This window comes from Hylobates moloch, unplaced genomic scaffold, assembly GCF_009828535.3.
Source record: "Hylobates moloch isolate HMO894 unplaced genomic scaffold, HMol_V3 SCAFFOLD_1, whole genome shotgun sequence".
Lineage (NCBI taxonomy): Eukaryota > Metazoa > Chordata > Mammalia > Primates > Hylobatidae > Hylobates > Hylobates moloch.
This window is the reverse complement of record NW_026652276.1, coordinates 48313349-48457527: the sequence shown is the minus strand read 5'-3', so window position 1 is coordinate 48457527 and position 144179 is coordinate 48313349. Positions and strand designations below refer to the sequence as shown.

The following is a 144179-nucleotide window of genomic DNA, read 5'->3' as shown; positions in this document are numbered from 1 at the left end:
TTATGAAATAGAAGAAAACAGATTAATGAAGTTTTGTTTTAACTACATATTCTTTTATGCAATTTGTATTTCATAAACCTTATAAATGGACATAAATCACAAGGGAACATTATGAGAGCTTTTATTTTGACTCATAATGAGAATTACTAAGTAAAGCCTACATACTTATATTTAATATTCATTGAATTATGAAGTAAGGCTGTCTCTAAAATCTTAGAGGCACATAAAAACATGTTCGACATCATTAGACATTAGGGAAATGCAAATTAGAATCACAATGAGTTATTACTGTATTCATATTAGTTACTAAAATTTAAAAAATAATGATAATGCCAAATGCTGGCAAGAATGCAGGGAAACTATTGCTTACATTGCAGGTAGGAATGTAAAATGGCACAGCTGCTGTGGGAAATAGTTTGGCAATTTTTTATAAAATGAAATAAATACCATATGACCAACAATAACATTCTTGGGCATTTATCTCAGAAAAATAAAACATATTTATGTAAAAACTTGACCATGAAGGTTCCTAACAGCTTTATTTTTAATAGTTCCAAATGAGAAACATCCCAAATGTCCTTCAATGGATGAGTAAACAAACTCTGGTACATCCATATGATGAAATGCTACTCAGCAATAAAAAGCAGTCAACTAATGATATACCTGACAACTTGAGTATTTTTCATGAGTATTATACTTAGTTGAAAACAACATCCAATCTCAAAGATTTCATATTATACAATTCCATTTACATAATGTTCTTGAAAGTATAAAACTATAGAAATGGGGAACAGATTAGCAATTTCCAAAGGACAAGGAAGGTGGTGAGTCAGGTGGGTACAACTACAAAATTGTAGCACATATAGTTTCTTTGTGGTGATAAAACATTTCTGCATTTTGACTGTGGTTGTCCCATAAATACATACATGGAATCAAATTAGACAGAACAATGTGCACACACACTCACACACACACACACACACAAATTAATACATGTAAAAACTGAGGTAAATAATGCCTGCAGTCTAATAAATGACATTATATCACTGTCAATTTTCTGGTTTTGATGTTGAACTAGAACTGATACAATGTTACCATTATGGGGAGCTGGATAAAGTGTTCACCAGACTCTATTTACTCTTTTTCAATTTCCAGTGGATCTATTGCCATTTTTTAAAAGTTTAACAATGTAATAAAAAATAAAATATTAATTAGGTATATCTCTGGAAAACTTAACAATGCCCCCCCGCAAAGATAATAACACCCTAATCCCCTGAAGCTGTGATATGTAATATGTCACCTTACATCGCAAAAGTGAGGTAACAAACTTTGTGATAGGGAGATTATCCTCGAATGTCTAGATGGGCAAAGTCTAATCATGAGTCATTAAAAGTGGGGAATTTTCTTATGTTGTAGTCAGAGAGATGTAAGAAGGCAAGAGAAGGAGAGAAAGATACCTGACTGCTGGCTTTGAGGGTAAATAAAGGAGGCCATAAGCCAAGGAATAAAGAGCCTTTAGAAGCTGAAAAGCTAACGAAATGGATTTTTGTGAGAGCCCCTCCAAAAGGAAAAAAAGCCCTGGCAACATCTTGGTTTTAGCCTGGTAATACCCATACCAAACTTCTGACCCACAGACCCATAAAAATATATTTGTGTTGTTTTAAGCCACATCTCTGTGATTTTATTATAGCCATCATTTTGGAACATTAATACATTATATTAGAAAACCACCACATTGTGTAATTGCATTAGAAAATGTATAGTAATGAATATTTTGTTTGGATGTTGATGCAAAGAGGTCAATAAAAAAAGGTATTTTGGACTTAACGGAGAAATAGTGGATATGGCATGGCTATCATATGTTATTAAAATTACTGTTAATTCTGCAGGTTGAGATAATGGTATTTTGGTTCATTTTAAAAAGAGGATCTATCTATTAGAGAATACTTACATGTGAAAATATATAATATTTGGATTTTATTTCAAGCATTCCAGAAAAAGAGAATACAGATGGGGATGAGAAGAGATGGGAAAATACTGGAACATATTGACAACTGTTAAATCTGAGAATGGATATATGAGGTATTAATTACATTATTCTTGTATTTGTATGTTTGAAAATGTCCTGAATATAATTTTAATGCCCACTAATTTACATGGATAAATATTTGAGAATCTTTAGTTTAATGTAATTCTATAGTAACAAGCATATTGGTTTTTATTAAAAATATTTTTAAATGTATAAGAATGATTTTTTTAAAATTTCTAAGCTTTGGCATATATTGAAGATTTATCTTTAATGATTAACTCTCAAGTTCTACAAATGTCAGAAGCTGATTGAGATCTTAGCTGTTTTGTCTTGTCAGTATTAAAGTAAGGAAAGTTATTTTAAGGTGCTGAAGCTGTATTTTTAAATTGGTCATAAGTGTTCTGACAGTAAGGTTGCAAGGAAATCAAAAGATAATTTTGGAGAGGAGATGTCATTTCATTAGAATATTTATTTTCTTGATAATCTACCAATATAATTTGATTTTTTCCTAATGTGCTAGTCCCATTTGGACACCTTACTCCTCAGTCCTTCTAATTACACCTCCGTATTAGTCAGAATTGCAATCAACAGAAATCACTTTAGCTATTTTAAGCAGAAAGAGATGTAACGAAGGAAAATAAATATTTACCACGTTGATAGGAGAGATGAAAGAGTAGCCTCTAATTTGGATCTGTAAGAAATATAACTAAGACGACACTGCAGAATTTGTCTGTATGGGAACCTCCTACTTCTGCCAATATTAGGAAGCTAACAAATCAAGACAAAATGCAGGGACTGTTGACCAAAGAAACATATTTATTTACCTTTTATCTAGAGATTTTGAGTCTGTCACTGCTGCACCTGTTGGCTCTAGAAATATGCTACATCTGATTGATTTTTATTTCCCAAACCTGAATGACTCGCACCTGCCCCTCAAAACTCAAGTAGGGAATGAAGATTAGACATTGTTATAGAAAAAAACAAGTTCTCTCCAGGACTTTCTCCATGACTATAATTTCTACTAGAAATACAGCAGTAGTAAAATTATCGTCTTTATTTCCTACTATATAATTCATTACAATATTGATTGATATTATAGTTATTTCTGAGACTTGTCACAAGAATTACAAAAATATAATTGGGATTTATAAATTTACTGTGCTAATTTATTTTTGCCCCCAACCAGTACCTCAGCTGGTTATGGTTATTCACTTGGTGCATTGACCTGACACATCACTCTTGAGAAGTCCTCTGTAACTGTGCCCTTTTGGGATTTCCATAATATTACATTAATTTTTATCACTGCACATGGCGCTTTGGTAGGCCATCTTTATTAAAATGCTTCCTAAAAGTTTCCCTTCCAGTATTTAGACCCAGTGTAATTTCCTCCTCCGATTGTTGGCTGGATTTAGTGAATCATTTCTAACAAATACAATATAGTAAAAGTTATAGCATGGTATATCAGAGATTAGGTTACCAAAAAACTGTGATGTCCAAATTGCTGACTCTCTCCCTCATTCCTCCACTTGTTCTGTAGGAATTCGGTTGCCATATTGGTGGAGCTCTATGGAGAGGACAACAAGGTAAGGAAATTATGTCTCCAGTCAACATCCAATGAGGATGTGAGGTCAGCCAACAAACACATGAGGGGCCTTGGAAGTAGATCTAACCATAGTGAAGTTTGAGAAAATTGTAGCCCCACATGGAAGCTTGATACAGTTCTGTGAGTGACCCTGAGCCAGATGACCCCTCTAAGCCATGTCTAGATGCCTGACTTATAAAAATTGTGAGATAATAAGTGTTTTTCTTTTAAGTCATCAAGTTTGGGGGCAAATTGTTACACAGTAATAAGCATCTAATATGGCACTATTACAGGACCTTTTGGGTTTCATTAGAGTCACATTACCTTCTACAATACTATTTCCTCTTGATAAATAGTATCAATCATTGCTCCTATAGTGGTAACTTACTTTTTGATCTGTCATTTAATGGAATAAGCCATAATGCAGTCTTAAATCCCTGTTCAATGGAATCATCACTGATCTTTGAAGGAAGCTTTCTGATATTAGACATTAAGATTTAAACCAAAAACTTGAAAAGCTGCCTTAATTTCTAATTCTTTCTTCTTTTTTTCCATCAGCTATTACATTTTTAAAGTGTTAATCAATATGAATCATTCTCCACAATCTCAGGTATATAAGAAATGTAACTTTATTTTCCCATTTTCAAGTCTAATTCTAATAGAATGATGTAAAATTGACATAGTTTGGTACTTCAAATCATTCCCAGAATTTGTCTCCAAGTTTTCTGCATTAATTTAGTGTCAAAGCATTGGCCAGTGGAGGGACATGATTCTCTAATAATGTATATTATTATATGTATTATATGTATATGTATACCACTATATATTATAGGTATATACCACTATATATTATATGTATACCACTGCTTTGGTCCCAGAATGGCTTTTGAAAAGTACATATGTGTATTTGTCCATTCTCACACTGCTATAAAGATACTACCCAAGACTGGGTAATTTATAAATAAAAGAGGTTTATTGACTCATAGTTCAGCATGGCTGGGGAGGCCTCAGGAAACTTACAATTATGGTGGAAGGGGAAGAAGCACATCTTACATGGCAGCAGATGAGAGAGAGCATACAAAAGCAGGGAAAACTGCCTTATAAAACCACCAGATCTTGTGAGAACTCACTATCACAAAAACAGCATGGAGGTAAAACCGCCCCATGATCCAATCACGTCCTACTGGGTCCCTCCCTCAACGTGTGGGGATTATGAGGATTACAATTCTAGATGATATTTGAGTGAGGCCACAGCCAACCATATCAACATGTGTGCCCAACCAGGATAGCAATGCAAAGGATTTGAAAAACAGCATTTGTGTGGGAACAATATCCTCCAGGATTCAGGTCAGAACTTGAGGTGGACTGCCTTCTAAAACAGATAAAAACATATCAACATTCTCAGGAAGATTTTTATAGATTCCATGGTCTCATAATATAGTGTTCAAAGTTGCCATGATACAATCCAAGCTATATGGCTGACAAAGAACAAGGGAAACCTCAACAACTTGCAAGGAAAAAGCAAATCAACAAACACCACCAACAAGATAGCCTGTTCAATTATCAGACATAAATTCTAAAGCAATTATTACTGTTGTCTAACAAGTAAAGACTCTGGGGATGAGGCTGGGGGAAGAAACAGTAGATGTTCTTAGCAAAGAAATAAAAGAAATAAAAGTTATATAGAAGAATCAAATTAAAATTCTAGAACTGGAAAACAATAATGGGAACAAAAAATTAACTAGGACAGAGAGAGATGTCAGCAGAAAAATGGTGATGCTAGAGGAAAAAGTTGGTAAATCTGAAGATAGATCAATAGAAACTAAAATGAAAAAACAGAGAAAGTAAAAATTAAGAATATAAAAGGAGTGACCTATAGAAAATATCAAAGGTCAATATTTATGTCTTGGAGTACCAGAAGGGGAGGGAAAAAGTGGCTGCCGAAAAACATAAATAACAGTTGATACTCTCCAAATCTGATGAAAGACATAAATTCACAGATCCAAAAAGTTCAATGTACTCCAAACAAATAAATCAAAGAAAACTACATCCAAACCTGTTGTAAACAAATTACTAAAAACCAAAAAACGAAAGGAAATGTCTGATAGCATATAAAGGAAAACAAAAACATAATACACAAATAATTATTTAAATAAAGGTGAATTTCTCATCTGAAGCAATAGAGACCAGAAGAGAGTATCAAATTATATTTGAAGTTGAAAAAAAAAACCTGCCAATCCCAAATCTTTTGTCCAGAAAAAATATTCTTTAACAATAAAATTTTAAAAGGTAGTTATTTTATGAAGTACAACTAAGAACATATTTTAATCATAAAATTTGCTTTTAAAAAAGTAAAAGAAAGCTTTTAATGTGGAAAAGAAATAATAGTAGAGGGGAACAAAATATGAGTAATGAAGAAAGAGCAACTAAATGATATCTTTTTAAACATATTTGCATATATGTTTTATAATATAAATACTATATAATTATCTTTGTATAATTGAAAAACTACTTACAAATAATTTATGTTGACTTGAGTACCTGGTCAGGGATGGTAGAGAAGAAACCAGAATTATTGATTTCTTTTTCAAGAAAAATATAACCTATCAGAGTAATGTTATTTCTCTTCATTACAGGCAAGTAGTCCTTTACCTGAAACAAAAAATGTAGGTAACATACCCACTTATTAAAACATTTTTATAATTGAGAATATGGAACATTATACTTGTAGGAGGAAAATGTGAATATATATTTTCATACTTGCTTATTTGTTCTTAGCTGTTTTTTGGCTGCTTATATCACCAAAAACCAAAACATGAAGTAGAGAAATTGTTACTCATGTAAGTGTACAGATTATTTTTATCTAATTTAAGAAAAACATGTTGCCCTAACAAGAATCTATTTAAAATATTTGAATCTCAACAAAGGGAAGACTTCTACAGTTGTAAAATGTATAATGGGAGGTTAGAACCAGAAATGTACAGGAGACTCTGATTCAAAATAGGGACAGAGGGCAGAGCAAGATGATGAAATAGAAGCCTACACCATTCATCCCTCACACTGGACACCAAATTTTAACAACTATCTGCACATGGAAAAGCACTGCCACAGGAACCAAAAATCAGGTGGGCAATCACAGTACCGGTTTTAACTTCATATCATGAAAAGAGGCATTGAGAAGGGCAGGAAAGAAAGTCTTGCTCTCCAATGACACCCCTACCCTATTCTCTAGGAGTTGCTGGTGGCATAAAGAGGGAATCTGTGCACTTTGAAGAGGGAGAATAAAGTGACTGGTGGATTTTACACTGAACTCAGTGCTGCCCTCAGGCAGTGAATACAACTGTGCTGGCCTCAGCCAGTACTTGCACACAGAGGGAGTATTTGGACCAGCCCTAGCCAGAGGGAAATCAACCATCCCAATGGTTGGAACTTGAGCTTCTCAGCAAGCCTCACCACTGTGGACTGAGGTGTTCTGGGGTTCTAGGTAAATTGAAAGACAGTCTAGGACACAAGGACTGCAATTTCTAGGCAACTTGTAGTGTAGGCTGGGCTTAGAGCCAGTGAATGAGGGTGACATGTGACCTAGGGAGACACCACCTGGCACAGCTAAGGGAGTGTTTGTGCCATTCTTCTCCCAACCCCAGGCTGTGCAGCTCACAGCAACAAAGTGACTCCTTCCTTCTACTTAAAGAAAGGAGAGCAAAGAATAAAAATAATATTACTTTATATCTTAGATACCAGCTCAGCCACAGTAGGATAGGGCACCTGGCAGAGTCGTTAGGCCCCCATTTCAGGATGTGGCTCCCTGGCAACATTTCTAGACACAATCTGAGCCAAAAGGGAATCTGCTACTTTGAAGGATAGGTCTTAGTCCTGGCAGGATTCATCACCTGTTGACTAAATAGCTATTGGTCCCTGAATAATCAACCATGATACCCAGTGAGTATGCTGTGGGTCTTGGGCACTGAAATGTTCCAGCTTCAGGGGTGACCTAGCATATTCCAAACTGTGGTGGCTACAGTTAAATACTTCTGTTTAATAAAAGCAGAGGGAAAAGTAAAGGAGACTTTATCTTGCTCCCTAGGTACCAGCTCAGCCATGTAGGCTCTTGGTATACCCAAGTTCAGGTCAAGGCTCTTGACCAGCATTTCTGGATCTACTGTGGGCCAGAGGAGAGCCCACTACCCTGAAGGGCAAGTGCCAGGTCAAGCAGCATTCACCATAAGCTCACTGAAGAGCCCTTGTCTTTAAGTGAACATTGATGGTGACCTGGCAGAAGCCCTCATAGACTAGGGGTAGTGGTGGCCACAGGGAGAGGCTCCTCTGCCTATGGAAAGTGGGGAAGGCAGAGCAGAAAAAACTTTGTATTGTGATTTGAGTGCCAGCTTAGCCACAGCAGAAGATAATATCAAATAAATTGCTCAGGTTTTTGACTCCAATTTCCTCACTCCCAAACCATATCTCTGGAAATGCCTGGGGCCTGGGGGAACTCGCTATCCTGAAGGGAAGGGCCTTGAAGAAGGTCCAGTGCTACCCTGGCTTCAAGCCTAACCCAGGACCGTCCCAGTGGTGGTGGCCACAGGGGTGCTTTGCGTCACCACTACCACTGCCCCCGCCCTCCCGGTTCCAGGTGGTTCAGTACAGAAAGACAGACTCCATTTGTTTAAAAGAAAGTAAGAGTAATGAACAAGAGTCTCTGTCTTGTAATCCAGAGAATTCTTATTGAAGATCACCAACGTGGTACCTTTAGGAGTCTCCCAAAACCACAGCATTATTGAGCTTGGGACTCAAGTCCCTTTGAATAACTGGAAAGCCTTTCCAAGAAGGACAGGCATAAACAAGCTCAGACTGAAAACTACAATAATTACATAACTCTTCATTGCCAAGACACTGACAAACAACTACAAGCATCAACACCAATCCAGGAAAATATGACCCCATGAAATAAAATAAGTAAGACACCAGGGACCACTCTTGGAGAAATACACACATGTTATCTTTCAGATTGAGAATTCAAATTAGGTCTTTTGAGGAAACTCAAAGAACCTCAAGATAACACACAGAAGAAATATAGATTTCTATGAGATACATTTAACAAAGAAATTAAAATAATTAAAAAGAATGAAGCAGAAATTCTAGAGCTGAAAAATGCAACCAAAATGCTGAGGAACACATCAGAGTCTCTTAATAACAGAATTGATTAAGCAGAAGAAAGAATTACTGAACTTGAAGTTAAGCAGTTTAAAAGTACACAATCAGAGGAGACAACAGAAAAAAAAAAAAAAAAACCAAAGAAGCAAACCTACAAGACCAAGAAATTAGCCTTAAAATGCCAGATCTAAGAGTTTTGACCTTTAAGAGGAGGCAAAGAAAAATATAGGTGTAGTAATATTATTCAAAGGGATAATAATAACAGAACTTCCCTAACCTAGTAAAGGATATCAACATCCAAGTACAACAAGGTTATAAAACACCAAGCAGATTTAATCCAAAGAAGACTACCTCAAGACATTTAATAATGAAATACCTAAAGGTCAAGAATAAAGAAAGAATCCTCAGAACAGCAAGAGAAAAGAAACAAATAACATACGAGGGAGCTCCACTACATTAGAGGCAGCAGAGTTTTCAGTGGAAACATTACAGCCAGGGGAATGGCATGACATATTTAAAGTGCTAAAGAAAATAGTCTTTTACCCTAGAATAGTATATCCAGAGAAAATAGCCTTTAAACATGAAGGAGAAATAAAGAACTTCACAGGCAAACAAAAATTGAGGGACTTCATCAACAGCAGAACTGTCCTGCAAGAAACGCTAAAGAAAGTTCTTCAATATGAAAGAATAGGATGTTAATGAGCAATAAGAAATATTTGAAGTTACAAAACTCACTGTTAAGAGTAAACACACAGAAAAACAAAGAAGAATAATATAACAGTGTAATTATGTTATATAAACTTCTCTTGACTTAAGTAAACACACTACATAATAAAACAATAAAAAATAACTACAACAAATTTTCAAGAAATAGACAATACCATAAGACATAAAGAGAGAAAACAATTAAAAAGTGGAGATGAAGTTAAAGTGTAAAGTTGGTATTAGATTTTTTTCTCCATGTTCGTGTTTGTTTAAACAATCAATGCTAAGGTGTTGTCAATTAAAAATAATGAGTTAAAAGATAGCATTTGCAAGCCTTATGATAATTTCAAATAAAAAAATACAATGGATACACAAGAAATCAAAAACAAAAAACTAAAGCATAACGCTGGAGATAATCACCTTCGCTAAAAGGAAAACAGGATGGAAGGAAAGAAGGAAGAGAAGATCATAACACAACCAGAGAATAACAAAATGACAGGAATAAGTCTCTACTTATCAATAATAACCTTGACTTTACATTAACCAAATTCTCCAGTTAAAATACATAGAGTGCCCTAATGAATGAGAAAACAAGACCCCATGATCTGTTGCCTATAAGACACACTTTGTCTATAAAGATATGCACAGACTGAAAATAAACAGATGGAAAAAGACATTCATGCCAATGGAAACCAAAAACAAAACAAAACAAAATGGCAGGAGTAGCTATACTTACATGGGACGAAATAGATTTCATGACAAAAACTGTAAGGAGAAAAAAAGGAAGGTCATTATATAATAATAAAGGGGTCAACTCAGCAATAATAATTTAGTTATACATTTTAAAATATCTAAATTACTTGAATTGTTTGTAACACAAAGGATAAATGCTCGAGAGGATAGACACCCAGCGTTCCATGATGTGTGCCTGTACCAACATATTTCATGTACCCCATAAACATATATACCTACTATGTACCCACAAAAATTAAAAATAAAAATAATTGAATAGAGACAAATATGAAAAAACATATCTCATGTACCCCATCAATTTATTCACCCACTATATACCCTACGATGTAACCACAAAAATTAAAAATAAAAAAATTGAATAGGACAAATTTGAAACAAATTGAGGGTTTTAGTATTGCCTGGCTCTTGTTGTGCCAATAGGTTTCATTTTTTTACCTTTCTCAGGAAAAAACAAAGTAAAATAGTATTTAGAAGAGAACTTTATAAACTAAATTTCTCTATGTCAAAATGTATTTTTATTACCATGCTCCTACATTCAATTCAATTCTCTTTGTTTTTAAGTGGGAACTGCAGATGGGAAGTAAAATTATTACATTGCTATATTGCAAAAGCATTTGCATTACAGCAACTAAGTTATAAAATAGTCACTAAAATTCTAGTTTAGTGTTTCCTTATGTGAAATAAAAATGCAAATTATATATAGCATTAGTGAATTCAGGATAAATAAGTGCCTCTTTCTATTCAGGGCTGTTTTTTTATTTAAAAAAATAAAATATTATTTTTAGCTACAAGCCAGGATGTGTATTTGACTTGATCAGTAGGCAATATAAATATTTCTTGCTTCAAATTCTAACTGGAATATTTAGAATAAGGTCTGATAATAAATACATGGATCTGTTATTAAGTTTGACTTGTAATACCAATGCTCATAATTCCATTTATTTTCTCATTTTAAAAATTCTATAATTAACATCTAATGTAAGTAAGAGGTATTTAGTACAGTCTCATCATTTAAACAGCCTGACTCCTCATAGGCCTGTTTAATTAAACCAATTAAATATCATAAATAAATATCTGTTTAGTTTTGCTGTTTTTAAGTAAATGAATTTATTAAAACTATTAGAAACTAAAATTAAATGCTATTAATTATAAAAATAAAATTATTGACAAAATTTATATAGTCGTTATTAATATGTGAGCAATTCATGTTTGTTCAAATGTTTGGGATGACATTTGGGCTGATTTTGATCTTTATAAGTGCCAGATTATATTACTACGCTTCTTTTCAGAACAATTATAAAAGTTTTCAGTGGTGTTAAATCACTAAAGATTTCCAGCTCATAAGGAAAGTGGTGTTATTCAGAGAGATATCAAAGGTAGGATGAGGGGCAGGTTTGAAGGGAATATTTTTGGAATAGTGCCTCTGGGGTGTTTGTGGGACCTACAGATGAAGATATAAATGAAATACTTGGAATTTTTGGTTGAGAATTTAGTAAAGATATTGCTGAAAATCAAGGATGTGGAAATGTAAGTATTGAGCTCAAACCTAGGAAGTGTACAGAGGGAAAATAACCTGTATTTATTTATTGCTCAGAGCATTAGTTTTGACAAACCAATATTGCCGTAAGTCTCTAAACTGCTATTTTCAAGAAAGTTTTATTTTACAAGTACAATCAGCATTATGAAGTCAATAGAGAACGTTGAGGCATCATGAAAAAAACAAGCGTGGAAAGCTCTTACAACACCTAGTTCTAAAAAATTAAGGGTTATAGGTGGTTTCATAGTATTAGAGGCATGAAATAGATGTACCACAATAGCATTGTAGTGAGTAGAGGGAGGGAACACTGACAGGAAGGCTGGGTGATGCAGAGTGGGGGTCAACCCCAGGAAGCAGAAGATAGGGTAGAGAAGGATATGAAGCGGTTTAGAGTGGGAAACAAACTAACACCTGCGTGGGTTCAGAATACACTCCTGCGGAATTCTAACTTTTTTTTTTAATGATAAACGATTAAAGAATGGCAATAAGCAATGGGGAAAAAAACTCCCTGTTCAATAACTGGCACTGGGGTAACTGGCTAGCCATATGCAGAAGATTGAAATTGGACCTTTACCTATTATCCATCTAAAGTTAATATACAAAAATTTAGAAGGATACAAAGCCTAAGAGCAAGACCTCAAACAATAAAAATCCTAGACAAAAACCTAGGAAATACTCTTCTGGACATCAGCCTTGACAAGAATCTATGGCTAGATAGTTTTTTTTTCTTGCAGCAAAAACAAAAATTGACAAGTAGGACCCAGTTAAGCTAAAGATTTTCTGCACAGCAAAATAAACTATCAACAGAGTAAAAAAAACAACCTACACAATGAGAAAAGATGTTCACAACCTTTGCATCCAACAAAGATCTAATATCCAGAACATATAAAGAACTTAAATAAACAAGCAGAAAACAACCCCATTACAATTGGCAAAGGACAGGAACTTACACTTCTCAAAAGAAGACATACATATGGTCAACAACCATGTGAAACAGTGCTCTTCATCTTTAATCATCAGAGAAACTCAAATCAAAACCACAATGAGATACCATCTCACACCAGTCAGAATGACTATCATTAAAAAGTCAAAAATAAGAGATGTGGTGGGGCTGCAGAGAAAAGAGAACAGTTATATACTGTTGGTGGGAATGTAAATTAGTACAGCCACTGTGGAAAGCAGTTTGGAGATTTCTCAAAGAACTAAAAACAGAACTACTATTTTACTCAGGAATTCCATTGCTGGGTATATACCCAAAGGAAAATAAATATTCTACCAAGCAGGCTTGCACCCATATGTTCACTGCAGTACTATTCACAATAGCAAAAACTTGGCATCAATCTATGTGTCCATCAACAGTGGATTGGATAAGGAACATGTGATACATTTACTCCATGGCATACTATTCAGTCATATACACCCAAATGAAATTATGTCCTTTGCAGCAACATGGATGAAGTTGCAGTCCCTTAGCCTAAGTGAGCTAATGGAGAAACAGAAAACCAAATACCACATTTTTCCATTCATACATGGAAGTTATACATTGGGTACACATGGAAATAAAGATGGGAAAAATAAGATAACTACAGGAGGGGGAAGGAAAGAAGTGGGGCAAGTGTTGAAAAACTACCTGTTGGGTTCTATGCTCACTACCTGGGTATAGGACCCAATCATACTTCAACCTTTATCATCACACAATATACCTTTTTAACACAGCTGTACACATGCCCCCTGAATCTAAAATAAAAATCAAAAAATAAAAAGAAGCCACTTACTATGGAGGTGGGAGGAAAACTAAAACATAATTTTTTTTTTGGTAATGAATAGAAAGAAACTTGTAAGCAGAAGGGAATCGGAAATAACATGCTGAAGCAGGATCAATAACAATAAATTTAGATGTTGCCTACAGGATTGAAAAACCATGAAAATAGTATATTCTTCATTAAGAGTATTCATGGAGTAGTAAGGTTGAAACAGCTATGGTGGGAGGAGTGAATACAAGATGAGGAAATAGAAACAGTGGGTTTAGTCTCCTTTTTCATTAGTCTTAAGTGGGAAGATCAGGATAATGAGAAAGCAATGCATGAAAATAGAGAGGAGGAACTATGTTTACAATATGAGAGACCTGAATGTATTTATTTGTTGATAAGAAAGGACCAATGTAGAAGCAGTATATGCAATCTAAACATGGGGTTAATTATAAGTGCGGAGAGAATTATAAATGTGTGTTCCAAATACATTGAAACTTTATTGTGTAGAGACATAGCTTTGTAAGTTCAATTAAGTTCTAATTTAATTCAGTTATTCTTTCATTTTGTCCTTTTCTTTATATTTATTTATTTTTAGAACAGAACTTCACAGCGTACAGTACAAAAATCAAGTGATACGTTCGTGATGTTAACAATCTTGTAAGAATAAAAGATATAATATTTCTGAATTTCATAGTGAAGACTTTATATTTTACTTTTTAAATAATGAAAATGTATTAAAATTTTAAACACATTAATGAATATTTTAGGTAAACCTGAGAGAATTTTAAAGGAAAGTGGAAAACATTGGTTTCTAGTACCTCATACAAAACTGATTGAAAAAAGTAGAAATATATGAACACCAACAGAAAAATATGGATAAGTCAAATGTTAGCTAGATGTCTCAAATTTTAGTTTTTTTTTCTTTATTTTCTGGATAAAGGATATCTTGAAAAATCTCTAGCTACTTGGTAGAACTCAGTGAAGGAATACTCTGAAAGGCAGCACAACTCCATCTATTTATAATCCTGGAACCCCAGGTTTGAATTGGAGTTTTTGTATTGTTCTCCTCTTCCCTTTACCCCAAAGTATGTTGTACCATGATTGGAATTTTAGAAGAGCAGCAGTCTGGCAGATGAGATGGTAATGCTCCCTTTGGACTATAGCGCGACTGTGTTATGTCTTCAAACTTTTAGTTTTCCAGGGAAAAGCTAAAAGTTCCATAACTGACTTTCTGTCTTAGATTAAAAAAAAACAATGAGATGCCATTAGTAAGGAGATAGGAAGATGTGTGGTTGATATGAGAGAAATTCTGTGTGGGTTATCACTATGGCTTAAGTAATCTATTAGTAAGATACAAGTATTTGTGTAAAAAATATGCCAGGATTCTATCTTATAGAATGGTTAGAAGACAGAGTCCATTTAAATTCTTTAAGTCATCTTAAGCTACTCACTTATCTCATCACATGACATGACTAAATCCAATTTGTGTTTTAGAAAGGAAAAAAAAATAAATGGATGAAGATGAAAATAATACTTGAAGCAATGTAGTAAATGCCAAGGGTATGAACTAGGCAAGGAGAATGAAAATTTAGAATGAATTTAAGACATGTTTCTTGGTCAAAATCCACAAGATTTGGTAACAGTTTTGATATACAAATAAGAAAAAAGCTGATCAAAAGTGGAGGATATCTATAAAAATTTTAGTTCAGAAATTATTCAAAACAAGAAACACTGAACACTATCATGTTTATGAGAGAAAATATAATTTTCTCATTTTTAAAAATATACATTATACTTACTGAATATGCAAAATGTCCATTGACATTGCAAAGGAAGCAAAGAACTTCCAGGTCTAGGAGACAATAGAGACGAGACCATGTCAATAATGGAGAGTAGGAAATCATTATATTCATCTGTATTTGTATAATATAGCAACACATTTGAAATTTGCTGGACCTGCTGTGAAACACTATGAAAAAGGAATGCAATACCTGACATTCAGGAACTGGTCTGGCAATATCAGCTGAGCCGTTCTTCTCTCTCGCTCTCTTTTTTTTTTTTTTTTTTTTGAGACGGGGTCTCCTCTGTCACCCAGGCTGGAGTGCAGTTGTAGTTGTGTGACCATGGCTCGCTTCAGTCTCAACTTCCTGGGCTCAGGTAATTCCTCTGCCTCTGTCTCCTAAGTAGCTTGGTGCACACCACAGGTGCACCCCACCATGCATGCCTGGCAATTTTTTTTTTTATTTTTGTAGGCACGGGGTTTCACCATGTTGCCCAGGCTGGGGACCTTTCTATTCTTCTATAGAACATAAACTGTTTTACAGGACATTCATCAGATAAGATCACTTTGTGACCATGATGAATAGGACAAAAACAAGACAACTTTATAGTTATATCTGAACACAGACCAGATACCATCATTGTGTAAACCACAAATTGCCCAAATTCCCCTTATTCTGACCAATCTGACTGATTTCTGCTTCTTTACCAGTTACAGCTTTAGCCTAGGTCTAGACTTTATTCATTTTATATAAGATTTGTTAAGGTACCCAATCATAGAATAATTCCTGCTTCCAGAGCAAAGTCCTACCTCCTTAAACCTTTCCCCAAATCACCTAACCTAAACCTAAATCTTATATAATTCCTTTCTAGCAACCTCTAACTGAGATGCCTTACAGTTCTTTATGGTGTGCATTCTCCTTTCAAGCAAAATGTACTAAATTCAATTTGTTCAACTAGTGTTCCCAGTGGTCTTTTTGGCTGAAGGAAATTGGGAAAACTGCAAAATCTTCCATGTCCTTCCATCCCTCATCCCTCCCACCATCCCACACAGAGTAAGAAAAAGCAAAAATGCAGTATTCTGGAGGAACAAAGGTATGAAGAAAAGTTCAAACAAAATTTTGGTTTCATAACTTGAAAATGGAAATTACAACTTAAGATATTTTTAAAAATTATTCTAGTAATTCTTAACTAACTCTTTTTCTTTCTTATGGCTAAGGCTTCAAATATTTATCAAATTCATAATATGTAGGTTGTTTAATCCTCAGTATGTAGTAATATGTAGGTCCTTTAATCCTAGCTGGATCACTATTAAAATCTGTGTTCAGGGTATTTTGTTTCTGGAAATGTGATTAACTGCATTATTACAATCAAGTTATAGTTATAAATTATTATAAGCTCTTTCAGTTTTTACTCAATGGCCTAAAGAACTTTGTAATCAGTAAAATCCTCATAGGAAGTCTGATTGGGTTATTTCATCATATTATAATAGAAACATGATCCTCTCTTCTTTCTGTAGTTCTCAGCTTATTCTGCTATGACTCCTAGTTTGCCTTTCTTTGTAGTTTCCAACATGTGGCAGCTTAACATTTACATGTGAGAATGATGATGTTTGGCAGCTCTTGCTCTTTCATGTCTGGCTGGTTAGGGGGAGTGTTATGTGGGTTGATTTGCACTGGTACTCAGCCAGTCCCTTGCTTCCCATTTGCCCACTGACAGGATTTATGAAGGACACTAAGCGCACAGTTGCCACTTCCTTTATGAGTTCATTTGTAATGTTGTACCATGCGCCTTTCCCAGTTTGAGCTTGTTTACTGCTGTTTCTTTCTCTGCCAGCAAAGGTGAAGGTTATTTTATGACTGTGCAGATGATTGCCTCACACTTGGTACTGTCTATAAGGTCCCTTGGTACCTCATATAGATTCTTGAAATATACTTTCCAGTGGTTTTAGATGTCTTCCTGTGCTGTTAGCACTTTGCCATCTGCTGTCCTGATGCCACTGCAGTCTTTTGGTAAAATTTAATGTTTACAAATCCCTTCGTAGTATTTACATCTACCCCTTGTTTCCAATATTTCTTACTACATTGATTGTTATCTTTTAATCTCTCACACTTGGGTTTTAATTTTTCCCAAGCATTTTGCACCCCGTTATAGAAAATTGATCATTTTGTTAAATGCGTCATGCTAACATAGTCAATGCTTTAGTAGATGATGTTCAAATGTATCAAAAATATTTATTAAAATAAAAGTGATCATAAATTAAATCTACTGGTGTTGAGTTCATTTGTCTGTTAAAATTTTATAGTCACCTTATAAGTAAATTCTATGCATCTAAGATGTCATGGTTTAAAAAAGTGTTTTCTTTATCAAATCTTGAATTCATCCTAGGGTTATGACACCAATTTGATGTTTGTTGTTGTTTTTATTTGGAATGATTTTTATAAGCACATAATATTGAATTTCTCTAGATTTTTATGTGTTTAATTATTACATTATTATTTAAGAAATATAATTTTATACAAATCTTTGAATGTGATTATCGCTTTATTTGCAGTTATTTGTTTCAAACTATAACTACTGACAGCTCCCTGGCATGTATTTAGACATTCCTGACACTTTCACAAAATGCAATCTATTGCTTTGAAATTGAAAAAAAAATTTCTGCTTCTGACAAGATGAATTTATGTTCCAGCCCTCCCAATAATGGAATTACACAAAATAAATATCTTTATGGCTTTTATTACCATCACCTTACACATTCTTATTTTTTCACTAATAGGAACCAGTTGTAATGTGGAAAATTCAAGGTCATAAATAAAAGTGATGTAGTGACACAAGTTACCAAATATTGTAGAAGTGTTTCAGAGAACCCAAGGGAAATTTTCTAAAATACACTAAAAATTACAGTGATGACAAAACCGTATGGCTTAAAATGATCACACATTTCACTATAAACTAATTTTATTGTTTTAAAAATGTATTAATTTATGAGAATCATTCTATTTACTTCACACTCTCCTATTTCTCCAAAATGAAGATTTTCTGTTCCTTTTGCTTACAGCAATGGTGACTGGACTCTTCTCTCTTATTCAAATGTGTAAAACAAATAGGAATATAGAAATAAGATGTGTACACAAGTCATTTTGAGGTGCTATACTTTGTATTAGTTTGGTTATCCTTTTCAAGGAACTCAAAACAAAACAAACAAAACCAGAAATAACTAGGCATCAAAACAAGGGCTGACAAATTACCATCTCTTCTCTCTGTCTCCACACACCTACAACTTCAGTTATAGATGAATAAAAGTTCAAACAATATACAAATATATTATGTTTTTGTTGTTTTATTTTATAATTGCCTTGATTAATATTAGTATCTTTAAATAAAAGAACTAGAAGTATGTATTATCATTTGAAAACTTATAAAGTGTAACAGGATCTCTTTAGGTGTCTAGAGCTCTAAGCGTTCTCCAACAAAAACAAGCTAATAAACTCAGGACCTCATTCCTCAGTGAATCAAATAAACTTTTAGGTTCTGATTGTTTTTTCCCATTACTTTCTTCTCCCAAATAGTCATATGCTTTCATAAACATTCCAGGGGTTATAAATATAAAGATAGCAGTTCAAGCATAACTAAACAGTGGCAGTCAAAATAAAGCATCATTATAGAGTTTTAGATCAAATAATATCAACAGTATTGCCAGATAATTAAGCATATGCTGGGAACATGAGCATTGTATTAATTCTTGAATTTTAGTGAAGGACAGAAATAGCAGTCCTTGTGAAGTGAAAGTTTAAATGAAACAAAGTTTCCATTTAGACTGAAACAAATGACTCTCTAGAGATTTAACAAAACAAGAAAGTAACTTTGTGTGTCTTTCTGATAAGATAATTAAAGTAATTAAAACTACTAGCTATTAGCAAATATTTTATTGATTCTTTTTATAAGGAATATTTATGATGATTCATGTGCACCCAAAAAAGTCTCAGATTTAAGGGATGTTACAGGACAGACTGCAGACTACACCTCTGATTGGTTCCATAATAGTTAGGGCAAATCACATAGCTTTTTAAATTAAGTGATGCTTCTTATTCATTCTTCTTTAAGAGATTAATTCTTTTTGTAACTCTTATTTATTTAAATTACTTCTTTATCCTGTATTGGCAATCATTTCCAAAGCCAAATGCAAATGTCCATACTCCTACTTAATCTCAAGGGTCTGATGTTCACATTGCCATTCATCCTGTTCTATTTGTTCTTCCTCCTGTCCTAACTGTGAATTTATGTTATTTCTCATACAGCATTTGATCTAGAAACGTGAAAGCTATTTGATGTGTTTTTTCCCTCCATGGCTATCACAAATAATAACGTGTGGTTTTAAAAATTATATCTCCCAACTGCCTCAAAAGGCTAACTCTTCTTTATTTCCATAGCCATTGTCCCCCTTCTGATCGCCTTGTTACATTTCCGCCACGACCACAACCAACTTTTGTGATCACCTTGCTTCTTGGATTTGTCCAAACTGCAGATATGGTTATGCCACCCCTGCTGTGGACTGAATGTGTTCACCAAAATTCATATTTGAAACTTAATGGCCAATGTGATGGAATTAAGAGGTGAGATCTTTAAAAGGTGATTCAATCATTAGGGTGGAGCCTGCATGGATAAGATTAAGACTCAGAAATGAGTTTGAAGGAGTGGGCTTATTTTCTTCTGCTCTTCTACCATGTGAGGACCCAGCTTTCAATCCTCTTTGCCGTTCCCTCTCTTCTGCCATGTGAGGACAGACCATTCATTTCTTCTGGAGGATGCAGCAAGAGGGCATCATCTTGGAAGCAGAGAATAACCCTCATCAGACACCGAACTTGCTGGAGCCTTGATCTTGGACTTTGCATTCTCCAGAACTGTGAGCAATAAATTTTTAGTGTTTATAAACTACCCAGTCTCAGGTATTTTGTTATAGCAGCTCAGACTAAGACAGACTAGGACAATATACAATGCCTTAGTTTAATACTTTAATACTTTCATGAATAACAATAGTAAATAAATGAATACAATTATTTAAATTATGAGATTGTTCATTGTCTCATTGTCTAGTCCTTATCTGTATCTGTCTCTCTCCACATTCCCAAATCGACCTTGTGATTTTTGCAAAATTGTGTTATACATAACTGTATACCCAGATGTCCCTCAGTTTCATATATATGTTTACAAAATAGACATTTTATCTTGCTCTTCTCTTTCCTTTTTATTTGATACTTTTCTTATCTATTATTGGTTTAGGTATTCCCAGTGGCCTAAAGATGTAATTTTATTGCAAACATCTGAACAACTCAATATATTCTTCACACTCCTTGCTTACTTTAAAGCTTTAGTATTTACACAGTTGGGGATATATCTATATAGAAATACTTATCAGTGAAGTAAACCTTTTCTCCCTGATGTTTCATCTTAACAGTAAAATCATCCTCCTGTTGCCATTACGCTCTTCAACTTACGTGTAAGCATTCTGTTAACTCTAAGCAGCATGTTTAAAGTAGGTTAGTTCAAAGTTGTGAAATGGTTGCACATTTTCAGTAGGTCTAAACATTAAGTTCCACATTGAATTGTTTTAAAGCACTATGGCAAACATTAAAGTGTTTAATTCATTATTGAAACACTTTCATTACAGCAACAACAGTTTAACATCCTGCAGTGGTAATTCTAAATGAAAAATTAAGTATATATTTGGGTTAGCTTAGGTGGTTTATATATTTGATGATACAATCTTGTTATACAGGATATTGCTCTTCAGAGAGAGAGGCATATGCTTTCAAGTGATTCATTTAAATGCATCAAATCAATACAGAATAATTTTAGACTAATTTTGTTTAATTGATTGAAGATTTTTCAGAACTTTTTTACCCATGGAACTTTAGTATAACTATGTCAGCACGAATCATGAAAAGAATGCATGAATACAGTAAAGAGTTCCTATTCATTTTAATTTTGAAAGATCTAAACTTCAGGGGAAAAATCCTTAAAACTACAATAAATAATCAATTAAATGTAGGTATACCAATAATACTGGAAATGAAATAGTATTCCCATTTTTGTTTTGTGTGTAATAAATTAAAGAAAAAATAAAATTTGTGTGTGTCATTTTAATATATGAATTTTTAATGTGTAAGGGTTTTAAAAGTTAGTTTAAATTGAATACTCTATTTATGCTTAAAATATTTCTCCTCTATTTATGCTTAAAATATTTCCATGCTTTTTGATTTTTTAAAATCATGCGGCACATATGAAGCTAGTTGGAATGGTGAATTAAGAAATATTTTACTTGGACATGTAAAAAATCCTAAAAGTTATACCTGCTTATATCAATGTAACCTATGCTCATAGTCTGGTTGATTGTAAATTGCTAATAACTTATTTTTTCATAGCTCTCTACATAGGTATTTTATATATCTTGATTTAATTAATTAAAATTTGCAGGGAGGGAAATCTTTGTTCTTGAACTGGGCCTAATTTAAACGTTATTCTTTAATGTCATCACTTGCCTTGGAGAATAGAATTAAGGATAGTGATATCCTTATCCATACTCTGTTTCTAACAATGGATTCATAGATTAGGCTATGGGATAATTCAGGAGAACATTTTAATATTCAACTTGTGATCATCTAAACCTGCAATAGGAAAAGGAGATTAAGTTTGTTTATGAATGACATGTGCCATGAAAAGCACAAAAATATCAACTTCATATTGCAGTTCTATTTTTTTCTTTCTTAGTGTAAAAAGCCAGTCACTTAGTCACATCTTAGTCAGTTTCTCTGACTAAGATTAAGCAACCGAGCCACTACTATATTGTTCCTACTACTAATGGCTGAGCTGTAATGCTAAATAGACAAGACAGTGGCCAGTGAAACACATTTCCTGCTTTTAATGCCAGGGACTTATATAGCAAAAATTGAAGACATGTTCCTCTAAGGAACTACTTTGATGGTATATCATATATAGATATCATACAGATATTATCATATATATGATATCTATAGATATGATCATATAGATATGATCATATATATGATAATAGCTGTATGATATCTATATATGATATATATATTTTTTTCCCCAAGAGATTCATTAAGGCATCCTTGTACCTGTTTAACTTTCCTTGGAAGAAGAATTGTTGATTGTGATGTAGAGGTAACCTATCTAGCAGTGTAGGGGCTATTTATGTGTGCCTATTTTAATTTAAGTAAAATTTAATTCCATTCCTTGATCTTACTAGCCACATTTCAAGTACTCACTAGCCACATGTGACTGGTGACTAGTGACACTTCTATTAGTGCCAAAACTTGTAGCAGACCACCTTCTCCAGAGAAAGCATTAACATCTCATCCACTTAGGGAAACTACACCAATGACTTGGGGTATAACCAGTAATAATTAGGCCCTTATAGCTACTAATGAGTGTGTTTATGAGTCATATATGCCTAAAAATATATTTTGTACCTACAGTTGTTCATTTTTATTTATGATTTTAAATTTCCAAAGCACAAAACACATGCTCACTGTGAACAACAGGCACACAAAAAATCAAATGAAATAATGAAGAGTGGAGGAATGTAAAATGTGAAAGATCTCAGTCTCACCTACCAGATCTCCACTCTTCAGATGAAAGTTTTCTAAAAGTTTGGCACTAATCATTTCAGACCTTCATTCATCTATCCAGCACACATCTATCATATTATAAATAATTGAAGATCAAATAATACGTGCATTTTCTCCCATGTGGATTTGTCTGGGAAATCAAAAAATATTTCAGAAAATTTTTGACCTTAGAAAATTAGTTAGAAAAATCTCAGATTTTATGCTACCATTTTAAAATTTGTCTGTGCATTTGTCTATGTGTCCCAAATAACAAGACTGAGTGGGATGGGCGCAGTAGCTCATACCTGTAATCCCAGCACTTTGGGAGGCCAAGGCGGGTGGATCACCTGAGATCAAGAGTTCAGCACCAGCCTGGCCAACATGGTGAAACCCCATCTCTACTAAAAATATAGCAATTAGCTGGGCATGGGGGCCCACGCCTGTGATCCCAGCTACTCAGCAGGCTGAGGCAGGAGAATCGCTTGAACCTGGGAGGCAGAGGTTGCAGTGAGTCGAGATCGCCCCACTGCACTTCAGTCTGGGCAACAGAGCAAGACTTTGTCTCAACAACAACAGCAAAAGCAACAACTACCACAAAAAAAAAAAAAAAAAGACACAGTGCCCCTACACTGAACACTGATTGATAACGATTCCATAAGCCACTGGCAAAATTCTCCACTTTTTGCCCAGAATATGCAAATAATTGGACCAACTTGTCAAGCTATCAACTTAAAAGGGCATTAGTAAAAACAAACATATTTTCAAAATATAAAGAAACCATCTTATCATTTCCTTATCTATTATCAGGAAAGATATTTATTACGACCATATCCTTAAGCTTTAAACAAGGCCAATAGTGCGATAGCAAATTGTGCTTCAGATTGAGAACTACTGACTCTTCATGGAAGAGATTGTCTGTAGGATATATTTCGTGTCAGCCTTTTGCCATTCGATAGCCATAAGGAAGGATATTATAAAAAATAAATAAATCTTGGGGTGGGGGCTGTTAGGGGAAAGTCTAAAGTAATTTCTTTCAAGCTGTAGTGTTCTTATATTCTCCATCACTTTCTAATTTTTTAATATCATATTTCATATGTAGATAGAGCCATAGATTATACAGGAAGCTGTTCAAATATCTATGTATGAAGCTATTCATGTAATAAAGAATTACATCTTCATATCTGCTTTCTCACATTTCAAAATTCCATCTCTCAGAAGTATATCCTGAGTCTAATTAAATTGTAAATTTAGAATCCCCAATGAATTAAGAATCTTCCCAACCAAGCTACAGATTTTATGAGTTTTGAAATGAACATATTTTCAATTAGAGTGGATAATATGTGTTATTTTTTCCTGCTGGCAAATAGCCAAGATATATGCATTTCTCACTATACATACATGATGCATGGAGAAGAAAGCAAATTTAATGGAACTGATGCCTTTGTAATGGCTGTGCAGGACCCATAGAATACTCCTGTTGTGTAAGCAAATGGGTGAATGAGTGACTAGATGAGAATTTTGGGGTCACATTGCACTGCTCAGTTTGGGACTGTTGATGTTTATAATTAAATAGAGAAATATCTAAATCCATACACAAAACATTGAAGGGATAATAAGAAACCACTGATGATAAGGGTATGAGGAAATTAGCAAACACTCTTACACTTCTGATGGGAATTTCAACCACTACTCTTAATTGGACCAAGGGTAAAATAATATAATAAAATGGCAAAAATAAGTAACAGAAATACTCTTTAACTCAAAAATATCTCCTCCAGGAATATATTTGATAATATGCTAACACAAGTATAAAAAGAAACTATTGCAATATTTTCTGTAAGAGCAAAATCCCATAAACAGCCTGACATCTACCACAGTGCACAGTTCTAGAAAATTAAAACCTAGGTGTGTGAAGTAGTTCTTAACTAGACCTTCACATCAGTATCAACCAATGTGAAAATGCTTTAAAATATAGACCAAATGCTTACATTAACCTGCCATATAAGCATTTAAAATGATGTCTGTATTGTGCTTATTTTGAGACACCAAAATAGATTATAAAGAAAAGAAAAGGTAAAGAATAGCATTTCCATTTTAATTAAACAAAACGGTGCAGAAGCATTAAATATGTATATGTGTAGGATATATATTATATATATATAATATATACTGTAAGTTTACTATAGAAAGAACTTCCTAGTTCACTTTATAAGTGGGAGGACAGTTTGTGGGTAGGACAAATAATATTTTTACTGTTTGATATTTTTATCATGTACATTCATTATTTTATAATAAGATTAGGCCAGGCGCGGTGGCTCAAGCCTGTAATCCCAGCACTTTGGGAGGCCGAGGCGGGCGGATCACGAGGTCAGGAGATCGAGACCATCCTGGCTAACACGGTGAAGCCCCATCTCTACTAAAAATACCAAAAAATTAGCCGGGCTTAGTGGCAGGCGCCTGTAGTCCCAGCTACTTGGAGGCTGAGGCAGGAGAATGGCATGAACCTGGGAGGCGGAGCTTGCAGTGAGCAGAGATTGTGCCACTGCACTCCAGCCTGGGTGACAGAGCAAGATTCCGTCTCAAAAAAAAAAAAAAGAAATAAATAAAGAAAACAAACTATCAGCCATGTGGAATAATTTATACCTTGGAGGTGGAGCCAAGATGGCCGAATAGGAACAGCTCCAGTCTACAGCTCCCAGCATGAGCCACGCAGAAGACGAGGGATTCCCGCATTTCCAACTCAGGTATGCAGTTCATCTCACTAGGGAGTGTTGGAAAGTGGGTGCAGGACACTGGGGGCAGTGCACTGAGTGTGAGCCAAAGCAGGGTGAGGCATCACCTCACCCGGGAAGCTCAAGGGGTAAGGGAATTCCCTTTCCTAGTGAAAGGGGTGACAGAAGGCACCTGAAAAATCGGGTCACTCCCACCCTAATACTGCACTTTTCCAATGGTCTTAGCAAACGGCACACCAGGAGATTATATCCCGCGCCTGGCTCGGAGGGTCCTATGCCCACAGAGCCTCCCTCATTGCTAGCACGGCAGTCTGAGATCAAACTGCAAGGTTGCAGCGAGGCTGTGGGGAGGGGTGCCCACCATTGCGGAGGCTTGAGTAGGTAAACAAAGCGGCAGGGAAGCTCTAACTGGGTGGAGCCCCCAGCACCTCAAGGAGGCCTGCCTGCCTCTGTAGACTCCACCTCTGGGGGCAGGGCACAGCCAAACAAAAGGCAGCAGAATCCTCTGCAGACTGAAATGTCCCTGTCTGACAGCTTTGAAGAGAGTAGTGGTTCTCCCAGCACACAGCTGGACATCTGAGAATGGACAGACTGCCTCCTCAAGCAGGTCCCTGACCCCCGAGTAGCCTAACTGGGAGGCACCCCCCAGTAGGGGCAGACTGACACCTCACACAGTGGGGTACTCCTCTGAGGCAAAACTTCCAGAGGAACGATCAGGCAGCAGCATCTGCTGTTCACCAATATCCGCTGTTCTCCAGCCTCTGCGCTGACACCTAGGCAAACAGGGTCTGGAGTGGACCTCCAGCAAACTCCACAGACCTGCAGCTGAGGGTCCTGACTGTTAGAAGGAAAACTAACAAACAGAAAGGACATCCACACCAAAAACCCATCTGTACGTCACCATCATCAAAGACCAAAGGTAGATAAAACCACAAAGATGGGGAAAAAACAGAGCAGAAAAGCTGAAAATTCTAAAAATCAGAGCACCTCTCCTCCTCCAAAGGAACACAGCTCCTCACCAGCAACGGAACAAAGCTGGACAGAGAATGACTTTGACGAGTTGAGAGAAGAAGGCTTCAGATGATCAAACTACTCTGAGCTAAAGGAGGAAGTTTGAACCCATGGCAAAGATGTTAAAAACCTTGGAAAAAAATTAGTTGAATGGCTAACTAGAATAACCAATGCAGAGAAGTCCTTAAAGGACCTGATGGAGCTGAAAACCAAGGCACGAGAACTACGTGATGAATACACGAGACTCAGTAGCCAATTTGATCAACTGGAAGAAAGGGTATCAGTGATGGAAGATGAAATGAATGAAATGAAGTGAGAAGTCTAGAGAAAAAAGAATAAAAAGAAATGAACAAAGCCTCCAAGAAATATGGGACTATGTGAAAAGACCAAATCTACATCTGATTGGTGTACCTGAAAGTGACAGGGAGAATGGAACCAAGTTGGAAAACACTCTGCAGGATATTATCCAGGAGAACTTCCCCAATCTAGCAAGGCAGGCCAACATTCAAATTCAGGAAATACAGAGAACGCCAGAAGAGTCAGCTTTCTCATTGGCTTTACTGATGCACCAGACTATACAAACTAAGTATCCCATATCATAAAGTATTAGGACTTGAGGGCAACTGATAACTTTCTCATTCCATATCCCTCACTTTTCCTCCTTGGCTTAGCACAATGACATTTTACTGAGCACCGGTACACGGGAGTAAGGTGGTTAATAAAAATCTTTGCTTAAAGCCCATAGTTACTGGAAAGTTAAGATCAGATTCTACAGATTTGTATTTAATTGTAGGTTCACATTAAAATCACCTGTAGAATATTATAAAACTAGGTATTTGTTGCCCTCATGTTTTGAAACTTGGATTCAGGATGCCTGGGTGAAGCTGGGGTATCAGTATATTGAAGACCCATTGCTAACTCTAATATACAGTCTCAGTTTCTAGAGGGGGTAAAATAAAGCATCAACAGTTTTTAGACCATATGTGTAAATGTTACTCTTTAATACATCCAAAAATGACAAAAGAGTAATTTAATCTCATCTTGTTTAAACACTTAAAAATCCAGAGAGAGAAAGAGATAAATTTGAAGGGATGCTGATGTGTAGCAGCGCCAAAGGTTACAATTTTCTGTTTCTCTCTGTTTGCCACTCTTCTGATTCTGTTCTGGAGGCCACTCTGCTATGTGAGAGAAAATTCCCATTTTTCCCTAGCCATCAGTCATGCAAGATCCCCCACCATATATTTCCGGGGAGGTAGCACCTTAAATGGTAGCAGGATCTCAGTTAACCACATAATATTCATACCAATACTTTTAGTATAAAGACAATTCAATTTCTGTAATTTCCAAGTTGTGCCTCAGAAACAATGCAACTTTTGAAAGTTTTACATTAGCCTGCATAATAAATGCAAAGTATTTATAATGAGATTTGCTTCTGGCTGTGAATTGGCCAATGATAGAAGATCATAAAAGAGTAGAGGGAAGACAGGATGTGGAACATCTTCCAATTTGATGAAGGTACATCACTGATAAAAAGAAAGGCAGACATTTAGTGAGGTCACCTAAGAACTCTTATTATCATGGGAAATGGTCCCAAATGGGCAGCAGACTCCATCCTGGTAGAATTTCTGAAGGAATTCCTCACTAATACAGGGTTAGGAGCATCCTAGATATTCCAGAATTCAGAAGTCTTTCTGCTTAGCAAGAGTATAAAGGCAACTTATCTGCATTTAAGCAGATAGTTATAAATGAATAAATCTTTTCAAAAAGCAAGTGAGTCCAGGAAGAAAGTAAATAATTACAGAAGGGGATAACACTTTGTAGTGCATCATATTGAGCATTGCCAAAACCCCTTAGTACAACAATTTCATTTCATTATGAAATTTTTTCCTCATTTGTATATAGCCCTCTAGGTCTATCTTGTGGTATGTTGTTTACTTAAGGAAAATAATATACAATAAAATGTATTTATTAGAAGGAACTTGGTAGTAGTGCCCCAAAGAATCTTTAGTTTAGCATTTTACTATTTAATTTAAAATATATTTAATTATAGTGTTATATTTTTGTGATTCTCAATATACCTAATATTTTCACATTTATCATTTAATTCTCAAAAGTACCTCATGAACTAAGTATCCTTATTACTTCTGTTTTACAGATGAGTGCAGCTCAAGTAAGTTAGCTAACTTACTCAAAACCAAATAATAGTAATTGGCATAAACATCTTTTTTTCCAACACAGAACTTCTGCCTCCCATTGGTGATAATTAATAATAGTATTTGATTTTTGGGATTCTACGAATAGAATGTAATTTTTATTGCTTGTAGAAGCTTTCTGGCCTTGGTACTTCATTCAATCAATGTTTAATAATGTGACTTCCTTGAGATATACTGTTAGAAAATAAAATTAATTAGTAGGAGTCCAGTGGTGCAGATAACATAACTACTGAAACAGCTGGTTCTCCCTTAGGACATGGGCTCTACAGAGGGATAATTTTGAACCACAGATTTTTTTTTGTATTGGGAAAATAGTTCATATTATATTAATAGACCACTGCACAAGATATTTAACTTTAAATGTGTCCCTTAAAGTTTAAATTGATGTTAAGATGGTTTTCTAAACTAAAACACCAGATGAATCTTCAAGACTGGGGACAGCTGTCTGTTCTTTTACATCACACTTCCAACAGTGCTATCTCTCAGATGTGCTGGCAAGAAACAGGAAGTTTGTTTCAGCCAAATTTCCACATTTCAGAGTCTTCCTGATGAGAATAGGAAAAAAAGTCTCTCAACAAGTGTGGGCGGGTGATCAAGCCACATGTATGTAGTACATCACATACTCACACTTCCCTAATTCCAGGGAAGGACTATTTTTATGTCTACTTTTTGTGTTTTAGATAAATATCAACTCTTTCAGAAGCTAGTGCTTCAAGATGGAAACAAGTTTACTAAACAGTAAGTTGTGATTTGAAAATTCAGCAATCACATAAAAACTTTTCTGAGCTCATCTGGTTTTTAGAACTATAGGCAAATCAGAAAAAAACTACATATGTTTTAATTTAAGGGCTTAAGCATTTTATGCACATCAAACATATGTTTCAGAATATTTTGCAAGTTCTAAAATGTCTTAGTTCAACAATGAGCTCTAAAAATGATAATCGTATTATACAGACAAAAATGTATCTTGCATATTTAATGTATCATTTAAATTTGATAGAATTACAAATGATTTAATTATATTGTACATTATCATTAGCTTGTGTACTCTAAAGGAATATTAATATCTTTTCTCAGTTCAAATTTTGATAAACACAATGTGCACAATGTTTTTGCAAACTTAGGAAAAATTGTGAGGTACTTTTACCTGTTATGGTTTCCCACAGTATGCTCCTTATCCCTGACAAAACTTGTTTTATTTATAACCATATGTTGTTTTTGCACATATTATTTGTTTGACAATGATTTATTTTTTAAATGATGGTTCAAGAAAGAAAAACACATTGCAGTCACAAGTCGTGTAACAATAGGGATATATTCTGAGAAATGTGTGGCGGTTTTGTCACAGTGTAAACATCATAGAGTGTACTTAAAAAACTGAGATGGTATAACCTTCTATGTATCTAGACTATATGGTAGACTCTATTGCTCCTAGGCTGCAAACCTGTACAGCATGTTACTGTACTGAATTCTGTAGGCAATTGTAATACCATGGTAAGTACCGTGTATGTAAACATATCTAAATATAGAGAAAGTAAAGTAAAATAAGGAGTATAAAATGGTTTATAGAATACTACTATAAGTGGAGCTTGAAGGATTGGAAGTTGCGCTGGCTGAGGCAATGAGTGAGTGGTGAGTGAATGTGAAGACATAGGATTACCGTACACTACTGTAGACAATATATGCTATGCACTTAGGCTGCACTAAATTTATTAATACTGGTGTATCTTGTTTCATTGTGCTTCACTTACTGTGCTTCACAGATGTGTCTCTTAACAAATTAAAGGTTTGTAGGCATCCCTTCATCGAGCAAGTCTATCACTGCCATTTTTCCAACAGCACGCACTCACTTCATGTCTTTCTGTCACATTTTGGTAGTACTCATATAACATTTCAAACATTTTCATTATTTTTAAATGTGTCATGGTGATCTGTGTTTAGTAATCTTTGATGTTACTATTGTAATTGTTTTGGGGCACCACAATCTGTGCCCATATAAAACAGTGAACTCAGCTGATAAATGTGGTATGTGTTCTGACTGTTCCACCAACAGCCTGTTCCTTCATCTCTCTCCCTATCCTCAGGCCACCCTATTCCATGAAACACAACAATCTTGAATTTAGGTCAGTTAATAACCTTACAATGGCCCTTTAAGTTTTCAAGCGAAAGGAAGAGTCATACATCTTCTATTTAAAATCAAAAGCTAAAAATGATTAAGCTTAGTGAGGAAGGCTCAATGAAAACTCAGATAAGCTGAAAGGTATTACTCTTGTGCCAATCAGCTTAGTTGGGATGAAAAGGAAAGTTCTTGAAGAAAATTAAAAATTCTATTCCAATGAACACAGAAATGATAAGACAGTGATCAGCATTATTGCTGAAATTAAGAAAGTTTTAGTGGTCTGGATACAGCAAACCAGCCACAACATTCCCTTAAGACAGAGCCTTATCCTGAACAAGGCCCTAACTCTCAGTGATTTTTTAAGGCTTTGAAGAGTGAGAAAGATGCAGAGGAAAAATTTGAAGCTAGTAGAGCTTGGATCATGAGGTCAAAGGAAAGAAGCTATTTCCATAACATAAATGTGCCAAGTGAAACAGCAAGTTCTGATATAGAAGCTGCAGCAAGTTATTTAGAAGATCTAGCTAAGATCATTGATGAAAGTGGCTGCACTAAAGAACCTATTTTCAATGTAGACAAAACAGACTTCTATTGGGAAAAGGTGCAATCTGTAATTTTCTTTTTTTCTTTCTTATTTTATTTTATTTTATTTTATTTTTTGAGACAGAGTCTTGATTTGTTGTCCAGGCTGGAGTGCAATGGTGTGATCTTGGCTCACTGCAACCTCCACCTCCTGGATTCAAGCCATTCTCCTGCCTCAGCCTCCTGAGTAGCTGGGATTACAGGCGTGCACCACCATGCCCAGCTAATTTTTATATTTTTAGTAGAGAGGAGGTTTCACCATGTTAGTCAGTCTGGTCTCGAACTCCTGACCTCAAGTGATCTACCCTCCTCAGCCTCCCAAAGTGCTGGGATTATAGGCGTGAGCCACTATGCCCAGCCGCCATCTAGGACATCGATAGCTAGAGAGGAGAAGTCAACACCCAGCTTTAAAAGGACAGGCTGACTTGTTAGGGATTAAACAATTGCTATTGATAAGCCATTGTAATTTAACTTGTTCTTACAAATACAAACTTTTTTTTTCTTGTTTAGTTATTTTCTTGATGTTCCCTTTTGTTTTAATAATTTTCAGAAACCAGAGTACAATGTATTGGAATATGTTTAAAATATACTTATTTTTCTTTATCTATCTTACTCAAATCAATTGAATTATTAATGCTTAAACTTCTTTGCAAAATGTACTTTATATTTGGCTTTTCTTCTCATTTTTTAAATCCACTATAGATCTTCGCTTATGCTACTAATAATTAGAGCACATATTGACTGTTAGAGGCTGTTTTAATTCTAGCATATATTATATATGGGCAACACAACACTTAGACTGTAGACCTCAAATCAACTTTTCACAAAATGTTAATAAAAAACAGTTATTGTGCAGATAAATGTTCCAAGATGCACCAATCAATACCAATGATATAAGCTTACATTTTTTTTTTTTTTTGAGACAGAGTCTCACTCTGTTGCCTGGGCTGGAGTGCAGTGGCGTGATCTCAGTTCACCGCAACCTCCGCCTCCTGAGTTCAAGCAATTCTCCTGCCTCAGCCTCCCGAGTAGTGGGGACTACAGGCGCATGCTGCCATGCCCTGCTAATTTTTTGTATTTTAGTAGAGACAGTTTCACTGTGCTGCCCAGGCTGGTCTTGAACTCCTGAGCTCAGGCAATCCATCCATCTTGGCCTCCCAATGTGCTAGGATTACAGGATTGAACCACCGTGGCTGGCCCGCAGTCGTTTTTTATTCTGGAAAACAGAGACTACTATGTACATGTGTTAAACTACCTTCCATTTCACTCTACATTAATTTAGTGATTCCCTTGAATACTATTATTATTTTTCCTTCCTGTTTTTCATCAGGATGGTCATTCTGAGTGAAATATAACAAGAGATCCATGAGTACTTAGCATGAAAATTTCTACTATTGTAAAAATTTTGTAGAGGTTTTTTTTTTCAATTTAATCTATTCTATGTCCACTTATTTTCATCCCATTACACCAGTCATGGGACAGTCTTTAAAATGTAATTTTGGTGCCAGCAATCTGAAGGTATAAAATGTGTATTCTTCCATCAATGTAGCTCTAGCCCCAGTGAGAAGTCATAAAGAAAAATTACTTTCAAAGGTACCCCAGAAATGTCAATTTAGCCAATCATCTTTTATCACTTAATATGAAAGATACTAAGTAACAAAATTGTCAAATTTAATTTTCACCTTCTGTTTCTTACCACCTTTTGGTGGAGCTGCTAATAAGCAGTGAAAAGGGTAAATGGCAGGCATATGTGGACAGAAGAAGGCAAAATGAAATATTTCACAGCTGTAATTATTAGCCTGTGAATAAGTGACTGAAATGGTGGCTGAAATTGCAATCAAGAATATGTTAATGACATCTGCACACAAGTGATCTGTGTTTGCATGAAATAATACTTTAACATTTTTTCAGTGAGCTATTTATTGACCCTGAGACTTTTTTCTCCCATATCTCATTTTACACACACAGCACACCACTCATGGACACATACACATACATATGCACACACACAAAAATATACATATGGACATAGGGATCAGTAGCTTTTCTGACTCATGAGTATCCCTAATAAAATAACGTACAAAAATATATGAGAGGACAATGATTATTCCCCATATGGGGTGAAAAATTTATGAGCATCATTCTCTTAGGTGCTAAGCTGTGACTCTTAAAATTAATTCTTTATCTATTCTAGCTAGAATAATGAATAAAATATGACCATTATAAGCCTAGAGAATGGGTTCAAGCATATTTCTCTTATAATTAAGTAATAAGGTCATAGGTTATGAGATCTTTTCACTAGGTTCTATAAAACATTACAACAATTGCTCTGCTTCTGTGTAACAGTTGATTCTTCTGGGAGACTGATAAGAATAACAAGTGGCAGAGATCAATTAAAAATATAATCTCTACAACTACATATGTGCTAGTATTTTAAACACATAGGAACAGGGTTGGTCCAAGGAAAAAATAAAGGCAAAATAGGCAGTTTTGATTTCACCGCCATTATGTCTCATTTTCTCCATATTTTCTATACTATAGTAGTTGTTTATCTGTTTTATAAATTGAAAATGTATACATGTGCACGCACACACACATATATAAATAACTATTTTGACCATTATTTTGTAGACTTATTTTTAAGAAACTATAGCTACCATCCACTGTGTTTCCTCTTTCATACTTTCTTATTATGAAGTCTCATAATTCTATGCCCATATCTATCCTCAACAATGCACTGTGTGCTTTATGAAAGCAGGGAATGTCTTATGCATCTTATCTTCAACTACTAAAATGATGTCTATTATATACCAATTAAATAGTATATGGTATTATACTAAATAAATATACAAATATATTGCATAAAATTATAATAGACATATAATAAACATATAAACACATAATAAACATATAAAACAAAATTGAGTTCAACAAATAAAAACACACTGATTTTCTGATATTTTACATATAGTATCATCAGGTAAACACAGTCTGGTAATCAATATATTTTATTCCAGAGTCATAGCTTATGAATTGGTTTCTGTGAAAATAAAGTCAGCTTTGTGCTGTTTATCCACAGTATATTCAAGTGAAACCCAATGTTATGTTTCTTTTTCTTCTTTCTTTCTTTCTTTCTTTCTTTCTTTCTTTCTTTCTTTCTTTCTTCTTTCTTTCTTTCTTTCTTTCTTTCTTTCTTTCTTTCTTTCTTTCTCTTTCCTTTCTTTATTTCTTCCTCTTTCCTTTCTTTATTTCTTTCTCTCTCCTTTCTTTCTTTCTTTCTTCTTTCTCTCTCTTTCCTTTCTTTCTTTCTTTCTTTCTTTCTTTCTTTCTTTCTTTCTCTTTCTTTCTTTCTCCTTCCTTCCTTCCTTCCTTCCTTCCTTCCTTCCTTCCTTCCTTCCTTCCTTCCTTTTTCTTTCTTTCCTTCTTCTGTTTTTATTGTGTTAACTAAGAACACTTCACTTGAGATCTACCCTCTCAACAAGTTTAAGTATAGGCAAAAATTTTAAGAATAATTCCTATAACTTAGTCATCCTTATATGAATTAACTAAAATAGTCACCTCTGTAGACACAAAAAGTAAAATAGTTGTTGCCAGGGCTTGGAGGATAGAGGAATTGGATATTGCTGTTCATTTGGGTAAAATTTTAGTTAGCACTCTGTCTCTTATAACTATCACATGCTTTCAGTGTGGAAGAGAATAGTTTCAAAATGGATGGGGAGCAGTAAAGAAGGAAGAAAATGACCTAAGACACACACACACACACACACACACACACACACACACACGGATTTATCCATATATAATTATATATATATATATGGATTTCAGTAATAACAATAAATATGAGTAGATTAAACAAACTTATTAAAGACTAGGTTTGTCAGAATGGATTAAAAATCACGATCCACCTGCGTAATCTTCAGGAGACACTCTCTAGATTGATTCAAAGATACAAATAGAGTGAAAGTTAAAAAAAAAGAACAAATTTAGCAAATAAATGCAATCTTTCTAAGTTGAAAAACTACAAAATCTTGTTGAAATAATTTAAATAAGACCTAAATAAATGGAAGAATATCCTACATTCATGGATTGGAGGATTTAATATTGTCAAAATGGCAATACTCCCCAAATTAATCTATAGATTGAATGCAATCTCTGTCAAAGGTTATTTCCCAACTTTATATGAAAATAAAGCAGACACAGAATAGCCAAAACAGTCTTGAAAAAAACCCACCTAGTGAAGGCTCACACTTTCCAATTTCAAAACTTACTGCAAATCTGAAGTATTCAAGATAGTGTGGCGTTGGCATAAGGATAGAATTACATAAAACACTTAAGAGAAAATACTGGAGTAAATATTTGTGTATGGAGGTTAAGCACTGCTTTCTTAAATATGGCATCAAAAGCACAAGTAAGGTAACAAAGTAGATAAATTGGATTTTATCAAAATTTATATTAGTGTGTGCAAATGGTATCAAGAAATCGGAGCATGCAAAATAGGAGAAAGTATCTGGAAATCATATATCTGATAAGGCACTTGTATCTAGAATATATAAAGAGTACCTACAATTTCCTCTACATATGCTAATCAATTAAAATGGGTCAAATAATATGAAAAGATATTTCTCTAAAGAACATGAAAAAATGCCCAACTGTGTTAGCTTCCACAAAAATGCAAATGAAAACCACAAGAAGATATTATTTTACATCCACTAGGATTGCTCTAAACAAAAAGGCAGATGATAAGTGTTCACTAGGATAAAGAGAAATTAGATCACTCATACACTGGTAGTGGGAATGTAAAATGTTGCATTGCTTTTGAAAAGTTTGAAAGTTCTTCTATAATTTGATCATACGTCTTTCATATGTACCAGAAGTTCCTCTCCTAAGTATGTGTCTCAGAGAAATAAAAACACACGAACACACAAAAGCTTTTTACATAAATGTTCATGGTAGAATTATTCATAATAGGCAAAAGCATAAACCACCCAAATTTTTATCCACTGATTTACAAATAAATAAAAAATGATACATCCACACAGTAAAATAATATTTGGCAAAAAAGAAATAAAATATTGATCCATGCTACAACATGGATTATGTTTAAAAACATGCTACTTAAAAGAAGTCTATCATAAAAGATTACATATTCTGTGATTTCATTTATATGAAATGCCCATATTAGGCAAATTTATAAAGACAGAAAGTACATTTGTGGTTTCCAGAGCTGTGGAAGTTTAGGAATTCTGAATGACTGCTAATGAGTATTGGGTTTCTTTTGAAGTAAACAGTTTAAAATCAATTGTGGTGATAAGTGTAACTCAGAAAAAGTATTGAAAACCATTGAATTGTGCACTTTAAATGAATTAATTATATAATATATAAAATATAGCTCAAGGAAACTGTAAAATTTGTACATGAAGAGTTAAATATATACATACAAAAAGTGAAAGCAATTTGGATGAAAAAGTACAGAATTGACCTACGGTAAGCTAAGTATTCTTAGATGTCTGTCTGTTAAATTCATACTTTGAAAGAAATATGTTACTCATTCAAGACAAGCTTTGGTGGATGTACACAGTAGAGCAGTACTATGTATAGTAAGAAAAAGAAAGATCTACCAAGATGTGTGGGCAGAGGCAGTTTATCAAGGACTTTTCTTGAAAGTTTCTTAATTAAACCCATATCTTTACTCTTTTTTGTTGAACTTTTGTCCTTATTCCTCTTTGCTATTCTTCAAGGTAATCAGTGTGAAAAATAGATGGCTTTTAGAATTTGCATCCTTAAATTTATTTTTGAAAACCTTTACTGACTATTGACAACTTGGGACTTCGATAAATATAATAAAAACACAGAGCATAAAAATGTAATTTTTAAAAATATTTAAATATTTGTGATTTATGAATCTTCAACATTTAAAATCTTCACTCATATTTTATATGATACATTCCTGGGAGCACTGTGGATGTCATTCCTATAAAATTAGTTTCCAGCAATCTTTTAATAATTGACTATAGATTTCATAGTGAATTTGTTGTTCGGTTTGCAATCTGGTAAATACTGGTGTGTCTCGCTGTTATTTGTGTTTTGCTCTCTGGCAGGAAAGCTACTCTATGGAAATTAAGCATTTATAAAACTTTTCTAGCAATAGGGTTTAATACAGTGAGCTGAAACAAATGTATTATATGGTAAACTTCAAGGACCTTGTACATTTTGTTTAGAAATAAAATCCTTTATAAATAAAAGAATATTTAAAAGCACATGTGCACTTATCCAGGGAAAATACAGTTCATTTTTTACTTCTAGCTTATATCTCTGGTCTTCTATGAGTTTTTATGCTATACATACTTTTATAGTTCTTATCAACTCACCAAGATCTAACAATAAACTCATCATTAATAATCCCCGCATCTGCATATCTAGCCCCGTAAAATTCAATAAAACAATTTGCTTTTACATAAATTCATTTGTATGTTCTTTTCTTTTTCAGAATAAACTCATGCACAGTAAATGCTACTTTTTTTCTTCCCATTTAAATCCTTTTCACAGTTTTTCTATTTCTGTTTTTTGTTGTTTTGTCCCTGTTGTTCTTTCTCTTTCTTTTCCTTCCTTCCTGTTTGCTCCTTCCTTCCTTCCTTCTTTCCTTCCTTCCCTTTTTCCTTTCTTTCTTCCTTTCCCCCTTTCTTTCTTCCTTCCTGTCCTAGATATCTGTGGAATTTTGAGCTTGAGAGAGATAATTTAGCGTATCTCATAGAAGCAATTTCTAAGTGGCAAAGTGTTCAAAAGGAGCAGAGCATAAAAGTTTGGAAAATTTGCAGCCTGAACATGAAGTTGGAAAGAAAACCCCATTTTCTGGGAAGAAATTCAAGCTGGCTGCAGAAATCTGCATAAGTAATGAGGAGGTGAATGTTAATCACCAAGACAGTGAGGAAAATGTCTCCAGTGCATATCAGAGACCTTCACAGAAGGCCTTCCCATCACAGGCCCGGAGACCTAGGAGGAAAAAATGCTTCAATGGGCCAGGTTGCCCTGCTCTGTGCCTCCTTGGGACACGGTGCCCTGCCTCCCAGCTTCTTAAGCCCCAGCTGTGGCTAAAAGAGGCCAATGCACATCTCAGGCCATGGCTCTAGAGGGTGCAAGCTCCAAGCCTTGGCAGCTTCCACATGGTGTTGAGCCTGTGGGTGCACAGAAGTCAAGAATTGAGGTTTGAGAACTTCTGCCTAGATATCCAAGGATGTATGGAAATGCCTGGATGTCCAGGCAGATGTTTTCTGTAGGGGCAGAGCCTCATGGAGAACCTCTGCTAGGGCAGCATAGAAGGAAAATGGGGGGTTGGAGCCCCCACACAGGGTCCTCAATGGGACCCTGCCTAGTGGAGCGGTGAGAAGGGGGCCACCATCCTCCAGACCCCAGAATGGTAGATCCACTGATAGCTTGTACCATGTGCCTGGAAAAATTACTGACACTAAATGCCAGCCTGTGAAAGCATCTTGGAGGGGGGTTGTACCCTGCAAAGCCACAAGGGTGGAGCTGTCCAAGGCTGTGGGAGCCACCTCTTGCATCAACATGACCTGGATGTGAGACATGGAGTCAAAGGAGATCATTTTGAAACTTTAAGGTTTAATGACTCCCATATTAAATTTCACATTTGCATGGGTCCTCTAGCTCCTTTATTTTGGCCAATTTCTCCCATTTGGAATGGATGTATTTACCCAATGCCTGTGCCCCCATTGTATGTAGGAAGTAATTAACTTGCTTTTGATGTTACAGGCTCATAGGCAGAGGAGGTTTGTCTTGTCTCAGATAAGACTTTGGACCAGGATATTTGAGTTAATACTGGAATGAGTTAAGATTTTGGGTGACTATTGAGGAGGCATGATTGTGTTCTGAAATGTAAGGACAGAAGAGACCAGGGGTGATTTGGCTGTGTTCCTATCCAAAATGTTATCTTGAATTGTAATCTGAATTGTAATCCCCATGTGTTAGGTGATGGACCTTGGGGGAGGTGATTAGATCATGGGGCAGTTTCCCCATGCTGTTCATATTATACTGAGTGAATTCTCAGAAGATTTGATGGCTTTATAAGCATCTGGCATTTCCTCTGCTGGCACTCATTCTATCTCCTCCTGTCTTGTGAAGAGATGAGTTTCCCCATGACTGTAACTTTCCTGAGGCCTCCCAGCCATGCTGAACCATGAATTAATTAAACCTCTTTCTTTATAAATTACCCAGTCTCGGGTATGTCTTTATTATCAGTGTTGTGGGAGGTGGGAGGTACCTCATGAGAGGTGATTAGATCATGGGGGTGGTTCCCCCATGCTGTTCTCATGATAGAGAGTGAATTCTCTTGAGATCTAATGGTTTTATAAGAAACTTCCCCCTGCTTCACTCTGCACTTCTCCTTCCTGTTGCCTGTGACGTAGGTGCCTTCATCCCCTTTGCTTTCATGATTATAAGTTTTCTGAGGCCTTCCCAGCCATGTGGAACTGTGAGCCAATTAAACCTCTTTTCTTTATAAATTACCCAGTCTTGGGTATTTCTTCATAGCAGCATGGGAATGGACTAATACACAATCCCATTAAAAAGTTGGCAAAAGACATAAAAATGAAGAGATACATCTCAAAAAGAGACATACATGTAACCAACAATCATATGAAAAAATGCTCAACATCACTGATCATTAGAGAAATGCCAATTAGAACTACAATGAGATACCATCTCACACCAGTTAGAATGGCTATTATTAAAAAGTCAATAAATAACAAGTGCATAAAAGAAATACTTTTAGACCACTGGTGGGAGTGTAAATTAGTTCAACCATTGTGGAAGACAGTATGGCAATTCCTCAATCACCTAAAGTCAGAAATATCATTCAATCCAGCAATCCCTCTACTAGGAATATATCCAAAAGAACATAAACCATTCTATTATAAAGACACATGCATGCATATATTTATTGCAGAACTATTCACTATAGCAAAGATATGGAATCAATCCAAATGACCATCAATGATAGAATGGATAAAGACAATTTGGTTCATGTACACCATGGAATACTATGCAGCCATAAAAATAGAATGAGATCATGTTCTTGCAGAGGCATGGATGGAGCAGGAAGCCATTATTCTTAGCAAACTAATGCAGGAACAGTTAGAGAGGGAACTCACCTATAAGTCAGAGCTGAATGATGAGAACACATGGACACATGGAGGAAAACAACACACACTGTGGCCTATTTGAGGGTGGAGGTTAGAAGGAGGGAGAGGATGTGGAAAAATAAGAAATGAATACTGGGATTAATACCTGGGTGATGAAATAACCTGTACAACAAACCCTCATGACACACAATTACCATTGTAACAAACCTGCACATCCTGCACATGTACCCCTGAACCCCTGAACTTAAAATAAAAGTTTAAAAAGTAAAAAAAAAAGTGGTGATATAAAGATGCTGGTATCTGGCAAGGGCCTTCTTACTGCATTATAGCATGATGGGAGGCATCACATTGTGGAAGAGCAGAAGGGTAAAGAAAGAGGGCAAAAGAGAACCAGCTCTTTTATAATGTCACCAATCCCTCCCATGAAGGTAAAGCTCTCATGGCCTAATCACTTCTTAAAAGTTCTATCTCTTAATATTATTACACTGGCAACCAGATTTTACATGAAGTTTGTAGGAGATGAACATTCAAACTGTAACACCTTCTAATTAACCTCTCTGTTTGCACTACCTGAACAATTTCTCCTGAACACTGCCTACTAACTCTTCTACCATTATCATCTATCTTTGAAAAATATATTAATGGATACACATCACAACAACATAAAGTTAAAATTATTTTTAGCATTTACATTCTCCATACTATCACATCTACTACTTGTCAGTCATTTCATCATTTATCCGTAATAATAATCTTCTCTACCAGGTTTCTTTGAAAAGCTCACTATTTTATTTATGACTAAGAAATTAATGGCCTTTATTTAAAGCATTTTGTTTAGTAAAGTGTTTCCTGGTATTCCCACATTTTTATGACAGTTAATATCAGATCTATCGCTATGAAAATGTACTTGCTTATCTATATTTATTTTATTTTTAACCACCAAATTTTCCATCTATGTTGAAAAACCTTCAAAAATAAGAATACTGCATATTGCCCTATATTCTCTAGAAAAGAGTACATGTATATTAGAGAACCTCAAACACATTGCTTGTCTAATAAATTATTCAAAATGATTTAACTTAGAATTTGCATACTACATGCACACTTTTATAGCAATTTTTATATAACTATTAAAAGAGTGCAAAATGGAGAACAGAGATAAGCTTTGAAGCTAGATAAACCTGGATACAAATAACACTATTACCACCTATACTTATGTTGGAATAATTATTGACATCCTGGTTCTTCTTTTTCTTCATCTTAAAATGGAGATAATAATACAGGTTGAGCATCCTAAATCTGAAAATCCAAAATGTTCCAAAATGCGTAACTGCTTGAGTGCCAGCATGATGCACAAAGGGAATCCTCACTGGAGCATTTCATGTTTTATGTTTTTGGATTTGGCATGCTCAACAGGGGCAAATATTCCAAATATAGTGCAATTTTTCCAAAATTTGAGAAAAAGTTCTAAATCCAAGACATATCTGTTCCCAACCTGTATCAACTTTTCCAAGACATTGTGAAGATAAAAGTAAGCAGAAAAATTAGATCACTCGTAAGAGTTTCTGAGTGCTCACTTAAATGGTAAAACAAAAATACGTTGTTATTATATTGAGATACATTTACAACATAGAAATGACAAGCTTTTAATATAACAATATCAAATTTTACTTTAAAGAATACATTGCTAAAATTTTGCATTTATAGAAAAATTAATATGAAAAACCTCATGACATTAATATATTTATTTAACTTGGTAGCTTTCAGTTTTGCAACAGATGAGACCTTATTATTTAGATAAACTGAAATTCTAATTGCTCTATAGCATTTAGAAAGCTCCTCTAAAATTAAGATTAACCCAGAATGACTAAAACTACCTTTGTATAGAATTTGTTTCAATCAAATTTATATTTACTATATGTGTGTAGCTTTTCAGCTATCGCACACATTGCGCAAAAAGCAATAACTTGCATTGAAAGTATCTACAGCATGTACATCTTTATTCAGTTACATCTCATCTCAAGCAATTTTTTTCCTACCCTGCACCGATTTGGTTGTTTTTAACCTTTCATCACTTCTTCCTTTCACTCCTCTGTAATTCCAAAAGGTACATCATGATATCTTTACTCATTGTTTTGTAACAAATTCTCTTACAACCAAGGTGAATAGATGTTTGAGTTTATAAGAGAAAAATCCAGCATCAAACCAGGAAGCCACAGCAACAATCCTTTACACATACCCAAAGCATTCATGGTAAAATTTTAGATTCTTTATATTAGTTGAAGATACTTTAATACTGATGTGAATAAATTTTGAGTCACATTTTTCTGTTCCAAGAAGCAGGTTAACAGACAAAATTTTAAAAAATAATAATTCACAAATCAGTAGAACTTGATTTGAATCCTGACTCTGTCAGTTATTTGTTTTGTGATTTGGAACAGGCTGCTTAATTGGTTTACCCTAAGATTGAGCATCTATAAAAATATGCTAATTGCAGTAGCATTATGAGGAATTAAAAAGTTTATGTTTGATACCATTTCATTACTTAGAAATAATTCTCAAAAGCCATAGAATCTGCTGATTAAAGTAACTTTTTTAGAAATCAAAAGTAAAGCACAAATATTAAATTTGCCTGGGAAGATTATATATGAATGATACATATATAACATAAAATATTATTTATAACAACATTTTAATGAATTTGAATGTAATTTTGGTATTTTTAATAAAAACGAAGTAAGGTTTACAAAGTGAAGTAAATTATCGCTTTTTGGAAAACACCTATTAGTGACAAATATGCCAATTTAAAACTGAGAAAACTTTGTACAATTTGAACAGATTTTGTTGTTACTTATACAGGATTTTAAATAAGCTTATTCTAAAAAATCTTCAGCATAGAGTTACTGTAATTAATGTGCACTGAACAAGCAATTTACTCTGGCGCATCATCCACATTTGACAAATGGTGATGGTTTGCAGTTAGACTAAGCGCAGTTGCTTTAAATTTATCACGCATGAGCTTAATTGTTGCTTTATCCTCCTTTATTGGAAATCTATTGTAGCCTATACATAATGGATAGAAAGTGTGTCCAGGAAATGTTTTCCAATCATAAGCTTTAAGAAACTGTACCCTAAGGATTTAAATATATTACAATGCAATGTAAACTGAAGTTTAATCATTCCATAGAATAGGAAACTTCCAGAAACAGTATCTAACAAGACATTAATGCTGAGGTAAAATAACAGACACTGTGGTAAATAAATATTTGGTTCTCAATATTCAATTCTAATTGTGTAAAAACAAGTGATACATGTATTTATGTAAAACTACCTTCTCAGTTAAGTCATTTTTCACCAAACATAAGTTGAAAATAGACCTAGATAAAATGAACAGTTACAGATATTTTGCTGAAGATGTATATGTGAAAAAGGTAACTGAAGCATTATTAATACAAACACCAAGATATATGCAGTGATATAATTTACAAAGCTGTATTTGAAGTAGAAGGGACAATAATAATGATTTTTTTTTTGGAATTTTAGGCACTGTAATTATCAAATAGTTTCCTAAGCATCTAAATACTCAGAGTTATCTTCAATTAATTATGCTAATTGCAGTTGGAAGTTTCCATACAATTATTTGGACCTTAGATATGTCTTATCCAAACATGTTTTCATGTTATTTTTAAGATTCAATTGTGAGTTTCGATTCTTCAAGTAACTGGAAAGATTATAGCTCTATAAATTAAGGATGTAGCCTATTATTTCTCATCCATGTTGTCACATTCTGGCACATTTTATTGTGTCTTTGGTGTTCCAACAAACTACAGTGAAATTTGTAGTGAAGAAATCCATTGTACTAAAAGCAATGGTAAAAGTGAATTTTATGTACCAGAAAAATGCATTTCAGAAAATAACAAATTCATATCTGGCAAATTGTCAATTTGTGAAGGGAAATGTTCAAGCAGAAAAGCTATTTCATGCAAGTTAATTTAAACATAAACAAAATTATTGATTATATTGAAGGACTGGCATGTAGAGGCTAATTAAAAAGCTACTTTGGGATTAGAAGTGTTTTTGATGATTACACGAATCACAACAAATTTCTGTCTATAAACTTTTTTCCAAATGCTGAATCACCAGAGTGGCAGTTTTAGATTCCTAACTTTTAAGAGATCACATCAATGTCATAAACGTATTTTGTACTTTAATGTCTCATCTTTGTCAACCACGTATTTTCAGCAGTCTACGTTCTGTCTCTCTAGCCCCTCTGTACCTCGTACTTTAGAATCAGAATTATAAAATTTTGAGAGTTCCACAAAATCATGCTTTGTGTCTCCAAGCTTTTATTCATTGCAGGTGCTTATTTTTTAGTTTCTTCAGTCTACTGCATCATGGACACAAATTGAAGCCTGATTCAGATATTATTTCTGTTATGTGATTCTTCCCCATCCTCTCTCAAATCGTTGAGAACTTAAGTAAATTTGAAGTTGCACACATCTCTGTTACTGCTTCTATGTAATGATACTTTCAAATGAAGACCTGATCTCACACTCAAGTATGAAACCTATAGCATACTACAGAGTATTGTTTATCTTTGTGTACCCAGTAATTGACAATTAGAAGGTTCTCATTTAATATTTTGTTAATTTTTAATTGATATATAATTATTGTAAATATTTCTGGCATATACATTATATTTTGATACATGTATGCAATGTGTAGCAATCAAATCAGGGTAATTGGGATGTTATCACCTCAAACATTTATAATTTCTAGTGCTGAGAACATTCCAAATCTTTCTTCTAGTTATTTTGAAATATACAATAAATTCTTGATTAAACTTTTGAAATGAATTATTACTTATATTACTCCACCCTTTTCTTCAATGATGTTTTCCATTAATTTGTGGTTATTTTCTATTTCTTTCATTATCATATCTACCTTAATAATATGTTATCTTATTCATATAATCACATTTAATAAGCTAACACCATAGACAATTAGTGAATTTAGAATAACAGCAGTAAAGATAAATTTTTGAAATACATGATTACTGAAAATTCAAAAGGAGTTTTGTCTAAAATATTTTCATCACATGTAAAATATTAATACAGCATTATAAAAGTAGATTATGTGAATATATATATTTTAGTGATCAAATAGTCTACTTCCACTACATATCTATCAGCTAATAAATATGTAATTTCAGTAACTTTCAAAATACTTTTTTGTGTACATAGTAAGCATTTACCTTATGGAAGTGATTTTTAACATTAAAAATATATATGTATAAATCTAAAATCAGCTAATCTCCTGTAATAATTATCTTAAGTTACAAATTCATACATCCATTTTAGTGGTATTTTGTTATTAGCCATATAATACTTGTATGATGTCTGCGGGTATTGGCTAAAGATTAATATAATTCTAAATCTATAAAATCATACAAGAATAAATCTTAGGCATAGGAAATTTAGGAGGTTGCATTGGGGCATGTATGTATGCCATGCAATGTCTTAATACTGCAGGTAGAGTCCTGGCAATTCAGTTTTATTGAGTTGGAGACTGGAAGAGAATAGATGATAGTAAAACCTGTGTGGCGAATTAGGGCAGAATAAAATCAGGCAGGGAAGAAAAATATGCTGTAGATAAATGCTGAAACAAAACATTGATTTATACCCATCAGCATCAACTCTGGGAAATGGCAGAAGCAGACATATCATGCTGTCATATTGTCATCTCAAGTGGGATGATTCCTTTGGAGCCCATGAATCATTCAGTCTGTGAGGCAAAGAAGCTGATTCTAAAGCAGCAATTGATCATTGAAATTGCAATGGTGGCCATACTGAGTACAGAATACATGTGTACACTGGGTGGAAGGAACTTCAGGTAACAAATCAGTCACATCAGACACGCACATAAACAAGATAGTTGCACTGGCAGTTCTTGTCATTGCATCTAGGTAAAAATGATATAATAATGTATGTCCAAAATCCTCAAATGGGGTGATATTCAATTTTTATTCTATTCTCATGATATCCCTGAAGGTTATTTTGTTTATATTTTTATAATCTAATATAAAATATCTAAGTCTTTTATGTATTGGAGGAACAGAATAGCTTTTTTGGGTAGTTTTTACTAGTAAACTTTCACGAAAATCAACAGTGTGATGAACAATGTTTTCTGAAAAATAGCTGGCTAATTTTTGTTCACAAAGTGGTGTATACAGTTAAAATGACATTGATCTTATTCTTATATACATGTTCTTCAAGAGAGCAACTTATTTAATGCCATTTTAACTGTACATACCACTTTATATTAGCAACTCTCTGAATCCCAGAGACCATAATTGTGTAGTTTAATTATAGTGTTCCTGTAATCAATTTTAAGTTACAAGAGCAATTGTAAATGAGCTGTCAATGAGATCAAATGAATAATAATTTTTTCTCTGATGCATTTTCAAATTAGTCTCAGATTTAGGACATGGACACAACATGTATTTGGAAAAATTTAGAAAGTATACAAAATGTTTATTAGAAAGTGATTATTTAGACTTAGTAGATAGCTACCACTTCATAAATGTAAATACATTAAAATATTTGCAATCACATTTTTGTGGAGTTATCCGTAATTAATATAACTACTTGTTAAATACTTGGAAGAGTATTTATAATACTTGGCAGAAAACTTCAAGCAGAAAACTTTACACTGAAATTTTAGCAGTTTTAGCCAATCAAGAAATAAAGATAAATGCATCCTTGGAATGATGAGCTTCCACACTAAGATTTGATTCAGTTTACAAAAATTTATTCATATCTGCACTTTCTTCAATGTATTCCATGCCAAGAGTGCTCCTGTTTTTCATATCAAGCAAGGGAGAAAAGGTACCTTCAACATTTAGTAAAAGTGTATTTAACATACATGTATCAGATGGAGTGAAATTCAAGGTATTTGATGGCTACAGTAGTGGATGCGGACAAGAACAAAAAAAATAGTTAATACTTACAGAAGCTTACTATCTAGTAGTATCAGTAAAATATTCTACCTACACTACAATAATATAAAAATAGAGATATTATAACCAAACGAATTTTAAAAGATTTATAAAATCAAAGTATAGAAAAAAATACTCTTTTTGGAAGAACTTACAGAAATATGATAAAGAAGGAAGGGGAAATTTAATTATTTGTATAAAAATGGCATTTTAAGCTTCAAAACAGTTTGAGTCCAGGGAAGAGACATAGTTTCGGGAAATATAGTTAGGTATAGCTGAAGCTGAAAGTCATGGGAAAGAAATTTAACGAAAACTTTTGAAATATTTGATGCTATAGTTTTGATCAAAAACTATTGATTTTTCTGAGCATTGAAACTTAATACTGGGCTTTGGAAAAGTTTAACTGAAAGCAATATAATCTGAAGATGGAAAATGTGTAAACAGCATGTTCGATCAGAATTTTGTTACAAATATCCAGATGATAAAGTAAACAGAAAGTGACAGGCCTGAATAGGTAGTAGTAAATTATATAACTTGTTAATGAAAGGACTGAGGGAGGAGTATTCAAGGATGACTTGATATTTCACAATGAATAGTAAACAATTTAGGAGGAAGAGGATAGAATACGAGAATGAATGTAAAAATATATCTCAGTCTTTTAAAAGGTTTGAAAAGAGGATCAGAGCTCAGGAAGGATTTAGATTTGTGTTTATCTACATAGAATAAAGAAAGTGGTAGATTTAATATTGGCATTTATGAAGTCAAAATGGGTGCCTGGGAAGGAAGAATAACTTCAGAAGCTTTGCCACCATTAATCGGTATTGAAATATTTGTATTCTGATGGCTTACAGCAACACATTACCTCCAGGAATCTTTTCCACCACTCTGGAAGCTCCCCTCCTCCTTGCATGGAATTACCAGATAGACACTGCCCAAGGATTTTCTTTGTCTGATAAAAGGATGCTATCTGGAAAATGCCTAGAAGATAAGCCCTCCACCCCCACCTTCCAACCTGTAAGTTTTTAAAACTCTGGTTTTGAAAACAACTCTGGCAATAGCTGGGCCTCTTCCTTGGCTTCCTTCCTGCCACCCACTTCACCCTTAGCTCCATCACAGCAGACCTGGCTTGGTTCCAATTTATCACAGATGGCCAGGTCCTGAGTGCCTGCCATAGTGTCCCTTCTGTTGCCTCTCCTGTCCTAGGAGTGGTAGAGGTCCTATTGTTGCTGGTCTCTAGGTCATCACAAAGACTGCTGTTTGGCTCTCTCTTCAGTTGTATGACCAGCTTTTTTTTTTTTAATTAAATACCTTCTGTTAAGAATAAGTTGTGGGGTTTCTTAAGTCTCCAAAATGAATAAAACTATTTTCATCAAGGGCTATGCCACCTGTTATGAGAAATACCATGTAATCCTTACAGAGAACCTATATAAATGTGATAGACTCTTTAGAATTGAAGGAGCTTGAACGTTAGACATAAAACCTACTTATTTTACAAATGATGAAGCTATAGTAATGAAAGCCCTATTGCAAATATAGGACAATTCTTTGCCATTTGTCAGAGAGGAAATTTGTCTTCAATTGAAGAGGATGACTGAGCAGGAGAATCCAAGAATTTAGGAGGCCATTCCTCAAAAGGCAGCTTTATTTCTTTGAGTGAGGATGAAAGGGGGCTTATATTGTCAAAATAAGTTGATATTTAGAAATAGTTTCATTTTTATATAATATGTTAGGAAAAATGAAGATTTCAGGTTTAATATTTTATTATGTAATTAAATTAAAAAATGGATGGCTTAAGTTGCTGCAGTTTAAAATATACTATAGAAATTTATAATAATAGCTATACAAAGTTTCAATATCTGGAGATTTTATAAGATCTCGTTAAATTGATGTTACAGAATGATGGCTGGAAGTAAAGACTAGCAGATGCTATTAGAGTCATTTCTCGCTCACACAATTACATTCTTTGTAGAGTGGGCAGTTTATTCAGAGGGAGTGTATTGACTCTATAACCAAAAGTTCCATTGGAAACATTATAGGAAGTTGTAATTTTGTATTCAGAGGTTCTTTAATAGTGATTATTGACCCATGAAAATGTAGTCATTATAAGATTTAAAGATTACTTTATTATTATAGTTCCAGTTTTTAAACAGGGAAAATAATAGACAAGGAATCAGAAGGTGTGTTATTGACTGTAGTGCTAAAAATTCGCAGAGATAGCAGCATGGACAAGGCATTTAATTTCTCTGACTATTGAGGCTAAGAAATATTCTGATAACATCATAGAGTTACTACAAATATAAATAAAAAGCATCTCTCTGTATTATGTACATATTCATACAGAAGCTGTAAATAGTTGTATATGTAACATATATACTATATAATAGTGTAGATATAAATATTCTGAAGATTATCAGTGTCATTTTTTAAAGTTTCAAGGATATTTAATGAATATGTTTGATAACCATAAAGTTGAAATAAAAACTTTATTTAGCTAGTATTATAACTTGCCACACTTTACTTGAAGCTACTCTATAGAAGAACTTTGCTTGCCTTATGTTTATGTTTATTTTCTTTATTAATGTTTGTAAACAGATAAAATTATAAAAATACAGACAATCTAAAATATGAATGGCCACCAAAATAGAATAATTATTTTCAAAATAATAAATCAGCACCAGCTTTATGAACACTTGACTGGATTGTATGCATATACTCATTGGTTTCATCCAAAACCATTTTGTATAATTTGAGGAGTAAAAGCATATTAGGATATTATCTCAGAGTTAGAAGTGATATAGTATTTGGTTTCTCTTCCTTGAATGTGATATATAAAGTTTTATCAACTTTTGTCACAGTGAGGTATCTGAAGCCTTATATTTAAAACTGGTTAGACAGCTATTATTATCCATTTTATAATAGTTTGCTACCAACCCCTTAAATATCACACATTCTACTTACCCTCATTGTACTTTACTCATTGATTTAAATAACATAAAATTAAATAAATATAATAAAACATCATAATACATCCAATTCCTTTTCATATTCGAGTTAAAGTTTAGCTTGGAATTTCAAGGAAATTGTGCAATGAACATAGGGAAAATCGTTTTTAATTTTTATACAATGAAACTATAGTGTAGAAATTTAATAGATATTCAGAAAAGATCAGTTCATGGTATGTTCTCACATTATATGATCTAATTGTATGGCTTCATGAAAATATAGATGAATAAGGGTCTAATGTGATCACCAATAGAAAAGCAAAAAATTAGAACATATGTATCTCTTGTGTGTTCTAGTTGTAAGGGTGCACAATGTTCCTTTTACTATTTCTAGGTTCACTACTTGACAACTTTTTTTGGAAGAAGGGAAAGAAAGAAGGGAGGGAGGAAGAAAGAGAATAAGGAACAAAAGGAGAAAAGGAGGAAGGGAGAAAGGGAAAAAGGAAGGGAGAAAGGAAGGAAGAGGGAAAGAAGGAAGGAGAAAGATATAAAGGCAGGTGTAATGAAAACTAACATGCTTAGAAGATATTAACAAATATTGTTGCAGCTTCTGATATTTAAACTCTCTTAGCCAAATATAATGTAGACAAATTAGAAATATGTAAATGTTTCCTAAAACACTTCAAAAGAAATGATTATCCTGATATGCTTACTCGGATCAATCTTAACTCTTCAGATGTGGAAGTGAATCTGTGTCTTATCATCAACTACATACAACTGGAACACTAATTTATTAACTAGCAATAACAAATGTAAGTTTCCTCAGGACCTGGAAAGCCCTACTTGCATGAGGAACATGGTTGTGAGTGCCATATGTCTGTGGAAATCGGAAATGTTTGATGACCATAAAATTAGCACAAAATGAATAACTGATATAACTTAACTTTTTCATGGTGTCAAGCTTTAAACCTATATTTCCACAATAGTACGTATAATACTCAGGGCAATATTATTTAATTTGGTTCTACATCCAAACGAAACAATGAATCTGGTAAATTCAAAAAACTGTGGTATCAAATACAGTTTCAATTTACTTAAGTGACTAGATTACATCTGTGAGAACATTAACATTAAAATATTTTAGTAAAAAAAAGCGTAAAAAATCATCATTGGTTCAGCTAGGTAATTGGAAAAATATATATTATTTTTCTTCTTCAGTGGACACTAGCATTCCCCAGAAGAAAGGAAAGTTTATGTTTACAAGCTTATAATGAGATTAAATGACTAAACCTGATTGATTTTAGAATGCTGATATAGATTTAGAAGTCACTAACATATAACCTGGAAGTAATTTATGTACTTACAAACTAATGGGTGATCTCACAAATTTAGCATAGCAAACCCAAACAAAGCTTTATGTTTTAGTGTGTTATTCTTTCAGAACTTTGGACATTAGCTGCTCGCCAAATTTGGGAGCAGAGTTGAAATTTAAACTGGCTGTGATTTTCCCTTTATAAACTTGAAATTATGTTATTAATAATCTATATTAGGTGTTTAAAGAAAACATTTCATTTATTTACTTTGGTAAAGTAAATAAAGTCCTGAAGGCCTAAGAATTACATTTTATTCAAAATTATTCAATTTCTTGGGCATACCTAACAGTTTGAAAATGCAATAAAGACTTTTTGGTCATAACTTTAGGTATTATAACAGTGAATCTAAAAAAACTACACAATATACCTTTTATAGTTTGCATTTTGTTTTAATTATTTTAAATAAACAGACTATTAAATAATGTTGGCAATTTAGAAAATCTGTCTCCTGACAAAACAACAATGAATATATATATATATATATATATATATATTTTTTTTTTTTTTTGAGACAGAGTCTCGCTGTGTTGCCCAGGCTGGAGTGCAGTGGCGCAATCTTGGCTCACTGCAACCTCTGCCTCCCGGGTTCAAGCAATTCTCCTGCCTCAGCCTCCCAAGTAGCTGGGACTACAGGCATGCGCCATCATGCCTGGCTAATTTTTGTATTTTTAGTAGAGACAGGGTTTCACCATGTTGGCCAGGCTGGTCTTGAACTCCCGACCTTGTGATCCATCCACTTCAGCCTCTCAAAGTGATGTGATTACAGGTGTGAGCCACCATGCCCAGCCACGAATATATTTTATTGATTTGAATACATATATATATGTATGTATGTGTATATATATATTATATATGTTTGTGTGTGTGTATATATATATATGTATGTATCACAGAAATTGTGCAACGAACATAGGGAAAAATGTTTTTTTTATCCAGTGAAACTATAGTGTAGACATTTAATAGATATTCAGAAAAAGGTTAGTTCATGGCATGTTCCCACATTATATGATCTAATAGTATGGCTTCATGAAAATACAGATTAGTAAGTAAATATATTTATATTTTTGTTTATTAAGTCAAGTTTATTAATTCGTTATTTCTTCTTTACTTGATTCATTCCCTTAGCAAAAACATTAAGGTCTTAAGGGTTTACTCAGGCCTCACATTGTTCTTGGTAATAGAAATAAAAAAAAACACGCAATGTTGATCCCCTGTCCTTGTGGACAGCAAGTTTTCTTGCCAGGGAGCAGGCAATAGGTAATGATACTTTGAAGAAAAGTAAAGTTGGGTAGAGAGAAAGAGATTGTAGGGAGTACTGTTTAGAGTGTTTAGATGTTGAAAGTTGAACAGATGAGGATGTGAGGACTTATCAAAATGAATCATGGCAGACAATTTTTATAATTGCCCATAGAGGTAGTAAACAGATAACTTCAACAACCGTGATACGAATGTATCAAGTTACCAAGAAAGTTTTTGATTAAAGAACTGATACCTGTGTTTGCACTCATTTTTAACATCTAATTTAACTATAAATATGGAAGAAGGCTGTTTTAAATAGTTTCACAGAGTAAAACTGTTTGTTTATAAAATCTGGTATTTTGAGGAGGCTGAAGATAGGTCCCCAATCCCTTCTAGTTTGTAGGGTTTCTGCTGAGAAATCTGCTGTTAATCTGATAGGTTTTCCTTTATAGGTTATCTGGTGCTTCTGTCTCACAGTGCTTAAGATTCTTTCCCTCATCTTAGCTTTGAATGACCTGATGACAATGTGCCTAGGAGAAGATCTTTTTGCAAAAAATTTCCCAGGTGTTTTTTGTGCTTCTTGGATGTCTAGGTCTCTCACAAGGCCAGGGAAGTTTTCCTCGATTATTCCCCCAAATATATTTCCCAGGCTTTTGGAATTCTCTTCTTCCTCAGGTACACGGATTATTCTTATGTTTGGTCATTTAACATAAACCCAGACTTCTTGGAGTATTTGTTCATATTTTCTTTTTCTTTTTTCTTTGTCTTTGTTGGATTGAGTTAATTCAAAGACCTTGTCTTCGAGCTCTGAATTTCTTTCTCCTACTTGTTCAATTCTATTTCAGAGACTTTCCAGAGCATTTTGCATTTCTAAAAGTGTATCCGAGGTTTCCTGAAATTGTATTGTTTTTTCTTTAGGTTATCTATTTCCATGAATATTTCTCCCTTCACTTCTTGTATCATTTTTTGGATCTCCTTGCATTGGGCTTAGCCTTTTTCTGGTCCCTCCCTGACTAGCTTAATAACTAACTTCCTGAATTCTTTTTCAAATAAGTCAGGGATTTCTTCTAGTTTATATCCATTGCTGGTGAACTGGAGTGATTTTGCAGGGTGTTGAAGAGCCTTGTTTTGTCATATTACCAGGGTTGGTTTTCTGGTTCCTTCTCATTTGGGTAGGCTCTGTCAGAGAGAAGGTCTAGGGCTGAAGGCTGTTGTTCAGATTCTTTTGTCCCATGGGGTGTTCCCTTGAGGTAGTACTCTCCCCCATTTCCTATATATGGCTTCTTGTGAGCTGAACTGCAGTGATTGTTGTCTTTCTTCTAGGTCTAGCAAACCAGTGAGTCTACCCACCTTAGAGTTGGTACTGTGGTTTGTCCGCACAGAGTCCTGTGATGTGAACCGTCCATGGGTCTCTCAGCTATGGATACCAGTGCCTATTCCAGTGGAGGTGGCAGAGGGTATACTGGACTCCATGAGGGTCTTTAGATTTTCTGGTTTAATGCTCTATTTTTGTGCTGCTTGGCCTCCTGCCAACAGGTGGAGCTTTCCAGAAAGAAACTTCTCCCACAAACAGACCTTCAGCTTCTCCAGTGGGTCTGTGTGTTTATGAGAGGAGGGTCTCCCTTCTCCCTTTTCCACTTCTGCCATTGGGGCACTCACAGTATTTGGAGTGTCTCCCTGGTCTTGCAGGAGCAGTCTCCTTCCTTCAGAGGGTCTGTGGGTCCTCTTGGGATAGCTGGTTTGTTCTTGCAGTTGATCTGGAGCTAAAATTCACAATGCAAGCCTCAGCATGCTGCTATGTCCAGAGCTGCAATCTAGTCCTGCCTCCCATCCGCCATGATCCCCTGAATCTTGCCTAGCAACAAAGCTATTTTTAAAAAACATTATATAATAAAGATATTTGTTGGCAATACTCAGGATAAAATATATATAAATATAGATATTAAAAATTGTACAATAAGATTCTAGTTTTTACTGTATTTGGTGAGGCAGAAGATATTCATTGTATTGAACATAATAAAATAAAATACATTTGAAATATACTTGAAATATATTGAGCTATAGATTAGAAAACTAAATAAAAAACAGACATCAAACTCCCACAAAAAAACAATTATCTTAGGCATAGTTGTCATTTCTGAAAATAAAGGGTTTCATACCTTTAAAATATTTGCCAGCATAAAATTTGAGACTATGAATCATTATCAGAATAGCATAAACAGCATTTGTATTGATTAGCCCATTTTACAAGTTTTAGTGGAGCTAATAATTTGAATGTCAAATAAATAAAGCATAGCAGTTTCCAGTGAGGAAATGACCTTAATTGCCACTTGCAATGTGGAGAAAGGATGATTAGTAGACACTCATCTTTGCAGTGACCAAATTGTTACTTGATGATGAAACTGATGATCCAATGGACTCCTTACAAAAACATTCATGCATTAAATGTAGCATGTGGATCTATTTATACATAGGCCATAATTTTAAAATTATGCAAATAATTATTAAAATTGCAATTAAAATTCTTATTTTCCCTATAAATCATACATTTTAAAGTTTTGATGTTAGTCTGAAAATTGAGTAGATGCAGACCTGAATGATTTTATTGTCATATTTGTGTTTTATATATTGTATTTGGGTATTATATATTTTTATATATTATTTTACTTTTTAAAGCAATGTCTTAGCCTGAAATATACTGAACTTCAGTTTTCATTATGCTTAATAAAAAGCACAATATTATTGCACATTAAGTACACTAATACCAACCTAAGGATACTTAATAATGTTATTTTTTGCTAGAAATGTAGTTTCTTACTTATTATATTTAAGTAAATAACTTAACTGAGGGATAACAAAATTCATGAAATTTTCAGGCTTGCAAAATGCTCTCCTGGACAATAAAGCTAGCAAATGCGGACTTTTGAACCAAAATTTTATTGATTGGAGATACTACCTCAGAACAATATAATGTTAATGTATGTCTTCTTTTATAAGTCTTCTATGCAATTATATTTAATTTCAGTATTTGGTAGTAATAATATATTCTGTTAAAATGTGTTTGAATGAACTCATTAACTTAAATATCAGTTTGGATAAGCTAATTTTTAGAACATATACAGTTTAAAATCTCTGTTGATTATAAAACTCAGGGGAAAAAAGTATTCCTTATTATGCATCTCTGGCTATTTATAAGGTAATGTGTTTGTTTACAGTAACTTAAAACAATAAAATTAGTCAATTGTTAATGCCATTTTTTCATTTATTTTGAATGTTTCAGAAAGGAGACTAATTGCTCAATAGGACTTAATATTGTGCAAATGTTTGATAGTCACCAGACATGCTCCAGTCGGTGTATGGACACATGTTTATTCTTAGGTAGCCTAAACTGTTTATGATTTATATACACAAATATTTTATTTAATCAGTCTAACATTTATTTTTTACCTACTTAAAGGCTAGCACTATTCTAATGCTTGAGCGGGGCACGAGAGAAAAATAGAGACATTCAGAAGTCTCCGTTACTCATTTGTAAATGGACATATTATATCACACCTAGAGCCTTTCTTGGATGGTATGACAAAAATAGTTTATGAAATTTCTGCATTGAGCTATTTCAATATATTTCCCCTCCAAAATATCATAAATATTCCACTGCTGTGTTTTTTCCCACATTTGAACTATATTTCTCCCTTATTTTTCACTGTCAGTATCCTATCATTCATCTAGGCACAGGTCCAGTGCAACTTTGCTAATAAGCTAATAAGTATTTCCAATCATCTTTATGTGCCAACTCAGAGGATAAAAATTCTCTGCCCAGTGAAATCTAATTCTTCAACAAGCACAACCAATTATAGGTAAGGATTTAGCTCCATCATCGAGATTTAGACCTTTTTGCAACTTGACACTTTACTGTCTTTTGTGATGTAGGTCTCTTACCATTTTTTTTCTCTTTCTACTCCAATTATTCCTCTAGTCTCTGTTGTTGGTCCTTTTTTAAAATTATTATTTGCATTAAAAGTTCTTTTTAAGTTGACATTTTCAACCAATGTGCTGTCACTTTATTTTCTTTATATTCATTGTTTTTTAATTGCAATTTTCTACTGATACCAGACATATATATACAGTCTTGTGTTCACCTGAACTTAAGACTTAATATCCAAATGATTAAAGATGTGATAGTTTTTATAATCACCTGTTCCCAGTCCTATTCAAGGCAACATAATAAATAATTGAAGCCAGTTTGCAGGAGCAGTTCAAGTAACCTTTCAAGCCTGTGCTTTAGGAATTTTGTTATGATCTTTCTCATTTTGATCTCATCAACTTATCAACTTATCAATCTCTCTGTGTATAATTTGTTTTCTTAGCCTTACTCTTTCAGACTGAAGTTACATTATATTACCTTTTAAATTTTCCATCTCAGTTCTGCCCCTAAATCTAGGGGCAGATGATTCTTATCGCAATAGTCTGAAGTGTAAAAGTCAACACCTGTAATCCCAGCAGTTTGGGAGGCTGAGATGGGCAGATCGCTTGAGGTCAGGGGTTCGAGACCAACCTGGCCAATATGATGAAACCCCGTCTCTATTAAAAATACAAAAATTAGCCAGGCATGGTGGCACACACTTGTAATCCCAACTATTCAGGAGGCTGAAGCAGGAGAATTGCTTGAACCCGGAGTCGGAGGTTGCAGTGAGCTGAGATCATGCCACTACACTCCAGCCTGGGGGACGGACTGAAACTCTGTCTCAAAAAAAAAAAAAAAAAAAAGTCTCTGATGTTCTGCATTTTTTCTCTTTCAATGAGAAACTTCTATTAGATTTATTAAATTCTGTAAGTTACTTTTCATTTCAAGAAATCTAAAACAACTGAGTTAATACCTATTTGTTTTTGTTTTCCATGACTCAACATTGCTTCTTCAAAAAGTAATGTATTAATACAACTTGAAATTAGTTGTCTGCTTTGTTTTTCAATGAATTTTTGTTTACTGGCATATGGGAGAACACTCGAAGCATCATATTGCTTTAAAGTCAATTATTTTAAATTCGTGAATGTTCCCATAAGTATCCCTTGTAACAATGCTAATAGACATTAAAATTCATCAGCAAGAGGCATTATGAAGTAGACAATGTCATTTTGATATTAAAAGTGTAGAGTTAAATTTGTTATTTTAACTTAGTTTACCAACAATATCCGCATTATATGGATAAAAGTAAAATTTTTTTTTTAATTTAACGATTGCTACATAGATCATATTTTATCTGAAAACTGCAGCTACTTATCTTGAATGATGTTAATGAGTGCGACCATAAATAAGATATGCTTATACATTATCTGAGAAAAGATTGTTCTGAATAAAAAGTAATTAATATTTACTTTCAGTCTGAGAAGTTGTACTACATTATATTACATTTAGCTTACTAAAATATAGTGAAAATAACAAGATAACCATATCCATCTCCAAAACTTAAAACAAAAAGCACTGAGAAGATACTTATTATTCTTACTCTTTATCTGTCTCTATATATGGATATGTATAAATTTGTATATTTTCATCTGTTTGACAATTTTGTGAGAATATGATCTTACAAATAATGAATTCTTCTGGTAAACTTTGGCTTTTTGTATTTTATTTTATTGTATCTTATTTGCTTTTTAAAAAGAATATATAATCTCATATTCATACATTACAAATTTGTCTTTTAACACCAATCATTAAAGAGTTAGACGTTACTTAGTGTGAAGAGACTTCAATATGCTTCCTGTTTGATCTCTAAATCCTTCACAGGCTTATATTAACTTTTCTCTCCCCTTCTATTCCACATTAAATAATGTTTTATTATTCAATAATAAGTCTTTCGAATGTAATTGTAAATCAGATACACATACTTTTGATAGTGCCATCCTTAATAGGATTATTACTCATTGACATTTATGAACTTGAATTTATACAGTTCCCAGAATATCATTACAGCAGCCATGCAAATCATTATGTAATCAAGGTCTGAGGGAAATAAATCAGTCTTAAGAAAATTAGTCAGCAACTTGAAGTCCTTTCAGTGGTTACAGACAGGAGTCATAATAATAAAATTCAAACTCCTTACAGAAACCCTGCCTTGATTCGCATCCTAACTGTCCTGCTTCATCTCCTTCACTTTCCTTTGTTTTGGTCCAATTTTAAGTAAATTTCTTCAATACTCTTGGCAATGTGTCTATGCTTTGCATAGCCCTTCCCTCTTACTAGCATGTCCTTCCTAAGTTTTAGTTCACGTGTCTAAATCTTGCTATTCCCTCAAGTTTCCCCAGAGATTAATTCCTTGTAAGATAATAACAATAGAGTTTCATATAAGCAATTGCACAGAACTGGGAACATGACAATAAATAAAAATGGCTTCTATCCTGAAGCGGCTATCCACTGGTTTTGATTCTTCATTCTCGGTCTGACCTTCTTTTGTGTCCTCAGAACTATGTTTGCTTATTTTTATGGCAGCACTTAATTCCCTAGCTATAATATCCATCTTCTTGTAAGAATTCCCAATAAACTCTAAGCTCTATTGTAGTAGACAGTGTCTTTCATCTTCAAATCTCAAGATCTGTCACAGTCACTGACAAACACTAGGCCAACTACAAATATTTATTGAATATGTTAATGCATAAATGAATGAATGAAGTGTCACATTAACCAGCATCAAAAAGAGGAGGGCATATGTAAGTGAACCTTTATATAATAAAATAAATGTATCTCATTTGTATGTAAGCACTTTTTACATTTAACCATTTAAAGTATAAGTCTTTATAATATCCTACCCATGTAAGCATGTTTCCCAGTAAAGTAATTATACTTTTGATGAGTTTTGATTGGCATTTATAATGATTATTTCTGTACCTGACGAGTGAATTATTTAAGGACACTGGGGTTAGCAAGGTATTCATATTTTCATTTATTATGACAGACTGTTTTTACTTATCTTGAGACATTAACTTGAGTTCCTGTTTATTTAAAACAAATTTTGTCATTTCTACAATTATAAGTATGAATATGACTCTAGCCTATTATCTTGGTGAGCACTTAGGAAACTTCCATGAACTCAGATATCTATTTGTAAGATTGAAATTTTGCAAACTAACAAAGCACTAGGGAAAGTACTAAATGAAGTATTGAAAGGAGTTCCCATTAGTTCTTTGAAAATGTCTCTACTATCTAGAACGAAGGCTTTTATAGTTTGTTTTTATTTGTTCTTAATTATCAAATGCTCTGCTACCTGATGTGTTCTAGAACTACACTTTGTAGTATGATAATAGTAGCCACTGCAGCTATTTAAATGTAATTAAAAGTAAATAAAACATAAAATTTACCTCTTCAGTTATAACAGTCACAACCCAAATACTCACTCAGTAAGCATCTGTGGCTAGTGGATACTATACTGGACAGTACAGTAATAAAACATTTCCATTATCTCATTTTCATCCCATTAGACATTTTCTTTCTCTTGAAAGTAGAAGAAACTTGACAAGTAAAGCTCTAGTAAGATATTAAATTATAAACTACAGCTACTGCATATTCTTTTGTGTTTTATAATAAACTATATGTACCAATTTTTAAATTATGTACCAATTTTATGTAACAATTTTAAATTATGTACCAATTTTCTTTATATGGCCATAATATTTTGTTTGAAATCTTCCATTTGGCAATTCATTTCATAATGCAGAATAAGTAATCAGCATCTAGCATTTTCCAGATTCAAATTCCTCAAGGTAAATGAACTCAGACTCGCCCAAAATTTAGAATAGATAACCATATTTCCACTTAGCAAAACACTTATGCTTCAATTAAATTTTTTTCTCTACAGTGTATAGCTTATTTTATTTTTTATTTGAAAACATAAATTATGTATATATTACTGGATATTTTAAAATGTAGCCATATAGATTACTTAATTTTCAGATTTTATTTTCTAAAATACTTTTGATAATTAATGTAATATTGAGTATATTGCCTTCTGAAATATAATTTTATTATTATTTTACTAATATTGGACATATCATAATAACTGAGCTACTATACTAGTCAAGTTCCTCAAAATTTCAGGGTTGTGCACGAAGGGGAAGTTCAGTGTCATTTTCAGCATATCAAGGGATGTTAAAATATTTAAGATATTGACTAGCAATCTTTAATGTATTTATTCAAGAAATATTTATTGAATGTCTATTACGTGGTAGGCTTTTCTGTTTGTATGTTTGGGGCATTCAGTAGAGAAAAACGTTGGGATTCTCAATAATCTCTGAGATACGATTTGTTTTCTTGATCCTAGTAAAAACAGAAAGAAAACACAAATATCTTCAACAATAAAGATCTTATGATATTTGGAGGAATATTATCAGGAGGGAATGAAGATCTTCTATTAAGGCTGCTGCTTCTCCCCATTAAGATCCTTTAATCTTCATAATGTCTCAGAATTGTGTGGTGTTTAAGCACCAGTTCACATGTTTTGCTAACAAATCCAAGTGGAATGAGACTTAACTTGAGCTCTTGTTATCAATGAGCCATTTGAATACATAGATCAGAGGCAAAACAAAATAATCTGAAACCTAGATACTAGTTAGGGGAAAGAGGTTCATCTTATTGAGTGGGTAGGCAAAACCTTCTTGTAATCAATACTTCTTTGATTACATGCTATTCAGCTGATTGACAACACCAATATTCAGGTTATTGTGACCCTAATCATCACACCACTGTGCGAGTCTTTATGATCTCCTTCTTATCACCCTCTACCTTCAGTTCCTCCTCCTTTTTTTCATAAAAAAAGATACCCAAATGAAAGTCCTGAAGAATTAATCACTTTGTTCCTAGTATAAGAATTTTCCTTAGAGACTTTTGTAAAACTTAAGTTTGTTGAATTTAAGATAAGGTGCTGCAAAGAAGGTAAAACTAATAAAAATTTATCGTACATTTTATCTTTGGTAAGTTCCATGGTCTAAATGTTTGTGTTTCACCCCCAAATTCATATTTTGAAATTCTAACTTTCAACGTGATAGTTTTAAGAGAGAGTGCCTTTGAGAGATGATTCGGACATGGGGGCAGAACTCTCATGAATAGAATCAGTACCCTTATCAAAGAAACCCTGGAGAAGACTGATCTCTTCTACCATGTGAAGTTATGATGAAAAGACAGCCTTCTGTGAACCAAAAAAATGGGCCCTCACCACACACTGAATCAGCCAGAAGCTTGATTTTTGGGCTCGCCCAGCCTCCAAAATTGAAAAATAATTTCTGTTCCTTATAAGATGCCAATTTTATGGCGTTTTGTTACAACAGTGCAAATGGATTGAAACAGTAGACAAAACTCCACTCCCACACAATTAACATGACACTGTAAATATATTATGATAAAATGTTTATTCTCCTTTTGGCTATTATATCATTGCTTTATGATTGGAGGAGAGGGAAAATGGAAGACAGAGTGAATAAGAGAAAAAAAGAAAAGAAAAAAATGAAGGAAAAGGAAAGAAGAAACCAAGCAACTAAGCAAGAATAGAGCATATAAGTTATAATTGGGAAGGCTTTAGAAATATATTCTGTCTAACTTGCAAATCCCTAGCTTTCAGAAACAAAAGTAAAGAAAGAAGGAATGTAGAAAGATTAAGGAAAGGGAAAGGAAAAGAAAATAAGATAATAAAAAAGAGGAATAGGAGGAGGCAGGGAGGAGGCAGGGTGAAAGGAGAAAGGGAGAAATGAAGAAAGAGGTTTTTAGAGTAATAATTTGCTTTCATCCGAATCTAAACCATATTACTAGTAATCACGGATAAACTCTGAAAAGGCACCTCCTAAATATGCACTTAAACAACTTGACAAAACCTGACAGGTTGGATCCTCCCACTTGCTACATAGGTATTTTCAATGAGCGAACTGATGCCACTAGTTCAAACTGTACTTATGCAAGCTGAAGCAAAGTGGCAGCTTGGCATAAATTCAGACAGGGTTAATGATAGTGAAGCTGGTGGGCTGACAAATGTGGGCAATCTTTAAATGGCTCGTTGAAAGGTTGGCTGCTGAAATGGTAGGCAAAGTGATTCATTTGCTAAAAAGGAAAATAAAGTATAAATTATAATTAACAAAAGAAAACAGACTTTAGAAAATAGATTGTCTTAATTTGTAAATCCTTGGCTTTCAGATGCAAAATAAACTTTTCCAAAGTAGATTTCTATCTTATGGGTTTAGCATTTACTAAACTAGGGCAATTAGATGAGGTTTTTTTCTCTATTCTATATAGAGTCTTTAATTTGACCTTTAGTTGAATTTGCTACTAAAAAGTCTACATAGAAAACAGTAAGAAAAATATAGCTTCGTGATTTACAAAAATTGATGCATATTTTACGGTTCTGTTTAAATTAGCACACTGTAAGGTTTACAGTGCTTCACTAATATATATTTGAAAGTAATTGGACAGTTCTAGCCAGACGAAATTGGTTATACAAGTGTAACAATGCAGAACACTGCTGATAACTGTGCTTTAAAAATCCCTAAGTGTTAGTTGGATTGATTCAGTTATGAATCAAGGTTTCATTTTTATTTCATGAGAAAATATTTTCATAACTATTTGAGACATATGAACTTAATATGAAATGTATGTATAAGAAAGAAAAGGAAGATGAACTCTCATATTTGTCCTACCTCAGATTTCAAAGTAATTGTTCATCCATACAAAGATGCTTGTTTTTTCCATTTTAGCTTTTGGGTAGCACATTCTATTAGAAGGAGAATAGCATTAATTGGGTTGTAGTAGCTGTAACTAATTAAATATGTAAATATCTTTAAGGAGAAGGCTTTTTTGTTTCACTTCTGTCTCACATGAAAATTAACAAACATGAGAATAATTTTTCCCTCATGACTATTATAATTGGAAATCATTTTGGCTAACAAAACTTACTTTGCTACTATTAATCATATTAAAATTATTAAATATCTTAAAAAGGTCTACAGACAGCATGGAAATTGTAGAATTGTATCTTTCTACTGTTTTTAAACTCTGAATTAATAAATTAAAATTTTGAAATCTCCCACTGTAGCAAAATTTGTTAGAGGAAAGATTTGATAGAATCTATTGATTTAAATAGCATTTGATGCATATTTTCTCTACAGATATAAATATCCACTTGGGAATTCTAAGAAAGACTTTACGGATTATAGATGAATGATGAATTAACACTTTTAATGTTTTTCAAAATGTCTAATACTGTATATCAATATGTTAACCTCCATCGTGAATTGAGAGACAGATTCTAAACTACATAAAAATATCAAATCTTCAAGTTCATATTTTAATGAGAATATATTTCACCAGGTTTTGGTTATTTTTAATGACACATGTTTTGTATGCTAAAGCCCCCAAAAATGTATCAGAATACTTTTAGATGATTCAATATAATCGATCAATTCCATTCTATTCTAATTGTTATATTTATAGTCATTTGATTTTCAAAAAGAATGTTGACAATTCAATAGAAAAAGAATTGCATTTTCAACAAATGACGCTTGGACAAGTTGAATTTCACATATATAATAATGCTGTTGAACTCCATCCGCACACCATACATGAATATTAACTCAGAATTGATCATCATCTAAATGAAAATATGAAACACCTAGAAGAAAATTTAGGTGTAAATGTCATGACCTTTAGTCAGGCAAGGTATGACATCAAAGCCCAATGAACAAAATGAGGAGAGAAAAAGATAAATTGTACTTTATCAAAATGAGAAACAGTTGTGCTTTGAAGGACATTTATTAAGACATAAAAATGTTAACTCACAGAAATGGAAATACTTTGAAATCATATATCTGATAAGACACTGGTATTCAGAAATCACAAAGATTACTTGCAACTCAGTAACAATAAAAAGACAAAGAGCTAAATTAAAACAGGTCATATAATTTGAATGTATATTTCTCCAGAGAAGATATACAAATGGCAAGCAAGCACATGGAAAGATTCTCAGACTTATCAGCCATTAAGGAAATACAAATGCAAATGATAATGAGATCCTACTTCATATCCACCAGGAAGGTTATAATCAAAAAGGCAGACCATTACAAGTGAAGAAATTAGAATCCTACTACATTTATTTGTAAATGTAAATGGTGGAAGCGATTTGGAAAATAGTTGGGAACTTCCTCAAAAAGTTAAACATAGAGTTATAAAGTGCCCAGCAAATTTTCTTCTAAGTACATATCCAAGAGAAATGAAAAAAAGTATATATATAAATGTTATATATATAATGTTGCTATGAACATTCCTGCACACATTTTTGTAGGTATATATAATTTTTTATTTCTCTTGGGTATGTACTATATATTTATATACGCATATATATATCCAAAAATGTGTGCATGAATGTGCATAGCAACATTATTCATAATAGCCAAAAGCTAGTGATAACCCTAATGTCTATCAACTAATGTATAATAAAGAAAATAAAGTATATACATACAATGGGATATAATTTGATGTTAAAGATAAGGTAGTACTAATAATTGCTCAACCTGGAGAAATCTTGAAAACATTATGTGAAATAAAAGAAGCCAGCCATAATAAACCATACATTGTATAATTCCAAACATACAAAAACATATAAAATGCCCAGAATAGAAAAATCTATATATACAGAAAATAGAATAGTAACTAAGTAGTGTGGGAAATGGAGATAATGGAGAATGATTCCTAATGAGTGTAGCAGTCTCGGTGGGGCAGGGGGGGGGGAATGAATATATTTTAAAATTAGAATGTGGTAGTAGATGCACAATTATGAAATATATAAAAATTAATAGTTTATTTTAAATAGGTATTTTTTCATATGAGAATTATATCTCAATAAAGTTATTGAACTATAAGCAAATATAAACACACATACAGGTCATTGAAATTTGAGGATTTAATTTCACATACAAACCTACATTGCACAATGTTTATTTAAATCATAAAAAAATTAGTGAAGTAGAAAGTAGACATATAATAGAAAATATTAACAAAGCCCAAAGCTAGGTGCTTGAAATAACAATTAAATTTTTAAAAAGTAAGACTAACCAAGAAAAAAAAAGCCGAGGAACACTACTCTAGTAAATGTCATGGCATGCACCTATTTGTTCGTCTAAACTCTGCAGATGTCATAATGATCCTTTCTCATTCTCTGTATCCAATGAATTACAAGAGCTATTAATAGAGTATCAAAACATAAGACTCAGAGTTTGGTATTGAACGAGATCAGGATATGGCATTCCAAACACTTTGGCATAAGAATTATTTTTAGCAAAAGGCATGTGAATTTCTAAAATTCCTTATTTTATAAAAGCAGAGTCTCCCAAAAGAACTCAATTGTCATGAACACCCTCCCCAGGAGCGACTCTCATCTTCTCAGAGGAGTCTGCATCACACTCTAACATAGTCACTGGACTCCTGCATTTCCCATCTATTCTCCTAGGAAAATATTTACTTTATCAAAAAGTCATTTGTTTTTCCATAAGTGCCCTTTCTCTTCCGTCCTTTTCTCAGCAAAGTTGCTAGGATGTTAGAGAGAAAAATTTTTCCTTCCCTAAAGTATTAAGAAATTAAAACTTTGTATATGATTCTGAATATATATCACAGCAAAATTCACAGTTTTCAAAAATCTTCTACATATATTATCTCATCCTCAAAGCTATGGAAAAAGTAGAGAATAATATTAGTTATATATATTATAGTACACTATGCAAATCTATTTGACATATCATTTGTGATTTTTTCAACATTATAAAGAAGATACAATTTGACAAGAATACTAAACATTTTAATAAAAATATTTCTTTGCCAACAACCAGTCTTTTAATATACTGATGTTATCTCATTGATTTTGAATGTATTAATTGAAATGCATTTCTTTCTAAATAACTTCTTGATAAAATAAGCCATATTTTCTTCTTTTTGTTACAATTTTGATGTTTTCTTTATAAATAGTTGTCCAAATGAATTTAAGAGAGTTGCCTATGCTCTTGAATGTTCAGTTTCCTTTTTCAAATGAAAGCATAAAAAATATATTATTATTTGTATTTGTATATATTTCATTGTAATTTATTTTGGCAACTATAGGAAGTAACTGGCATTTGAATAAAAGGGTAATATATATGCATATAAAGAGAGAGGGAGAAGGAAAGAGACCCCACTGTAGTATCCTTACTATCTCAATATTCCTTATGGCACTTGTTTTTGAACATACTTCTTGTAAATAAAATATAACATTTTAATTAATAGATTAGACTTTCATGGATTAAAAGGCTTGACATATAATTTTCCTTTTTATCTGCTTAGAACAGGCTTTACAAATGATGAATAGTGCTCAGTCTCTATAATTAACTGTCTCTGCAACTATCCATATGGACAAGGAATTCTTAAGTTACCCTTCTTGGTTAAATAAATAAAATGTCAAGGATACTAAAAAATGGCATTGATTTGTCATGATTTATTCTAGATTATGAATAACTTTACCTTTCTGGTTCTTTTCATGGTAGAGCATGAATTTCATTACTATTGGGTTTCAAGGAAAGTAAAAATCTGGGTTGTATTCTGTCTTTTTATTGGGAAGGCTTTTAATCTAGTGCCTCTCTCTTTCTCTCTCTCCCTCCCTTTCCTCCTCTCCTTCTCTACAAGATACTCAGCACCTTTATTTTGCACCCTTATATCATATTCTCATAAACTTGTTGCAAAGTTTCAAAATGTATGATTTTTCTATTCAAGATTTAGTTGTCTATGACTTCTATTTCTCTCATCATCAGCAACACATTTTTATTTTGATTGATAGTGATTGCTAGTCAGTCCTCCAGGAGGACTGTACTTCCCAAAGGTAAATCTGTCAGCTCAGATTTCTGCTTGATAATTTCTGATTAGGCTGACAGTTTTGCCCAGTTTTTTTCTTTTTATTTCATTTCTCATCTTTTTGTTTCAAATTTCTATCTTACTGGCTATTAGAGGCATGCTAAAAGGCATGCCGTTAAGGTCTGTAGTAACATATGCTACTGAATGGCAAAGCAGAGGACAGAGATTTGTAGTTTTCTTTTGTTTTCTGCCAACAGCTGACATGTTTGATGGGGGAAATGCTTATGGTTTTATTTTACCATTATTCTGAATCTGCTGTGAAATGAATTCTACCGTGAATATATTCAAGGCAATAACACATTCCTGCTACATTTACACATACATAGATTGAGCTTGGATAAAAATGTATACAGATTTTGTTATATTTAAATTACTTTTTAACCTATACAATATCCATTTTGTTCGACCAAATAATAATACATACTCCATATTGGCCATACCTGTGAACTCGATGAACAGGAACACTAATAGTTGATTTTCCTTTTCTGTGAATAATATGCTTATAGTTTTATGCAATTTTTCAACAAGTATTTAACAGTTCTACTACGGTCAGTTAAAAACAGAAGATACATGCCCACATAGACATTTTATTAGTTGAAAGTAATAAGCAACACAAAATAAAGTTGTGAAGGAAATTGTGTGACATATTAGATACCGATTATAATAATAAAAAGAACGATAATATAGTTAACATCTGTCACTTACTACTTGCCCAGTACTGTGCTAGGCATTTTTATATATTATGTCTTTTAATGTTCGATGACAATATTATAGAGAAAGTGTTATTGCTTCTATTTTATAATGAAGAAATTGGTATGCAAAGAGTTACATGAATTCTCCCAATTTACACGACAGAAGTGGCAACACTGCAATTTGAATTTTTCTTCAGCAGTGGACTCCAGAGCTCACCTGCCTAAGAATGAAAGAGAACATTACATCAAACCACAACAAAATACAGGGAGGTCAGAGGCAACAACCATTTATGGAGCTCCTGTTGTGATACAAATATTATATTCACATTTTAAAGAGTAATTAGCTCACACTATTCCAGGATTTTTATTGATTTGAATCAACAAAATGTACATGAAAGTTTTCCTGGCAAACAAATTGGCCCAATTAAGAATAATCACTTTTTAGAGGAAATTAATGACATTAATTTTTAATGTATACAGTAGTAGTGTATATAAGTACAAAAATTATGCTGAATATAATTTCAGACTCTGTAAATTTTTTTTTTGTTGTTAGTCATGTAACAGTGTCTAAATGTGTGCCATAGTTGCATCGTTCTCATGTTGCCCATGACTTTACACTTCATAGGTGAATACACTGGGATTTTCTTAAATTTTCCTCATTTAAAATGTTTATCGTGGTATCATGACTTGTTGACTGTAGCCTTGTTTTCAACTCCCTGTCAAAAGAAAAAAAAATCTGATTTAATCTCGAAGTAAATATTATACTACACAGGTTAATTTGAAAGCTCATTCAAATGTGGTGTCTTCTAAGTCTACTAAAAATATCAAATTATTTATTTTCTATTTTTATAAAGGTAATAATGAATTTATTTTCAGTGCCTTGAAACTTTTCTTGAGACTTGTCTAAAAAGAATGTTAGACTCTTACCCTTCATAGAATTTGTAATGAATTTAGATATATCTCACAATTGTTAAACGGCAAATGATTGTTTGAAGGCTATTAAATGCACTCAAATTTAAAAGAATAAAGGAATATTATATTTTGTGTCTCATAAAAATTAAACCACTGGTAATTATTTGTTCAATTTTGAAATGTTAATCCAAGAGTCATACTACACTCTGATATGTTGAAAGTTTGAGTTCTAGGCACAATAGAAAGCATATGACATGTATTTCCCTTTTAATAGTTTATGTCTTCACAAGCTATTTCTTCCATTAAAACATATTTTTTCTAAATCACCTAATTGTACAAGACATAAAATAGCTAACCTATACATGAAGCTATGATGATATATTAATAAGAGATCTGCTTATCCTATGATGATATATTAATGAAATAAGAGATCTGCCACAGATCTGCTTCTCAGGTTGTATTTTATTATTTATTTTAAAACACCATATTTTCTTCACTATGAAAGTAATGAATGTTCATAATAAAATATTTATGAAGCACAGAATAACTATAAGAAAAATGTAAATGATGTATAATTCAACCAACTATGATAACCTCAGTTGGAGTTAACAATTGAATAATTTTTAAATACCTCTATAAGGCATATTTTATTCAGAATATCTGCATAGCATGGTATATACTCCTATAAAGCATTTTTTGGATTGGCATGTTTCCATTTAATACTATTCAATGTTATAATTTTACCATTTACATAATATTAAATTATATGTCTATTAAAAATTTTACACAGCTAGTTACATTAGGTCACTTACATTTTAATTTGGCTAATGATGAATTTAATATAATCAATGACAGTGATGTTTGTAAATTTCTCAGGAATTAGTGCATTATGAATTAGCTATATATATTGAATTTCCCAAGAAGTAGAATTTCAAGGCTGAATAATCTATATATTTATTTTTATATAAAATTCTACAGTGTATTCTGATATTTACGATTGAGAAGGTCACATAAACAATACTAAATAAGGCACTTAATCTTAGTCAATTTGGAGACAAGATACATTTCTTTCCTAATATTAAAATTAAACATGTTTCTTGTTTTATTTTACTTATTTATTTATTTTGAGATGGAATTTCTCTCTTGTTCCCCAGGCTGGAGTGCAATGGCATGATCTCAGCTCACTGCAACCTCCGCCTCCCAGGTTCAAGAGATTCTCCTGCCTCAGCCTCCTGAGTAGCTAGGATTATAGGCGCCCGCCACCACGCCCAGCTATTATTTTGTATTTTTAGTAGAGTCAGGGTTTCACCATGTTGGCCAGGCTGGTCTTGAACTCCTGACCTCAGGTGATCAGCCCACCTCAGCTTCCCAAAGTGCTGGGATTACAGGCCTGAGCCACCATGCTTGGCCTTATTGTTTTATTTTTATTGGTTACTTTCTTCTGTGAATTGCCTATGCATTTTTGTTGCCTATTATTTCAATTAAGTGTTGTTATTATTTATTGACCTTGAAAACTTTTATTTTTGTATTAAGATCATGTATATTTCAAATTTCTTCCAAATGTGTCTCTTAGTTTTGTGTATGTATTAAACATCACTGCTTTTGAAAAATAATGTTTAAAGGAGAGTCAAAAGCATGCCTGATTACAAAACAGTAAACTAGTTGCAGACAAAAATAATACATGTGTTTTTAGCTATAAATACACCTAAAATGTCTTATTGTTTATCTGTTTACTTATCTATCTATTTATTATCTAAGCAAAGTGATATTGGAAAGCATGGCTACCTAGAGCCAAATAAATGGAAGACAAAAAGTTCTGTTTTCTGTTCAGAACCGTAATAATAAGAATTCATAATACTTCCTCAGAAAGTTTATAACAATATTAAATCATTTAAAATAAAAACTTTTTATTTGATTTATTTTATTTTATTTATTTAAAATTTAAAAAGACAATAAAAATCATTTAAAATCAAATCAAATCAAAATAAAAAATCATTTATTTAGTGACCTAAATATTTTTAATTGGTCATTTTAATTTTAATAAGTCATTAGTCACTTTTACTCTTTGTTTTAATGAAGTAATTTTCATTTTATGAGGAAAATCAATTCATATGGTATATCTCTGCTTGTTTACCTCAATTGAAATCTTCACTGCATAAAAAATGAAAGAAAATTATTTGCACCTAATTTTTTTTAAAAAATCAAATCTTTACCAGAAATGTGTTTGAAAATATAATTTTAACGTTTCCCTTCTTTTTCACAAAGTAACACTGATTTTTTACCTTTCTTTTGACATTTTTATAAACTAAATTTTTTATTTATTTTGGTTACTTGTAATCTGTCACATCCACATATAAAACATAGAAAAATGCATTCACATATTGATTAACTTTGCTAATCAACTATGATATACAATTGCTATATTTAGAAAAAGATTCTCTGGAAAACTACATATTTTATATATAATTTCATTCTTTCAAAAATATGTATATAACTGATGTATATTAATTTTTCTGTTTAATGATCCAGCAGCCTACAATGCCTATTATAATTATTAAGTGTATTATTTGAGAAATATTTACTCCTGAGTTTTTGTTGTGATTTTTTTTTAATTAATAACATTTCTTAGCAAGTAGCTCCCAGAATTTTCTTGTCTGGCATCACATTTCAAATTTTAAAAATCAGTTCATGCCACATCTACATTGCTTTTTTAATGTAAAACCTTGCTAAGATCGTTACTAATTCACTTACACAATTTTTTAGTTTACCATGGAAATAAGATGTTTCAAGTAAGTTACATTTAAACCAATATGCTTCATAGCAACTTAAATAACAAAACTTAAAATTATTTTATTATAGAACCTGCATGTCAATATTCATATTAAGACAGTGTGTGTCTGTGTGTATGTATGTGTGTTCTCTGATAAATTGTCCTCTGAAATACTCTGCCTTCAGAAATGAAATGATATATTTTAAATAGTACTGTGAAAGTACCAGGCTTGGTAAAAGCATTTATTTATTTGAACATAAAATATGAAATTTCAACAGAGTTGCTCTGGAAGTAATAAAATATGAATTCATATGTTTAGAAATGTCCACATGATATTAAGTCATTGGGTTTATCCAAGAAAAAATATTTTTAAAAAATAGCACACTTGTTTGGTCAACATGGAGCAGTAATGGCTTCAATTTCTTCAAATAGTTATTTGTTCAAGGAAGAAAAAATTAATTAAGCCTTTTATTTCTCTACAACCTACCACCTAGAACCTCCCAGAATTTAATCTTATAAAGATTAAGTTGGAAAAATGTACGTAAAATATTTGGCATACTTCCTGGTGTTTGTGATTAATCGGTGTTGTGATTCAACTTATTATTTTCCTTAGTGTGTGAAACGATGAACTGTCAGCCAAAATCTATGTAGATTTCAACTCCTAAAAATAGTAACAAAATGCTAACTACTACAATATATGGAATTTTAAAGTGAGTTACTATTTAAATTTTGATATTTTACTTTTTAGACTTGTCTAACAATAATAAATATATCTATATTGACTTTTTGTTGTCCTTGGGCTGATGACACTTGGGTTATCAGGGATGGATTTGAGTGTACAGGAATACTTACAGTCACATGTATTCTTAGAGTTTTTGTACATACTCAGTATATTATTCATTCATTTGATAAATATTTAATGAGTATTTAAAATCATCAGTTAACTTGTGCACTTCTAGGAATATTGGAGAACAAGGATGAGTTTTTCTACTCATGGAATTTATCTGCCAAAATTGATAGCTATTAGATAATCATGCTAATTTATAGTTGTCATCTGAGATAACTGCTCTGAAGAAAAGAGATGATCTTTGTGAGCACACAACAAAGCAGCCTTACTTTAACAGTAGAGTTGCTTTGTATGGGACACAGACGATGCTGAGCGCTCAGTATCAGCTACTCATATGTAAGCATTACGTTATAGCTGTCTTTCTGTCTCCAGTGACAAGCACAGTAACTAGCAAGTAATCAAACTATTTATTCAACTGACTTTATGTGACAGAACTTTTCAAATGACCTTATGTTGTCATCACTATAAAAAGAATAGATATTATTATTAAAATTAATGAATAAAAGCATGTGATCAGAAGATATGTAAATAATTTTGGAAATGTACCTTAGGTTTCATGAAGACAATATTTTTAAATAAAATGTATTGTTTATAAAATATCAAGAAAACACTTGCTGTCATATAACCTATACGAGAATTAAATACATGCTTTTAGAAGCACGACCAGAAAGAAATCCTATGTACAATTTGTTTTACACAAATTTAAGTAGCAAAATTAATTGTGCTCACTAGAACACCAATCACCACATATAAAGATTAGAGTCCTGGTCACATGTTATTGGTATATTTAAATGGTTATAGATTTGTGAACATCAATGAATATCATAAAATATAATAGATAATGGCACTTCATCCCACTCTTTGTTAGTATATAACCTTTGGATCATTATATTGCATTCTGTAAACACTGACAAGATTGATTATAGCAGAAGATTGTTGTGGACTGACTTGTTTCTTTTCAAAAATGTTTAATAGATAAGTAGTAAAAACTAAATATTATAGAGTAGATAACTAGGAGGTTACAGTGATATCCTACTCCCTCACATCACTTTGCTATTATCACCAGTTATTTAGGGAAATATAGGTACAGCCACAGGAAGTTAGGATCCACTTAGCTTTAATGGAAAGGATGCTCGCTTTGGGGAAAGGAGTTGTGCAGAGTGGGAGGGAGTGGGCTGGATCTAAGAGAAGAAAGGTTTCTTTCATGCCTTTAAATTAATGAATATCACCTGCAGGTCTCAGCTCTAGGATCAAAAGCTAATGGATTAAAAGTGGGAGTAATTGGTTCAAATGTTAATGAACCTAAAAGATTGTCAGGAACATTCAACGATAATTTTGTGGTATTTCATGTTGGCCTTTTAAATAATTTAAAAACAACTGTTAGTTGTTGAAAGGTATACTATCTATACACTTTTAAGGGTTTTACAATTGTTAATATCCCATCAATACATGTTATGACCATTGGGGTGTGTTTGTTCATAGGATATATTTAAATAATGTTAACATTTTAATCATCATGGCTTCTTATTTCAAATACTGCTAATAGGGTGTTAATCTACATTGCATAAACTGTATTTAGTGAAGTAAATAAAGCTATTTTAAAATTTAATTTAAAAAATTCATATAGAACAAAAAACAATCATAAATTTAAGCAGTGTTTAAATTTTATACTGGGTTTTGAGCCACTGTTGACAATTTTTAATTTTGATTTTTAATTTAGGGTTGCTTTATTTGATATAGAAAATAATAATGTGGTAAATATGTAAGTTGTATTAAATCAAAAAATTCTAAATGTCAACAGCTATTTGTACATTTCTATGTAAATGATACAATTTTCTAGTTTGTTAAGATAGCTTTTGGAGGCCCTTTAAATTAAGACAACTTTTATTTAAATATATTTATGTTAACTACTAGATTAAGTTTGATAATAAGTCTCTAAAGGAGATATTTTATATGCTTTTTTTACATAAACCTGTGAAAAATATTTCTGGAGTTCTAGAAATCAGTATTGAAAAGTTCAAGTATCTGAAAATACATGACGGTGTAAATAGAAAAAACCATACAGCTTCAAAAATAGAAACAAACATATAAATATTTATTACAAACGATGTACTACACACATACAGGTTAATTAAATACACAAATATATATTTTTAGTTAATTAAACCTTCGTGCTACCAATATTAATTTTCAACATTATTGCTGCTGCATAGGTCACAATAGTCTTTTTTTAACTTATTATTTTTTCAAAACCCCTGTAATAATTTTCATTTACTCCTTTTTGTTGATATGTTTTGTCTTCTTAGTACTTTTACTTAACCTGTTTCTAAATATGTCAATTTTATTATTTAAAAAAACAAGATTTAGTTTTTTAGATTTCTACTGTATTTTTTCTTATCTATTTCATTGCTTTCTTCATTTATTTTTGTTTTTTTCTTCCACTTTCTTATTTTTTTTTTTTTTAGTTTCTTGAGTTAAGACAGATAGAAATTCAGATTACAGATAATCAGCCTGTCATTATATATCTGCAGAGAGAAATATTTGAGGATTTTCTTTTTTTATTTAATTTCCAACTTTAAAGTTCAGGGGTACACTTGCAGCATATAGGATGTGCAGTTTTGTTGCATAGGTAAACGTGTACCATGCTTGTTTGCTGCACGGATCATCCCATCACGCAGGTATGAAGCCCAGCATCCATTAAATATTCTTCCTGATGACCTTCCTCCTCCCACCCCCAACCATCTGACAGGTCCCAGTGTGTGTTGTTTCCCCATGTGTCCACGTGTTCTCATCATTCAGCTCCCACTTGTAAGTAAGAACATGCAGTATTTGTCTTTCTGTTCCTGTGTTAGTTTGCTAACCATAATGGGCTCCAGCTCCATCCGCGTCCCTGCAGAGGACATGATCTCGTTCCTTTTTATGGAGGTAGAGTATTCCATGGTGTATATGTACCACATTTTCTTTATCCAGCCTATCACTGATGGGCATTTAGGTTGATTCCATGTCTTTGCTATTGTGAATAGTGCTACAATGAACATACATGTGAATGTATCTTTATAATAGAACAATTTGTATTCCTTTAGGTACATCCAGTAATGGGATTGCTGGTATGATTCTGCTGTGGTCAGAAACATATTTTCTGCATATAATTTTACTAATTTAAATTTTTTTGGACTAAACTTAAGGCCCAGGATATAGTCCATTTTGGTAAATATTCTTTGTGTACTTGTAAACAATGTGTGCTTTGCAGTTGCTGGATGCAAATTACATGTATTTCAATATATTTACACTTTTTCGTGATTTTATTCAGTTCCTAAAAGTAGGGTGTGTTAAAATATTTAAGTGTGTTGTAGATGTGTCTGTTTATCATATTAGTTCTGTATCTGCTTTTGAATTATTTGTTATTGATGTTACATTCACATAAAATAAAATTAAATCTTTTAAAGTGTACATTTCTATGAGCTTTAATAATGTTGTATAGCTACTACCTATGTGAATTCCAAAATATTTTAGTCACCCCAAGATAAAGTTATTTCTAACATTTTACTTTTATTTCTGATTCAGTAATTGCTGGATTGTTGTGAAAGTTTAATTTTTAAATAAATTTTCAACTTTTATTTTGCATCTAAGGGAAAGAGGTGCAGGTTTGTTACATAGTTACATTGCATGAACCTGGGGTTCGGATATGAATGATCTTGTTACCCAGGTAGTGAACATAGTACCCAATATTTAGTTTTTCCTTCCGTGCCCTACTCCCTGCCATCTTTATGCCCACGAGTACCAATGTTTAGCTCACACTTGACAACAGCAAAAATACCAGAATAGGCAGCTCCAGGGGCCTGTTATTACACAGAAACACCACTCGCTATTTCTAAATAAATATTCTTCAGTTTTTGTTTTAAAATATTTAAAATTTTATATACTTTCTGAAGAAATATACATTATTATTATTATTGTCCTGGACAGACAAGAGAGTCTTTTGTCTTCCAATTTATATGGCTTTAGGTAGCCATGCTTTCCAAATATTACCTTTCAAGTTAGATATGTTAGATGATAGATAGATACATAGAGAGAGAGAGAAAGAGAGAGAGAGAAATAGATACGGGTAAGGCATTTTTAGTTATATTTATAGCTACAAAGGCAGATCTTGTTTTTGTCTGGTACTACTTGACTGTTTTGTAACCATGCCTGCTTATGAATTTTCTTTATACTTCATTTTTCAAAAGCAGTATGCTATGTTTAATACACATATAAAATTAAGAGACGTTTTAAATTTGGAATACATTTAAAACATGGGTTATCTTGACAAAGTTGATTCTGACAGATTGTGCTAAATTTATTAGTGTTTCTGTTGGGGGACGGGCCCTTAGAATTCCCTGTTCTTCCATTTCTGCTGATGTGTTACTACATGCTTTTGTATTTTAAAACTGTATTATGAGCTGTATATACACTGAGAGTTGAAATATCTTTTTGCCTAATTTAATCTTTTATCATTTAGGAATATCTATCCTCATCACTAGTCGCATTTTATAGCCTAAAATCTAATATGTTTGATATGATATATTAACTCTATGTATTAAATATATGTCAGTTTTTCCTTGAGCTTAATTTTTTAGTATATCTTTCCCTTCTTTTACTCTCGAATAGTCATGCTCTTAATCTTTGTATGTCTCTTGTATGTCTCATATTATTTGTAGTGTATCTTATTCAGTCTAAAAATATTTGCTTTGAAAAGAAAGTAGAGGACACCTATATAAATAGTAGAATTTATTATATTTGTGGTTTGGAAGGCCCAAACTTGTAGTTGTTATATTTTCCCAAATTGATTTACATATTCACTGCTTTTTCAATACAAATTTGAGTATTGGAAAGAAAAGTTACTCACAAGCTGATTTTTAAAATGTAGACTTTTTCCTTGTTCCTTTGGAGTTTTGCTGTGCATTTGTCTAAATGTGATTTCCTTTCTACTTATCTATTTATTCTGCTTGGAGTTCATAGAACGTGATGAATCTTTGGCATTTTGTCCATCAATTTTTCAGTATATCTTCAACTATTGCCATTGACACCTTCATTCTACTGCCTCTTCTGGTGCTCCCATAATGTATATGTCAGACGTTGTCACTGATTCCCATGTGTCTGGTAGAATATTTTTCTGTATTTTATCTTTTTTTTTTTCCCTGTGTGATTCAGAAAAAATATGTTTTCTGTCAACCTGTATTTTAGCTTAAACATCTTTTTTTCCTGTTATCTACTGTTGAAATACAATACTTTTAACTTCGGTAATGATCTTTATAACTTTTAGTATTTCTATTTTATTTCATTTTCCATTTATCAATTGAGCATTTTGATTGAATTTCTTTCCTTAACATGTAAATTATACTTCTTTTTGCCACTTTTTATTTTTATTTATTTATTTATTTAATTAATTTTTTTTTTTGAGACGGACTCTTGCTCTGTCACCCAGGCTGGAGTGCAGTGGCACAATCTCGGCTCACTGCAAGCTCTGCCTCCCGGGTTCATGCCATTCTCCTGCCTCAGCCTCTGGAGTAGTTGGGACTACAGGCGCCCGCCACCATGCTGGCTAATTTTTTTGTATTTTTAGTAGAGACAGGGTTTCACTGTGTTAGCCAGGATAGTCTCGGTATCTTGACCTCATGATCTGCCTATCTCGGCCTCCCAAAGTGCTGGGATTACAGGCATGAGCCACCACTCCCTGCCCTTTTTGCCACTTTTTAAAAATGTTTGTCCTAGACTTTGCAATATACAACTACTCCAAGTCTATTTTTAAATAAAATTGTACAACTTCATGGATAATACAAGTACCCTATAATACAGGTAACAATGTATTTCCAGTTCCTTCTTCTATATATTATTCCTGTCATTCATTTCACTTATCCATAAGCTATAAAGCTATAATCACAGAATACATTGTTTTATTATTTTGAACCAAACATTATTTGGTAGATCAATTACTAATAAAAATAACAGTTTTTCAGCCGGGCGCAGTGGCTCACGCCTGTAATCCCAGCACTTTGGGAGGCCGAGATGGGCGGATCACGAGGTCAGGAGATCGAGACCATCCTGGCTAACACGGTGAAACTCCGTCTCTATTAAAAATACAAAAAATTAGCCAGGTGAAGTGGCGGGTGCCTGTAGTCCCAGCTACTCGGGAGGCTGAGGCAGGAGAATGGCGTGAACCTGGGAGGCGGAGCTTGCAGTGAGCCGAGATTGTGCCACTGCACTCCAGCCTGGGTGACAGAGCGAGACTCCATCTCAAAAAAAAAAAAAAAAATAGTTTTTCTTTTACTCTCACTCATTACTTCACTTATGCTCTTCCTTTATGTAGACCCTTCTTCTGTCTCTCTGGCAACTTCTAGTCAACCTGCCCATAGACAAATTTTCATAAGTTGAAAGCTAAAATGATACATAATTCCACTGTATATATATATTATTTTTGATAATTTTGTCTTCAAAATATTGAAAACTGATTTACTTTCCCCTACTAAGTTACCTGTAAGAAAGTGAACATAAATCTTCATTGTAATTGTCTTTTTAAATACAGAATATGGCTACTGTATCAGGAAAGGGTTTGGCCAGATTCTGTTTTGATTACTTTCAGGGTCTGTAATATCAATATAATGAATTTCATATTTTCTTTGTGTGTAAGTTCAAATAGAGGCACTTACTGACAAGCTCTGCATATTTCAGTATTACAATGCCTCTCTAAAACTATTTTCTACGCTATAAAAAGAATAATAATATTATATACCTCACTTGCTTTTTGTTAGTATTTAACTTATACCATATACTGTATTTAGTTACTGCTTGACTGTACTTAGCATACTTCTTGACAAGTATTACTCAATAAGTAGCCAATTTATGAATATTACTATAATTATATTCATTGCTAATTGCAGAACATTTTTAGGATCTTTTAAATTGCATGGCATCATTAGTGTTGATGAGCCAATTTTACTAACTTAAAATAAGAGCTCCCACCTATTTATTAAATTATTGCTAAAATTACTCTGAGATAGTTCTGCATCTGACATCAGGGATTTTACTATTATAACTTGTGTTTGTGTCACCTTGGACTATTATAAATAGGAGGTGACAAATATGTAAACTATATATTATGTTTTATGCTTGTTCTTTTCAGTTTCTTTAACATTTCATACAGTGCCAGACTGAATTAGCTATTTCTGTCTAATTGACAAATGCAACAATGTATTGGGCTAAGTGCTTAGAGAGTTGCAACAAGAGAGACTTTTTACTTCATTGTCAAGATCCTGTCACTGCTGCAGGCTATTTACCTTGTTTCAATAGCAAGGTCACCATCAGAATCACCTGCCTTTTTGGATATGAAAAACTTGTTGGCAGAAAAGACGTTTGGAATTCTTACAGCTGGTCGAGAGGGACAGAAGATTTCAATATGCTGCATATAACAAAAAATAGATTTTGTTTTTTTTTTTTCCACTACATAGCTAACTTTGTTTTAGCTAGTGTTGTTAACTTTGCCTCTGCCAATATTTACCCCTTGGATAATGACAGAACAGGCCCATGTCTCAGCGTTTCAGCCATTTTTAGCCAGGGCACATATGCAATACAATTTCATCAATGTGTTTTGCCTTATACTGGCTAATGATGTTTATTTTCCTTATATTGGCTCACAAGATTCTTTTTGTTTCATTTTTACTCATCTGTACATCTTTTTTTTTTTTTACAAAATTTAACTTTCTGTTACGTAATTTTATTTTGACCAAATATATGTGTAATCTTTCTCCAAAATTCATTTTTCAGTTTTCACTTTCCTCATATTTGTACATATAAAAGAACTAATATCCTTCACACCAAGGCTTCATCGGGTTCTGATTTATGACAAACACCAGGAGGCACAAAATTGAAAAAGGGCATCAGCCTCTGCAGCCTATAAAGATTGGGATACATTTTTGTTGGCTGTAGACTCCATATTTTGTAGGTCACGTTTAAACTCCATTGCAGATCCTTAGCCTTTGGTTTCTAATCTCCCTGTTTACCGTATTGGGTAGGTTGACTCAGGCTATCACCTTGTGTTTTTGCCTTGTTTTGCTGTTCCTTTTGATGATAAGTTCTCTCTAAAATTGTAACTTTCCTATGAATATCAGCACAAACAAAAAATAAAATATTTCTCTCTGGCACACTGCAGTTTAGATTTTTTTACACTTGAATACCTTTAGTTCCTGAGAGAGCTTCTCCTAAATTGAGGAAGAACAAGTTTGGGTGTCTGTCTCAGGATGTGATATGAGAGGACACTGAAAATCAGGTATATGTAAGCTGAAAAATGTTTCAAAAAAGAGAGAAGATTGAGTATAACCAAGAATGTCAAAGGAAAATGTTTCACACTGGTTGTGTGCTCACTAAATCCCTAGTCCTTTCCGCTTGTGAACTTTCACACCTTTATAATTAAATAGGCACCATTCTTAACCCCATTTCATAAGTGAGTAAATCAAGTCACAGAGAGGATAAGTAACTTAAGGTCTTGCAGTCAACAAGTGGTCACAACAAAATTTGAACCCTAGCAGTTTGCCTGCCCCACAGCACACACTGTTATTGTTATATTATATCATTATACTAGAAGTGCTACCAAGTATCAGGTGGGATAGCAAAAGTGAGTGCAAAAGAGATACCTGTATGTGCCTAACATTGATAAGGCTGAAAAATTACTTGAGTTGGTAACTGTGATAGTTAAGACAATAACCTCTTATGAATAACGAAGTTGACAATATAAATTTATCATCCAGACCTGAACACTTTTGAGGATGAAAAGGGACTATTAATAATTATTCTGAGACAACAGGCTTAATTCAGGGCCATCTTTAGTAATCTGGACATTAGATCAGCTAATGTATGAGTGGCTTCCCCAATAGTTGAGGTGCAGCAAATAGGGCTAACCCAGAAGATTGTTACACTGATCTAGCCAGTGGGAGTAAGCCAGGAAATAACTGTTTTGTACCAATTTTTATGTAAACATTTCCTGCCATGGGCAGGTTACTTACTACATTTATTATACGTTTTCAGAAAGTAATATTACACCTTGCAGAATATCCTTTACAGAATTTCATTTTAAAATGCTGCTCGCTTGATTTCTATTTCGGAATATGACAAAAAATAACCATATGAAATCCCTTGCTGCACCTGTTCCAAGATGGGTTTGTGACAAGTGTACATTATATCATCCAGTATCCTTTCTAAAAATGTGACACATGAAATATTTCATTTAGAAATCAATGTTAGAAAAATGTTTTCTCTAAAATAGATAGGTTTACTTTTCTTTAATTATGAAAATTAGTTCATTCTGTTTTAATTTGGCCTGCAAAATATGTTGTCTCTTCTAATCTGCATACTTGTCTTCTCAAGTACTTGGTCTTCAGTATCTATGTATATTTATATTTTTTCTTGTCTGGATTTTCTATTTCAATTTTCTGTTTTTAAAATATTATAAGTACTTTTTTTGTACACAGCTTTAAATCCTTCATAAATGGGATTGAACAAAGTATTGTAGATACATTTATGTTGTAGCAAACCAGTACAATCTAAACATAGCTTTAACAGTGATCCTTCTGTAGACAACTATCGACAATGTTTTTTGTTTAATTTCTTTAAAGGAAAATACCTAAACTAATGTCCACTGATTGCATCATCAGTGTTTCTGAATAGCTAATTTATGTATAGTTTATCCTCTAAACCAAAATAAAGGCAGCTCTGTTCAGAAATGCTTCAATTCTTGCCACTAGCTCCCCTAAGTGGGGAAGGCTGGCATAACACTGATTAAATACTTAGGTGTCAAACCTTCTGCACAAAAGCCAGCGAGAGTCGTACCTACACCAAAGATCTCTTATTACATTTCTTAAAATGCTGTCAAAATGAAAATATGGCAGGCCATATAAGAAAACAGGTCCTGGTATATTTAATATAAAAATTCATAGCAAAGGAATTTTGTAAGCATTGAAATTTGGAAGAGCATAGACCTGTGCCTGATTAGATGTGTTATATATTAAACCTAATGAACAAAGAGTTGCCACATTATCCCTGATTCTAGAACAACCACAACTTGAAAGGAGCTTGCCCCATTGTGTTCCTCCTCAATATAATGAATTACTTTTAGACATAGAAATTTACTTGGTAAAAGTCATTAATATCTGTACTATAACTAAATGTGAATATAAAGACCATAATTTAAAGCATACTAGATAAAAAAGGATTGGAGAATAGAGAAGAGACTAAGAAACTCCTCCAAAACTGGGTAAAGGAAACATAGGGCCTAGATTGATTTGCCATCAGTCAAAGGAACATAAGTAAATTTTAAGTGCTCTCATCACAAATAACTGATAAGTATGTGAAGTATATGACATGTTAAGGAGCTTGACTTATTCTACAATGTATACCTATTTCAAAAGATAAAGGTGCATACTATAAATGCATACAGTTTTATTGTCAATGTTAAAAAGACAAGTATAGATTCAATAAATAAATTTGAAACTGCTGGAAAAAGAATAGTGTCTTCCAAGATCTAGAGGAAGTGCACAATTTAAAAATATTTTCTGTGGCAAACACAAAGTAATATGACAGTAATTTTTTCTCTAAAGATTCTGAGGCACACACCTATTTCTTTCTAATTATAATACTAAGCAATTTGGTAAACATGATAGACGGATGCATAGATTGATTAAATTGTGTTTCCCAAAATGATACCTCACGTCCTCACCTCTGGTAACTGTGAATGTAACCTTATTGTGAAATGAGGTCCTTTCAGGTGTAATCAAGTTAGGATGAGGTCAGACTGGATTAATGTCTACCCTAATCCAGTGATTGGTGCCATTATAGAAGACATAAAGAGGGGAGAATGCCATGTGAAGATACACAGACATGAACACAGGCAAGAAGGCATGAAAAGATAGAGGCAGAGATTTGAAGTGGCAAACACCAAAAGCTAAGAAGAGGCAATAAACTATTTTTATCTTCTGTCTTTAGAAAGAACATGGCCCTGCTGCCACCATAATTTTGAACTTACAGCCCCCCAAACTGTGAGATAATAAATTTGTTCTTTTAAGCCAACCAGTTTGTTTCATTTTGTAAAAGCTGACCCAACAAACCAATACAGACAATTAGACAATAAACTAGAGAGATAAATTCTATACATACAGGAGGCATGTAACCTTGCCCTGAGTTTCATACCTGGATAAAATAAAGTCCTGTCCCTTTCAGTATTATTTAATGAGGCTATATTTGCTTTGCTCCCTTGGGACTCTTTCTGGGGAGCCATGAATTCTTTGCAATATTTGATAGATAGTGGAGGCACAGTTCTTAAGCAAAAATTACTATTGCTCTTACCCTAATTGATATGGTTTGGCTCTGTCCTCACCCAAATCTCATCTTGAATTGTAATTCCCATAATCCCCACATGTCACAAAAGGGACTACATGGGAGGTAATTGAATCATGGGGGCTGTTTTCCCCATGCTGTTCTTGTGATGGTGAGTGAATTTTCACGAGACCTGATGGCTTTGTAAGCATCTGGCATTTCCCCCGCTGGCATTCATTCTTTTTCCTGCCGCCCTGTAAAGAGGTGTCTTTTGCCATGATCGTAAGTTTCCTGAGGCCTCCTCAGCCATGCTGAACTGTGGGTCAATTAAACCTCTTTTTTTTTTTTATTAAGTCACTGTCTCGATTATATCTTTATTAGCAGTGTGAGAACGGACTAATACACACTAGTCTACGATGTAACTGAGAGTATAAAAACATGACCACAGAAACATCATTCAAAAAGTCAAGCTTCACCTTAATTCAGAAAATGTATTAGGCAGGAAAATGCCTTTATTAAAGGATACCTCTCGGACACCATTTTTTTTAACTTTTGTTTTAGGTTCAGGTGTACACGTGAAGGTTGCTACATAGGTAAACTAGCGTCATGGGGGTTTGTTGTGCAGGTTATTTCATAACCCAAATATTAAACCCAGCACCCAATAGTTATATTTTCTGCTCCTCTCTCTCCTCTTACCCTCCACCTTCTAGTTGACCCCAGTGGTCTGTTCTTTCCTTCTTTGAGACATCAAAATTTAAATGTCTTTTTTCTTTGCATCTATTTACATTCTAGATGGGTGAGAAATATTTTTATGTATATATGTGGATAGGTACATATATATGTATGTATATGTTTATGTGTAGGTAGGCATGCATATATGCATTTATGTATTTATGTATGCATGTAGAACTCTATGTATGCATTTAAAAATATAGATTAGGCAGTCTCTTTAGGAAAAAGAAGACATAGAAGTTGGATATCTGGAAACATTCTCTTCAAATGATCTGTGCCTGCATATTTCCTTGGAAATGATTTGGGTACAGCAGAGGTAACATTATTTAACCTAATTTGAAAATTAATGCCCCTAATTATATGTGGGAGTCCCCATTTATTCACAGAGGATACTTTCCAAGATCCCCAGTGGATACCTGAAACCACGGATAGAACTGAATCCTATATATGTAAAAATTTCTTTTTTCTTCTTCACAATTTTATGGATAGAAGATTCATTCCAACCATAGATCTTAGCAGCCTCAGCATACATTTATTTATTTATGTTTTTACTAAGTCAAAAATTTCACCTTGTCCACTCTAGGAAGCACTTTGGCATATCTAAATTGTCAGCATCACTATTCTTGCTCTGTGGGGTCATTACTAAGTAAAATAAAGGTTACTTGAACAAAAGCTCTAAAAAAAAAATACAGTTGATCTGGTAACTGAGCTGGCTACTCAGTGGCTAACCTGTGGGGAGTGTTTACAACATGGATACACTAGACAAAGGGCTGACTCACATGCTGAGCCAGACAGAGCAGGACTGCCTAAGATTTCATCATACTACCCAGAATGGCTTGCAATTTAAAACTTATTAATTGTTTATTTCAGAAATTTTCCATTAATTTTTTCAGATCTCAGTTGATTACATGTAACTGATAACATGGAAAGCAAAATTGCTAATAAGAAAGGACTACTGTAATTTGAAATTTTTAGCATCATATAAAAAAAGGTGTCCTTAATCTGATAAAGAATAGCTAAAAATTTCTGTAGCAAATGTCTTAATTAATCATGAACTATTGATGTTCTCCTATCTGAAGTATGGCATGAAAGAAGTTGTTCATTATTATTTTTATTCAACATGACATTGGAATTTTCACACAATTTGAAAACAAGAACTGACAAAATCATTTGAGAAGGAAGAAATATAGCTGAGATTATTTGCAGAAAACTTTATGTGTAGATAGAAAGCCCAAAGAATCAAATATTAGAATTAATAAACAAATTCAGCAAGAATTCTGAATCCAAGTAAAAATTTAAAACATTTATTAGAGCCAGGCGCGGTGGCTCACGCTTGTAATCCCAGCACTTTGGGAGGCCGAGACGGGCGGATCACGAGGTCAGGAGATCGAGACCACGGTGAAACCCCGTCTCTACTAAAAATACAAAAAATTAGCCGGGCGTGGTGGCGGGCGCCTGTAGTCCCAGCTACTCGGAGAGGCTGAGGCAGGAGAATGGCGTGAACCCGGGAGGCGGAGCTTGCAGTGAGCCGAGACTGCGCCACTGAACTCTGGCCTGGGCGACAGAGCGAGACTCCGTTTAAAAAAAAAAAAAAAAAAAAATTATTAGAGCAGAAACTATAAAATAAAATTAAAGGATATCCTTTTTGGTACTATACAAATCAATTTAGAAATAAATCTGACAATGATATGAAAATCTATAAAACTTTGCTGAATATAGTAAGTCTTAAGTGAATGGATTGCATTACTAAGAGATGTTCATTAGAATATTCTTTCAAAATTGATCTGCATTTCCAACATAATTTCACTCAAAATCTCATCAGTGTATTGCCAATCCTAGTATATTCTATAATGTACATATTAAAAAATCAAGAAAACCCCCGGGTAATCTTGAATTTAAAAAACCAGATTGGAGAATTTACATTATAAAATATGTTGACCTACTAAAACTATAGTAATTAAGGCATTACTTAGTTACTAAAAGTATTTGTGAAGAGATAGAAAATTGTACATAAAAGTACAGAAACTAACACATTATTTATACCAAAGAAGAAACTGTAGAGTAGTGGAGAAATTATGTGCTTTTGATAAATGTTACTAGATCAAGTCAGTTGGGGGAATAATATTTGCTCTATGTATGTATATTTGTATGAAACTGAAAGCATGTATACATACATATGTGTGTGTGTGTGTGTGTGTACAAGTGAATGTATATAAAGAATTCCTATATATAAATAGCAGGTAGTATCTCAATAAAATAAATTCACTTTTGAATTTATTTGTAAATTATCAGTTCACAATTTAACTTTTGTAATTGAATTCAGCACTATATATTTTTAGTTAACTTCTTTACCAATACTTTCATTTATATGTTTTCCTAGTCATTAATTAAAATTCTCAAGAACATTGGTGGTGGTGCCAGGAATTGCATTTGAAAAAAAAAAAAAAACATAAAAATATATTAAGCTTCACCATGGTGTCATCAGGAAGTTTTTGACAAGGCTATTTGTAATCTTAGACATTCTCTGTACTACCATCTTCATTTTACTATCTTTCCCTTAGAAGATAGAAGACTTCTATATATAAAGGTAGGCCAGAACTCACCCTCCATTTCTGGAAACTATTCATTAATAAGTTGTACTCTTAGTAAAATGATCTAGTGGTGGTCACAATTTCCGCTTTTTTTTTTTTAGCACTAAGTCAAATCAAGTGACATGTTTTTTACTGTGGATTTGTATCTGTCATACAATCATGTGTAGATTGACACTCATTAGCAATGTATCACATACCAAAAATGATTTTCAACAAAAAATGCATTTATATTTGTTGCCTTCATCTAAGTGCAGCTTTTCTTATGTAACCATGGCACACAAACATATGCTAACCAAACAATAAGCTTATTCCACTCTGGTATGGTTTCCATCTATACAGAGAATAAGAAGGTGATTGTGCTCTCTGTCTTATCTGCTACTGGTATGTGAAGAACTGATTCATATAATGAAAATCAGTGAGACTAGACCCCCCATAAAGTGAAACAAATGCTAGCATGAATAGTTGATAGTAATTCTTCTAACATTTAAGTCCTTTGTATATGTTACATCTAACATGCAAAGATTAAAGATCATTGATTTCCCAAGACTCTTGACAATTGGCTCAGTTGTGCATTTGTATTAAAAATAAAATTGGAACCATTCGAAAGCATTTTGGTTGGATTTGTTATTTTTCATTTGTCATACTTAGTTTATCTCAAGAAAGTTTTCAGAGAAATGGTACAAGAATGTGGAACATTGAGATACAACTCCAACCATGGGGAAGATTTTAAACTTTGGCCAACTGGACTACTTTGTGCTTAAATACTGTCTGCTTTATGCTGTAGTGAAAAGAATATTAGGCTGATAGCATCACTACACATACTTTTATAAAAGATTATCTGACCAAAGGAGCAACTTTCGACTCTGTTTTTAAAAACTTCTAAACTATTACTTAAGATAACTCTGAACAGAAATGGTGTTATTGTCAAAAATAATCAATAAATAAATTGTGCTAGTTTGTTTTGTATTGTTGTAGCAGAATACCTGAGGCTGGGTAATAATTGATAAAGAAAATAGATTTATTTAACTCACAGTTCTGCAGACTGAGAAGTACCAAAAACATTGCACTGGCATCTGTTCAGCTTCTGGTGAGAGAAAGAGCCACATTTTAGGTCAAAACATAGTGAGAAGTTCAAAGGGGAAGCCGACACAGAACCTCATGAAAAGAGAAGCTCCTGGCTTTATAATAACTCACTCTCAAGAGGGAACGAATCCACTCCCACAAGAACTAGTCCAGTCTTGCCAGAGTGAGAACTTGCTTACCACCGTAAGAATGGCACCAAACCAATTATTTGTAAACCATTCCCATGAACCAACACCTCCCACCAGGCCCCCTCTCGCAAGATCACCAAATTGGGATCAAATTTCAACATGAGTTTTGGTGGGGACAAACAAACCATATCCAAACCATAACAGGAATCATACTTAAGAAATGGCCAACCATAGCATTATCAGTGGTAGCTAACCAGATATTTTATGCATTTGAGGTCATGCGATATTGATTATACAAGCTAATGAGAAGATGCTGGGTATAGATTTTTTAAAATGTGATAAGTGAGGCTGCGTTACACATTAAAATTTAAAGCCTAGCATAGTTAGATTTTGCAAATACTGGGTGTACATTCTATTAGGGGAAGCACAATAAGAAAATCAGCTGAGGCACATTATAGCAAATATACGGTGTGCCGAGTTCTGATAAGTAAAAATTTAAAATGTGAAATCTTTACGTCATCGGAACTATGTGTATTCACATAGTTTTGTAGACCCTGCTCCAGTTCTTTTTTAGTACATGTAGATCTAGCCAAAATACTCACACTAGAGCTCAAAAACAAGTATAAGCTGATACAATTCAAGTTGTATGATGTGAAAGTATTGAGGAGTGACATGGTGTGGCTCTGTGTCCCTACCCAATTCTCATTTTGTAGCTTACATTATTTCCACATGTTGTGCGAGGGACCCGGTGGGAGATGACTGAATCATGGGGGAGGTTCTTTCTGATGCTGTTCTCGTGATAGTGAGTACGTCTCACCAGATCTGATGGCTTTGAAAACGGGAGTTTGCCTACACAAGCTCTCTTTGCCTGCTGCCATTTACCCAAGATGTGACTTGCTCCTCCTTACCTTCTGCCATTACTGTGAGGCCTCCCCAGCCATGTGGAACTGTAAGTTTAATAAGCCTCTTTCTTTTGTAAATTGTCCAGTCTTGGGTATATCTTTATCAGCAGCGTGAAAACGAACTAATACAAGTAGATCATCTAAAAATAATCAGTAATTTATGTTGAAATTTTCAAACTTTATTTCTTATTGAATAACAACATTTATGATTAGCCCCTAAAAAGCTTTACATGCTTAAAATAATACTTGGAAGGCACTCTTCCCAAAACAGTGACTGAGAGCTCCATGTATTATATATTGCTCACAAATATTACAGTAATTAACAATAAAAATATGTATTAAGCTCTTAATATATGTCATAATTTCCATAACAATCTTTTGAATTATATACCATTATTATCCACTTTTGTACATAAAAACCCTACACATAGGTTCATTAGGAAGTACCATGCCTAAGGTCATGCAGTAAGTGGCAGAGCTAGAATCCAAACACAGGGATTTTGGCTCATATTTCTATTCATATTTTTAGAAAAATAAAACCATTAAACAGTAAGTACCAAATGCAGACAATTTCTGAGGCAAATAGGATAATTGGTGAATAAATCAGTATATTAGATTTAAAAAATGATGTTTTGACATAACCGGTTTGTTACATATTATTGTTAATTTATAAAATAGAAATATATATATTGTGTGCCATATTAAAGTGATTTTTCTTGTTAAAGTGAGTATGCATATTCTTGTTAATGTGAGCATGAATGTTCTGTTTTGTTAATGCCAATGGTATTTTTCCATCCTGATTTGTTTTTAATATATAGGAAAAAATGAATTTTTCAAGGGAACTCTGACTTCCTATTTTACAGGCACAGGTAGTGTCATTGTTTGCTTTGAGATGATGGGCTATCTCACAGTCAACTTCTGAGCATAATGCAATGTTTGCCTCTTTTTAGTTATACATTTCATCTTTGGTCTTTTGAAAATACTTACATGCCTATAAAAATGGTAAGAAGAAAAACAGTATCATCCCATGGGCTTTGGTAAGGCCACTCCAAACCTTTCCATGACCTTATAATGTTATAATTTTGCACTGAAATTTTATGATATGTAAAAATGATAATTAAAGACACTGACAATTCAATACTTATATATCCCATTTTAATTCTGCTTAGTTTTGTTTTTCACATATTAATTTTACAATCCAATGTAAACTAATTTTTTGTTGATTACCAGTAACTGACAATGTTATCAAATCACACAGAATCACAGATGTGTTGTAGCCAAGCTGAAAGCAGTTGTAATTATTTGAAATAATCTATGTGTTCACTGGTGTATATAAAACATTTGTAAGGAAATAAATGCTGTGAATTTGTGATTATTACTAAGGCTGGGGTGTTGTATAAATTAATAAAATTCTACACTGAAGAAAAAAATTAGCTGGAAAAATACTGGCAAACCTGAATATAAAATGACACAGTCGCTTTATTAACAACATATTTTGTTAGAAAACATTCCCCCAAAGAAACATTATTTGAAATTTACAAATAATTCATTTTGATTTAATGAAATCCATAAAAATAAATTAACAAATAAATTAATAACAGTCTTGGATACATAAAAGTATAATAGTATATAATTTTTTTCAGTGAGAATCTTTTGCAGGAGTACATTTTTGACACTTTATGGTAAGAAGAACTCCAAAGAGAAATATTGGGAAAACCTTTTAGTTTCGTGAAGTCTATGACATATAGTTTTGCAAACATGACTTGCTATTCTTGATGAACTTTTGACTAATTTTCTAACCACACCTCTTTGCATTTTGGTTGAGAACAGCATGGCAAAAATTATATAAATAAGAGGTCCTATATCATAAATAGCATCTTTAAAAAAATAATAGTTTGCTTAAACAAAGCAGATCATTTCCATATCTGCACTGTTTCAACCTTTAAGAAAACTTCATCTTTCCTTCAGTTGTGGTCTTGTAATAAAAAAAGTTAAAGTGTCTTAATTAAAAATATTTTACAAACCTCTTTCATTTGCTGTAAGTCAGTTTGTGGAATATGTTTATTACTTAAACCAAAAGCAGCAGATTTGTAGTGCACTCATCACTGAGCAGAATGGTTGTTTTTCTTTGCTTATTCAAGTTGTATTTTGCTGTACTCTACAAAAATGGTAAATAATTACAGTCTTTGCAATTTAGACTTCATTTCAAAAAGGACAACTATTTCAAAATTATTCATTCATCCAGGTTGGATAGTAAGAAATATAAGAAATTAACTATCAATTTTTAACATTAAATGTTATCATCTTCATTGAAAATGTAAGCACAATTTTCATTGAGTTACCAAACCAAAGGCAATTCACACTTAAAATTAGATGTTTACTACTCAATTAAAAAACACCAGAAGAAGATAATTGATGAAAGCAATGTGATGATAAAATATATCTGGTATTTCTGTGGAAAATCCTCTATCTTTTTCAAATTGAAAAGTAAAGTGTCTGTATTAGACTTACTAATAGCAAGCTCTTCAACTCCTTGTTGATTATATCATTATACTTTTTGTATAAAGTTGAATAAACCCAACCAATGGACAGAGGAAAGTTTCATATCAACTCAACTAGCTCATAATTTCTTTAAAAATATATGCTTATTTGTGGTTTGGACAATAGTATATAGAGTAGTACAATTATAAACTCTGAAAATGACACAAAAACAATCAAATGAGAGATCTGAAAGGTAGTAAGGCAGGCCACTGTAGGACTGAAGAAAGATTAGTGTCAGAAGGTTTTTACATGCCCTTGCAAACCCGAAGAAGGAAACCCTGACATGGCACTTCCTGTCCCCAACTTACCAACAAAAGGCAGCAATATAGGCTGATTCCTCCCCTGATTCCACCATGACACCCTCTGCAACACCAGGTGAAACAAAGGATTGATAGACTCTGCTAAACCTTAACACCAGGGAAGCTCTCAGGTAGAGATATCTAGCTAGCCTGGAAAAGCTTATCCAACACGATCAAGTTGGCTTCATACCTGGGATGCAAGGCTGATTCAACATACACAAATCAATAAACGTAATCCATTACATAAACAAAACCAATGGCAAAAACCACATGATTATCTCAATAGATGCTGAAAAGGCCTTTGACAAAATTCAACAGCCCTTCATGCTAAAAACGCTCGATAAACTAAGTGTCAATGGAACGTATCTCAAAATAATAAGAGCTATTTATGACAAACCCACAGCCAATATCATACTGAATGGGCAAAAACTGGAAGTATTCCTTTTGAAAACCAGCACAAGACAGTGATGCGCTCTCTGACCACTCCTACTGAACATAGCATTGAAATTTCTGGCCAGGGAAATCAGGCAAGAGAAAGAATAAAGGGTATTCAAATAAGAAGAGAGAAAGTCAGATTGTCTCTGTTTACAGATGACATGATTGTATATTTAGAAAACGCCACTGTCTCAGCCCAAAATCTCCTCAAGCTAATAAGCAACTTCAGCAAAGTCTCAGGATACAAAATCAATGTACAAAAATCACAAACATTCCTATACACCAATAACAGACAAACAGAGAGCCAAATCATGAGTGAACTCTGATTCACTATTGCTATAAAGAGAATAAAATACCTGGATATCCAACTTACAAGGGATGTGAAGGACCTCTTCAAGGAGAACTACAAACCACTACTCAAGGAAATAAGAGAGGACACAAACAAATGGAAAAACATTCCATGCTCATAGATAGGAAAAATTAATATCATGAAAATGGCCATACTATCCAAAGTAATTTATAGATTCATTGCTATCCCCATCAAGCTACCACTGACTTTCTTCACAGAATTGTAAAAACCTACTTTAAACTTTATATGGAACCAAATAAGAGTCTACATAGCCAAGACAATCCTAAACCAAAAGAACAAAGCTGGATGCATCACGATACCTGACTTCAAACTATACTACAAGGCTACCATAACCAAAACAGCATGGTACTGGTACCAAAACAGATATATAGACCAATGGAACAGAATGGAGATCTCAGAAATAACACCGCACATCTACAACCATCTGATCTTTGACAAACCTGACACAAACAAGCAATGGGGAAAATATTTCCTATTTAGTAAATGGTGTTGGGAAAACTGGCTAGCCATATGCAGAAAACCGAAACTGGACTCTTTCCTTACATCTTATACAAAAATCAACTCAAGATGGATTAAAGACCTAAACGTAAGACCTAAAACCATAAAAATTCTATAAGAAAACCTGGGCAATACCATTCAGGACAAATGGATGGTCAAAGACTTCATGTCTAAAACACTAAAAGCAATGGAAACAAAAGCCAAAATTGGCAAATGGGATCTAATTGAACTAAAGAGCTTCTGCACAGCAAAAGAAACTATCATCAGAGTGAACAAGCAACCTACAGAATGGGAGAAAATTTTTGTAATCTATCCGTCTGACAAGGGGCTAATATCCAGAATCTACAAAGAACTTAAACAAATTTACAAGAAAAAAAAAAAAAACAGAAAAAAGTGGGCAAGTATATGAAGAGACACTTCTCAAAAGAAGACATTTATGCAGCCAATAAACATATGAAAACATACTCATCATCACTGGTCATTAGAGAAATGCAAATCAAAATCACAATGAGATACCATCTCATGCCAGTTAGAATGGCAATCATTAAAAAGTCAGGAAACAACAGATGCTGGAGAGGATGTGGAGAAATCGGAATGGTATTAAACTGTTAGTGGGAGTGTGAATTAGTTCAACCATTGTGGAAGACAGCGTGGCAATTCCTCAAGAATCTAAAACTAGAACCAGTTGACCCAGCAATCTCATTATTGGGTATATACCCAAAAGATTATAAATCAGTCTACTATAAAGACACATGCACACATATGTTTAGTGCAGCACTATTCACAATAGCAAAGACTCGGAACCAACCCAAATGCCCAACAATCATAGACTGGATGAAGAAAATGTGGCACATATACACCATGGAATACTATGCAACCATAAAAAAGAATGAGTTCATGTCCTTTGCAGGGACAAGGATGAAGATGGAAACCATCATTCTCAGCAAACTATCACAAGAACAAAAACCAAACACTGCAGGTTCTCATTCATAAGTGGAAGTTGAACAAGGAGAACACATGGACACAGGGAGGGGAACATCACACACTGAGGCCTGTCGGGGGTGGGGGGGCTAGGGGAGGATAACATTAGGAGAAATACCTAATGTAGGTGAGGGGTTGATGAGTGCAGGAAACCATCATGACACGTGTATACCTATGTAACAAACCTGCACATTCTGCACATGTACCTCAGAACTTAAAGTATAATAAACAAAATAAATTTAAAAAAAAAATAAACCAAAAAAGACAAAAAGAGAAAACCGTACTCCTGCAACAAAAAGTGAGTCCTGTAGACTTCAGAATACAATATATGAGATCAACACATAAATATGTATATATTTCTGTATTTTAGCTATTAAGAAGTACAGTAATATCCCCAATTGCTTGAAAAAATAAATATTTCAGTAGACACTTAACAAAATATGTACAGTATCTGTAGGCTGAAAATTACAGTGCTGATCAAAGGAATCAAAAACCTAAACAAATGTAGAGACATATCATGTTCAAGTGTTTTTTCTTCAAGAGCATCTCAGTTGTTTTGACCTTTTGTATTTACACGTAAATTTTAGAATCAGCTTGTTAAGTTCCATTAAAAAAATCTGTTGGGAAAAAAAAAAGAATTGGAAGACTCAACAGAGTAAACATGTTACTTTTTTTCAAACTGATCTTTTTCAGATTTTAATACAATTTCTATTAAAAGCCAAGCAAGGATTGTATAGACATAAAAAAGCTTATATAATTTTTATGGCAATGCATATACCCTCCAATAGCCAAAACAATCTTGACAAAGAAAAAACTCTGGGGGGAATTATCTTAAAATTATGTTAAGGCTTACTATGTAGCTACATTAATCAAGATAGTGTGGTATTGATGGAAGGATAAACTTAATCTAAGAAACAGAATGAACAACTCTAAAATAGACCTACACAAATATGATTAACAAATTTTGATAGATGGACAAAAATAATTCATTAGAGGATGAAGCTATTCAAGTAAATAAATAGGTATCAGAACAAAGACAATTACCTGGAATAAACATGATAATTTTTTAAGGATAAAAGGATTAATTTATCAAAAGGACATAAAAATCTTAAGTATGTGTGCCTTTAGTAAGAGAATTTGAAATAACTTACAGGAAAAGACGATGGAACTGCTAGAAGAAATAGAGAAATTAATAATTATATCCAAAGATTTAAATAGACCTATTTCAATAATTGGTGGAACAAACAGACAGAAAATCAACAGGAACATAGTTGAATATGAAACCTACCCAAATGTCCCATAGATCTTTTTTTGCAAATGTAGAAATTGACCCTTCTGGTCTTAAAATTTGAGATTTATATTTGTTTTATCTGAGTTATTTTCTCAGAAAACAACCAACCTTCATACCTCTCAAAAAAAGTAGCAAAGAACTAAAACTCACCAGATAAAAACACTTCCAGACAATTAGATGCCAGACCCCTCATTCATTATGATTGCTTCCTTAGGCCCTCTGGGTTCCTATTTTCTTACAAATTGTTACATTTCTTCCCTGCTGATTAAAACCCCTAGTTTTAGGGGGTCAGGGAGATGGATTTGAGACTGATCTCCCATCTCCTTGGCTGCAGCACCCAATTAAAGCCTTCTTTCTTGGCAATACTCATGGTCTCAGTGACTGGCTTTCTCTGTGGTGAGCAGCAGGACCTAGATGGAACTTCTGGTGTTTCCATAACAATTAGAATATTACTATTGACCAATTTAATCAAGCTGACATTCATTGAACATTCCACCTAACAACAACAGAATATGTATTGTTATCAATTGCAAGTGGAACAATCATCAAGCCAGAAAATATTCTGGGTTATAAAACAAATCTCGATAAATTTGAAATGATTAAATTCTTACAAATATTTTATCTGACCCCAACTAAATTCATTAGAAGCCAATAACAAAGGTGTCTTCGGAAAACCCACAGATATTTGGAAATCAAATAATGAACTTTAATTAGGTACCCATGAGTAAAAGGAAAAACCTGAAGTATTTTGAACTGAATAGAAATACTACATATCAGAAGTTTTGAAATGGCATTGAAACATTACTTACGGGGATATTATAGTATGAGATGCCTACAAAAAAAATTTAAAAATACTCTCAAGTCAATAATATCAGCTTCTGTGTTTTAAAAAAGGAGAAAGAAGTGGAAAACAGGAACAGAAAATAATTGGAAGAAATAATATAATAAACGAAGCAGAATACAGCAAAATATAAAATAAAAATGTGTATAAAACCTGACTCTTTGAGAAACAAAAATCAGTAAAAATGATACAATTTCAACCTGACTAACTATGAAAATGGAAGAGCAAAAGTGGCCAAGACCAGTTAAGAGCTAGGAGGTGACATTACTAAAAACTCTACATAAATTAAAAGAATAATAAGATAAAATTATGAACAACTGTATGCCTAAAAGTTGGACAACTTAGGTTAAATAGATAAATGCTTTACTTTGAAAGACACAACCTATTAAAATTTATATAAGATGATATAAATAACCTGAATGGTCATATATTAAATTTATTTAAAACCTTCCGACAAGGTATCTTCTGCCCCAGATTGCTTCAGTGGTAAATTCTACCAAATTTTTCAAGAAGAAATAATAGTAGTTATACCAAAATAGATTGAGAAAATTGAAAATGAATTAATTCTACCCCACTCTTCTAAGAAGCAGGTTTTACCCTAATAGTAAAACCAGAAAATTTATTGTAATAAAAGAATATTGCACAAGTCATAAACATTGTGTAAAATTTATTTAAAAATTAGGATTTTTGAGTTTAATAATATATAAAAAGGATAAAATATTTGATGAAGCCTTTCTAGGGATAAAGGGATCGTTTAGCATATGAAAATCAATCAATGGAATTTACCATATTAATATTTTTAATTATATTATCATCTACATATATTCAGAAAAAGCATCAACAGAATCGTACATCGATTCCACATAAAAATCTTCACAGAATAGAAATTGATTTATTTAACCTCATACAGACATCTTCAGAAATTATCAGGCTTAATAATGAAAGAATGAATGTGTTCCTGCTAAGATTAAGGACAAGGTAAGAATTCTTTTCTCATCACTTCTATTCAACATTCCCATGGAAGTTATGGCATCCCTGTGGGCTTTGCTCCTATATATTTTTTTCATGTTTTAGAAGAATATGGCCAGATAAACTTCATAAGGACATCTCTTTTGCTCAACAGGTTGTATTCATTATATGTCCAGTACCAAAATTTTTTCTGACATCTAGAAAGTAGCAAATAAATATCAGTCAAATGGCTGAACAAATAGACAGACACATGAATGAACGAATGAAGGAATGAATGAATCAATCGGTAGGGATCATGCTTCTGTGGTTAAGTCACTAGTCTTGCCATGAACCTTATACCTTTGATGAATATCATAAAATCTTTTGTCTATAGGAAAGGAAAATAAAATTATGGGTACATATTTTCCTTTCTTTCAAATACTTATGTGATATTTATATTATTTATGGTAAATGATTGCTTGCTTAATTTATTTAAAAAAACAAAAATTTAAATGAATTGTGTATAACATTTACACTAAAATGTAAGTTAATTTAAATATATTATGTCAGCTAATATTATTCTTTGATAAAATTAATAGTCTATTTTTAGACTAAAATATTAAATTATTATGAAATCACTTCACTCGAGCCCAAAGTGTCATGCAAAGTAAAATGAAAAATCTGCCTTACTTCTGTTACCCAAGTTTAACGCCTAGAAGGAAACAGGCATGGCAGATGGCAATGCAGGGCCCTGGTGATGTTTGGTTGCCACTGAGACTGACTGTGCAAATTCAAAGTCAGAGAAAGACACACTCCTGCCAATCTTCAGCTTAGTTGATCCTCACATATTAACTGTCTTTCTCTTTCCCTGGAACAAAAGTACAACAAAATATTTTAATAATAATTTAAAAATCTAGGTAAATGAATGTTGAATATAATGTTTGTAATACTTACTGACTTAGTTATGCCTTACCTGTTGTTGTTGACGTTTGAGAAGAAAATCATTCTTGTTAGTCCAGACTATTTAAAAGTGACATTTTATTTTCCAAAATAAAGAAATGATCCGCCTTCTGGTGATTATATTCAAAATGCCTTATTCTCTGGATTAGGAGCTTTTCATTGCAAAATAGGGGGTCTAATAGTGAAAACAGGCCAATTAAATTGTAGTGAAATTATACTCTCAGACATATTTTCACAGCTTCTGATTATTTTAAGTAAAGAAGCTTCTATGTGCTACTTGTAGGACCCAAAAGTTTAGCTTATTTTCAATCATTTTTTAGTTGTCATAGAAGCAAATGGTACAGAAGCAAAGTCAAAATAACGAGTTTAACAACTCTCGCTTGTTGTATCTAAGCTGTTCTATTTAATTATGGAAAACATAAGCTGTTTAAAAAATACAAAGAAATCTTTGCTAGCTTTCAGAATATAGACTTTCGATTATATTTCTAGAGTCTAAAATGTGTTTTTGTTGCATATAGGTAATGCATATTCCAATTGAATACTGCTTTTTAAAATTAGTTATTATCATTGCCTTTTAACTAATGAATACAAGGCTTTTGAGGTCAAATTCTTTTAGAACTTATTTATTCATTTATAAAAACAGGCTTTAATCTATTTTAGGTTATTACCCCCAAATGTTAGGGTATTTCCCTCAAATGATTCTTTGAGAATTTAGAAACTATATTAATGATTATTGTCTACCTCTACTCTTTCTAATAAAAGAGATTCGGCAATGATATCCAAAATATCTCTTTTTATTTGAATTGAATGTTCTTTAAATAAGTTTTATTTTAAATCACAAGAGTGCAGCAAGTAAAAGTGAAGGAAAAACATCTATTTCTAACACTAAATCATACTTAACTACAGAGTTAAGGAGTCATATTTCAAGAGGACAGAAAGCATTATTTTATATAATCTAAAATTTTGGTATTAATTTTTAAAAAGCTTTTCCTTTTCTTATTGAAATTCTATTATCAAGTAACTATAAAAATACTCCTGAAGAATATCAACCCCATTCATGAGATTATGTTTGGTACAAATGATTTCTTGTGCAGTATGTGGAAATAGAACTCCACATGTATTGGAACCACAAATTACAAATGTGGAAATATAGAAGTTCCCACAGTTTAACTGCAGTGAGCCTGACATCTGGCAGCTACACTGCTGAGACTCTCCACTTGAGGGCAATTCGCTGCTCATTTTTGGGTTATTGTAACATTTTCCCTGTGCAGCAACTTGCTATGTCCATAATATAAATTGTCCTGAGGTAGAAAAGAAAAGCCAATCATGAAGCGATGGCCAGGTGAAGTAGCTCACAAATAAAGCCATTCCTTCTTATTCTTTCCCTTTCCAAGAGGAGCACATGTCATATGTAGCATAGCACTTTTAGATGGCATGGAGTGTGGAAGACTGCCAAGTTTTCCTCACTATAGATTATAATTTAGTTCTAGAATTTAATATTCTCCTAACATTGATTCATCGTATATTTTATAGCTTTGATTATAATTATTTTCAATAATTTCAGAAAATTTTAAATGAATAAGTCAACACTCAAAGATTCTAGTTGCAAAAGATGTTGCATGAATTAGTTGCCCCAAGATCCAATAACCTTGGAATACACTGTTATTTTATAGCCCCTTTGGAAATTCACAATGATTAGCCTAATACCATCTATGAGAAATCTGAGGTTAAAATTATGGTTTATTTTTTAACCAGGATTTCTTAAATTCAGTGGTTCTTCTGACATCTATAAGCAATATATGGAAGCAATTGGGAAATGCTTAAGTGAAAGATTTGGTTCATTATGATTAAATAAATATACATATTTTAACATGATAGACTAAATTGGTGGTGAAATTTCATACAAATTTTAATAAGGATAGTAAATAATATCAAATGACTTCAGGCCATCTGCTTTGCATGACATATCCATGGGAAATGCTGGAAGCCAGGCTGATATTTTCACTTCCTTGAATGTTCTCTACAGGTATTGTCATTACAGTTCTTATTAAACCAGATGGAGTCATAAAGACAAATAATAGTATCTTTTAAAAATACGTTTAATACAATGCTTTTGTGTGGGCATAGATTCTTAAAAATAATCAACAACATAGAATTAAGTGATGTGTTATACTCAAGATCCAGAGGCAAAAATCTTCACTTTCTCATCTAATAGTAGGATTGGAGTGCAAACATGCAATTTTAAATTGTAAGAATGCCTTTTAGTGATTGTGTGTTCCATCTGTCACAGTCTCCACATTTCATCATTGACAACATTTGTGATGCGATCCAAGAAATTGTTCCCAGCATGTTCTATCGTATCGAATAATGGTGTTTTTTTATATGGGCAGGTTGTTAAATCAGCAGCATTCTCAATTTCAGACTGGAAATGAAAATCAACACTAAACATAGCAAATAAGTGAAACTAATGTATACTTATAGATAATTTTATGTGTGAATTTAAAAATGTAGTTAATACAATGTAGACCATATGAAAGTATAATAAAATGAAATAATAAAATAAAAGGGATTCTTCAGGCTCTCTACAAAATATGACTCAATTATAGAAAGAAAAAAAAGTGACCCCTCTCCTATGCATTTTACTTAATTTGATAATTAAACCAATATGTGTTTCTTTGTTGGTTCAGACCCACTTGAATCCCTAAAGAAAATGTCTGCTGTAAACTATTGGAATACAAGAAGTGTGGTAGTATCTGCTTTGTTTTGGTTATCTTCTGCTTCTTAACCAACAACCCAAAAATGTGATGGATTAAAATAATAATGATTTCATTACATCTAGTATTGTTGTGGGTGAGTAATTCAGACAAGTCTCACCAGATCTATTTTCCTGTATATGGTAGCTATGGGGTCACCCAGTAGATTTCAGCTGTCAGTTGGGTAAAGGGTCTAAGATAGCATCACTCATGTTTGATGCATGCTGGGAATTCTGGAAGGCTAGGCTCAGCTAAGCTCTTTTCCATCTACTGGTAGTATCATTGCCTCTCCAAATGTCCTTTCCAGCAGGATAGTCTGAATTATATAGGGGCTCAGAACTCTAAAGTAAAAAGAAAGAGTGTGTAGTCCTCTAAAGGACTAGATCTGGAATGTATTTATTCAAAGTAGTAATAAAAGAAGGGAAAATAGACCTTAATTTTTGATGAAGGAAATATCAAAGAATTTGTGGACATTTTTAATCTACCACAGTCCAATATCTAGTCACAAAACATTTTCATTCTTCCACATATAAAATATACTCACCCCCTTTACTATGGACTGAATTGTTGTCTCTCCCCAGTTCATAGGTTGAAGCCTCAACCTCCAGTGTGGTTGTATTTGGAAAAGAGGTCCTTGGGAAATAGATGTGGTCATAAGGGTGAGGTTTTCATGATGGAATAATTATTATACTTATTAGAAGAAGAAACACAAGAGCTTGCTGTCTCCACCGTACAAGAACACAGTGAGAAGGCTGCCATCTGCAATCCAGGAAGAGGTCTCTCACCAAAAACACACCATGCTGGCAGCCTAAGCTGATATTTCTAGCAGTACTATGAGATATACATTTTCGTTGTTTCATCCACCCTATTTTATACTGTTACGGCAACCCAAGCTGACTAAGACATTCTCCAAAGTCTCCTAAAGTCTCACGTTTTTAGGAGGTTGGCTCAAATTCCAGATTCTCACCTTCTAAATCAGGTCTAGGTGCAGATGAATCTTCTTGACTGGGGTTCATCAAGTACAACATCTCTCCTTTAGAAAATGTATGATGTAAAGAGACAAGATATTTGATGTAAAGAGACAAGATATTTGCCACTGACATACCCAGCACACAATGAATGAACATAGAGAGGCACTACTGTCATGAATGGGGGATATGGGAAGAAGAGAACAATAATTGATCCATATCAATTCTGAAATTCACCAGAGTACACAATGCTGGTTCCTTAATTAGGGGCTTATTCTACTTTATGGATGTAGTTCTTCATTGCTTGTAACTTCATATTATGGAGTCTTGGCTACAGTCCCTGAGTTATCTTTTCTTTTCCATAAAGATGGTCTGTGTTTGCAGATGGTCTGAGTATTTTCTCAGCCTATTTCCTGTATATTAAAATATTAAAGGTTGAGGAATTGAGGGTGATTTTCATTAATCAGTCTTTCAAACCAAATAATGTTTCTGCAAAGATATATATGTATATATATGCATATACATATATATATACATATATATACACATACATATATATGTATCTGCTTTGACTGAGTCACATACTGTGGAACAATGACAATAAGAATCTTTACAGCTCTAATGGGCATTTCCTTAATATTTATCTGAGATGTCAACAAAGTATCTTGAAACTGTATCCTTGAAATATTTATCTAGCTGCCATACTATATAAAATGTGTCCTGGATTTTATGTTTGCCTTGAGTGTATTTCTTATTTTACAAGTCTTTTGCCATCTAGAGGGACTGGGTCTTAGAAACAGTTTTATTTTAATCTAGAAAATTCTGGCTCTTTTATATTTCCTGTAAGCTCTGCTAAAAACTGACAATTCTTCCCTTAGCAAATATCTTGTTTCTCATATTTTAACATAGGAAGTTAGAATAAGCATTTAAACTTTGTATATTCTGCTTGGGAATCTTTCCAGTAAAATTCATGAGTTTTTGTCATCAGCAAGCAAGGAAGAGTGTACTCACAAGGACCCAGCCATGTTGGAACCCTGATCTAAGACTTCCAGCCTCCAAAGCTGGGGGAGAGAAAATAAATTTCTGTTGTTTTAAGCTACCTACTTTATGGAATTTTGTTATGGTAGCCTGAGCAGACTAAGACAGATTTTAGTACCAAGAAGTGGGGTGCTGTTGTAACAAATACTTAAATGTGGTAGCAGTTTTGGAATTGAATGATGGGTAAAGGCTGGAAGAATTTTTGAAGTGCATTCTAGAAATACGGACTTTAAAGGACATTCTTATGAGGGTTCAGAAAGAAAAGACAAGGGCTGGAGAGACAGCTTTTTAAAGAATATGCAGGTCTGTGGGAGTTTGCTAGAGGTCCACTCCAGACCCTGTTTGGCTGCGTGTCAGCAGTGGTGGCTGCAGAACAGCAGATTTTCATGAACCGCAATTCATCTGTCTGATCGTTCCTCTGGAAGTTTTGTCTCAGAGGAGTACCCGGCTGAGTGAGGTGTCAGTCTGTCCCTACTGGGGGGTGCTTCCCAGTTAGGCTGCTTGGGGCTCAGGGACCCACTTTAGGAGGCAGTTTGCCCATTCTCAGATCTCCAGCTGTGTGCTGGGAGAACCACTACTCTCTTCAAAGCTGTCAGACAAGGACATTTAAGTCTGCAAAGGTTACTGCTGACTTTTTGTTTGTCTGTGCCCTGCCCCAGAGGTGGAGCCTACAGAGGCAGGCAGGCCTCCTTGAGCTGTGGTGGGCTCCACCCAGTTCCAGCTTCCTTGCTGCTTTGTTTACCTAAGCAAGCCTGGGAAATGGCGGGCGACCCTCCCCCAGCCTCCCTGTCGCCTTGCAGTTTGATCTCAGACTGCTGTGCTAGCAATCAGTGAGACTCTGTGGGTGTAGGACCCTCCGAGACAGGTGTGTGACACAATCTCCTGGTGTGCCATTTTCCAAGCCCCTTGGAAAAGCACAGTATTAGGGTGGGAGTGACCTGATTTTCCAGGTGCCAAAACAAAAACCACAAGATTATCTCAATAGATGCAGAAAAGGCCTTTGACAAAATTCAACAACCCTTCATCTAAAAACTCTCAATAAATTAGGTATTGATGGGATGTATCTCAAAATAATAAGAGCTATCTATGACAAACCCACAGCCAATATCATACTGAATGGGCAAAAACTGGAAGCATTCCCTTTGAAAACTGGCACAAGACAGGGATGCCCTCTCTCACCACTCCTATTCAACATAGTGCTGGAAGTTCTGGCCAGGGCGATCAGGCAGGAGAAGGAAATAAAGGGTATTCAATTAGGAAAAGAGGAAGTCAAATTGTCCCTGTTTGCAGATGACATGATTGTATATCTAGAAAACCCCATTGTCTCAGCCCAAAATCTCCTTAAGCTGATAAGCAACTTGAGCAAAGTCTCAGAATACAAAATCAATGTACAAAAATCACAAGCATTCTTGTACACCAATCACAGACAAACAGAGAGCCAAATCATGAGTGAACTCCCATTCACAATTGCTTCAAAGAGAATAAAATACCTAGGAATCCAAATTACAAGGGATGTGAAGGACCTCTTCAAGGAGAACTACAAACTACTACTCAATGAAATAAAAGAGGACACAAACAAATGGAAGAACATTTCATGCTCATGGGTTGGAAGAATCAATATCATGAAAATGGCCATACTGCCCAAGGTAATTTATACATTCAATGCCATCCTCATCAAGCTACCAATGACTTTCTTCATAGAATTGGAAAAAACTACTTTAAAGTTCATATGGACCAAAAAAGATCCTGCATCGCCAAGTCAATCCTAATCCAAAAGAACAAAGCTGGAGGCATCACGCTACCTGACTTCAACCTATACTACAAGGCTACAGTAACCAAAACAGCATGGTACTAGTACCACAACAGAGACATAGATCAATGGAACAGAACAGAGACCTCAGAAATAATGCCGCATATCTACAACTATCTGATCTTTGACAAACCTGACAAAAACAAGAAATGGGGAAAGGATTCCCTATTTAATAAATGGTGCTGGGAAAACTGGCTAGCCATATGTAGAAAGCTGAAACTGGGTCCCTTCCTTACACCTTATACAAAAATTAATTCAAGATGGATTAAAGACTTACATGTTAGACCTAAAACCATAAAAACCCTAGAAGAAAACCTAGGCAGTACCATTCAGGACATAGGCGTGGGCAAGGACTTCATGTCTAAAACACCAAAGGCAATGGCAACAAAAGCCAAAATTGACAAATGGGATCTAATTAAACTAAAGAGCTTCTGCATAGCAAAAGAAACTACCACCACAGTGAACAGGCAACCTACAAAATGGGAGAAAATTTTTGCAACCTATTTATCTGACAAAGGGCTAATATCCAGAATCTACAATGAACTCAAACAAATTTACAAGAAAAAAACAAACAACCCCATCAAGAAGTGGGCGAAGGACATGAACAGACACTTCTCAAAAGAAGACATTTATGCAGCCAAAAAACACATGAAAAAATGCTCATCATCACTGGCCATCAGAGAAATGCAAATCAAAACCACAATGAGATACCATCTCACACCTGTTAGAATGGCCATCATTAAAAAGTCAGGAAACAACAGGTGCTGGAGAGGATGTGGAGAAATAGGAATACTTTTACACTGTTGGTGGGACTGTAAACTAGTTCAACCATTGTGGAAGTCAGTGTGGCCATTCCTCAGGGATCTAGAACTAGAAATACCATTTGACCCAGCCATCCCATTACTGGGTATATACCCAAAGGGCTATAAATCATGCTGCTATAAAGACACATGCACACGTATGTTTATTGCGGCACTATTCACAATAGCAAAGACTTGGAACCAACCCAAATGTCCAACAACGATAGACTGGATTAAGAAACTGTGGCACATATACACCATGGAATACTATGCAGCCATAAAAAATGATGAGTTCATGTCCTTTGTGGGGACATGGATGAAACTGGAAACCATCATTCTCAGCAAACTGTTGCAAGGACAAAAAACCAAACACCACATGTTCTCACTCATAGGTGGGAATTGAATGATGAGAACATGTGGACACAGGAAGGGGAACATCACACTCCAGGGACTGTTGTGGGGTGGGGGGAGGGGGGAGGGACAACATTAGGAGATATACCTAATGCTAAATGATGAGTTACTGGGTGCAGCACACCAACATGGCACATGGATACATATGTAACAAACCTGCACATTGTGCACATGTACCCTAAAACTTAAAGTATAATAATAAAAAAAAAGAAAGAAAAGAATATGTAAATAATCATGAATTGAATGTGAGTGACCTATGGACATTAAGGGACATTCTCGTCAGGTTTCAGACAGAAATGAGAAACATGTTATTGGAAACAAGTAAAAGCAATCTTTGTAATAAAGGGGCAAAGGACTTGACTGACTTGTTCTTTAATGTTTTATGGAAGGTAGAACTTGTTAGAGGTGAAATTGGGTATGTAGCTGAGGAGATCTCTAAACAAATTATTGAGGGAGTGACTTTGTTCCTTCTGACAGCTTACAGTAAAATGCAAGAAAAGGGCAATTGATTGGATAATTAATTATTAAGCAAAAAGAAACTAGGACTTGGAGATGTGAAAAATTCTCAGCATACCTACCTTGCAAAAAAATGAGAAAGCTTGTTCTAAAGAGAACACTAAGGACATGGCTGAGCAACCATTTTATAAAGAGATCATGAGAGTGACTCAGGAACATAAACAGCATGTCACTGAAAGCCAGGAATAGAGATGGGATTATATCAGCACAAACACTGCCAGTTGGAAGTAAAGGAGAACGAGAAAGTGAGCTGGAATGAAGGAAGACTGGCAGACTTCTTGGCTTCTACAAGACAGGACCATGCAGTGACTTGGCTGCAAACATGTGCTATTTTTTGATAAGTGAACTGTGACCCCAAAGGTGATTCTGAGATCATCAGAACTGTCTCCTTAATTTCAATGAGTGGGGCTACCGCCCCGGTATCAACAGGCCAAATGGTATTCACCTAAAGCCTTGAGGCAGAATTCCCCTGTAGAACTGTGAAGAGTAGGACTACCCAGCAGAGACTCAGGGTCTCAACCTTCACTCTGCAGAGCTATGGGGCCAGGATCACCATGACAGTGGGTCCAGAAGGTGGGACTGCTGCATTAGTGGGCCTGGAGGGTAAGACATTGAGACAAAGATGGCTATCCTCCTCAAAACTTAAGATCTAATAAAATTTGCCTTGCTAGGTTTTGAATTTGATTGAAACTCATAATCTCTTATTTCTTTTCTATTTCTCCCTTTTGAAATAGGAATATGTATCCTACGCCTGTCCCATCATTATATTTTGGAAATCCATAACTTGTCTTTTTTCACATATTCATATCTGGAGAGGAATTGAATTGTGCCTTAGGATGAATCATACCCTGAATGTCACCCATATCTGATTTAGATCATACAAATTTAGATGAGACTTTAGACTTGGACTTTAGAGTGGGTGCTGGAATGGGTTAAGACTGTGGGGCTGTTGGGATAGAATGAATGTATTTTGCATGTGAGAAGAACATACATTTTAAGAGGCTGAAACAAAGTGCTATTAATTAACTTGTGTCTCCTTAAAATTCATCTGTTTAAGTACTGACAACCTATCTGGTATTAGAGATAAGGCCTTTAAGGATGTTATTACAGATAACTGAGTTCATAAGCATGGAGCCCTGAACAAATAGAACTAGTGCCCTTATAAGAAGTGAAAAAGGATATCAGAGCTCTCGCTCTCCACCATATGAAGACACAGAGAGAAGGCAGCAGTCTGCAATCTAGATATGGATGGAATGGATCCCTCACAGAACATGATCATGCTGGCACTCTAATCTTGGACATCTAGCCTCCCAAATTGTGAGAAAAAAAGTCTTGTTGTTTACATCACCCAGTCTATGGTATTTTATTATGGTGGCCCAAGTGAATACAAGAAGCTTTGGTTTATTGCATGGGTAATTAAACATTAAGTTGTAGTGTGCAGTAATTCCAAGATATAGCAACGTAATTTTGTGACTAATGTTTGCTTAAAAATATCAGAGGCAAATTTTTAAATTTATTTGGGGAGGAGTATTCAGGAGAAAAAACATGAAGGATTCGGAGAAAAATGGACTAATGTGACTAATCTAAATATTTGCTATGCTTCGCCTTACTTGTTTAAATAATGATATTCACAGAAACAACGTTCTTATATTTTGTGGTTTACTACAGATAGCTGGGTTTTCAAGATCTTTATTGAACTGAACAGCCAGAGCATAAGACATGATGGCATATGGGTAGTATGTGATTTAGTTCATGTTAGGAGAGGAAAACATGTGATGTTCGGTTGGCAGAAGGCTGCATGATAGTGAATATTCCTGTATATCAAGTCATGTGTGAGACCTGCTTTTACTTTTATTTCTCAATAATCCTAATTTATAGGAATTCTATTTCTGTTTTTCCTATAGTAATTATGTGATAGGATCATGGCTCTCACAAGGCAAAGACACAAAGATCTTCAGTTACAGCATGTGAGCAGGTACTATATCCTTCAGCTCCAGCAGAAAATTTGCTTTGGTTTTTAGAAGGAAGCATAAATTTTATTTCTGGGGCCAAATATTTAGAGCATTTAGATATCTTTATGTAAAAAGGTGTTAAAATATGTTACTGGCTACATTTGAAAGGGGTTTGAATTGTACAAGTGTCTATTAGTTTGGTGCAAAAGTCATTGCGGTTTTTGCCATTACTTTCAATGGCAAAAAACAGCAATGACTTTTGCACCAAACTAACAGCGATATGTGCAGATGATGGAGGCTCTGTGGCTCTTTCTACCAACTAGAATAACTAAACTCTAAAGAAATAACTTTTCAGGAGAATTTAAACCATAATTGTCACTAACAATAATTATTTTACACAATAGATGGAGTTTGTTATTTGCAACTTCTACATGATATTTTAAGAAAATTCTTTCTTTTCATTTAGCACCTCATTGTTGGTTTAAATAAATGCAAAGTAACCGTTCATTTCCAGAAAGTTGGCAACAATGAAAAGAGAAGTAATTCTGAATGTTAAGCAATAATATCCATATTCAAAATCTATATAAAACACTCTCTTTAATTGTTTTCCAGTAAAAGGACATCAATCAATTAACTAAACAAAATAGCAGGATATGCAAACCTCATTGAATATATTTTAGTTTAGATAAAATTCTACTAAAGGTAATTATATAATATATTATTTAGAGTTGTGGTAAATAAACTGTAGAAGCACGGAAAAGTAAAGATTGTAAAAGTACACATTAGCAGAGCCTATCAAGGAATTCTCCAGGAATATAAAAATATGGTAAAACAATCTACAAGGACATGTCTCTTGAAGATGTTGATGTATCAATACATTTGAATATAATTCCATTTATAGTCACAAAAATATATTACTGTATATTTTTTCTTTCTATGTTTTAATCTTCTAATTATAGCTTGACTTCCCACTTAGAGAAAGAATAAGTGAAGCTGACTTTATTATTCCTCTTAATTGGTGGTGATATATCTTATTGAAAAATAAGAAGTTGGCTTTCTGGTTTACATTTCAATCTCTGGGATGTTGTTTAATGTAATTCTGCCATGGAATAATGGATTTAGTTTTGTTTGGCTTAATAGTTAAATTGTGAAGCTTCTTTATTAGTGGATTCATGTCAGCAATGCTACCCTGTAAGGTCCATGATGAATGCCCAGCAGCTATCTTTTCCTGATGAGTCTCAGATAAGTTCTTGCATTTTTTTTCATTAAGCTATTCTATTATCATTAATTTTCACTACTTAGTGAGAAAAGTCAGATGTCAATTTTGGAAGCTTTGATGTACGCTTATTCTGTAGAAAGACGCAAAAATAGTTCAACAGAGAAAATGAGCACAGGCAATAACAGACATATTTTTCTATACTTTTGTAAACTTATCATTTTATAGAGAACAAGTGTTTTATTGTTTTTATTTCAGGAGTATAACAGTAATTCATGTTCATGTATTAATATTTTAGAGGAAGTATGATAAGGAAAACACAAGGTAATACTCACGAATAATTCTAATTTCAGAGATAAATTGTGATCTACACATTTCAATATATTGTGCATAACGTTGATTAATATGGTTGCATTATATTCCAGAAAGAAAGTGAAATGTATAATTATGAAATCCTCTCATTTATTTTATTTATTCTTTTTTGTATTATTCTCTGTAAGCTTATAAATCTGCTTCTGTTATCTAATGCTAAGTTAATATAAATAACATTTTAAAGGTTATTATGCATACAGTAGAAAGCCTTCTAAGTGACTTTTAACTAACTTGACAGGTTACTGCTTTCAATTATCTTGAAATAAGTACATACTAATGCTCAAACTAAATATTTGCAGCTAATGAGCTACCCTTTCATCTGCATGTGTACTTACATTTCTAGGTATGGAGTTAATCACATTTGTTTCCAAACCAGTTATTTCATTTATACATGTTTTTATAACTACACAATTTAATTAAAACTAACCAAGCTAATGAAATAAGTGTGAAGGATATATCTTTGATAATATTGTTGAATAATTCAAAAACATGGTAAATTCAAATAATCATTAGAAACATATTTAATTATTGGTAGGCATATCATCTATAAAGAATCATAGGAATTTGAAAAGCATCCCTGAGATTTTTTGAAAGTTGCTTTAGCACACTTTTAAGGCTTTGGTATTAGAATTTGCAGCCTACATATAGAAGTATCATTTTCATGTGAAGAAGAAAAGAGAGAAGAAACAACTCAGCAAGAGTAGGCTCCAATCTGTTCTGTAAATTCAAGGAACCCTTACATGAAGAAACAGTGTTGTTCCTACATCTGAGCTGACTTATAAACATAGCTTGTGCTTTTGCTTAAAATAAAACTGTTAAAATAGGAAAGTCAAATACTTGCTCAATTAACCTACTGATTAGTGATCGACATCATGTCAGGCAAGAGAGTATTTAGTCATGCCAAACTGTCCTCCAGAAAGTTTGAACAGATGCACACTCCCTGCAGTAGTACACAAAATTGTCTGTTTCCCATGCAACTGCCAACTCCCAGCATTGGCATAGTTGAACATTTGTGGATTGCATGAATGAAATAAATTTACATGTATAAATATGCATTTTATTTACAATAAAATTTTACATTAAAATATCTGTACTAGTCAATCATACTCCATTGTATTGCCTATTTATTTCCTTTACTAATGTTTTAATATGAATTTTGATATTTCCTAATATATATATATTCATTTTATATTAAAATTTTACAATAAACTATTTCAGAAATGAATAGTTTATTCTTTATTTTGGAATTTACTGTTTTAAATGTTGACATTGTTTTAGTTATAAAGGGATGTTTATATTATAAAGTAAATGCACCCATGTTTTCTGATTTGGTGTCTTGCTTTGAAAGACTTTTGCTACAACCAGCTTATATAAATACTAATTCTTATCTATTTCTGTTTCTTTATATTTAAATACCTGATATTCTGTAATTTATTCTAACAAGGTTAACTAATTTTGGAAGTTACTATTTGAATTCCTATCTTTCTATTACAATAACATTACAAACAAAATATACATAAACACTTACGTGCACACACACATGCACTTATTTGCTGTGATTGCTCCACTGAGTATAATTTTCTTGCCAGGCTTTATAATGTTTTTTAATACTGTGAAGTGGGTGGCTTCACATTGCTTTTTATTTTTAATTTATTTCTTGCTATCTTCTTTCAGTTGTTATTCAGATATTTTTAGCACTTAGGGAGGCTGAGGCGGGTGGATCACATGAGGTCAGCAGTTTGAGACTAGCCTGGCCAACATGGTGAAACCCTGTCTCTACTAAAAATATGAAAGTTAGCTGGGCGGGACGGCATATGCCTGTGATCTCAGCTACTCGGGAGGCTGAGGCAGGAGAATCACTTGAACCTGGGAGGTGGAGGTTGCAGTGAGCTGAGATTGTGCCACTGCACTCCAGCCTGGGTGACAGAGCGAGACTCCATTTCAAAAAACAAAAACAAAAAAAATATTCTATCAACTTTGTCAAGATCAGTTTGGGTAAAATTGACCACTCTATAATACGAACCAACATTCCAAGGGATGTTACTCTTCTATATATGTTCTCTTCTCTTTCTTTAACATCTTATTTATATCTTTTACATTAAATGTAATATTGATCTTCCTATATATCCTTTTCATTTTATTTTGATTAAATTTATTCTTGGTTACGTGAATTGTACTTGCTAAAGAATTACCTTATAATTTTCATATTTTCTATGTTAGTTTTGTATTTATTGTCCCAAATTTTAACATATATTTCATTCATTTAGATTTTTCAGACATATAATTATATCACATGCACACAATTAATGAAAATGTTTGTTTTCTTTGTATTATTTATTAGCCATACATTTTTCTTGACAATTTGCGTTAGTTAAACCCTACAAAGCCCCCAAAAACTAATGAAATAAATACAGGCATACCTTTATTGTGCTTCACTTTATTGCACTTTGCAAATACTGTTTTTTTTTTTTCTTTTTATGAATTAAAGGCTTGTGGCAACTCTGCAGGCAGCAAGAGTATCTACAGTAATTTTTTTTTAAAACAAGATATGCAAGATGTGCTCATTTTTTGTCTCTGTGTCACATTTTGGGAATTCTCACATTTCAAACTTTATCACTACTATTTTATCTGTTATGGTGATCTCTGATTAGTAATATTTGAAATTACTATTGTAAATTCTTCGGAAGTACCACAGACCATGCCATATAAGATGGCAAACTTAATTAATAGATGTGCCTGTTCTGACTACTCCACTGATCAGGTATTCCCCTGTTTCTCTCTCTCTTTAGACCTCCCTATTCCCAGAAACACAAAAATATTGAAATCAGGCCCATTAATAACCCTATAATGGCCTCTCTAGGTGAAAAAAAGAATGAAAAAAGTGAAAAAAGTCACAGACCTCTTATTATGAATCAAAAGCTAGAAATGATTAAGTTTAGTCAGGAAGTCATGCCAAAAGCCTCGATAAGCTGAAAGCTAAACCTCATGTGACAAACAGCCAAGTGTGAATGCAAAGGAAGAGTTCTTGAAGAAAATTTAAAATGCTACTCCAGTGAATACACAAATGATAAGAATTTTTTTAAAAAAGCCCTGTTGCTGATATGGAGAAAGTTTTAGTGGTCTAAATATAAGATCAAAACAGCCACGTTACCTTAAGTCAAAGCCCAGTCCAGAGCAAGGCTCTAACTGTCTTCAACTCTATGAAGGCTTAGAGAGGTGAGGAAACTACTGAAGAAAAGTTTGAAACTAGCACAGCTTGGTTCATGGCATTGAAGGAAGAAAGCCATCTACATAATAAAAAATACTGCAAGGTGAAGTAGCAAGTGCTGATGTAGAAGCTGCAGCAAACAATCCAAAAGATGTAACTAAGGTCATTGAAGATGGTAACTACACAAAACAGCTGCTTTTCAATGTAGATAAAACATTCTAATGGAAAAAGATGCCCTCTAGGGCCTTCATAGCTAGAGAGAAAAAGTCAATGCCTTGCTTTAAAACTTCAAAAGACAGGCCGTTTCTTGTGTTAGGGGCTAATGCAGCTGGTGACTTTAATTTAAAGCCAATGTTCATTTACCATTCCAAAAATACTGAGAGCCTTTAAGAATTATGCTAAATATACTCTCTCTGTGTTATATAAACAGAATAACAAAGTCTGGATGACAACTCATCTGTTTACAGTACGGTTTAGTGAGTATTTTAAGCCCACTTTTGAAACCTACTGCTCAGGAAAAAAGATGTTTTCAATATATTGCTGTTCATTGACAATTCGCTTTTTCATTCAAAACCTCTGATGAAGATGTACAAAAAGATTAACTTTTTTTGCCTGCTAACAAAACTTTCATTCTCCAGCCTATGAATCAAAAAGTACTTTCTACTTCCAAGTCTTATTTAACAAGTACATTTTTAAAGCTATTGTTGCCATAAATAGTGATTCCCCTGATGGATCTGAGTGAAGTAAACTGAAAACCTTCTTGAAAGAATTAACCGTTCTTGATGCCATTGAAAACATTCATGATTCATGGGAAAAGGTTATATTAGCAACATGAACAGGAATTTGGAAGAAGTTGATTCCAACCCCCATAGACGACTTTGAGGGACTCAAGACTTCAGCGGAGGAAGTAACTGCAGATGTGGTGGAAAAAGCAAGAGAAATAGAATTAGAAGTGACACCTGAGGAAGTGATTGAATTTTTGCAATCTCATGTTAAAACTTGAACGGATGAGGAATTGCTTCCTGTGGATGAGCAAAGAAAGTAACTTATTGAAATGGAATCTACTCCTGGAAATGTTGTGAACATTGTTGAGAGGACTGAAAATATTAAGAATATTTCAAAAACTTAGTTGATAAAACAGTGGCAAGTTTTAAGAGGAAAGACTTCAATTTTGAAAGAAGTTCTGTGGGTGAGATGCTATCAAACAACATCACATGCTACAAAGAAATCTTTTATGAAAGGAAGAGTCACTCAATGAAGCAAATTCATTGTTGTCGATTTTAAGAAATTGGAACAGCCACCCCAGCCTTCAGCAACCACCATTCTGATCAGTCAGCAGCTATTGGTAACAAGGTAAGATCTTCCACCAGCTAAACAATTACCAACTTGCCAAAGGCTCCAATGTTCGTTAGCATTTTTAGCAATTGATTATTTTTAATTAAAGTATGTGGATTGCTATTTAGACATAATGCTTTGCACACTTATTAGACTACCACAGTGCATAAACATAACTTTTATATACACTGGGAAATCAAAACAATTGTGTTCCTTTCTTTATTGCAATTTTTGCTTAATTGTGGTAGTTTGAAATAGAACCTGCAAATGTCTTTTAGTTATGACTGTATAGTCAACCCTTTGCATGAGTTGGTTACACATCCATGGATTCAATCAACCACAGATCAAAGATATTGAAGAAAATAAAAGGATGATTGTGTATGTACCAAGCATGCACAAACTTACATTCATGTCATTATTCTCTAAGAAATATGGTACATAGTATTCCATGGTGTATATGTGCCACATTTTCTTAATCCAGTTGTGCACATGTACCCTAAAACTTAAAGTATAATAATAAAAAAAGAATCAAATACCAGAGGGGAAAAAAAGAAAAATTAAGTATCTCTTTAAGATGTTGAGAAATAAACAATCTGATCAAGAAAAAAGAAGAAATGTGGTACAAAAACCATTTATATAGTATTTACATAGGATTGGTGTTATAAGTAATCTAAAGATGAGTTAAAATGCATGGTAAGATGTGTATATGTTATGTGTACATACTCCACTATTTTATATGCTTGAGCATCTGTGGATTTTTCTATTTGTGGGAGTACTGGAATCAATGCCCTATAGATTCCTAGAGATGACTAGGTATTTCATAGTATATATATATTCAATGTATATAATTCATAATATACGTATTATAAAACACAGTAGTATTGTAGACAGAGTGAAGTCTTCTTTTTCTTTTCTTCCAATCTTAACATGGTCTTCGTAAGAGACTTCCAAAATGGTGAATATGTATAAATCCTTTAAGCCAAGTGTATGTATGTATGTATGTATGTTTGTGCATATAAAAGTGTGTGTACATTCTTGAGCAATATACAATACTATTTTCTGTGTTTTTGTCAATTCTTACAAAATTAGCGAGTGTGTGTTTGTGTGTTTTAGCTATTGGCTTTTTTATTGTTTTCAAATTTCTATGTTGTAAAATATAGAACTACTTTTTTATGTTATTACTGTATATTATTTATTTAATTAAATGCTACAGAATTTAATTTTACTATACTATGTTGACAGATATACTGTTTATTTCCAAATATTCACTATTACAAAATGCTTTAATTAACATCATTTGACATGATTACTGGTGCATGGCTAATATATTGATAGCTTACAAACCCAAAGAATAAAGTACCTCAAGAATACATTCACTCTAAAAGAAAAATGGTACATTAGATTACAGGTCTCACGGGAACAAAAGTTTTGGAATAGATACATTAATAATTATAAGAAAAAGTGTGCAATTTATAAAAAATAAAAAGGCAAATTATTAGATGTAAGCATACAGTAGTTGAAATTGTGTATATTAAAGACACATTTAAGAGCAAAGTGATCACAAATAGAAATAAATTAAGAAACGGAAAGAGACTTAAAATTTCCCAAAGATTAAGTGAAACAAATAGAAAATATAAAAACAAGAGTTATTACAATTGAGAAATGGAATTAGAAGTGCTATTATCCATTTCTAAAGAGTTTTAGAAAGTGGAAAAAATTAAAATGGACAAAGAAAACTTTTCATAAAATATTTTGAATAATAAATGGATGTCAATTTTCCATAATTAAAAAACTGGTGAAAGAATTCATACTGAAAGATACTTGAGTAGCAAAGAGAGGGATCTGGAAAAGAAACAACATATCTAGACATAATAGTGAAATTTTAATGAATCAATGACAAGGCGAATCCTAAATTATATCAAAGATAAAATGGATCAGCTGAAAAGGGATAAAGGTCAAATCAACATCATTTTTTCCACAAAAATAATGATTACAGGACAATATTGGGATCGTATTGGAAGAAGAGAAACAACTTAGAATTTTTTATTCAGCCAGCTGCCATTCAGAAAAAAAGTATATGATGAAAACATTCTCAGGCATATAGGCAGAAGGAAGCTTGCCAAAGAAAATAAAGAACATTGAAAATTGTTGGAAATGAGTAGAAATAGGAAGAGAGAAGTCCTTTAGATACTATAAAAATATTTTTAAAAAATCACAAAATTTGATATTTGTTATCTTTTTCCTTTTTTTCTTGAACATTTAAAAAATGTTGAGAAAAGTGTAGATTTGCATGCAGTTGTAAAGAAGTAATATAGAGAAATTCTATGTATCCTATACCCAGTTTTCCCCTGTGATTAAACAACTACATAATTAAAAAAAAATTTTAAATACAAGAGAACAATTATTTGCATGGCATTTAAATTATCTTAGATATTATAAGTAATTCAAAATGTTTTAAAGTATAGGGAAGATGTACATAGGTTAAATACTATATCATTTTATATAAGGGACTTCAGTATCCTGAGACTTTGATATCCATAGGGGTCCTGGAACCAATTCCCCACAAATACCAAGGTAGAAGGGACACATGTATATAACTTTTGGGCTTGGCTCTTTAAATTCAGTATGTTTCTTTGGCTATTCATCCAGGTTTTTGCATGTATCAATAGTTACTTCCTTTTGGGAGTTGAGAAATATTCTATGATGTGGAAGTCCCACTTGTTTATTTAACCATTCACTCATTAAATGACTTTTGGGTTGTTTCTAGTTTTGGGCTACTAATAATTAATTTCTATAAACATTTATGTACAGGTTTTGGTGTGAAAATAAGTTTTTATTTCTCTGAGATAATTACGGGAAGTGCAATTTCTGGGTTTTGGTGTTGCTACATGTTTAGTTTTGTTTGTATATCTGTTTTTTTCAGAAACTGGCAAATTGTTTTATAGAGTGGCTGCAACATTTTACATTCTTGACAGCAATCTGTAAGTGGCAGTTTCCTCACATCCTAGTCAGCGTTTGATGATTTGCTTATTTTTATTTTAGCTAATTTCAGAAGTGTGTTGTAATATTTCATTATGATTTTAATTTGAAATGTATGTAAAAGGTTTATGTGATTATTTGCCATCTATGTGTCTTTTTAGGGTAAATGTCTCTTCTTGCATTTTTTCCACGCTTACTTGTTTTTACAGCCGAGGTTTAAGAGTTCTTTACAGCTGAGTTTTAAGAGCTTTTTAAATTATAGTTATTAAATTTTTGGATATTTGGTTTAAAAATATTTCCCCCTATCTATAAACAAGATTAATCTAAAATTCATCTGGAAAGGCAAAGGAACTAAAACAGTGAAAAAACTTTGAAAAAAAGGAAGAATAAGTTCAGAGTTTCAATTAATCTAATTTCAAGATACTATTATATCTTGAAATTATATAATTAGAGTAATCAATGTGGTATGATATTAGTGAAGACACAAGGATAAACAGAATAGGCAATTAATAAACAGACACACACAAACATGACCAACTGATATTTATTGAAAATGCAAGAGTAATTTAATGGGGAAAAATAGCCTTTCAGAAAAATAAAAATTAAAAAAAAACACACCTTATACAAAATTTAAGACAAAATGCATTATGGATGTAAATGTAAAATTGAAATTATAAAAGTTTTAGAAACATAAATCATGTAAACATAGGAGACAGTCTTCAGGATCTAGTGATGGGCAAACAGTTCTTATGCTTACTATTAAAACCACAGTAAAAGAAAACATTGATAACTTAGACTTCATTAAAATTAAATATTTTTCCTCTAAAGAAATATAACACGAGTAGGAAAAGACAATCTACAGAATCTTATCTTAAAAAAATGTGTAATCACAAATTAAAAGAGAAATTGTCTCTGTAATCTAACATTTATGATAAAAATATAGACATCAATTCAAATATATGTTTAAAAAAGAATAAACAGATGAGGGTACCTGCCTGTGTATATGCGTGAAGTAAGGTTAGAGAAACAGTAAGAGAAAATTGCAAAGAGAATAGATCTTAAATGTCCTCACCACACACACAAAAAAGGAATAACTATGTATATCAGTACTACATTAAGCATAAATTGATTAAACAAGTAGAAGATAAAGTTTGACAAATTGAATATAAAATATAAATATGAGTTTCTTAAAATAATCATCTCTATAATATAAGCACATACAAAATTTGAAAATTAAAGGAAGGAAAATATTCAGGTAAATACTTAAATGAAATATGGATTACTTGGATTAGCATTAGATAAAATAGGCTGTAAGATTGGTTATGGATGGTGAAGAGCATCATATAATCATACCAGTGTTCATGAGAAAAAGTATAACACTCTGATGAAAATTTTCAACCAAGAAAATAGCTTCAAATCACAAGTATATGAGAAATTGATAAACCCATTAGCCTACTGAGAAATCATCAACCAATTGCACTTGATAATTAATAGGTTAAGGAAATGTTCAGTTAAATTATAGAAGATCTGAATACCAAGATCAACAGGTGTAGTATTGTGTCTGGAATTTGGTGGGTTCTTGGTCTCAGTGACTTCAAGAATGAAGCCACGGACCCTCGCAGTGAGTGTTATAGTTGTTAAAGATGGTGTGTCCGGAGTTTGTTCCTTCTGATGTTCAGACATGTTCAGTTTCTTCCTTCTGGTGGGTTCATGGTCTCACTGGCTTCAGGAGTGAAGCTGCATACCTTCGTGGTGAGTGTCATAGCTCTTAAGGCAGTGTGTCTGGAGTTGTTTGTTCCTCCCATCTGGAGTTGTTCATTCCTCCTGGTGGGTTCGTGGTCTCGCTGGCCTCAGGAGTGAAGCTGCAAACCTTCACGGTGAGTGTTACAGCTCATAAAGGCAGTGCGGACCCAAAGAGTGAGCAGCAGCAAGAGTTATTGCAAAGAGCAAAAGAACAAAGCTTCCACAGGCGGAAGGGGACCCTAGCGGGTTGCCACTGTTGGCTGGGGCAGCCTGCTTTTCTTCCCTTATCTGGCCCCACACACATCCTGCTGATTGGTTCATTTTACAGAGAGGTGATTGGTCTGTTTTACAGAGAGCTGATTGGTCTGTTTTGACAGGGTGCTGATTGGTGTGTTTACAATCCCTGAGCTAGACACAAAAGTTCTCAAAGTCCTCACTAGATTAGCTAGACACAAAGCACTGATTGGTGCATTTACAAACCTTGAGCTAGACACAGAGTGCTGATTGGTGTATTTACAATCCCTTAACTAGATATAAAGGTTCTCCAAGTCCCCACTAGATTAGCTAGACACAGAGCACTGATGGGTGCATTTACAAACCTTGAGCTAGACACAGGGTGCTGATTGGTGTGTTTACAAACCTTGAGCTAGACAGAGTGCTGATTGGTGTATTTACAATCCCTTGGCTAGATATAAAGGTTCTCCAAGTCCCCACTAGATTAGCTAGACACAGAGCACTGATTGGTGCATTTACAAACCTTGAGCTAGACACAGGGTGTTGATTGGTGCATTTACAAACCTAGAGTGCTGATTAGTGCATTTATAAACCTTGAGCTAGACACAGGGTGCTGATTGGTGTGTATACAATCCTCAGCTAGACATAAAGGTTCTCCAAGTCCCCACTAGACTCAGGAGCCCAGCTGGCTTCACCTAGTGGATCCCGCACTGGGGCTGCAGGTGGAGCTGCCTGCCAGTCCTGCACTGCGTGCCTGCACTCCTCAGTCCTTGGGTGGTCAATGGGAGGCTCAGGCTGTACAGTGTACAGGAGCCCACACTGGGTGGGGGAGGCTCGGGCATGGCAGGCTACAGATCCTGAGCCCTACCCCAGGGGGAGGCAGCTGAGGCCCAATAAGAATTTGAGTGCAGCACCAGTGGGCCAACACTGCTGGGGGTTCTGGCACACCCTCCACAGCTAGCCCAAGTGCTAAGCCCCTTACTGCCTGGGGCTGGCAGCACTGGCCGGCCGCTCTGAGTGCAGGGCTCGCTGAGCCCACGCCCACCCAGAACCAGCACTGGCCCACAAGTGCTGTGTGCAGCCCTGATTCCTGCCAGTGCCTCTCCCTCCACACCTCCTTGTAAGTAGAGGGAGCCTGCTCCAGCCTCAGCAAGCCCAGAGAGGGGCTCCCACAGTGTAGTGGCAGGCTGAAGGGCTCCTTAAGCATGGCCAGAGTGGGCACCGAGGCTGAGGAGGCACCAAGAGCGAGCGAGGGCTGCGAGGGCTGCCAGCACACTGTCACCTCTCAGTATTGTATACTTGAAAATTGCTAAGAGAATAGATCTTAAATGTCCTCACCACACACACAAAAAGGCATAAGTTTATCAGATGATAGATATGTAAATTAGCTTTATTGTAATCATTTCACAAAGTATACATCTATCAAACATCACATTATACAGCATAGATATATACCATTTTTATTGTCAATTATATATTAGGGAGGTGGTATATTAGTCCATTTTCACACTGCTGATAAATACATATCTGAGACTGGGAAGAAAAAGAGATTTACTTGGATTTACAGTTCCACATGCCTGGGAGGCCTCAGAATCATGGCAGGAGGCTAAAAGGACTTCTTACATGGTGGTGGCAAGAGAAAATTAGAGAGATGCAAAAGTGGAATCCCCAGATAAAACCATCAGATCTTGTGAGACTTATTCACTATCAAGAGAAAAGTATGGGGGAACCACCCCTATGATTCAAATTATCAATTTATCAAATAAATAAAGTGTTTGGAAAAAAATTAAATTGCCAGGCTAACTAGATAGTACTGCAATTCTTTAAATATAAAATAGAAATTAATATCACTAATATATTAAAGCTTAACCTTTTATAAACTATTTAAGAACAATAAATATGCTCATAATAGGAAAGAAGTAATTCGATTGTCCCTGCTTAAACTAAAACAAAAACCACAAAAAAATTTTACTTTTGCAAATTCAGCTGAGGCAAATATTTTTGTTGAGAGAATTTGTTATTCAACCTTCTCAATGAAATGCTTTCCCTTACTCATCATCTGACAGAATTTCGAATCATACATTTGCCAGGTCACCTTTAAGTTGTGCCAGTGAATATTAGTGGGGCGTCAGATAGTCACACATGTTCTATACACAACAACCGTATTGTGTAAGAAAGCTAAGGCATATAAACATGAAACACTGACTACAACTTTGTAACATTATGTAGGCTCTGAAAAGATATTAACAGCCTGAAGTGCAATCCATACACTCAGACTAAGAGATTCTCACTAAAGTAGAAATTAAACTATAGTGAAGAACATTGAAAGGAATTAGTGTTGCTTAAACAAATGAGGGAAATTTCTTTTTCTGAGTGTTCTGGGGGAATAAGTGTGAGAAAGCTGTCTTCAGATAGCCCTTCCATGTATTCTCTAGAAAATCTCTGTGGCTCAGTAGGTAAAATGGATACAAACAGGGAAACCATCATTATAGCAATACAGGAAGAATAATTAAATTATAACAATAATTTTAAAGAAAAATACACTTATCTATCACATTTTATTTTTTCTATAAAGCTTCTTACATTACCTTCAGCATTGTCCAAGGATGGCATTTTCTACTTTGGGCTATGATGGATGAATTGCTGCCAATTGAGTATGTTACCATACTGACTTAATGACCACTTGGCAAATGTGTTTCTGAGAAAAATCTAATAATCAGTATAAGAAGAGTGGTGGGGCAACATATATTTTAGAAAATATTACAAGATCTGTACTTCATAATGGTATATAGTTGAATAGGGATTTTTTGCATTATTTGCATAATTTTAAAGGTTTCCTCTTAACATATGACAGATCTTTTGAAGAATGCTTCTAATTCTAGATTATCTAGAAATAATATGTGATGAGTCTTTGCACTTTCCATTCATATTGCATATAATGCTTCTAAAAAAAATGGGCAGCCGTATGTTATAATTTCTTCTTCTGTAAGGAAAAGGAATGCATATGACTCATAGCAGTTATAAAGGTTGAATTACTAATTCTGAAATTTCAAACCATAGTTAAATTAACATTTTTGATGTGAAAGTCAGATTGTGATGCAATTAATGTTAAATGAGGTTTTAAAGAGCTTAAACCTTCGAACTCAGGAATCTGTACCAAAAAAAAAAAAAACTTCTGATTTTTTTAATTTAAAAATTCAATAAAATTTTGTGGCAATTATTTTGAAATTGCTAACATAATTCTTGAATAGAAGAATCACTTATCATTGTGTTTTCCATTACATTTTTTTATGTAATGTCACAGTAACACAAAACTTTTCTTTGAGATTTTCATACATTATAATTTTAAGATTTTAAGATTTCTCAAAGACCAAAAATCTGATCTGTCACACTTTATTTTATCTGGAAAACTTTTAAATGCAATTTTTCTGTTTTCGGGGATTAAATTAACTTTGAGTTGCATTTTTGGATTTATAATTTAGGTTATTCCAATTCAACAGTTTAATTAAATTAGATCATTTTTCCTTCTTTAGAAAAATGTCAAGATACTATAATTCACACACAGAAAGCATTACAAGTAGTTTAATATAAAAATAAAGATGTGATGTTGCTCACGTAGTGTTTTTAAAAATTCTCCTTCTGTTCAATTATTTTTCTCTAAATGTTCATTATGTGATTATAAAAGCTGCCATATTTTAGGGGAATATAACAAATTCTTACATTTCACTGGCTAATTTAGATTGGAAAACTTAGAGCTAGGCAACTATTTTGTGTACAAGCTTTGTAAATTCAAGTCTCAGCTTTCTTATATATGAAATACGAGATACAACAGTGCATTCTTTAAATGTTGTTCTAAGAAATAATTAAGAAAGCATATGTAAATGCTAGGCATTATATCATATGCTAACATTTTATTGAATATTCAATTAACTTACTAACTTCAAATTTACTTTACACTAATGAAATTGGCAAATGTGGGAAGATAGTCTAAATTGCATATACTTAGGTGAGCAACAGGAGCTCTCTTGAGATAGTGGTGGGAGAAAAAGAGCTTGTATGCATTTTAAAGAGCAATCTGGTAACATTCTGTGAAATTAAGTACCTGTGTCTCATTGCCCTGTTATTCTGATCATGTGAAACTTTCACTTGGCCTTCTAAAAAAACCCTGAATTAGGAAAGTCACTGTGGCATTTAGGGAATAAAGGAGTTTGAGGCTGCCTAGGTGTATATAACTGAAGAAACCAATACAAAATATTTATTGCATGAGAAGTATATAGTACAATGCAATAGTCTGAAAAATAAACAAACTAAATATTAATAATATTCAACATCATTTTGAGAATTTCAATGTCTGTATGAGGACACATGAGCATTGTTTTGTAATATCTCTTATAATGCATTGTGTTGAAAAACAGCTAGCTGACATTCCATTGTAATTTTGAGGCACTTTATTTATTATGTTGCATGTAATATCTAATCTTCACAACAACTCACATTTAACAGTATGTAAACTGAAATACAACAAAGGTGAAATAATTTACACAAGTCCTATACCTAATAAATAGTAAGGTCAAACTTGATATAATGATTCATTTGATTCAGGGTCGGGTGTGGTGTCTCACGTCTGTAATCCCAGCATTTTGGAAGGCTGAGGTGGGTGGACCACCTGAGGTCGGGAGTTCGAGACCACCCTGACCAACATGGTGAAACCCTGTCTCTGCTAAAATTACAAAATTAGCCAGGCATGGTGGCACATGCCTGTATCCCAGCTACCTGGGAGGCTGAAACAGGAGAATCACTTGAACCCAGAAGGAGGAGGTTGCAGTGAGCTGAGATTGCACCATTGCATTCCAGCCTGAGCAACAAGAGGAAAACAATCTCACCAAAAAAAAAAAAAAACTGTCTGATTCAAAAGCCCATGTTCTTAACAGCCAAGAATTCCTTTGGCCTATTAATTTCTTCAAGCAACATTATATCTATCCTTTGTTCGGAATACAAGGCATATGTAACACAAAGTGTATCAATCATTGTCTGATCTGCAGGGAATATCAGAGAGTCATTCAGACCCAAGTATGGTTAAAAATTTATTTGTTTCTGATTTCAGAAAATTAATAGTAAGAAATATAATTGCTAAAGGAAATAATGTATGTAATTCCAGATTTCCACATTGGCTTTTTACACAAAAACCAAGAAAATAAATTTTAATAATTGGGTTTCATGGTTAGCTTCTAGAAACTGAATAATTGACTCCATGTCTACAGTTGGTTTGAAAATCCAGAAATATTTACTACTACTACCCCTAGAACTCCACAGGAAAGTTATACTTCCTTGTCTTATTGCTACTGGACTTAATATGTAACTTGCTTTGGCCAATGGAATACTAGGACTTGTGACATGACTGGTGAATTGAATGTACTAGTTCAATTGGATTAGTAGTCTTGAATTTCTGCCTTTCCCCATAAGAATATAGCTCAGATATTCACCAGTGTTAGTATTTAAGGCACATGGAGCATACTTGATCCAAACTTATAGTCTGAGACAAAGTTAAGTCCAGATTATATCAACTAAATGCTAGCTAACACACAGATGTGTGCAAAAAGAAAATGAACAATTAAATGATCATTGTTGTATGTTGCAGAATTTTTGAGATGAATCCCTTACATAATATTTGTAGGACAATGCAAAATAATTCATAATTTGGTGCAAGGTGTGGGGTAAAATGTATGTGACATTGTCTTGATAACTGGCATCAGGAAACTGTTATAGAAGATCAGAAAAATGCTAATGGATGTCAAACAGTAGCGAAACATTTTGTAAAAGTAGAAATAGTGGACACTTAGTTAATGAACTTGTAGCGTTAGTGGTAACTTCTTGGTCAAATATTAAAAGTGTAACTGGTTTATGTAGCAGCAAAACAGGAAACAGAGTCTAAAAAGAATTTGCCAGTTTATAAGCAGAATTTAGAGGAAATATGGATAGACTAAAAATTCAGAGGTGGAAAATAAAACTATTTCTCAACAACTCAAATTTCTGGCTATGAAGAGAAAGTTTCATGGGAATACAAAATCAACAGTATGGCTGTGACACCCTTTTCTAAGACCTCTGAAGCTGCGTAGTGAATTTTTCTAGCTCCACAAAAGAGCTTCTAAAAAGCTTGAGGACATTGTGCTGTAGAATCTTGATATGACAAAATTCTGTATAATTAAGTCTAGAGGACAGATTATCGAGAGAGAAAGAGTGAGAGAAAGATCACAATACTTGATTGTAGCATAATAAGAAGAAAATATGTATTAAAGAGAGTAGAGCAGATAGTTTTAAGTATGCACATCATCCTTTCCCCAACTCCAGGCAGTACAACATAGAGAGTGTATTAGTCCATTTTCATGCTGCTGATAAAGACATACCCAGGACTGGGCAATTTACAAAAGAAAGCGGTTTAATGGACTCACAGTTCCACATGGCTGGGGAGAACTTCATAATTATGATGGAAGGCAAAAGGCACATCTCACATGGTGGCTGACAAGAGAAGAAAATGAGAGCCAAATGAAAGGGGTTTCCTCTGATAAAACCATCAGATCTCATGGGACTTAATCACTACCATGAGAACAGTATGAGGGAACCTGTCCCATGATTCAATAATTTCCCACTGGGTCCCTCTCACAACAGGAGCAAATTATGGAGCTACAATTCAAAATGAGATTTGGGTGGGGACACAGCCAAACAATATCAGAGACAGACCCATTTGCTTGAGGGAAAGAGAAGGTAGTGAGCATAGGACTTTGCTTTGGTACCAAACACTGGGCCCACCACAGTAAAATCCAGTGCCAGGCAGACCCCTACAGTTCCAGAATCCAGACAGGTACACATAAACAGAGTCTCCTGTGCTTCCCCACAATCAGGTGAGAACCCATAGTCCCTGCAAAATGGACTCAATCTCTGGCCCAAATCCTCACCAACTGACTGCAGTGGACTTGGGTTCCAGACAAACCTCAGCAAGAGACAAGCCTCAAAGGATTTGCGTGTACCCCAGTGCTACATGAGCTCTGGGGGCCACAGGATTACAACCCTGGGCTACTCCAAATGCAGTGATCATGGGCTTAGTGCTCCCACTAGCACTGTAACAGCTGCTGTGGTCACAAGCTTAGAGATCACATCAGAAAACCTGCCCAGAATCTGTGCATATGCTTACTGTTAACGGTAATTCCCAGACAAAGCTTAACTGTAAAAATTGGAATAATTACCTACTTCTCCAATGAACAGACATAGATGCACAATGACAAGAATCAAGAACAGTGAGGCAAACATGAACATAAAAAAATGAACAAAATAAAGTGGCAGTGACTGATCCAAAATAAATGGAGATGTATAAACTTCTTGACAAATAATTCAAAATTGCTGTGTTAGGTAAGCTCAGCAAACCTCAAGAGAATATAGATAAAATATTTAACAAATAAGAAAAAGAAGGAAGTGATCAGAACAAGAAATTTAATAGAGAATTCGAGTTTTACAAAAATAAATTCTGGTGCTGAAAAATACAATGAACAGAAGGAAAAATGCAATAGACAGCATCAACAAAGTACAGATTAAAGAGAAGAGTTTGTTGAATACAGGTTATTTGAAAATATAGTCAGAGAAGAAAAGAAATTAATGATAAAGAGGAATAAAGAAAGGTTACGAGATGTATAGGATAGCACCAAAAGAGATAATATTTGCATTATTGGAGTGTAAGACATAGTAAAGAAAGATAAAGTGGTAGAAACGTCATTAAAAGAAAACAATAGCAGAAAACTTTTCAAACCTGAAAAAAGGCGTAAATATACAGATACAGGAAGGTCAAAGGTCACCAGCCGAATTCAATACAAATAAAACTATGTAAGACATATTTTAATCAAACTGTCAAAGATCAAATACAAAGAGAGGATTCTGAAAGCAGTCAGAACAAAGAAACAACATATAAGGGAATGCTTCCATTTTTTTTGTCCATTCAGTATGATATTGGCTGTGGGTTTGTCATAGATAGCTCTTATTATTTTTAGATATGTCCCATCAGTACCTAATTTATTGAGAGTTTTTAGCATGAAGCGTTGTTGAATTTTGTCAAAGGCCTTTTCTGCATCTATTGGGATAATCATGTGGTTTTTGTCTTTGGTTCTGTTTATATGCTGGATTATGTTTATCGATTTGCGTATGTTGAACCAGCCTTACATCCCAGGGATGAAGCCCACTTTATCATGGTGGATAAGCTTTTTGATGTACTGCTGGATTCGGTTTGCCAGTATTTTATTGAGGATTTTGCATCGATGTTCATCAGGGATATTGGTCAAAAATTCTCTTTTTTTTGTTGTGTCTCTTCCCGGCTTTGGTATCAGGATGATGCTGACCTCATAAAATGAGTTAGGGAGGATTCCGTCTTTTTCTATTGATTGGAATACTTTCAGAAGGAATGGTAGCAGCTCCTCCTTGTACCTCTGGTAGAATGCGGCTGTGAATCCTTCTGGTCCTGGACATTTTTTGGTTGGTAAGCTATTAATAATTGCCTCAATTTCAGAGCCTTCTATTAGTCTATTCAGAGATTCAACTCCTTCCTAGTTTAGTTTTGGAAGGGCGTATGTGTCAAGGAATTTATCCATTTCTTCTAGATTTTCTAGTTTATTTGCATAGAGATGTTTGTAGGAATTTCTGATGGTAGTTTGTATTTCTGTGGGATCAGTGGTGATCCCCTTTATCGTTTTTTATTGCATCTATTTGATTCTTCTCTCCTTTCTTCTTTATTAGTCTTGTTAGCAGTCTATCAATTTTGTTGATCTTTTCAAACACCCAGCTCCTGGATTCATTGATTTTTTGAAGGGTTTTTTTGTGTCTCTATCTCCTTCAGTTCTGCTCTGATATCAGTTATTTCTTCCTTTCTGTTAGTTTTTGAATGTGTTTGCTCTTGCTTCTCTAGTTCTTTTAATTGTGATGTTAGGGTGTCAACTTTAGATCTTTCCTGCTTTCTCTTGTGGGCATTTAGTGCTATAAATTTCCCTCTACACATTGCTTTAAATGTGTCCCAGAGATTCTGGTATGTTGTGTCTTTGTTCTCATTGGTTTCAAAGAACATCTTTATTTCTGCCTTCATTTCGTTATGTACCCAGTAGTCATTCAGGAGCAGGTTGTTCAGTTTCCATGTAGTTGAGTGGTTTTGAGTGAGTTTCTTAATCCTGAGTTCTAGTTTGATTGCACTGTGGTCTGAGAGACAGTTTGTTATAATTTCTCTTCTTTTATGCTGCTATAAAGACACATGCACATGTATGTTTATTGCAGCACTATTCACAGTAGCAAAGACTTGGAACCAACCCAAATGTCCAACAATGATAGACTGGATTAAGAAAATGTGGCACATATACACCATGGAATACTATGCAGCCATAAAAAATGATGAGTTCATGTCCTTTGTAGGGACATGGATGAAGCTGGAAACCATCATTCTCAGCAAACTATCGCAAGGACAAAAAACCAAACACCGCATGTTCTCACTCATAGGTGGGAATTGAACAATGTGAACACTTGGACACAGGAAGGGGAACATCACACACCAGGGCCTGTTGTAGGGTTGGGGGATGGGGAAGGGATAGCATTAGGAGATATACCTAATGTAAATGATGAGTTAATGGGTGTAGCACACCAACATGGCACATGTATGCATATGTAACAAACCTACACATTGTGCACATGTACCCTAGAACTTAAAGTATAATAAAAAAATATATATAACAAAAACAAAAACAAACAAACAAAAAGAAACAACATGTAAGTAATTCCAATATACCTTGCAGCAGGCTTCCCAGCAGAAACCTTACAGGCTAAGAGGGAGTGGAATGATAAATTCAAAGTACTGAAGCATAAAGCTTGCCAGTCAAGAATATTGTATCCAGAAGCTGTTCTTCCAAAATGAGGGAGAGATAAAGACTCACGGACAAACAAAAGCTAAGGGAATTTATCATTATAAGAACTCTCTTACAAGAAATACTAAAGAGTGTTCTTAAAGTTAAAAAAAAAAAATGCTAAAGAGCAACTCAAAACATCTCATCTGAAAGTACAAAACTCATTGATAAAAGTAAATACACAGTGAAATTTAGAATTTTCTAAGTCTATAATGGTGGTATGTAAATCACAGATCTTTAGTGTGAAGGATAAAAACAAAACTATTAAAACATAAAAACTACAAAAACTTAAGGAATATGCAATAGAAAAAAATATGTAAATTGTTACATCAAAAATTCAAAATGGACTGGGTGTGGTGGCTCAAAAACCTGACAAAAAGAAGCTATGGGTAAAGGATTCCCTATTCAATAAATGGTTCTGGGATAACCTGATATCCATATACATCCATATACAGAAAATTAAAAATGAATCTCTTTCTTACACATTATATAAAAATTAACTCAAGATGGATTAAAAACATAAATGTAAAACCCAAAGCTATAAAAACACTAGAAAAAAAAAACACCTATGTAAGACCGTTCAGGACATAGGCTTAATCAAAGATTTCATGACTGATATGCCAAAAGCAATTGCAAGAAAAAGAAAATTGACAAATGGGATCTAATTACAGTTTCCACATAGTGAAAAAACTATAAACAAAATAAACAGACAACCTACAACATGGGAGACAATTTTTGCAAACTATGCATCTGACAAAGGTCTAATATCCAACATCTATAAGGAACTTAAACAAATGTACAAGAAAAAAAAAACAACTCCATTAAAAAGTGGGCAAAGTACATAGACACTTCTCAAAAAAAAAAAATAAAAAAGACATACACGTGGCCAACAATCATACGAAAAAAATTCAACATCACTGATTATTAGAGAAACACAAATCAAAACCACAATTAGATACCATCTCACACCAGTCAGAATGGCTATTATTAAAAAAACAAAAAGAATTGCAGATGCTGGTGAGGTTTTGGAGAAAAGAGAATACTTTTACACCATTGGTGGGAGTGTAAATTAGTTCTACTATTTTGGAAGACAGTTCCTCAAAGACCTAAAGACAGAAATACCATTTGACCAGCAATCCCATTACTGAGTGTATACTTAATGGAATATAACTTTATTTTATTATAAAGACACATGCATGGGAATATTCACTGCAGCACTATTCACAATACCAAAGACATGGAATCAACGTAAATGTCCATCAATAATAGACTGAATAAAGAAAATGTAGTACAAATACAACACAGAATACTATGCAGCCACAAAAAAGAATGAGATCATTTCCTTTGCAGGAACATGGATAGGGCTGGTGGCCATTAGCCTTAGCAAATTAATGCACGAACAGAAAACCAAATACCACATATTCTCACTTGTAAGTGGGAGCTAAATAATGAGAACACGTGGACACATAGAAACAACACACACAGAAACCTATTGGCGGGTGGAGGGTGGGAGGAGAGAAAGGATGAAGAAAAATAACTAACAGGTATGACTAAATACCTGTGTGATGAAATGATCTGTACAACACCCCCATGACACAATTTTGCCTATATAAGAAACCTCACATGTAACCCAAAATTTAAAATAAAAGTTAATAAATAAGTAAATAAATAATCTCCAACTCTACAACAGTAGGAGATTCTTCCAATTTTAAAGTGGGATAAGGAAATAAAAATTACCATTACACATTTTATTTTAAATTTTAAGTATTATACCAGAAAATATTTAAAAATATTTATGCACCTTATTTAATGTATTAAATTGTGTAGTTAGCCATAAAACCTACATGAAAATTAACATTATTTAACAATTATTTAAAGCATCCATTTTCTGAATTATTAATACTTTTCTTACTTTTTAATTTCTTTTTAAAGATGGGGTCTCGCTATGTTACTCAAGCTAGTCTCAAACCCCTGGCCTCAAGCAATCTTTTTACCATGGCCACCCAGAGTGTTGGGATTACTGATTTGAGCCATAATGCTCAGCCAATACTTATTTTTAAAACAGGATAATTAACATGATAATGCATCCATGTCATTTGCAAAATTAATGCATTCCTCAATTTTCTATTACATTACCTATCTTTACTCTTCACCATATATTGTAAAGATTTACTTGATTTATTTTTATTACTAATTTTACATACATCCTTAGCCATTTACAGTTAAATATAGATCATGCTTTCACATAATAATTGTAAATCATTAAAAATAGATATGGAAAATACTGTAAAATTTCAATACATTAACAATTACAGACCAAATATTGTAAAGAAGTGATATGGGTTGGCTGTGTCCCCACTCAAATCTCATCTTGACTTGTAGCTCCCCTAAATTCCACTTGTCATGAGAGGGACCCCAATAGGATGTAACTGAATCATGGGGTTGGATCTTTCCCATGCTGTTCTCATGATAGTGAATAAATATCATGAAATCTGATGGTTTTATAAAGGGGGGGGTTCCCCTACACAGGCTCTCTTTTGCCTGCTGCCAAGTAAGACATGACTTTGCTCCTCCTTTGCCTCCCACCATGATTCTGAGCCCTCTCCAGCCACATGGATCTCTGAGTCCCTTAAGCATCTTTTTCTTTATAAATTACCCAGTCTTGGGTATGTCTTTATTAGCAACATGAGAATGGACTAATACAAAGGAGAATGGCGATTTAAAAGTCATAATGTTGGGAGGAGTGGGGAAATCCATAGAAAATCAAATTTTTCAAGAATTTAAAAATTACTCTAATTTTCTACTATCCTTACTGGACAGTTCATTTAGCTCTTGGATTCCAGGTGACTGACACTTTCATTGATTAATTTGATTTTGTCGACATACATATCTCCTTAATATATAAAAGCCCTTACATTGGTTATTATGAATTACTAACTGAAAACAGCTTCAGGGTAGAAGATTTAAAACAAAATCAATATTGAGTTGCCTGTTGATATATATCACCTTGCTGACCTCCACTACTCTGAATGGCTTTTTTTTTTTTTTTCTTCTGTTTGGCAAATACAGCACAGGGGCTAAAGGACACTCATGGTCAAACACTGTTGGCTCCTGGGGGTCAATAGAAAAATGAAGGTAGTCAAAGAGACACCACCAGCTCACATGCCACACTAGCAAGATTCCAGATTTAGGTTAAGTTTAGGTGACATTTATCTAATAAGCAAAGCCAAGCAGAATGATAAATGCTTTTCACTGTGTCTGAGTAGAAATGGGTTTATAAACAAGCACCTGCCATAAATCACAAAAACGGTTTGTCAAAAGTAACTAGAGATTAGATGCATCTTTATAATTACTTGAGATATCTTGTGTCCTGCTTTCGAATCTTTCACTCTGCTCTCAAATCAACTATTCTATGCTGCTTTAAGCCTGAATTATTTCCATTCCATTTAAAACATGGGCTTATGGCCACAATGCTTTTAAGATAGCTCCATGACTCCTGCAGTACTGTCCATAAATATATCTGAGAATAATTGCTAGATGCCCAACAATAAAATACCACAGATGAGCTACCACCTTCTCTCCGACTTTCCAGCTCTTTCTTCCTCATTACATATTAGTTTTTTACTTTAACACATTTGATGCTTACATACATGTGTAGTAAGCTAGTGATTTTCAGTTTTGAAAGAGAATGGTTTAAAGAAATTAATACTATTTTTCGACATAATGGCAAATAGTTTTTATTTGAAAGTTTTATCCATGTTACACAATATATGCAAAAATAGAACAAAAGAATGCTTCATAATATAAATGACACAGGAAGGGTCAAAATGTTTCTTTTGAAAAGTATATTATGTTGAAAAGTAGTAGATCAAGTCCTACAAGTTTTCACTCTACAGTATTATTAGCCATCAGTAAATGGTCCGAGTGCAAGAAAATACCCAATTTACAGCATAAAAATAAAAGATTAGATAGGACAACAGCTTGGACATAACAACACATTGAATTAGACTTCCTTTTAAAATGTATTTGTGTTTCTTCCTGTAGCTACAATACTTAATTGATGCACAATTGCTCTAATAGTGTGCCTTCATATTGGTTTACAAAAGATCTTTGCAGTAATCATAGAATAAAAAGTGTGGAGCAACACAATAAATGTCTCAGCACTTGGGTCAGCCCATTTAATTTCCCTTTCATATTCAATTGTTCACCTGCTGTGCTTATTAAATACGAGCATACTATCTGTATTTGAATGCACTGGCTGTGTCATTTTGGCTCTTTCTACCTACTGCTTTTGCCATTTCTAATGAGAGCTGCCTGTGTAGAGCATATCCTCAGAATTTAAATTAGGTATGCTTTTCCACACACAATTTTCAGTATTTAAATTACCACATAACTAATTTATAATCATAGTATTTCTACTGGCTAATCAACATATTATCTTTATAGTAGTTTGAGGAACAACATACATTGCCAAAGGGAACATTTTAAATTAGAAAGTTATGTGAGTTGCTTAGTAAATTATGACCACTTAGAGATGCTTTTAGATTTCAATACATTTAATGTTTGGGTGCTCAGATATTTGTTGATTGATTGGTAGAATTAATTAGCATGTGTAAAAATAGAACTTATTGTCTCTGTCTATAGCGATATTTTTGTAATGACTTACGTGACAGCTTTTATTCAATTATTTAATAATACAATTCTAATATTTTCATAAATAAATAAAAAGAACCAGTTGAAATTGAAAAAAGAAAAGTGGAATATTTGGCTATGCAGAATTTTAATAACACATATGATTATGCAGCTGAAAAATAATATATATTTTTATATTACTTAGATATTTCAGATTCATATATGTACCAAATAATTCATGTTAACACTAGAAATTTCATCACTATAGAAATGAATAACAGTAAAAAAAAGAAATAAAAATCGAAATTAATGAATTATAGTATCTTTCAATATTAAATTTTTAAAAAGTGTTAGGTCTTAAATAGAAAATCAATGGAAACAAGGGCTCACTTTAACCCATTAAATTATTTTTTTTAAGTGGAAATTATTCATAATAGTTTTAAACTAGATAACTATACTTTGACTTTTACACAGTGCCTCCTATATAACTATTATTCAATAACTGATGGGAGTAATATACATTTATAATAAAAACATGTTATATAATATATGACATCAAAATATAAACACAGCTATATCATATATGATATTCCACAATATATGTGATATTACATACTATAATAAAAGTTAGCATGTTATACATATGTGTGTATATACACATGTGGTTATACATATGTGTATATGTGTATACATATGTGTGTGTATACACACACATACATACACATAGATTCTTAGTTGCTTTTATTAAACTTTGACTACTCTTTTAAGAGCCTGTGGCCAGGCGCAGTGGCTCATGCTTGTAATCCCAGCACTTTGGGAGGCCGAGGCGGGTGGATCACGAGGTCAGGAGATCAAGACCACGATGAAACCCCATCTCTACTAAAAGTACAAAAATTAACTGGGCATGGTGGTGGGCACCTGTAGTCCCAGCTACTCGGAGAGGCTGAGGCAGGAGAACGGTGTGAACCCGGGAGGCGGAGCTTGCAGTGAGCCGAGATTGCGCCACTGCACTCCAGCCTGGGTGACAGAGCGAGACTCTGTCTCAAAAAAAAAAAAAAAAAACTCAATAAAGTAGTTAAAACAGAATATTTGCTAAATTCTGAGTTTTAAATAGTCAATGAACAATTTGTTCATGTTCACGTTATCAAAGCTTTATTTTCTCTGGATCAGTGAGAAATTATGGAGCTAAACTCTGAAAGTAAAAGAAAATCTAGAAAGTTGAGTTCATTACTTGAAACTAAGAAGTTAAACTGAGGTTTTAAAACCTCATTGATATGAAAAGAAATGTACATGTCATGGTTTATACAGCAAATGGAAAAAATAATTATTATTGGACTTGGTTTGGGACCTCTAGTTTACACCATAACTATAAAACTGGAATCTAGATAAACCAGCTCTAGTGACTAAAATTCTGTTTAAATTACGTTATTCCTTCATGAGATTAAATAATTATACAATGTTGATGATCTTAGTCTATTTGTCTGCTAGATGTGAATTGAAGTCTCTGAAGTAAGATTTCATCATTGAGAAAATTAAATTTTATGTAATTTGTTATATCCAATGTGTGGCACTTAACCAAACCTAACTAGAACTACAAAGAGAGAAAACAATTGATCAAAAGTCAAGAACATTCAACAGAAATAACTGAAATACGATAAGACAATGCAGTCATCATATATGGACACTGAAATAACTATTCTTCTTATATTCATTTAAATAGCAGACAAGATAGGTAACTTTATCGCAGAACTGAGATGTTACAAAATAGAAAAAATAATAATAAAATACAAAAAATACAAAAAAAATGAAATATATTGGGGAAACCTGCCCCCAATATTTCAACGTAGGTTCTTTCTATTTTCCCTAAGTGTTGACTGGCTGAGAAATAAAGAGAGATAGTATAAAGAGAGGAATTTTACAGCTGGGCCGCCAGGGGTGACATCACATATCGGTAGGATCGTGATGCCCACCTGAGCCTCAAACCAGCAAGTTTTTTTTAAGGTTTTCATAAGGGGAGGGGGTGTAAGAACAGGGAGTAGGTACAAAGATCACATGCTTCAAAGGGCAAAAAGCAGAACTAGTACTAAAGGTCTAACAAAGATCACATGCTTCTGAGGGAACAGGACAAAGGGCAAAAGCAGAACTACTGATAAGGGTCCAACAAAGATCACAAGGCAAAGGGCAAAAGCAGAACCACTGATCAGGGTCTATGTTCAGCGGTGCACGTAGTGTCTTGATAAACATCTTAAACAACAGAAAACATTGTTCAAGAGCAGAGAACTGGTCTGACCACAAATTTACCAGGGCAGAGTTTTCCCCTCCCTGGTAAGCCTGAGGGTTCTGCAGGAGACCAGGGTGTATCTCAGTCCTTATCTCAACTGCATAAGACAGACATTCCCAGAGTGGCCATTTACAGACTTCCACCCCAGAATGCATTCCTTTCCCAGAGTATTAATATTAACATTGCTTGCTAGGAAAATAATTTAGCTATGTGTCTCCTACTTGCACGTCTGTTTATAGGGTCTCTGCAAGAAGAAAAATATGGCTCTTTTTGCCCGACCCCGCAGGCAGTCAGACTTTATGGTTGCCTTCCCTTTTTCCTTAAAAATCACTGTTATTCTGTTCTTTTTCAAGGTGCACTGATTTCATATTGTTCAAACACGTTTTACATTCAATTTGTACAGTTAACACAATTATCACAGTGGTCCTGAGGTGACATACATCCTCAGCTTAGGAAGATAACAGGATTAAGAGATTAAAGTAAAGACAGGCATAAGAAATTATAAAAGTATTATTTGGGAACTGATAACTGTTCACATTAATATAAAATGTTGCAATTTATGTTCCTCTGCCATGGCTCCAGCTGGTCCGTCTGTTCGGGGTTCCTGACTTCCTGCAACAGAAATATTTTTCTATTTTCTCAAAATAGGAAAAAAATACAAATAATAAAACAGTAGAAGTCATATTTGAAATTCATTGAGTGGTTTAACAACGTATTAGTCTCAGCTTATGAGAAAATTAGTGATCTCTATATGTGACATGAAAATGTCCAGAGAAAAAATAGCAGATAATATAGAGGAAAGGAGACTAGACAAGTCTTTTGCAATATAAGAAAATATTATGATATATATTTTTTAGTTTTCCAAGATAAAGGTAAAAAAAGGGGGTGGGTAGAAAATATGAGGAGATAATGGCTGAAAATTTTACAAAATGAGCAAGTTACAAACTACACATTTAAAAGTTTAATGAACCCTACAGTTTATTTATAGCTCCTAGAGGACAAAAAAATATATATATTTATTTATTTATTGAGACAGAGCCTCACTCTGTCACCCAGGCTGAAGTGTAGTAGTGCAATCTCAGCTCGCTGTAACCTCCGCCTCCTGGATTCAAGCAATTATGCTGCCTCAGCCTCTCAAGTAACTGGGATTACAGGCACCCACCACCATGCCTAATTTTTGTATTTTTAGTGAAGACAGGTTTCCACTCTGTTGCCCATGCCAGTCTTAAACTTCTGAACTCAAGCTATCTGCCCTCCTCAACCTCCCAAACTGCTGGGATTACACCATGCCCGGCCATATTTATATTTATAATCATGAAAGAAACAACAATTATATATGACTTCTCAATATAGAAAATGGAAGCCAGAAGACAATGGAACATTATCTTCAAAGTTTGGAAAAAAATATAATTGCCAACCTAGAATAGCATGACTTTTCTAGTAAACACAACAAAATGAATTCATCCCTATTAAAACAATTTTAATTAAAATACATAAGAATGATTTGGGCTGAAGAAAATATGCAAGAAGTAAGCTTAGGGATAAACAAAACAACAGAAATGGAAGAGCAAAATACGTGGGAAATGTAAATAAATATTATTAATAATTGCATAAGACAATAATAATTCTTTTGGTGTTTAAAATATGAAGAAGGATAAAATGTAGTATAAGACTAAGGCATAAACCTGTGTGTCATATATACAATTTATGTGTTCTGAGGTCTTATAAAATACGGGAATTTGTGAAAGGATAATTTGTATTAGCAAGAATGCATTATTTAATTACTCAGTATTCTCTAAAATTAGTAAAAGAAGGTCCAAATAAAAGGATAGTAAGGCTGGGTGCAGTGGCTCACAATTGTAATCCCAGCACTTTGAGAGGCCTAGGCAGGTGGATCACAAGGTCAGGAGATCGAGATCATTCTGGCCAACATGGTGAAACCCTGTCTTTACGAAACATACAAAAATTAGCCAGGTGTGATGGTGCACACCTGTAATCCCAGCTATTTGGAAGACTGAGGCAGGAGAATCATTTGAACTCGGGAGGCAGAGATTGCAGTGAGCTGAGATAGCACCACTGCACTCCAGCCTGTTGACAGAGTGAGGCTCTGTCCCCCCCCCCAAAAAAAAAGTAAAAAAGACAAAAACTGCAAAGAAGGGGAGAAGGAAAAGATTTAATATTATAAAATAGTAAAACATTGAATAAAAGAAAAAATTAGGCTACAGGAAATGAAATATTGGATATTTAAAAAGTAAATGGTGATATGAAAGACTTAAATTCAAAATATATACAATAAAAATAGTTTGGATGCTCCCAATCAAAGATGATACTTTCAGACTAGATTAAGAAATAAAGTCAAGGGGCATGGCTGAGGCTGGAAACCATGATTCTCAGCAAACTATCACAAGAACAGAAAACCAAACACCGTGGCTGGGCGTGGTGGCTCATGCCTGTAATCCCAGCACTTTGGGAGGCCAAGGCGGGCAGACCACGAGGTCAGGAGATCGAGACCATCCTGGCTAACACTGTGAAACCCCGTCTCTACTAAAAAAAAATACAAAAAATTAGCCGGGCAAGGTGGTGGGCACCTGTGGTCCCAGCTACTCGGGAGGCTGAGGGAGGAGAATGGTGTGAACCCGGGAGGTGGAGCTTGCAGTGAGCCGAGATTGCGCCACTGCACTCCAGCCTGGGCGACAGAGCGAGACTCCATCTCAAAAAAAAAAAAAAAGAAAGAAAACCAAACACCACATGTTTTCACTCATAGGTGGGAATTGAACAATGAGAAAACTTGGACACAGGGTGGTGAATATCACACACTGGTGTCTGTCATGGGGTGGGAGGAGGGGGGAGGGATAACATTAGGAGATACACCTAAGGTAAAAGATGAGTTAATGGGTGCAGCACACCAACATGGCACATGTATACATATGTAACAAACATGCACATTGTGCACATATACCCTAGAACTTAAAGTATAATAAAAAAGTAAATAAAATTAAAAAAAGAAATACAGTCACAAGGGAAAAAATATGTGAAATTTAAGAATGTAAAAAGTTTTTAAAATAAACAAGAATGGATAGTTTGTAATAATAAATGGGCAATCTACCAGAAAGATGTAATAATTCTGAATTTATGTGTATAGAATAATACACTCTAAATCACATGAAGCAAAAGTTGACAGCTAAAAACTTAAAGAAATTATCACACTGATCCCTAGGTGTATTGGTCTGTTCTCACTCTATTGTGAAGAAATATCCAGGACTGGGTAATTTATAAAGAAAAGAGGATTGACTCACCATTCTGCATGGCTGTGAAGGCCTCAGGAAACTTCCAATTGAGGCCAAAGGTGAAGGGGAAAAATGGCACCTTCTTCATAGGATGGCAGGAAGAAATGCCAAGCAAATGGGGAAAAGCCCCTTATAAAACCATCAGATCTCATGAGAACTCACTGACTATCACTAGAACAGCATGAGGGTAACTGGCCCCATGATTCAATAACCTACCACCAGGCCCCTCCCATGACACTTGGAAATTATGGGAACTACAATTCAAGATGAGATCTGAATGAGGACACAGCCAAACCATTTCAATAGGTATCTATGGGGGATTGGTTCCAGGATCTCTCAAGAATACCAAATACATGATGCTCAAGTCTATGATATAAAATGGCATAGTATTTTCATATAGCCCATGCACATCTTTCTGTATATTTTAGATATCTGTAGATAACTTATAATATCTAATAAAATGTAAATGCTGTATGCATAGTTGTTATGCTGCATTGATTGGGGGATAATAATGAGGAAAAACTCTGTACATGTTCACTACATATATAATTACTATTATTTTAAATATTTTTTATCTATGGTTGGTTTAACCCACCAATGCAAAGCTCATAGATATGTAAGGGCAACTGTAGAAAAAGAAAGATTTTTAACAAAATTCTATCAATTACTAATAAAAGGAGCATACAAAAGTAAGTACATGTGCATATATAGGTGTATTGAAAAACTAAAGAATGCACATTCTTTTTAGATGCACATGTTATGGACTATATACAAAAAGCACAATTTCCATATGCTGGACACCAAACAAGATTCACTACATTTTAAATGCTTAAAATCATAAGGACCTAAAACTAACAGTATTAAACAAAAATAGATTGCCTTGGATATGTGAAAAGTATAAAGTACATTTTTCAATCACTTGTGGCTTCTAGAAGAAAATAAGAAGAACTTCAAGACTTTTGCAAAGGTAAAGATTTCTTAAATAGAAACAAAAGTACTAAACAAAAGAAAATAGTATTTAGTTTAAGAATCTTTAAAAATGTATCTTCTTCAAAATAAGCCATTAAGAAATAGTGATCATAATAATCATCATTATTATTATTACTGATCTGAACATTTCAAATATTTTTTAAAATCTCTGACATGAAAAATACTAATTAAATATTATTGTAGAATATTATCAAACTAATAAGCTAAATCAATATTTTGGAAACAGGAAAATGAAATAGTTAAGTATTCTTTCTACATTTCCTAGATGAAATATGTCATTGCCTAAGAAAAAGAGAGTATCAATTTTCTCTTTAGAAAATAACATTAGCTAGTAAATGCAGAAGAAATTTAAAAATTAGAAATTAAGAATTGAGAAATTTAAAAAATCACCAATTTGTAACTCTAATAATTGAGTGGACTTGGATGTTGGTCATCAAGAATTGCTAACACAATAAAAAGGTAGACAAGCATGCATTTTTTTTCTCTAAGCACAATATGACTTGTATAACATAATATTTTGTATGTCATATTTTCTATTTATTGGCAAAATTTTGATATCTCATTTTGTAATGTTCGAAGTACTATTATGTGCAGTAAAAAACCAGAAACAATTCAAATTTTCATCAATGGTAGAAATAATATCTGTCCTATAGTATATTAGTTAATAATAATTGAGTGGCCTTGTTTTCTGCCTTTGTCTTGTTGTGCTGACACTGCCCAGCTCTCATCAACTCATGAGACCAAACACCATGCCTTCATGGTGCTGAAGTTGATGCGGAAATTGCCAAACAATTTGTGACTATCAAGAACATGTTATAAGATTTGGGAATGGTTGATGGAGATTTTTACTTATCTCCTTTACCAAGTGTTAATTCAGCAATCTTAAAAAAAAGTCATTTAGTGGTGTAGCCACCACAAAGATGATTCTCCTCCATCTGAAGATAACAAGAACAAAGAAAAGTGAACAGGTGATATCCCTGTTTGGGAACAGGAATTTCTGAAAATTTGACCAAGGAATACTTTTTGAACTTCTTTTGGCTGAAAACTACTTCTCAACAGTTTCTTGATGTTACATGTGAGACAGTCACCAATATAATCAAGAAAAACAAAACAAAACAAAAACTAGTGAGGAGATTCATGAGAATGAGTTTAGTAACTTTTTGTTTTTAGAAAGACAGCAGATAGGAGACAGGGCTAACATACAGCTCCCACATAGATAAACGGAACAGCATGTGGACACTCACACTGAACTTTTGCTCCAATAACTTGTATCAGGAAAACTGAAAGAACTCACAGATGCTTTGAAAGAATGGCATGTTGCTGCAAATTCTATGAGACAGGTGAAAAACTGTGAGTTCCCAAAGTGTGAGAGGGGAATAACCTGCCACCAAACACATATTCTTACTGGGGAATCTGAAAATCCAGATCTCAAGGGAAAGATTTAACCTTACCTAGAGCTGAAATGGATTTAGGGAGCCATGTGAAATATAAAAGTAGAAGCAGCAGTGGGAAGAGCCTTGTAGGTGCTCCCAGTCTCCAGCTTGAGCCCAGGGAAGCCATTCCTGGCCTAATCTCATAAGACCCTTTGGATAAAGCAGCCAGCAGAATCAGAGAACTGTCACAGGGTGAAAGAAGCTTCCAACCGAAATTTGTACTAATTGCAACAGGGCACAAATTTTTCTCAAGCAGAGTCTGGGGCAAATGGGAACTGCTGCAAATACAAGGGCAGGATATGCCACAGATGGTGTAGGCAGATGGGGAGGTGTGAGGCCTAAAACCCCTGCTTTCTTTCTCAGCAGGGAAGCTTACAGCCTAGGGCAAAGTCTGAGTGGGGCACTGCAGGAACGAGACTGACCTCAACAACAGTATGGGAACTGGGTGGGGCTTTTCACTACCAGCTATCCCCTACTTCCATAGCAAACTATGTGACACAGCAGAGGCAGCCATAATTCTCTCTGGATCAGAACCTCATTGAACTGAGAATCACCTGCTAACCTCCGTAGTGAAGAGTCTGAGACCAGACCTGCATAACCCTGCCCCCTCCTGATGGTATTCCCTTATCTTCCCTGGTAGCTGAACACAAAAGACACAAATTTTTCTGAGCTTTATGGGACTCCCCATTGCCTAAGGAAACAGAATATGCACCTGGCCAACTTAGGGCAAGTTTAGATCCCCCTATTACTACCGCAGCTGATGCTGTCTCGAAAGTACCACCTCCTGGCTGGAGGTTAACCAACTCAGGCCATTACAGCAACTCATGACAGAATAACCCTGCTCCCAGGAAAAGGAAAACAATAGCTAATACCACTGCCTTCAACATCCTGGCTAACCAGAGGTCCTGAGTCTGTTTATGTGATAACTTCCCTGCTAACATAACCAGCATT

General features: G+C 33.8%; 1 long non-coding RNA gene across 1 annotated transcript; it reads right to left on the bottom strand.

Moving 5' to 3' along the window:
* Positions 1 to 69449: 69449 nt before the first annotated feature.
* Positions 69450 to 97001, bottom strand: LOC131381197 (uncharacterized). The gene is made up of 4 exons (XR_009209765.1): positions 96749 to 97001; positions 90190 to 90323; positions 89102 to 89154; positions 69450 to 69594 (listed from the first exon to the last, which is right to left on the bottom strand). It is a non-coding gene; the product is annotated as an uncharacterized LOC131381197 (long non-coding RNA).
* Between the last annotated feature and the right edge of the window lie 47178 nt (positions 97002 to 144179).